The sequence below is a fragment of the Phyllobates terribilis genome, unplaced genomic scaffold (assembly GCF_046119375.1).
Source record: "Phyllobates terribilis strain yellow unplaced genomic scaffold, ASM4611937v1 Scaffold_3__8_contigs__length_932513732, whole genome shotgun sequence".
Classification (NCBI taxonomy): domain Eukaryota; kingdom Metazoa; phylum Chordata; class Amphibia; order Anura; family Dendrobatidae; genus Phyllobates; species Phyllobates terribilis.
Window position 1 is genome coordinate 68,980,093 of NW_027362763.1, and position 121,896 is coordinate 69,101,988.

At 42.4% G+C, this 121,896-nt stretch overlaps 1 protein-coding gene and 1 pseudogene across 2 annotated transcripts; both read left to right on the forward strand.

Annotated features, from left to right (window-relative positions):
- Nucleotides 1-32,833: 32,833 nt before the first annotated feature.
- On the forward strand, nucleotides 32,834-66,963 carry LOC141258826 (cytochrome P450 2C29-like). Of its 2 annotated transcripts, XM_073673990.1 has the most exons (10): nucleotides 32,834-32,939; nucleotides 35,385-35,572; nucleotides 36,760-36,922; nucleotides 41,968-42,117; nucleotides 42,270-42,430; nucleotides 42,636-42,812; nucleotides 51,449-51,590; nucleotides 59,676-59,860; nucleotides 63,215-63,356; nucleotides 65,161-66,963. In XM_073673990.1, the coding sequence occupies exons 2-10, from the start codon at nucleotides 35,399-35,401 to the stop codon at nucleotides 65,337-65,339; spliced, it is 1,473 nt and encodes a 490-aa protein (XP_073530091.1). In that variant the 5' UTR covers nucleotides 32,834-32,939; nucleotides 35,385-35,398; the 3' UTR covers nucleotides 65,340-66,963. The 2 variants fall into 2 exon arrangements, with proteins under 2 accessions (XP_073530091.1, XP_073530093.1); XM_073673992.1 differs by lacking the exons at nucleotides 51,449-51,590; nucleotides 59,676-59,860.
- Nucleotides 66,964-71,965: 5,002 nt separating this feature from the next.
- On the forward strand, nucleotides 71,966-118,582 carry LOC141258833 (cytochrome P450 2K4-like; annotated as a pseudogene).
- The last annotated feature ends 3,314 nt before the right edge of the window (nucleotides 118,583-121,896 follow it).

The window sequence follows — 121,896 nt, forward strand, 5'->3', positions numbered from 1 at the left end:
CTTAGGAATTCCTATTCATAGAGACCTCTCCCATCTATGTTATCTTAATTTTGGGTATTCTGTCCTCATGCAAAACAATTGAAGCAGAAACCATCCAAAATCTGACAAATTCAATGGATGAGAGAGTTCAGAAGCTCCTTTCGAACAAGGGGTCCTATGTGAAAATGTAACATCACCTAGAATAAAGTTTTGAGTTGAAAACTGTTTGATTTCAGTTTCTAATAACCTGCTAATGCTTATAATTTCAAAAATGACCATTTTTTTGGTCTTTATTAAAATGAAAAGGTTGATCGAAAAGTTTGGGGGATCTAAGAGTGTGGCAACCCAGTAGTCATGATTACTTCGAATTCTGACAATATGAGGGTCATGTTGCAGGTAGTGCAGCAAGAAGGCACTTATGTGTCTTGCGCATCTCGGAGCCCCAAAATTATTTTCCGGGCTAGATGCAGCTAAAAATTATTATTAATTTTAAATCTGGTGGAGCTTAGTATAGATGGCCTAATGGGATCAGTGCTGCACACTGCTACAAAGCCCAAATTATTTTCCAGTCAAGATACAGATAAACATGATTAGTAATTTTAAATCTGGTGGAGCTTATTATAGATGGCCTAATAGAATCAGTGCTGCACACTGCTACAAAGCCCAAATTATTTTCCAGCCAAGATACAGATAAACATGATTAGTAATATGAAAGCTTAAAACGGTTGGTAGGGTGATTTTAACCAATCATCAAGCTTTTACTCTCCCCAGGATGACACAGGGGTAGAAAAGTCATTTCGGATCCATGATTTGTTCATCTTTATGAACGTGAGTCTGTCTACATTATCAGTGGAGAGCCGCGTGCGCTTATTTGTCAGCACACCACCAGCAGCGCTGAACACATGTTCAGACAGAACTCTGGCTGCGGGGCATGACAAGATCTCCAAGGCGTAAGTGACTAGCTCCGGCCATTTATCCAGATTGGAAGCCCAAAAAGAGCAAGGGTCCAGTGACACAGTCATGGCTTCAATGTTTACTTGGAGATACTCCTGTACCATCGTCTCTAGGCGTTGACTATGTGTCAGACTTCTTGTCTCCTGTGGCCTTGCAAAGGATGGGCTAAAAAAGTGGTGAAATGATTCCGCAAAATTGATGTTACCAGCAGATACTGTGATTCTGTTACGGTTTGAGTGCTGAATACTTGACGGTCCCACGGTTGGCAAGTTGGAACTGTGAGATTCACTACGTGCACCACTGGTGTTTTGTGGAAAAGCACATATAAGATTCTGCAACAGTCTCTGCTGATACTCCTGCATGCGTGCATCCCTTTCTATGGCAGGAATAATTTCTGCAAATTTACTTTTGTACCGGGGATCTAGCAGTGTGGCAACCCAGTAGTCAGGATTATTTCTAATTCTCACAATTCGAGTGTCATGTTGCAGGTAGTGCAGCAAGAAGGCACTCATGTGTGTTGCGCATCCAGGAGCACCAAGTCCCTGTTGTGTTGGTGGCGAGGTAACAATCATGCTTCCTTCCTCTGTCCTCTCCCCCCAACCTTGCACAACAGAAATGTGATCAAGGTCTCCCTCATCTGATGAGTCTTCCATCAGTTCGTCCTCCACTTCTTCCTGGGCTCCTGCACCTTCCTCACTAGTTTGGCTGCTACCATGCGCCCTGGTAAAACCATCTCCCCCACCCTCACATGCCTGCCGCCTTGGTGTTGCCGACCGTCTGGACCTTGCAGATGTTAGCCCTTCCGCATACAACTCCTCCTCCTCTACTTCCTCCACCTCCTCTTGTGCCACCACCTGACTCCGAATTCTGTTTAACATGTGCTCCAGGATGTAAATCACCGGAATAGTCATGCTGATAATGGCATCGTCAGCACTAAACATCTTCGTCGCCATTTTAAAACTGTGCAGAAGGGAGCATAGGTCCCTGATCTGAGACCACTCCTCCAGCGTGATTTGCCCCACCTCTGGATCTCGTTGGCCCAGGCTATACGTCAGAACGTATTGAACCAGGGCTTGTCGGTGCTTCCACAGTCGCTGCAACATGTGCAGAGTTGAATTCCACCGGGTAGGCACATCGCATTTTAGCCGGTGAAGTGGCAGGCCCAACGACTTCTGTAGAGATGTAAGTCGCTGAGCTGCGGGATGCGAACGGCGGAAGTGAGCACACAGCGACCGTGCCCTCTGCAGAAGGCCATCTAGTCTGGGATAGTGGGCTAAAAATTCCTGGACAACCAGGTTCAACACGTTAGCCATACAAGGCACGTGTGTGACATTGCCCCGGCGAAGGGCCGCACCCAGGTTTGCAGCATTGTCGCACACGGCCTTCCCTGGTTTCAGGTCCAGTGGAGACAACCATTCATGAAATTGGTTCTCCAGAGCTGACCACAACTCCTCAGCTGTGTGACTCACATTTCCCAGACATTTCAAAGTAAAAACCGCCTGATGACGTTGAGCCATACTGCCAGCATAGTAAGGAGGTGTGCAGGATCCCTTCTGCGCAGTTAGAAAGCTTGTGGCATAACCAGACAGGCTTTGGGTGCAGGTGGAAGACCGAGAGGAGGTTGAGGAGGCAGAAGCAGTGGAGGAACTTTGACATAAAGAGGATTGACGCACAACTCGTGGGGACGGCAAGACTTGGACAGCAGCCCCTTGTCCTGCTGTCACCATAGTTACCCAGTGCCCAGTCAGCGACATGTAACGCCCCTGTCCATGCCTACTCGTCCAAGTGTCTGTGGTGAAATACACCCTGTCACACACAGAGTTTCTCAAAGAAGAGGTGATATTGTGTGTGACATGCTGGTGGAGCGCAGGCACACCTTTCTTTGAGAAGTAGTGCCGACTGGGCATCTGGTACTGGGGCACTGCGACGGACATAAGGTCTCGAAAATCCTCTGTGTCCACCAGGCGGAAAGGCAGCATTTCTGTAGCCAAGAGCTTGCAGATGGTGAAATTCAACCTCTTAGCTTTCTCATGGCTAGGAGGAAATGGTCTTTTACTTGTCCACATCTGAGGGGCCGAGGGCTGGCTATTGTGCTTAGACGGGGTTGATAAGGGTGTCCCCGGCAAACTGCCGGTCTGTGAGGAAGATGCAGGCGGACATGTTAGGTTGCCTTGATCCAAAGGTGGTGCTATCGATGTCGGACAGCGCTCAACACCAGCTGGTGTTACCACCTCCAAAGAAAATGATGACCTGCCAATCACGCTGGCTGTTGCGGGTAAAGAGGTGGCAGGTCTGCGCTCCAAAACAGGTGTGACTGCTGTCCCCCCAGTCACAGAGGATGAAGAGGCCGCGGATGCACAAGATATAGAAGACGGTGGTTGGCCTGGCCGGCTAGGCCGCATTGTAGCACACTGAGCTTCCCACTGCAACTTATGCTTCATGTCCATGTGCCGGTTCATGCATGAAGTACTCAAACTATGTATTTTTTGGCCTCTACTTAGCGTTTGCTGACAAATTTTACAGATAACACGAGTTGGGTCATCTTTATTGATCTGAAAAAATGCCCAGGCTATGCAAGGCTTAGCACCCATGCGACCTGAAGAGCCACCACGATTTGTGGTGAGAGGCAGAGTTGTGTTTGAGGATGCAGTTGTTGACGTGCTTCCAGTACTACGTCTCTGTCCAGGAAGGCGCAACCTGACCTCGTCGTCACTAGCATCTTCCTCCACCTCCTCTGCTGACCTCATCTCTTGGCTGACTGTGGGTTGACAGTAAGTGGGATCTCCAACCTCATCATCATCACCCTGTGCGTTATCACACCCATCGCCCTCAGAGCCAACCTGTTCCTGCCCTGACAAAAAACTAAAGTTGTCGCTCCAATCAGGTATTTGAGTCTCATCTTCGTCTTCCTCAATGTCTCCACCAACAGGAGTTACAGTTTGGGAATGAGGGTCTACATTATGGTCAGAACCTTCTGCGTCTGGTCCTGGATCCGACTCATAAAGATTCTGGGCATCAGTGCAGATCATTTCCTCGTCTGGATTCACAGAAGCGCTGGAGTCGACCTCTGATTCCCAGGCTATAGTATGATTAAACAGCTCTGCAGACTCAACCATCTGTTCTACCTCATACTCAGATGGGCAGCTGGAGATTTGGGAGCTGTGAGGAAGCAAGTGCGATTGGGGTGACACCTTTGAGGACTGGAGTATTTGTGATGTTGAAGTTGATGTGGAGGAGAGCTCACTTAAAGGAGCACTTGATATCCGTTGAAGCACCTGCTGTTTTTGTGCCTCATCTGGAACTTGTAGCGATTTGTGTGGCCGTAAGAAAGGGATCTTATCACATAGTCCGCTAAAAGAAGTAGACATTTTAGTTTGGCTGGAAGATGGTCTTTCTTCTGCAGATGTTACTGTTGCTTTAACACCTACCCCACGGACACAACCTTTTTTCCCCTTCCCAACACGCCTATTCCCCTTTCCACCAGCAGCAGGCCTTTTTCCACTCATTTTGGTGGTTAACTAATTCACAACTCTGGAGTTGTTTGCACAAAAAAACAATGGATGGTAACCGAGCAGAGCTGAGTGGCCAAACTGTGGTATTAGGCCAAAATTATTGGCTGGGTTAGATGCAGAAAAAAATTATATTCAATTTGCAACCTGATGGAGGTCAGTATAGATGGACTAATAGAGAAAGTCCCACACACTGCTAGAAGCAAAAAAATATTTCGAATTTGCAACCTGATGGAGGTCAGTATAGGTGGACTAATAGAGAATGTCCCACACACTGCTAGAAGGCCAAATATTTTTTCAGAGCTAGATGCAGAAAAAAATTATATTCAGTTTGCAACCTGATGGAGGTCAGTATAGATGGACTAATAGAACAAGTCCTACTCACAGCTAGAAGCCCAAATATTTTTTCAGAGGTAGATGCAGAAAAAAATTATATTTAGTTTGCAACCTGATGGAGGTCAGTATAGATGGACTAATAGAACAAGTCCCACACACAGCTAGAAGCCCAAATATTTTTTCAGAGGTAGATGCAGAAAAAAATATATTCAGTTTGCAACCTGATGGAGGTCAGTATAGATGGACTAATAGAGAAAGTCCCACACACTGCTAGAAGGCCAAATATTTTTTCAGAGCTAGATGCAGACAAAAAATTATTTTGAATTTGCAACCTGATGGAGGTCAGTATAGGTGGACTAATAGAGAAAGTCCCACACACTGCTAGAAAGCCAAATATTTTTTCAGAGCTAGATGCAGAAAAAAATTATATTCAGTTTGCAACCTGATGGAGGTCAGTATAGATGGACTAATAGAACAAGTCCCACACACAGCTAGAAGGCCAAATATTTTTTCAGAGGTAGATGCAGATAAAAATTATTTTTAATTTGCAGCCTGATGGAGGTCAGTATAGATGGACTAATAGAGAAAGGCCCACACACTGCTAGAAGGCCAAATATTTTTTCAGAGCTAGATGCAGAAAAAAATTGTATTCAGTTTGCAACCTGATGGAGGTCAGTATAGATGGACTCATAGAACAAGTCCAACACAGAGCTAGAAGCCCAAATATTTTTTCAGAGGTAGATGCAGATAAAAATTATTTTTAATTTGCAGCCTGATGGAGGTCAGTATAGATGGACTAATAGAGAAAGTCCCACACACTGCTAGAAGGCCAAATATTTTTTCAGAGCTAGATGCAGACAAAAAATTATTTTGAATTTGCAACCTGATGGAGGTCAGTATAGATGGACAAATAGAGAAAGTCCCACACACTGCTAGAAGGCCAAATATTTTTTCAGAGCTAGATGCAGACAAAAAATAATTTTGAATTTGCAACCTGATGGAGGTCAGTATAGATGGACTAATAGAGAAAGTCCCACACACTGCTAGAAGGCCAAATATTTTTTCAGAGCTAGATGCAGATAAAAAATATTTTTAATTTGCAACCTGATGGAGGTCAGTATAGATGGACTAATAGAGAAAGTCCCACACACTGCTAGAAGGCCAAATATTTTTTCAGAGGTAGATGCAGATAAAAATTATTTTTAATTTGCAACCTGATGGAGGTCAGTATAGATGGACTAATAGAGAAAGTCCCACACACTGCTAGAAGGCCAAATATTTTTTCAGAGCTAGATGCAGACAAAAAATTATTTTGAATTTGCAGCGTGATGGAGGTCAGTATAGATGGACTAATAGAACAAGTCCCACACACTGCTGGAAGGCCAAATATTTTTTCAGAGCTAGATGCAGAAAAAAATTATATTCAGTTTGCAACCTGATGGAGGTCAGTATAGATGGACTAATAGAATGATGCTATGCCCAAAAGATTTTACTTCACTAGGTGCAGTAAAAAAATTGGTATTCTATACACAGGTGGTATATCTTGCAACACAGATAGGCTACTCCACTGACTAACACACTCTGCAATAGGCCAAAAAGGATTAGCTTTGCTAGATTCAGCCAAATGCTGTGAAAAAACTTGCACAGCACTGGCACAGACCTGCCTGGCAAAAACTGATAGAAACTGATGTAACCTAGTCCTGAAAAGGACTGCAATTACAATTAGTCTTTACTCCCACAATCTATCTATTTAAGAGCACAGACCTGCCTGATAAAAGTCGTAGGAAATGCTGTAACCTAGACCTTAAAAGGACTGCAATCACAACTATTCCCTACTCCCAAGCTATCTGTAGATTTGTGCGAAAATTGGCTTGAAATTATCAAGGTATAGCGCACACAGCAACAGCGGTGCCGTCTAACACGCAGCTGCAGCAGTGAGAAAATGGTGGCGACGGGGAAAATGGCTTGGTCTTATAGGGCAAGGACATGTGACATACACTGCCAATGACACATGCCCTTGCTTGTGTGAAAAAAAGCACTTCGCTCCATGTGTGCACTGCTGATAGGCTGACAGATTGCACCTCCCCACTGTAAATGCGGGAAAGAGAATAAAAATGGAGATCTTCATTATTCCTGCAGAGAACCATCCCCTGCCCCTCCCCCCACCCCGCTGTGCACTCAAACTGCGTATTAACATTAATTTTCATCATTACTGAGAAAAAATCCAGTTATGATTTTGGTGCACAAACAGTTATCGAACATAACCTCGAACAGCCAAATTTTTCTCAAATCGTTCGTGTTTGCCGAACGGCTCGAACACCGCCCAAAACAGCTCGAATTTGAGATTGGTGAACAGTTCGAGTCGAACAACGCTCATCTCTATACGTGTGTCACTTCTTTAACTCAGCAGGGAAGGTAAGTACCCAATGAGTATGGTGTATTATTGTTACAATTTTGAAGTGCTAAACAATATATTTTGGACATTCTTTGATAGTAAATTATAAGCTTTTGCTGTTGTTTAAACAGATAGTCCTCCCACATGGATTTCAAAGCCAGAGAAAATTCCTGGTTGGCCACGGCATCTAATATCTTTAAGAAAGGAACCAATATAGGTTTGTGTCATGTTTTTAATTACAGTCATGAGACTATAAAAAATATAAAAATTTAGTCTATAAAAAGACCAAAATATGGTGGACAAAAATTTCTTTGGAAAATTATATTGAACAAAAGATCATTCCCAGAGGTCTGAGAATACAAACATATCCAACCTTTGATTTGGAGGATGAGATTTTGGTGCATAGATGGATTCAAGCGGCTAATACATGTTCATTAGAGTTTATTAAAATAATTATTGAGAAGAATACAACCATAATAAAAAAGGTTGAAGAGGAGATTGAAAATTTCCAAAAAAATTTACAGCAAGATATGAAAGATGACGAGTTTCAAAAAATGCTATCTGGTTTGGAAAGAGATTTTGAGAAATGGGAAAAAAACATCAGTATGGACAAACATAGAAAATATGAACATGATCTTATTGATTACCAAACTGAAAAAAATCTTTTGCTGGCAAATTAGAAAAACCAGCTTAAAGAGAGATTTATCAAGGAACTCATCCATCCAATCGCTTTCCTCCTTGCAAGAGGAAGCTGAATCAGGGGCAGAATCTGATTCCGGCCCTAAGACAAGACAACAACAAACTTATAAATCATATAAGAGGCATTACAGAAAAAATTACAGGGGTGATTCGCTAAAGGTAATTAACCTCTCATTACATATATTAACAGAAACGCAGACGTCGGTTTTACAAAAAGGTTTAACATTTTCCCCTTCGTCTCATATAGACTCGTTCACGGCGATAAAAGATCTTCACCTTTTTTCCCGCAAATTGGTTCTAAAGAAAATCCATCACAAATCTGATATACATGATTTATTTCCAACTCGAGAAGAAAAAGAGGCTTTGGAAGTGTTAGAATCGTTGGCGGAAGAAAACAATCCAGATGTAAGTACTTTTCCCTCACATTTGGTTGGCCTCAGTAAAAATTTCCCGGCTCTATCATTGGTACCAGCAGTAGACATTTTTACAAAAATGGTCTCTAAAGATATAGAAGAATTAGCTAAAAAATCTAGAGGAAGATCCAATTTAAACTTGAAAGAGATAAAAAAAAATTGGAGGAATTGGAACAATGGAATGACGTGATCTTCAAAATGGCTGACAAATGTAGTAACATTGTTGTTTGGCCAAACGCAATGTATTTAAGTCAAGCAAAAAAATGATTGGACGAACCTGGTTGTTATAAACAACTAACCTATAATCCTACATCCAAATTTCATGCGGACCTCCTTAAAATTCTAACAGAAGCCTTTGAAGACCACATCGTTCCTAAGAGATTATTAGAATTATTTAAAAAATTACATCCAAAATTAGCAACTCTATATTTGATCCCAAATATCCATAACAATGCTATGCCAAATATCCATAACAATGCTATAGATCCCCCCGGGAGACCAATAGTCTCCAGGAACGAGAGCCTATGTGAGGTTGTTTGTAAAATAGTGGATCACTATCTGAAGCCACTTGTGTCAGAATTACCATCATACATAAAAGATTCCACCAGTGTCCTCAAAAGTTTAGAAAATATTTTTTTGTCTGAGAATATGATGCTAGTAACAGCAGATATAGAAGCATTATATACATCGATTAAACATACCGATGGGCTGGTGCAGTCAAATGGTTTCTGAAATCTAGTAACATTGAACAACCCATGGCTAAATTGATTCTAAACCTGTTGGAGTTTGCATTGACCCATAATGTAGTCACATTCAACAAAAAGATTTTTTTGCAGTTACAGGGAACTGCGATGGGGGCCTCTTGTGCCCCATCTTATGCAAACCTTTTTTTTGGGGACAATGGGAGCAGGAGATTTTTCAAGATGACTCAATTGTGGGGATTAATAAGATTCAAAATTGGATACGATATATTGACGATATCCTGTTTATATGGGAAGGATCGATCGATGAGTTGCAGGCCTTGATGATGCAATTAAACAATAATGATAGCAACATTAGACTAACTTATAAATTTGGCAGGTCAGTGGAATTCCTTGATATCCTTATTTCTACAAATCCAGATGGCTACCTTTCAACATCTCCTTTCTGCAAATCCACTGCAACAAACGCTCTTCTGCGTGCAACTTCATCTCATCCTCGGTCTACAATTGATGGCATCCCTGTAGGACAATTTCTAAGGGTAAAGCGAATTTGTTCTGAAATTGGCCAATTTGAATCTCAATCGAAAGAACTTTCTGAATGTTTCAAAGAGAGAGGTTATAGCCACAGAAGTATTAAACGTGGCTATCAATGAGCTAAAGCGACGTCAAGAGAGGTTTTGTTATATCGGAATGGACCTACCCGTAAATAGAATACTGACAGGAATCAGGTACGTTCCATAACAACCTTTCATGATCAATGGGATGGATTTAAGGAGGTGATAAGAGAACACTGGAAAATCTCGTTTACAGATCCAATACTAAGAGAAATTTTGACACCCAACCCTTCCATTGTTGCTAAACGGTCACAGAACGTAGGTGATATCCTGGTACATAGTCATTTTGATCCTCGCACTGGCCATAAAGACATCCATGACAATCCTGTTTTTTCCCTTGTGGGCTTTGCAAGGCTTGTGCTAATTTGATCAAAACAAAAAATTTTAAAAATCATGATGGCACATGAGTGTATGACATCAGACATCATATTACATGTTCCACAAAAGGAGTTATTTATCAGGCTGAGTGCCCATATAATAAGATTTACATAGGTCTCACTAGCAGAGAATAAAAAATCAGGACTCGGGAACATTGTTTGGATATCGAAAGAGCCAGAAAAGTCATGGATGCCTCTTCTCTGAAAACCATACCAAGGCATTTTAAGAAACATCATAATTGTAACCCCAATTTATTACAAATTAGGGGGATTGATATGGTGACAATGGGTTTCAGAGGAGGGGATATTGGAAAGAGTTTTGCTAGGCGAGAGAGCAAATGGATATACAGATTGGGAGCACTCACTCCACAGGGCCTCAATGAAAGCTTTGGATTTGGGGCTTTCCTCTGACTTACCACTTTCCTTTTTGATTTTGCTGTGAATCTTTTGGATGTGTCTGGATATATATGCATCTAATAAAATAAGAATCCATTTTGGTACTTAGTCTCATAACTGTGGTTGTTCATTGATCTTAAGGTGTTTTTTTAATGCGATTTTAATTTTTTCTTTTCTTTTTTTTAAGGAATTATTTTTGTCTATCGTTATTTATATTAGTACTCGGTGTTCGAATACCATGGTGAAACCTAGGGAATGAAGCTCTTCTCATGGATGGACTCTTGAACCTTTTGGTTACGATTGTGGGATGCAATTATCCTCCATATTTATCATCATTGGATTTATGTTGCCGTGCATACTGTAACCTCGATTTGCAATATATTGAGACATTTTACTTATAACATTCATGGAAAATTCTTTATATTTATATTTTTATGTTATTGGGGCACCCCTTTTTTTTCACATATTCATTACTTCCAGAAATAGTCCTTGTGACAGACTTTAACACTTTTTCTTTTACAGAACTAGTCATACTCTGAGATCTCTTCATCACTTTTATTACTTCACATTTTACATTTTGAGATCCTACATTATTCTCATTACTTCACGTTTTATATTTTATATGTCCAATATGAATATTATATGGGTTGCATGATTCTATTACACAACAAGTATAGAGGCACATTGGTATTATACCATTACACAATTTACAACATCATTTTTTTTGAAACGCTAATTTTTTATAATTTTTTATAATTATTTGAAAATATATGAATTTCCATGGATGTCTTCATTTATGCACAATCTTTTATATGCACATTGCTGATATATGTTACTGTTCTGTAATCTTGCAACAGTTTTTTAAAAAACATTTCACTTTTAGCATACTAGCCTTTTTGGTAATTTTCATCACTATTGGCACGTTTTATATCACATGGTGCATAGATTTGTATTTTCTATTTTTAAATAAGTTATGGGTATAGAAATCTCTTTCTACATGGTACATATATCATTATGCAATTTGATCTATTTTTATATTTCGTTTTCTAAAATTTCCATCTTTGATCATGGCAATTAAACTAGTGAAACCTTAGATTAAAATAATTACCCCACATTTATAGTATAAAATAGGGGATAAAAACGAGAAGTCCTTTTAATATTAGTCCGCTTTTGAGTTGTGCGCATGCGCAGGCTGCGAGCTCATGGAGGCTTAACGATGCAATCGATAATGCCGGGGTATACCTCCTTGCTGTCTATTGTGACGGGGGGTGGATACCTTTCGGCGTAGATCGCAGTTGTTAAGTCCTCATTGATGGTGTAGCTGGTTCAGCCGGCGCATGCGCCGCAATACATCAAAATGGTTGACGTCACAACCAGTGTTTCACCCTATTGGACATTTTGGGTATTTAAACACACACCCTCCTCCTAAACAGACATGCCCCCGGAAGAAGCAAGCAGGGCGAAACACGCGTGTCGGGGCTGCACGGTGGAGCCAATTTACATATATCATCTATATTATAGGTAAATAACATTTCAGACCTTTTTTCCTAGTGTTCAAAGAACTTGTATCTATACTAGTGTGGTCTAGTCACCTATACTATGATGTTAATGGATCTGACAGACTCACATACACAGGGAGGATTTTTCTCTTGAATAGATACAGGATACAGTTTTTGCACTTTGGAGAAAGGGTGGCAACAGAAACAAATTAATTTTTCCATGTACGTAATAATATTTAAATGTTGGGAGAAATTTCCTCTTGAATAGATATGGTTATATATTTTGCACTATGCATATTTGGAGAAATGGTTGTATTAGAAACTAAATATCTTTCAAATTGACTATGAATATGCATAATAATCCTTAAATACAGGAGGTAAATCTCTATCCTATATAATTATTATTATCGCGTTCTATAGTATGAAGATCTTCTTATTTGCCATCTAATGATTTGGTTACCTTTCATATATTATGTATACATATGTGCATTTATGATAATATTTTTTCTGCTACTTTAAAGGTTGATTACTAATGAGAAGACCTTTTTCAGAGTATAAAATTATTGTGTCTGCTGTTATCTACATAGACTGAGCATATGATCGAGCCCCAGTGCATAATTTTAGTCTCCTTTCTATTTTATGGTTTATTAAACGTGACAGGGCACACCTGTGAAGGGAAAACCATTTCCGGTGACTACCTCTTGAAGCTCATCAAGAGAATGCCAAGAGTGTGCAAAGCAGTCATCAAAGCAAAAGGTGGCTACTTTGAAGAACCTAGAATATAAGAAATATTTTCTGTTGTTTCACGTTTTTTTGGTAAGTATATAAATCCACATGTGTTAATTCATAGTTTTGATGCCTTCAGTGTGAATGTACAATTTTCCCACGCTGTCAGTGATGTGCATGAGGTGAGCTGAGTTCATTGGACATGAACTCGGCTCATCTGGATGCCATCACACCCAGACACTGAGGAGTGCAAGCATGCCAGCGCTTCTGAGCTTTCGGCTGCAATCCAGTCTGTCATGTGAATGTAGCAGAGCTGGAGCCGTCCTGGGAACCACGGAAAGGTAAGGATGAGGTTGCTTTATTATTTTACTTTTATTGCAGAAGACATTGGCTTCAGCTGGAATGGGCGTGATGGTAAGTATGGTTTAATTTAGAACAATAAAGAATCGTGTGTCTATTTCAATTAAAGGACTCTATTCTGTGTGTTTGTGGGTTTTTTTAACTTTGACTATGGGGATAGTAATGGGGGTGTCTTATAGACGCCTCTCCATTACTAACCTGGGCTTGATGTCAGCTGGCATTATAAGCTGACATCAACCCCAGCCCTATTACCCCACTGCCACCGCTATAGGGCAGTGGGAAGAGCGAGGCTAAGTGACAGAATTGGCGCATCCTATGGATACACCTTTTCTGGGGCGGCTGACGGCTGGTGTTTCTAGCCTGGGAAGGGGCCAATATTCATGGCACCCTTCCTGGGCTATTAATATCAGCCCCCAGCTGTCTGCCTAGCCTTTGCTAGGTAATAAAATAGGGGGGGCCCCATTTCATTTTTTTTTGGGTCCCCCATATTAATAGCTAGTAAAGGCTAGGTATTCAGCTGGGGGCTGATATTAGTAGCCTGGGTAGCTCCATGGGTATTACCCCCTTCCCAGGCTTCAAACATCTGCCCCAGCCGTCTGCATAACCTCCTCTAGAGACTATAATTACGGGGAACCCCACGCCAATTTTTTTTTTAATGAATCCTTTATTTTAACACTAAATGACAAGTACAGTAATCAACATTATCACTGTACTTATTATATATGTGACTAACATGTTTTTACCTATCTAATCTATGTGTGATGCTCTATTCTTTCTGTTCTAAATTGTCGGGTACCGGTGTATGCCGCTGCTGAATTGCCGGCCAGCTTTTTTAAAGAGAGTGTCTTCTGAGCAGTTTGTCAGCTTTTAAACACCTTTGAAGCTGTTTTCTATGTGTTTTTATTTGCCTGCCATCGGTTTTAACGGTGTTCGACAGTGTTCTAAGGTGATTTGATGAACAGTTCCACGAACATCCTGGTGTTCGACGAACCGAACACTACGGGGGTGGCTCAACACTACTTCTAGGGCACATTCCCCACTTTTTGCCCGACTTCTACACTGCACCAGATGAGAAAAAAGCGACATAGTGCCTCCCTGCGCAACACCCTTTTGTTACCCATGTGGAAAACAGTATCCTCAAAAGTAAAATATATTGCAGCAGTAACATAATCTCTTAATTGGCTCATACAACAGTTATGTCCCCTACTAGCCAGTTCCACCATAAACTAATAATCTATGTTCCTCACCTGTTCCTCACCTCACCTAACCTGTTTTCCTCTAAACTCGGCTCACTTTTCCCTATCAAGATGACACAACAGCCACCTTCACTCAGGAACTCCAGTCACCTGTTGCTGCCTTTTATGATTATTGCAGTTAGCATTAACATTCCCTCAGAGACTTTGCAACCAGTGAACTAGAAAGTTAAAAGTCTTGGTTCTGCTGCTTCTACATTGGCCAGTAGTGACCTGAAATTAGCTAGGATAGTTAAAGGCTCTCTAGGGCCGATAATGTTGGTGTCTTTGGTGGTCTGCAACAGAAGGTCAATATTGCCTATCTGGTATAGAGTGGGTTACTTCCCACTCCAGGCTCTCCACTCAAGTATTGTCCTAGTAGCAAGAAAACTGAGACTCGAAGGGTCAGACATTTCTACTCTCACAGAGACTGCTTATCAATGCCATGCCCTCTCTGTCACACAGAATGCTATTCATGCCTCCATCTCCCAGAATGTTTTCTTGGTCTTCCCCTCATAGATTTCTCCTTGTGGTCATTTTCTCACATTGATTGCTCCAATAATATTCACTGTCAGGCTAGGATCACATGATCATAAATTCTTTCATCCGAGAGAATCGGGCAGATTATGCTAATCACACTGTGATCAGAGTTTGATTAGAGTGTGATCATAGTGTGATCAAATTCTCTTAGATGAGGAGAAGATGAAAAAATCTCCATTTTCTCCATTGTGTCATTGCGGGGAAATCAGAATCCACTGACATATCATCAGAGTTCAGTCCAAATTTTTTTATACATTCATTAACTTGCATGGCCGAGTGCAATCCAATAATCGGATCATGCTAACTCGGGCATGCTGCAACTTTTTGGAGGACCACAACAGTCTTAGGAAGAAATAGAACATGTACACTGACCTAGAGCATAACATTGGTCCAAGTGCGGTCCGATTTTTTGTCAGATTGCACTTGGAACAAAGGAAAAAAGGAGGGTGTGAGGGGAAATGGAAAGTCAGCTCACCATTCATTTGTAGGAACAGGTATCAAGGAGATCCTCAGTAACCTTCGCCCGGAGGCGCTCTAGTCAGGAACGTGAAGACAAAAATAGGAAAAAAAGGAAAAGATCCTCCAGCGAAAAAAAATATATAAAAAAATATGTTCTCTATTAATTCATCATGGGAAGATTAAAAACATGCAAACACCTTAGGACATCCAAGGAACACAGACTGACGCATTTTGGCGAAGCGCCTTAATCATGGTAAGTATAAAGGAAACTACCAAGTAGCCCATACTGAGAGTGATCCTTATATAGAGTGCTATTCATGGTCTCACCCCTTCAAGATGGCTCTCCAACTTATTGTATCAACTTACTTGTACAAAATTAAAGTTCGCTTCCCATGCTCCTTATCCTACATTAATAGCTCTCCTCTTCTCCAACAGATTGATCTTTATTCCATAGCCAATTTCTCAATTAGAATCCTATTCATACCTTCAAATCCTATTCATACCTTCATATTTATCTTTCCCATCTTTCCCAAATTGTTAACAACAGGTTCCCTGTTTGTGCTAGGAAATGACGCCCATTTAAAAGCAATGCTCATTTGAAAGCCACACTCATTTTGCTAGCCATACACATTTTCACACACACTTTTCACAAAAACAAAATAGAAGTAATGGCAACTAAAAGTAAACACTTTTACCCCACCCATACCTTCATGTATAGTCTAATGGGCTCCTGTCCAGTCCACGTTGTTCCAGTCACACTGTCAGTCACTTTTTAGTATGGTCAATAGTAGTAAAGAGTTTTTCTACAAGTTTTGAAACTTAGTACTAAAGGAACCCTTCTCAAATTGGAACGGATGACCACCTATCCAGCTGTCACCTCAACTGTCTGCTGCACATAATATCTGGCCTCAGCAGCCACAGGCACACATACATTTCAGCTTAAACTGATTCAGTTGAAACCAGTGCTGTTACCGGTGGGCCCCCAATCTTCAGGAGAACTGCTTATTGCCGATTGGGCCTTTTAGCAAATGGTTTCTCCAAACTGGTAAGAACTGGCTGTTTAATAACACACTGCAGTGTAAGACTTTTTAGGATATTGACATTGAATGAATGGTGCAAAAATGATCCCTTTGACTGCCTTGTTGGCATAAACAGAAGAATACATGTCTTTTTCACTCGGTGTGGTGCAAAAAATTATTCATGTTTGGGGACTTTCAAGAACTTTTTTCCTTGTCAAATGAAGAATCAAAAGCTTTTACACAAGGTGTCTACAAATTATTCATATATTTAGGGAACAAAAACAGGTGTGTTCAGCAATTTTGAAAGTGAAGAAGTAACGGTTTCTAAACTAGTAGTGAAAAAGTATCCATTTTTTGAGATCCGCAATGGGTTTGCTACTCATAAAACCAGTAAATAATCAGAAAGGTTTTTTATTAAGGCAATGGTAAACGAGCACACTTGCTCTACACACTAAAAAAGTTGTTAATTTTCATTTTTAAGACAATGTCCACCGGAGCTCCTACATCACTGATTTGATTTATGATAAGCTCACAGATCTAGTGACATGGCAAAAATACTCGCTCCTGTGATAAAACACACAGGAAAATGTGTTACCTCAGCTTTAAGCTCCTTCTGTGTTGTCTGTATACTCAATTATGACTAGTGTTGAGCCACCCCCGTAGTGTTCGAGTTCGGTTCGGTTCGTCGAACACCCGTGTGTTCGCCGAACTGTTCGTCGAACTGTTCGTCGAACACCTTCGAACACCGTTAAAACCAATGGCAGGCAAACAAAAACACATAGAAACACATAGAAAACACCTTCAAAGGTGTCCAAAAGCTGACAAACTGCTCAGAAGACATAACTAACACATGGAAAAGTGACAAGTACATATAGTCATGCGAAAATAAAAGAGGTGGAGGAGTAAAAGGAGGGGGAGACACAGATATAGGCATGTCATGCCCTTCTAAAATCCAAAAAGTGAGAAGCCGACACGGCCAGTCCGCTCCTGCCCGTGCCACCTCCGTGTCGCCGGGTTTGTGCCAGAGCCGCGGTGAACCCTGACGGCCAGCCCCCCTCTCCCAATACTGGTGCCTGTCCGCTGGTGGGTCGAGCGAGCCCCCCTGTGGTGGAGGCAGCTCTAAGCTTTTTAATTTAAATTGTCTCTCTAATTTGAATGAATACACTTTAAATCCATTTACAAGGATCTATTGGAGGGCAAGTCTCATGCCAGCAGCCGCGGTAATTCCAGCTCCAGTAGCGTCCACTAAAGCTGCTGCAGTTAAAAAGCTTTTATAAGGATCGAGCTCGGCTGTCCACCGCAAGGCATCCTACTGCCAGTCCCAGCCCCTATGCCTTGGGGTGCCTCCTGATGCTCTTCACTAAGTATCCCATGGTCCCGAAGCATTTCCTTTGAAAAAATTAAGTGTCTAAACTACAGGTGGTGCAGCTTGCTTAACAGCTGGGATAATCCGCTTACTAGCAGACACTGCTACTAGGCACAAAGTATTTCCTGGGCTAGATGCAGTTAAAAATTTGTAATTAGATACTCTCGTTGGATGCTGAGAAAGCATTCCATAGAGTCTCCTGGCACGCCATATATGATTCTCTTAAAAAGCTTGGGGTAGGGGTCTAGGGGACCCTTTTATAGCCAAAATCACGGCCCTGTATCGCAATACGTCACCTAGGCTGAAGATAAATGGAACTGTAGCACCCTGAGGGCTCGGTTGCTAAAGACGTATTGCACCTCACCCAGAGGTGTGATATCTCACTCTCAGGTAAGGATGGAGTGTGGATCAGGACCCGACACCTGCATGCATTACACCACATTGCCGTGGGGCAGGGCGACCAATATGCCCCTGAGATGGGCACGACAGTCCCTGTCCCTGGCTGGAGTGGGGGGAGGGAACACTGAGGAAGGGGAACCCTGTAGTGCAGGAGCAGGGAGGAAGCAGTTCCTGGGTGCATTGAGAAGGGAGTATAAAAGGTGGGCACCATCTTAGTTCAGTGCAGAGAAGTCTGAGCAGAAGTGGCAGGGAGCAGGGGCTCTGCATGAGCTCTGCTCCGGAGGCGGGCCTAGTAACAGAGGCCCAGGCCTGGAAGAGGGAGAAGGAAGGAAGAGGAGCGGAGAAGGCTCCAGGAACGAGGAATGAAGGGATCCCAGGGGTGCGGACGGGCGAGTCGCCACCGCACGCCCGAATCCACCTGCGTGGAGGGGTCAGGCCAAAGGGGGAGACCGGTCCCCGAACTAGTGGAGGCAGGAAACGACCCTCAGCTAGAAACCGGAGGCTCTGACATTTTATGTGGCGCAGCCCCTCGCTACACCCGCTAGGAAGGCACCACATAGGGTCAGGGAAACTGGCGCCAAGTTTACCAAGAGGAGGCCCGAGGCAGCCGGACAGAAGTGTTGGTAAGAAAGGCCAGACAAAGCACACACAAAGGGGGTCCTGTGAAGTGCTCCAAAGTTATCTGGGAGTTGTCTGAGCCCCTCACCTGGTGAGCACAGTACGACGTGGGCAGCCGTTACCTGCAGACGTGGTCTGGATAATAAGAACTGTGAGTAAAGGCCCTGAACTGCATCACTGACTCCGTGTCGTTACTGCTGCTGCCCTGCACCATCACCCCCATCCTCCGCATACACTGCCCTGAGGCTATACTCCTCCCGTGGGGAGTTATGCTACGCTCTGCTGCACCCACAACACCAGCCTCAGTGGTCTGCCCTGTAGCGGCGGTTCACTCTGACCGCAATCCACGGGTGGCGTAGTCGGACATTTAAACATGAAAACCACATAAATAGTTCCGCCACTGGTTTGACCGCCCTGAGAAACGGAACTGGGTCGCCGCCACGAAGACTACAACCACCAGCATCCACCAAAAAGGGTCCGGCTCCGGGTGTCCCAAGGCCCAGGGGGTGCGTCAGAACATTTTCATCACCTTTCACAATCACCAATGGGACAAGGCAGTGATGTCCTCTGTCCCCTCTCTTATACATCCTAGTGACGGAGCACCTGCTCTCATCAATTCGCCATAACCCCAATATTAGGTGGATTGAGGTGGGAGGCACCGAGTACAAGTGCTCTCTATTTGCTGATGATGTCCTAGTATATATCACTCAATCACATATATCCATCCATGCTGTTATGGCTGAAATAGATCACTTTGTTACATGGTAAAATTTTAAAATCAATGCAGCGATGTCTGAGGCCCTCGATGTCTCCCTCCCCAAATCCATATAGGATTCCATCCAGTCCAACTTTCCCTTTGCCTGGCCCTCACAGGGTATCAAATACTTAGGAATTCCTATTCATAGAGACCTCTCCCATCTATGTTATCTTAATTTTGGGCCCTTTATTGAACAACTCCATACAGACCACGGTTGGCAAGTTAGAACTGTAAGATTCACTACGTGAACCACTGGTGTTTTGTGGAAAAGCACATGTACACTGCGTTCCAAATTATTATACAAAAAGTGTTTAGGAGTGATAAGGGAAGAATTTGTTTGTTTGTCAGTTAAACTCATTGATGGTGATGTGTGTCAGGGCTCTTTATATCACTGTAAGCAATTGCAGACACCTGTGCTAATTAGTTTGGCAGGTGTGTCCAATGAAAGGCAAGACTACTTAAGAAGGCTCTCTCACATTTTTCAGCAGCCTACATTTTCTGCCAAAATGGGAAAGAAAAAGGATGTGTCGGCTGCTGAGAAGCAACAAATTGTGGAGTGTTTAGGTCAAGGCATGACTACAATCAACATTGTGCGATGATCAGGATGAAGTGTCTTGGCAATCAAGAAGTATGTAGCTGATTCACAGTACACACGTGTGCGTGCTGATAAAGGCAAATTGAGGACTCTTTCCTACAGGCAATTACGTCAGGTTGAAAGAGCAGCGGCAAAAAAGCCTTGTCATAGCAGCAGACAAGTTTTTGAAGCTGCTTGTGCCTCCAACGTCCCCCGAACAACAAGATGCAGGGTCCTTCAGAGGTTTGCAGCTGTGCATGCGCCATCCTGTCGACCTCCTCTATCCACTTCACACAAGCAGAAACGGCTCCAGTGGGCCAAACATTACATGAAGACTGATTTCAAAACTGTTTTGTTCACGGATGAGTGCCGTGCAGCGCTCGATGGTCCAGATGGATGGAGTGGAGGATGGCTGGTTGATGGACACCCCACGCAAACACGGCTACAGCGCCAACAAGGAGGAGGTGGAGTAATGTTTTGGGCTGGAATCATGGGGAGAGAGATTGTCGGCCCCTTTAGGATCCCTGAAGGCGCTAAAGATGAACTCCATAATGTATGTGGATTTTCTCAAACAGCACTTCCTGCCATGGTTCAAGAAGAAGAACCGTGTATTTCACAGCAAGATCATTTTTCTGCATGATAATGCACCATCTCATGCTGCACATAAAACATCTGCATCTCTGGCTGATATGGGCATAAAAGGGGACAAACTTATGGTGTGACCCCCATGCTCCCCTGACCTCTACCCCATTCAGAACCTTTGGAGCATCATTAAAAGGAGTGTCTATGATGGCGGGAGGCAGTTCACATCTAAGCAACAGCTCTGGGAGGGTATTCTGTCCTCATGCAAAACAATTGAAGCAGAAACCATCCAAAACCTGACAAATTCAATGGACGAGAGAGTTCAGAAGCTCCTTTCGAACAAGGGGTCCTATGTGAAAATGTAACATCACCTAGAATAAAGTTTTGAGTTGAAAACTGTTTGATTTCAGTTTCTAACAACCTGTTAACGCTTATAATTTCAAAAATGACCATTTTTTTGGTCTTTATTAAAATGAAAAGGTTGATCGAAAAGTTTGGGGGATCTAAGAGTGTGGCAACCCAGTAGTCATGATTACTTCGAATTCTGACAATATGAGGGTCATGCTGCAGGTAGTGCAGCAAGAAGGCACTTATGTGCCTTACGCATCTCGGAGCCCCAAAATTATTTTCCGGGCTAGATGCAGCTAAAAATTATTTTTAATTTTAAATCTGGTGAAGCTTTAGTATAGATGGCCTAATAGGATCAGTGCTGCACACTGCTACAAAGCCCAAATTATTTTCCAGTCAAGATACAGATAAACATGATTAGTAATTTGAAAGCTTAAAACGGTTGGTAGGGTGATTTTAACCAATCATCAAGCTTTTACTCTCCCCAGGATGACACAGGGGTAGAAAAGTCGTTTCGGATCCATGATTTGTTCATCTTTATGAACGTGAGTCTGTCTACATTATCAGTGGAGAGCCGCGTGCGCTTATCTGTCAGCACACCACCAGCAGCGCTGAACACACGTTCAGACAGAACGCTGGCTGCCGGGCATGACAAGATCTCCAAGGCGTAAGGGCTAGCTCCGGCCATTTATCCAGATTGGAAGCCCAAAAGGAGCAAGGGTCCAGTGACACAGTCGTGGCTTCAATGTTTACTTGGAGATACTCCTGTACCATCGTCTCTAGGCGTTGACTATGTGTCAGACTTCTTGTCTCCTGTGGCCTTGCAAAGGATGGGCTAAAAAAGTGGTGAAATGATTCCGCAAAATTGATGTTACCAGCAGATACTGTGGTTCTGTCACGGTTTGAGTGCTGAACACTTGACGGTCCCACGGTTGGCAAGTTGGAACTGTGAGATTCACTACGTGCACCACTGGTATTTTGTGGAAAAGCACATGTAAGATTCTGCAACAGTCTCTGCTGATACTCCTGCATGCGTGCATCCCTTTCTATGGCAGGAATAATTTCTGCAAATTTACTTTTGTACCGGGGATCTAACAGTGTGGCAACCCAGTAGTCAGGATTATTTCTAATTCTCACAATTCGAGGGTCATGTTGCAGGTAGTGCAGCAAGAAGGCACTCATGTGTGTTGCGCATCCAGGAGCACCAAGTCCCTGTTGTGTTGGTGGCGAGGTAACAATCATGCTTCCTTCCTCTGTCCTCTCCCCCCAACCTCGCACAACAGAAATGTGATCAAGGTCTCCCTCATCTGATGAGTCTTCCATCAGTTCGTCCTCCACTTCTTCCTGGGCTCCTGCACCTTCCTCACTAGTTTGGCTGCTACCATGCGCCCTGGTAAAACCATCTCCCCCACCCTCACATGCCTGCCGCCTTGGTGCTGCCGACCGTCTGGACCTTGCAGATGTTAGCCCTTCCGCATACAACTCCTCCTCCTCTACTTCCTCCACCTCCTCTTGTGCCACCACCTGACTCCGAATTCTGTTTAACATGTGCTCCAGCATGTAAATCACCGGAATAGTCATGCTGATAATGGCATCGTCAGCACTAAACATCTTCGTCGCCATTTCAAAACTGTGCAGAAGGGTGCATAGGTCCCTGATCTGAGACCACTCCTCCAGCGTGATTTGCCCCACCTCTGAATCTCGTTGGCCCAGGCTATACGTCAGAACGTATTGCACCAGGGCTTGTCGGTGCTGCCACAGTCGCTGCAACATGTGCAGAGTTGAATTCCACCGGGTAGGCACATCGCATTTTAGCCGGTGAAGTGGCAGGCCCAACGACTTCTGTAGAGATGTAAGTCGCTGAGCTGCGGGATGCGAACGGCGGAAGTGAGCACACAGCGACCGTGCCCTCTGCAGAAGGCCATATAGTCTGGGATAGTGGGCTAAAAATTTCTGGACAACCAGGTTCAACACGTGAGCCATACAAGGCACGTGTGTGACATTGCCCCGGCGAAGGGCCGCACCCAGGTTTGCAGCATTGTCGCACACGGCCTTCCCTGGTTTCAGGTCCAGTGGAGACAACCATTCATGAAATTGGTTCTCCAGAGCTGACCACAACTCCTCAGCTGTGTGACTCACATTTCCCAGACATTTCAATGTAAAAACCGCCTGATGACGTTGAGCCCTACTGCCAGCATAGTAAGGAGGTGTGCAGGATCCCTTCTGCGCAGTTAGAAAGCTTGTGGCATGACCAGACAGGCTTTGGGTGCAGGTGGAAGACCGAGAGGAGGTTGAGGAGGCAGAAGCAGTGGTGGAACTTTGACATAAAGAGGATTGACGCACAACTCGTGGGGACGGCAAGACTTGGACAGCAGCCCCTTGTCCTGCTGTCACCATAGTTACCCAATGCCCAGTCAGCGACATGTAACGCCCCTGTCCATGCCTACTCGTCCAAGTGTCTGTGGTGAAATGCACCCTGTCACACACAGAATTTCTCAAAGAAGCGGTGATGTTGTGTGCGACATGCTGGTGGAGCGCAGGCACACCTTTCTTTGAGAAGTAGTGCCGACTGGGCATCTGGTACTGGGGCACTGCGACGGACATAAGGTCTCGAAAATCCTCTGTGTCCACCAGGCGGAAAGGCAGCATTTCTGTAGCCAAGAGCTTGCAGATGGTGAAATTCAACCTCTTAGCTTTCTCATGGCTAGGAGGAAATGGTCTTTTACTTGTCCACATCTGAGGGACCGAGGGCTGGCTATTGTGCTTAGACGGGGTTGATAAGGGTGTCCCCGGCAAACTGCCGGTCTGTGAGGAAGATGCAGGCGGACATGTTAGGTTGCCTTGATCCAAAGGTGGTGCTATCGATGTCGGACAGCGCTCAAGACCAGCTGGTGTTACCACCTCCAAAGAAAATGATGACCTGCCAATCACGCTGGCTGTTGCGGGTAAAGAGGTGGCAGGTCTGCGCCCCAAAACAGGTGTGACTGCTGTCCCCCCAGTCACAGAGGATGAAGAGGCCGCGGATGCACAAGATATGGCAGACGGTGGTTGGCCCGGCCGGCTAGACCGCATTGTAGCACACTGAGCTTCCCACTGCAACTTATGCTTCATGTCCATGTGCCGGTTCATGCATGAAGTACTCAAACTATGTATTTTTTGGCCTCTACTTAGCTTTTGCTGACAAATGTTACAGATAACACGAGTTGGGTCATCTTTATCGATCTGAAAAAATGCCCAGGCTATGCAAGGCTTAGCACCCATGCGACCTGAAGAGCCACCACGACTTGTGGTGAGAGGCAGAGTTGTGTTTGAGGATGCAGTTGTTGACGTGCTTCCAGTACTACGTCTCTGTCCAGGAAGGCGCAACCTGACCTCGTCGTCACTAGCATCTTCCTCCACCTCCTCTGCTGACCTCATCTCTTGGCTGACTGTGGGTTGACAGTAAGTGGGATCTCCGACCTCATCATCATCACCCTGTGCGTTATCACACCCGTCGTCCTCAGAGCCAACCTGTTCCTGCCCTGACAAAAAACTAAAGTTGTCGCTCCAATCAGGTATTTGAGTCTTATCATCGTCTTCCTCATTGTCTCCACCAACAGGAGTTACAGTTTGGGAATGAGGGTCTACATTATGGTCAGAACCTTCTGCGTCTGGTCCTGGATCTGACTCATAAAGATTCTGGGCATCAGTGCAGATCATTTCCTCGTCTGGATTCACAGAAGCGCTGGAGTCGACCTCTGATTCCCAGGCTATAGTATGAGTAAACAGCTCTGCAGACTCAACCATCTGTTCTACCTCATACTCAGACGGGCAGCTGGAGATTTGGGAGCTGTGAGGAAGCAAGTGCGATTTGGGTGACACCTTTGAGGACTGGAGTATTTGTGATGTTGAAGTTGATGTGGAGGAGAGCCCACTTAAAGGAGCACTTGATATCCGTTGAAGCACCTGCTGTTTTTGTGCCTCATCTGGAATTTGTAGCGATTGGCGTGGCCGTAAGAAAGGGATCTTATCACATTGTCCGCTAAAAGAAGTAGACATTTTAGTTTGGCTGGAAGATGGTCTTTCTTCTGCACCTACCCCATGGACACAACCTTTTTTCCCCTTCCCAACACGCCTATTCCCCTTTCCACCAGCAGCAGGCCTTTTTCCACTCATTTTGGTGGTTAACTAATTCACAACTCTGGAGTTGTTTGCACAAAAAAACAATGGATGGTAACCGAGCAGAGCTGAGTGGCCAAACTGTGGTATTAGGCCAAAACTATTGGCTGGGTTAGATGCAGAAAAAAATTATTTTTAATTTGCAACCTGATGGAGGTCAGTATAGATGGACTAATAGACCAAGTCCCACACACCGCTAGAAGCCCAAATATTTTTTCAGAGCTAGATGCAGAAAAAAATTATTTTTAATTTGCAACCTGATGGAGGTCAGTATAGATGGACTAATAGACCAAGTCCCACACACCGCTAGAAGCCCAAATATTTTTTCAGAGCTAGATGCAGAAAAAAATGATATTCAATTTGCAACCTGCTGGAGGTCAGTATAGAAGGACTAATAGAACAAGTCCCACACACTGCTAGAAGCCCAAATATTTTTTCAGAGCTAAATGAAGAAAAAAATTATTTTTAATTTGCAACCTGATGGAGGTCAGTATAGATTGACTAATAGACCAAGTCCCACACACCGCTAGAAGCCCAAATATTTTTTCAGAGCTAGATGCAGAAAATTTTTTTATTCAATTTGCAACCTGATGGAGGTCAGTATAGATGGACTAATAGACCAAGTCCCACACACTGCTAGAAGCCCAAATATTTTTTCAGAGCTAGATGCAGAAAAAAATTATTTTTAATTTGCAACCTGATGGAGGTCAGTATAGATGGACTAATAGACCAAGTCCCACACACTGCTAGAAGCCCAAATATTTTTTCAGAGCTAGATGCAGAAAAAAATTATTTTTAATTTGCAACCTGATGGAGGTCAGTATAGATGGACTAATAGAACAAGTCCCACACGCTGCTAGAAGCCCAAATATTTTTTCAGAGATAAATGAAGAAAAAAATTATTTTTAATTTGCAACCTGATGGAGGTCAGTATAGATGGACTAATAGACCAAGTCCCACACACTGCTAGAAGCCCAAATATTTTTTCAGAGCTAGATGCAGAAAAAAATTATTTTTAATTTGCAACCTGATGGAGGTCAGTATAGATGGACTAACAGAACAAGTCCCACACACTGCTAGAAGCCCAAATATTTTTTCAGAGATAAATGAAGAAAAAAATTATTTTTAATTTGCAACCTGATGGAGGTCAGTATAGATGGACTAATAGACCAAGTCCCACACACTGCTAGAAGCCCAAATATTTTTTCAGAGCTAGATGCAGAAAAAAATTATTTTTAATTTGCAACCTGATGGAGGTCAGTATAGATGGACTAATAGACCAAGTCCCACACACTGCTAGAAGCCCAAATATTTTTTCAGAGCTAGATGCAGAAAAAAATTATTTTTAATTTGCAACCTGATGGAGGTCAGTATAGATGGACTAATAGACCAAGTCCCACACACCGCTAGAAGCCCAAATATTTTTTCAGAGCTAGATGCAGAAAAAAATTATTTTTAATTTGCAACCTGATGGAGGTCAGTATAGATGGACTAATAGACCAAGTCCCACACACTGCTAGAAGCCCAAATATTTTTTCAGAGCTAGATGCAGAAAAAAATTATTTTTAATTTGCAACCTGATGGAGGTCAGTATAGATGGACTAATAGACCAAGTCCCACACACTGCTAGAAGCCCAAATATTTTTTCAGAGCTAGATGCAGAAAAAAATTATTTTTAATTTGCAACCTGATGGAGGTCAGTATAGATGGACTAATAGACCAAGTCCCACACACCGCTAGAAGCCCAAATATTTTTTCAGAGCTAGATGCAGAAAAAAATTATTTTTAATTTGCAACCTGATGTAGGTCAGTATAGATGGACTAATAGACCAAGTCCCACACACTGCTAGAAGCCCAAATATTTTTTCAGAGCTAGATGCAGAAAAAAATTATTTTTAATTTGCAACCTGATGGAGGTCAGTATAGATGGACTAATAGACCAAGTCCCACACACCGCTAGAAGCCAAATATTTTTTCAGAGCTAGATGCAGAAAAAAATTATATTCAGTTTGCAACCTAATGGAGGTCAGTATAGATGGACTAATAGAATGATGCTATGCCCAAAAGATTTTACTTCACTAGGTGCAGTAAAAAAATTGGTATTCTATACACAGGTGTTATATCTTGCAACACAGATAGGCTACTCCACTGACTAACACACTCTGCAATAGGCCAAAAAGGATTAGCTTTGCTAGATTCAGCCAAATGCTGTGAAAAAAACTTGCACAGCACTGGCACAGACCTGCCTGGCAAAAACTGATAGGAACTCATGTAACCTAGTCCTGAAAAGGACTCCAATTACAATTAGTCTTTACTCCCACAACCTATCTATTTAAGAGCACAGACCTCCCTGATAAAAGTCGTAGGAAATGCTGTAACCTAGTCCTTAAAAGGACTGCAATCACAACTATTCCCTACTCCCAAGCTATCTGTATATTTGTGCGAAAATTGGCTTGAAATTAACAAGGTATAGCACACACAGCAACAGCGGTGCCGTCTAACACGCAGCTGCAGCAGTGAGAAAATGGTGGCGACGGGGAAAATGGCTTGGTCTTATAGGGCAAGGACATGTGACATACACTGCCAATCACACATGCCCTTGCTTGTGTGAAAAAAAGCACTTCGCTCCGTGTGTGCGCTGCTGATAGGCTGACAGATTGCACCTCCCCACTGTAAATGCGGGAAAGAGAAAAAAAAATGGAGATCTTCATTGTTCCTGCAGAGATCCATCCCCTGCCCCTCCCCCCGCCCCGCTGTACACTCAAACTGCGTATTAACATTAATTTTCATCATTACTGAGAAAAAATCCAGTTATGATTTTGGTGCACGAACAGTTATCGAACATAACCTCGAACAGCCGAATTTTTCTCAAATTGTTCTTGTTCGCCGACCGGCTCGAACACCGCCCAAAACAGCTCGAATTTGAGATTGGCGAACAGTTCGAGTAGAACAACGCTCATCTCTAATTATGACAAGCAACTCATGCTTCCCTGGTCAGGATCTGTGGTATGTGCCAACCATGAACTGGAACTGCTCTGCATGGTCAGACACATAAAATAACACAGTACTTAGCAGAGACACATTTATAAGATTATCTCAGCACAGGAACATTTATTTTTCAACTCATCCAATTGTGGAACTTATTATTATTTCAAGACGTATTTCTTAAAAATGAACTTTTTTCATGGAAATACCCTATTATGCAACTACAGTTTGTGCAGATAGGGCCAAATTGGAGAGTTGCCAAGCAATATAGAAGATAAGCAGTACACAAACAGAGAAAAAGGTGAAATGAGTTTTTCTCTCCATGAAACACAACACTAGTAGTCTTAAAGGAATACTCTGGGCAAAGTGTGTGCAGTGTCAGTTAATAACAGTAGTGAAAATATGATATTATATTACCGTATATGCTACTTTAATGTTAATATGGCTAAATACAGTCAGTGGCCATGTAATATAGTAGCAGCCAGTATGCTGCTGCTATAGGACCCATGGAGAGGGGGCTTAGTATAATTTTGTAACATCTAAGTCAAAGCAAAATCTACCCAAGAGCTCACACCTAGGGATGAGCGAGTATACTCGTTACTATTCGGTACTCGCCAAATAGTACTGTACTTGGGCTACTCATTACTCCCGGAGTTTCCTTGTGATCACTCGCTAGGAGTAACGAGTACAATGCAAGTCAATGGGAAAAGCGAGTAAGCCGAGTAAGTGTCTGCTGGAGCCTATAAAGCGGTCTGGGGGCTAAGGAAAAGGTTGAAATGGGTGCATGATTGTTTAAAAGCCGGCGGTAAAAAGCCGCCGGCTTTTAAACAATCATTCAGCCCCATACTCGCTTCCCCGCAGCCTCCCATCCCGATCCTCCGCTCCCCCCACCACCTCCCATCCCGATCCTAAGATAGGACAGGGTGGGGAGGGAAGCACCAGGGAGTGGGGAGCGCAGCACCAGTGATCGGGGAGCGAAGTACCCGGGCGGGGAAGCCGGCAGTGAAAAGACTTCACCGCCGGCTTTCCCTTTCGGTGCTGCGCTCCCCGCTCCCTGATGTACGCTCCCTGCTCCGTGGTGCTTCACTTCCCGCCCCATCCTAACTTAGGATTGGGATAGAAGGCGGCGGGGGAGCAGGGAGTGTACATCAGTCAGCGGGGAGCGCAGCACCGAATGGGAAAGCCGGCGGTTAAGTCTTTTCAATGCCGGCTTTCCCGCCAGTTATTTCAAATGAACAGCTGAGGTATCAGCTAATGCTGGCCAGCTGTTCATTTGAAGTAGCCGCGATGCCCTCAGAGGGTTCATGTGAGTTCATGCATGACTGCATGTACTCACATCAACTTTCCCACGGCCGCAAAGCTCAGCCACATCACTGGTAGAGAATCTCTACCAGAGATGTAGCTGAGTAGTGATAAGAGAGCACTAAAATGCTCAGGTGCTCCCCCCTGGTTGTTTGCAGATAGTCAAAAAATGCCCAAATCGATGGGAACAGTGCTCAATTTAATGTCAGGCAGGCAGAATATATAGACATACAGGCAGGCAGGGTGTATAGGAGGGTGCATTAAAAACATAGCAGGGCACTTGGAACACACTAGTGCCCTCCGATTTTCATGCACCCGTCTCTTTAAAAAAGCCGGCCGGCAATTCATCAGCGACATACACTGGTACCCAACAATTTAGAACTGAAAGAATTGAGCATCACACATAGATTAGATAGATAGAAACATGTCAATCACGTTCCCCGCCCTGTCCTAACTTAGGATAGATATGGGAGGCGGCGAGGGAGCGGAGGATCGGGATGGGAGGCTGCGGGGATGTGAGTATGGGGCCGGCTTTTAAACAATCATGCACCCATTTCAGCCTTTTCCTCAGCCCCCAGACCGCTTTTTAGGCTCCAGCAGACAATTACTTGGCTTACTCGCTTTTCCCATTGACTTACATTGGGCTCGCTACTCGTTCACTCCCTGACAGAAGTTATGTCGCTTATCCATGTTATGTAAATAAAAGGTTTTATAAATTACTCTTTTGAAAGCCGAAACCCTCCCAAATTTTGTTTAGGTAAAGAAAATAAATTGGCATCCATGCTGAAATATTGATCATTTAATGAACACAGAATGGTCAGATTTTGGCAAGACAAAAGTTTTGTCGCCCACAGAAAGTAATGTGATATTCAAACAAATAATTATCTTAAAATACAAATATATGTTGCATAACAATGGTGAATGAAGTTGTGGTGCTATTAGAGTCATATTTAATATTTTGTGTGACTTCCATGAGCTTGAAGCACTGCATCCGTGTGGTTCAACAATGATTCATACAATTTATTAATGAAATCATCAGGAATAGCAAAGAATGCAGTCTTACATGCCTCCCAGAGTTCATCTAGATTCTTTGGTTTTGTCTTCCAAGCTTCCACTTTCATCCTACCCCAAACGTGCTCAATGATGTTCATGTCTGGTGACTGCTGGCCAGTCCTTGAGCTCCTTGATCTTTTTGCCTGGAGGAACTTTGTTGTAGAGATGGATGTATGAGATGGAGCGCCATCCTGCTGCAGAATTTGACCCCTTTTATGATTTGGAATGTAAGAGGTAGCTAATACTTCTTGATATTTTAGACTATTGATAATGCCTTCCACCTTTCTAATGTTTCTCACACCCCCATACTGAATGTAACCCCAGACCATGATCTTTCCACCTCCAAATTTAACTGTTTTCTGGGTGTATTTTGGATACATACGGGCTCCAGTAGGTCTCCTGCAGTATTTGCGGCGGCTGTGGTATAATTCTACTGAAGATTCATCAGAGAAATCCACCTTCTGCCACTTTTCCAGCATCCATCTGTTTAGCAGGCTGTGGGACTTGGCAAATGCCACACGGTTTTTTATTTGCCTTTTGTTTAGTGCTGGCTTCTGGGCACTGATTCGACCATGCAGGCCATTTCGAGACAGAATCCTACAAACTGTTCTAGTTGACACAGGGACTTGAGGTGACCAAGCCTGTTGGAGCTCTGCTGCAGTGGAAGAGGGGCTTGCTTTGGATTTTCTAACCAACAATCGTTCCTCCTGAGCAGTTGTCTTGCAGGGTCTGCCGGACCTGGGCTTGTCAAACACATCTCCAGTCTCTTCAAATCTTTTTTTAATTCTTTGTACTTGACGCTGAGACACATTAAAGGTGCCAACCACCTCTGCAGTGGATCTGGTCTTCAGCCTCTTGATAATCAAGGCTTTGGTCGCAGGGTGGATTTTTGGCATGTTGTCAGAGCTCAAGTGAAGGTCTTGGGTGTTGGGTTTCTTTTTATACACACCCACTAATTAACCGATCATTTACTGAGCACTGGTGAGGATGCAAACTAGGATTGGGTGCATTATATGACCAGGCGACAAAACTTTTGTCGTGCAAAAATCTGACCATCCTGTGTACATTAAATGATCAATATTTCAGCATTGATGCCAATTTATTTTCTTTACCTAAACCAAATTTGGGATGGTTTCAGCTTTCAAAAGAGTAATTTATAAAACCAATGGATGAATTTAACATCAGGTTAGAAGCGTTTATTTACATAACATGGATAAGCGACATAACTTCTGTCAGGGAGTGTAACAAGTACCCGAGTAATGGGACCTACTCATTACGAGTATAGTGAGTCTGATTATTTCACTACTCACTCATCCCTACTCACACTGTTTTGTGTCATTCTTCATCCTGGTGTCATATTATGTGGCAGTGGGGATTTTGGGCTTTCTTGAGTACAAGGGCGACTTCTACACTCCATATAGCTATTAAAATAATGGTATAAAGAACTCATATTGCTAAGTTAATGAAATAATACAATATTCTGGCTTTTGAAATGTGAAGATGCTAAGGGGATAATCAATAAATATAGAAATTCATCAAAATGACAAAATCAGCTTGTTTTCTGAATTATTCTTCCATGTCACTAAAGAATTTTTTCCTTTATCGTGTCATCTGTTGTTTGTGATGGATTTTGCTCTTTTTATAGGGTGTAAAAGTCAGAGATTATCAGGAATCCTGACAACCTGCAAAGTAGAGAGAGAAGGGTGTTGACCGACTAGAAGACTTTACGAGCAACAAGTCAGGGGTGAAGCGAGTTCTTTCTCTACAAGAGAGGTGTCAGGAATAATAGGAGGAATAACTATGGTGATGTAATGGAAAAATAATTAAAATTTCTGCAGAAACTCAAAATTGAAAAAAGACAATTTACAAAATAACTTTATAAAATGGCAGAATGGTATGATAAATATGACAACAGTGATAATGGTAAGAATTTCCTATGACTCATTAATTTGCTCGTCCATTAATTTAATAATGTTAGAAACCTTCATTATCCATATCAAACATTGTTCTTTTAACTGGAACCTGTCAGTCATTTTTACAAAAAAAAAATAGTGTACTGGTTGAATAGGCACTGGTCACTCAACAACAATGATACTTTTTTTGTAGAGATCCGATGTGCCAGTTATGAGAAATCTAGTGTATAAGCCATATGCAAGTCAGAAAGGAAGTGCTCTGGGGGCGTGTCACTGCATTTGAAGAAGCAGTCATATTATAGTAACACGCCCCAGGTGCACTTCCTTCTTGATTTGCATATGTTTTCTAAACAAGATTTCTCTTGACTGGTACATCAAAGCTCTACAAAAAAATATCATTCTTATTAGGGGGCAACCACTTGTATACCTATACCAATACTTCCATATGTAAAAAGATACTGACAGGTTCCCTTTAATATGTTATGTAAGGAACTTTATGGTATTTGAAATGTAGATCGTTCAATGAAAACTGCCGACTTATTTTCTCACAGCTTCCTAGGTGTTAAGTATGAGGTGGAGCTACAGATATTGTAAAGTCCTAATGCTGATATAAAAGTTTTCTGAGTGCAGAAGACAGAAGAGAAAACTCTGTGCGCTCCTCACCACAGGGCTCCAGGTAAGAGGACACATTCTCTATATTGTCCTACACTTTTCTTGATTTCTTAGCTCTTGCATATATTTATTATTATATTTAATACTGTGGAATCCTGACAATGTAGTCGAGTAATCTGTGTGCAGCTTCTCACTTGCTTTCTAGTCTTATGTAGATGATGTCTAAATAAATGGAAATCATTTAAGAAAATAAATATTTTAGTCAAAATTTAACATGAAAGGAATTGTTTAAATAAGTTTTCCTTGATTCTTTGATGCCACTATCAGAGATAAAATTTGCTACAAATTGACGCGAGAAGATTGGTGAAAAGCACTTGATGAATGGTGGTGTTGCTGTGGCTTATTGGATTAATGCGCCACTTTTATAAGCAGGAGATCTTGAGTTCGAAACTCAGCAGTGCCTACTTTTCATTTTCTCAAAATGAAGCTTTCCATCCATCAATGGGGAATTTATTTGTGTACAACATCAGTTTTGCCTTACCTATGGCTTTAAGTATGTGCAATTATGAGACTCAGAATCTATATTGTGTATGTTCCCAAAAGGAAGAAAAAGTTGTCATATGCCAAAAAGGTTTGCACCAAGTATGACAAAGCTAAACCAGTGGATTTCATTGTGGGTCATAGTTAATTTAGTGACAAGATGTATAATTGGTGGAGAAAGGTTGAGCTTGAAGGACCTAGGTCTTTATTCAATCTATGTAACTATCGTATTTTTCAGACTATATTATGCATTTTTCCTCCACATTTAGGAGGAAAATAGGGGTGACTCTTTTTAGTCCGAATGTAGCTTACCGGTGGGGATGACGGCACCGGCGATGGAGAGGGGTCACAGGAGGCAGGTTTGCTGCTGTAGGAAGTCGGCGGCAGCAGGAGAGGGGAAATGCTTCGGGCCCTGGGCTGGGAGGAAGGCATGTCCCGGCAATGCTAAATGAAAGATCTAAATCTGCTCATGAGCCACTTCCAGCATCCATTTTGCTGAAGCCCACTACTGGGAAATCATTGTATAGAGTGGGGACTCTGCTCCTGCCTTTCCGCCAGAATTTTTTTGAAGCCTAGGGCTCACAGCCTCGCATCGCCAGGACACCCCCTCTTCTCAGCCCAGGGCCATCAGCATCGACTCACTATTGCCGCCACTCGCTTCCTACAGCAGCGACCCTGCCTTCTGTGACCCCTCTCCACCGCTGTTGCCCCCAGGTAAGCTATATTTGGATTATAAGATGGGCCCCAATTTAAGATTTTTTTTTATTTTCCTCACCACAATTTGGGGTGAGTCTTTTGGTTTGGTACATCTTATAGTCCGAAAAATATAGTTTGTAACTATGTAATTCAATTCTTGTGCTTCAATTCTTAACTCTTTTAAAGATGATAGATTGCTGTTAGTGAATGACATCACTATTTGCATTCACATGTTTAAAACCATTCCTAGCTTGTCCTGTTCTTAGCAATCTACACCAGACTAAAAATGTTCTGTGAGCTAAAGTCCTGACTCAAATATATATTGTAGCGAACAATTAAAAAGATCTATCTACCAAAAAGTGCAGCACATCACTCTGCGCAACCAGATATTAGCCAACACCTTATACATGAAATTTGGACTTCATTACTGTCATATTGGTAAATTCATTTGTGCCCGTAAGCCATGACAAGGCGACCTTTCCTTTAAGGGACCCTGGTAGTGATGAGCGAGCATGCTTGTTACTCGAAATTTACAAGCATGCTCGGGTGTTTTCCGAATATCTTCGGCGTGCTCGGGTGTTATGTTTTAGTCACTCTATGCTTATGATTTGGGACTGTTTGACAGCTTTAATACATGTGAGGAATGCCTGTTTCTTAGGCATTCCTCACATGTATTAAAGCTGTCAAACCATCGCAAATCATGCGCACGGAGTGACTCAAACAAAACAGCTGAGCATGCTGAAGATATTCGGCAAGCACCCGAGCATGCTCACCAAAAGGGTTAACAGAACATGCTCACTCATCACTAGACCCTAGGCTTCTATCAAACTTACCTCTCCCTGATCAAAAGCCTAAAAATTTAAAGTGCATGTAGAGTTGGCAACTGGCTCTTCAGTGGGCTGAATATTCCTCACATGCCTCAGGCTATAAGAGATAAGGTTGATAGAGTTAGGGTTCTATGAAAGAAAGGTATGACTTGTCTTGGCTGGGGGGCCAATTAATTTACAATCAATTTCATATATATCTTTCTATCTATTTATTTATCTCTTTATATTCATGCCTTTTCTGCAAGTTTTCTATAACAATGATTCATCATGCCGAAGATCTTGCAGATAGACTCACTGTGGTCAGTTTTGTTTTGTTTTTGTAGTTATTCATTTAACTCATTTGTAGTTTTATTATTCATATTTCTGCAGTAATTAAACAGTCTTTGTGACCCCATATTATTTTCAAGTGAACTCTTATCTTTCTATCTCAATTGAAAATTTTACAGAACTCCCTTTCACCATGGACCTGGTCACTGTTCTCCTTGGAATCATTGTCATCTTATTTTTGGTGAACACATTCAGGAACCAAAAACAAGGAAATGACAAAAATGTCCCACCCGGACCAAAACCTTTACCAATCATTGGAAACATCCACATAATGGACATAGGAAAACCCCATAAAACATTTGTGCAGGTAATACTGATTTACCACCTTTGTTTCTTATGTCTAAAGAAAATGGAGGATTTAATATCCTGAAGAGAGAAAATTTTTCATTGTGAATAGAGGCCATAGATGGTTTTCAATTAGTCATGAGCGAACGTTTAAGAGTTAAAGGATTAACCAAGCAAGCTGTTATCCGAGTACCTTCGGCGTATATTATGTTTGAGTCCCTGCGTCTGCATGATTTGCGGCTGTTAGACAGCCTCAACACAAGCAGGGATTGCCTGTTTGTTAGAGAATCCTCACATGTGTTGATGCTTTTTAACCGCCGCAAATCATGCAGAAGCAGGGACTCGAACATAATATACGAGCATGCCAAAGATACTCGGCTAACACTCGAGCATGCTCAGTTCACCCCTTATCCAAGCACGTTCGCTCATCACTATTTACAATCAATGTAGAAGACTATAACTTATTTAATTGTAGCATCATAATGATTTGATTTTTATTATTTCTGTGTGATTAGGCCAAAGGCGCATAAATAGGTGGCTCAGTAGAGTTAGGGTCCATGCAATAATGTCTCCTTGGCGCTGGTGGATGGTTTACGCAATTTGGATCAAAACTGTAACTTTTTTTTATATGTGTAGTATTAGTGGAATTCATGCATTCATTAATGGTAACCTGTCACCTGGGAGCAGCATGAATCAGTGTCTGGCTGCACGATTGCCCGCCATATTCTGATACCAGATTAGTCTCATCTCTAATTATGGTCCCAGGCCACATCTTCTAAGTATACTTTTCCTGAAATGCTGAATTGAGTGACAAGTTCCCTTGAATTGCAGAGTGATGATGCATGGTGTTTTTTCCATTTATGCCTCGCCTTGTCCTATAGTTTTGGTATAATCTTTGAAAAACCTCCTCTTATGTAGGGTCCAAGTGGTATCTATTTTATGATGGATTTGTTAACACGTTGATATTTTTCTATAATAAATGAAAACCACAATGTAAAAGTCAACATCACCTAATGGAGTGTTTGGGTGGGAAAAGTTGGACTTTAAATTTACTGTTGTAAGGATATTGTAGGTTGAACTTTATTGAAATTGAAGAACTATTTAATTGCTATAGTCTTAACTGGCCACTAGTTCTAGATGTTTATGGAGGGGGCGTTAAGTAAATTTTAGGACATTTTGTGACCTTTATGATCCTTCTTGTATTTATAGTTGGCCAAGAAGTACGGCACAGTCTTCAGTTTTCGGATAGGAATGTCAAAATCCATCGTCCTATGTGGTTATGAGACCATTAAAGATGCTCTGATTAACCACGCAGAATTATTTTCAGAAAGGCCAAATATACCATTGTTTACAGAAGCAATAAAAGGCCATGGTGAGTCTTTGTATTGGTTGTAACATTTTTCTTTTTTATTAAAGGGGATGACCTGTTTTAGAGCGTGTTTCCAGTCCAGGACTGTCATCAATCAGCAGGAGAGAAGCTTTATAATAAAGAATGTCTATGGCTATGAAGGACCAGTTAGGTCCTTGCATAACATCCAGGGGTCATTCGTAAACTGGATATTATTGATAAGTGATCTTGACTTTACGAGAAATGTAGCACTAAATTTCTCGGTTTTAATGCAAAATCTGCAACATGGCCTCCTACCTTATATGTATATTTTCTGATGTAGCAGAGAGATATCTTGGTCCTCTGAGGCACCAAAGGGTTTGAAACCATTACTACCTTGAAAATTCTCATAGCTTCACCTCTAAATGTTGGATTTCATTTAGAACATAAAGGGCAATTAAGAAACTCAACTAATAAAAATATTTGGCCAATACTATTTTAGGCTTTTTTCTTAACAAGTGAGTTTTTTACACTCTTCTATGCCTGATCAATGAACCAGGGTTTCTGGAAATCTGAGACCCCACTCAAGCCCATTTAATATGAAAGTAGGCAAAGCCCCTTGATAATATAAGATAGTTACTTTCATTATTTTAGCCTTAGCATTGCCACCATATAGAAACAAGATTATACTTCTGTATACAACTCACATATTACCACCATATTGTGAACCATATCCAAATAATATTACCTGCAATAAACTGGATCACACGTTCTTGATTAAATATTAAAGGGAAATAGTCTATCATCTAACACACAAAAAACCCTTTTTCATAAAAGATAATCTTTAATAATCACAATATGACACGTGAATAAAGTGCCCATAAAAAAGTGACTTAGTGGAGGTAAATAAATACATATTGACCCATTATGGTCATTACTTCCACACCTCCCCTCACCAGAGGCGATGAAGATACCCTTTTGCCACTAGATGTATGGTATATAGGTGTGAGTTTACACAAAAAAAACCTATTATGCAGCAAATCACTTATCTTAAAAACAGCAGGAAAATGTAGGTGGGGCCTATGTACTCATGTCTAATGATCCCCAAACTACATCAATACAACACACATATCAAGGGTGCAACCTGCAAGAGATGTCCCAATTCCTGACAAAATATCCTATTCCCAATATAGTGTCCCTAGGGTTCTCAATATTATTCAATACACGGTTCCTACTCTAAACTGCCAAACCGATATTCCGACATATCTTTCGTTTCATAACAAAGACATGATATGAAAAGTCAAAGTAGGACTTACCTTGCAAAGATATTGGGTTGCCCCCAGTACTTCTCGACGCGTTTCCTCATTGGCAAGTGGTTCATCAGGAGAAGATCCAGTCATCCTGCAAAGAGCTGTATTATTCCACCATATCCCCTTCCATATAAAGGCTCACCACGCAGTATCAAGATAATACCACTTCCCTAAATTAGGGCCAAATCCTACTTCTTAGCCGGTTAGGTCTTCTGTCTCCTGTTTCTACTGCGCTTGTGTTAATCAGACCTCAGTCACTAGAGGTATCACAGTGTCTATTGCGCATGTCTACTCCTCCTTCCGGAGCCCTGAGGTTACCTCCCATCTGTAATACGACTGACGTAGTCTCCCACCTCTAGGACCTTTTGCATCTGCGCTGTCCGCGCTCTCGTTACTAAGGATGTACAACACGCATGTCTGTCCCTTCTATCCGGGGTCTAGAGTCTGCTGCCCGAAGTAGTGATCACGGCGCTATAGTGCATGTGTTGGATCACTGCTCGGGCAACACACACTTCCAGCGCTCTGTACGATATGCAGTGCATCACTGCACATGCGCAGCTTCAAACAATGAGTACTACTCTCAGCACTCATTCATATCTTATACATAACGTTGTTTACTACATAGAGGAACCCTCTCAGATCTAGGATAAGTCTTGGTTATCCGTCTAATAATATCTATACCCGGCATATCCCCTTTTTATAAGTGGGGAAACTCAATGATAAAAATTTTTACCCTCTCTCTATCATACTGTTTGCCTTTTTCTCATTCTAGATCCCAATGTTCATTAGTATACTCAATAACAAGACAGCTTAAATGGAGTGTTGCCCTTTATCACCTAGATTATTTTGTCCCTAATCAGGGGGTTAAATTCTTGTGGAATGTCTTATGTGCCCTATACATAGAGATAATCTGATATCCAATTCATGATATTAGATAAACATAAATTAATAATTAAACCAATACAGGTCGGTAATTTACGGATTATAGAATCAAATAAAGCAACAAAAATTCTGTTGCTCTTTGAGTCCATTAGGTGTGAGGGTGTCCAGTCTGAATATACATTGGCATTCCTTCTGCAGGAGTAGCCTATACCAATTTTCCCCACGTGGATTTTTCCTTATCACTTCCACTACACAAAATGATAGGGACTTGGGATCATTGAGGTGATATTCCCTCGTGTGTCGGGCTAGGGGTGTATCTCTCTTGTGTCTTATGTCCCCCAGATTTTCTCCTATTCGCCTCCGCAACTCTCTCTTGGTTTTACCAAAGTAGCTTCAGGGGCACGAACAGGTAGCCATATACACTACCCCCTCAGACTTACAATTAGCAAAGTCTCTCATATAGAAGACTTTATTGCTCAGAGATCCCATAAAGTTTTTACAAGGTCTAATCCAGGGACAGAACTTGCAATTGCCACATTTGTAGGTACTGTATATTTTCCGATCCAACCATGTTCCTTGATGGGTTGGTTGCTTGTACATACTGTGTACAAGTCTGTCTCTGATTGAACGTCCCTTCCTATATGTAATTATTAGGTGTGGGGGCACTTATCCCTTAAGGTCCGGGTCTGCCATTAAAATCCCCCAATGTCTTTTTATGATGATGTATACTTCATTTGATCTGCTGTCAAATGTACTTATAATTCTAATCAGTCCATTTCCATCCTCCCTATTCTTCGGGTTTAATAGAACATGTCTGTTCTGGCTTTTTGCATATACCAAGGCACTATCCAGCACCTTCTCTGGGTAGCCCCTTTCTCTAAAACGAGTTCTTAGGTCCCGAGCTTGCATCACAAAATCATTGTTATCTGAGCAGCTGCGTCTTATGTGCAAAAATTGCCCCTTGGGGATACCTCTCCTAAGGGGACCCGGGTGATGGCTTTCCCATCTGAGGAGGCTGTTTACTGCGGTTGGTTTCCTAAAGGTCCGAGGGGTGATGAACCCCTCCTGATTCCTACTAATGGTTATATCTAAAAAGGTGATCTCATGTCTTTGGATCTCTGATGTGAATTTCATGCCTTTTTGGTTCACATTAAGGCATTTCATGAAGTCAACAAACTCCTTCATGGATCCGGACCACACAATCAGCACGTCATCAATTAAACGTGTCAACAAAAGAATATGTGGAAACCACCAGTTATACTCCTGTAGCACAACAGTCTCCTCCCACCAGCCCAGGAAGAGATTAGCATACGATGGGGCACAGGGATTCCCCATAGCTGTCCCTCTGAGCTGGTCCTCCCATTGAATGCAAAGTAATTGTGGGTGAGGATGAAGGACAAGAGATCAAAGACAAATTCATTGTGGGTTTTCATCTGGGTAGATCTTGCACTTAGAAAGTGCCTGATCAATGAACCAGGGTTTCTGTAAATCTAAGACCCCACTCAAGCCCATTTAATAAGAAAGTAGGCAAAGCCCCTTGATAATATAAGATAGTTACTTTCATTATTTTAGCCTTAGCATTGCCACCATATAGAAACAAGTTAATACTTCCGTATACAACTCACATATTACCACCATATTGTGAACCATATCCAAATAATATTACCTGGAATAAACTGTGTAACACTGCCATGTCATTTTTAAATATAACAGCAAGTGTGTTCCAAAATATTACCATCATACTAGAGATGAGAGAATTTGTTCAAGGTGAACATTGCATTGAATGTTACAAAAAATGTGGACTCACTCAAATCCAAAATGTTTATGGATCTCCTTGGGCTTCACTCTGCCCTTATTTGTCTTGTTGCCCAATCCAGTCTTCTTTTTCGGTCCATTTGGTTCAATGCAACTTCTTCTTCAGTATTTCCATATTTTTCATTCCGGTATTCCATTTTGCATTAGGTGTGTTTTTTCAGCCTGGTGTGGTCTCTTTCTCCAGCATGTGATATCTTCGGTGCCTCCAACTCTTACTTGGCTTCCTCTATGTCATCATGTCATAGCATTGCATGAGGTCTCACATGATGTGCGTAGCCCCTTGTCTTTATGACATGTGTGCCAAAAGTGCCAAACATGCCTAGTGTCGGAGAAACAAACTACACCAGACTAAAAATGAAGATGCAAGGATCTAAGAAGAAGACATGATTGAAAACAAAAATATATACTGTCTGTTTTATTTGACCTTAGAATGTACTTTAAATTTACAATATGTGCTATATTCAGCTCAACCTCTAATAGTTTGAGTGTCAAAAAGGAGATCCATAGAATTTCTACATAACAAGCACTAGAAAGGACAGTCTTTGGGTTGGATGTGGTGCAGGGAATGTAAGAAACACCGGACTGGCTTCCAGTACAAAATGGATACATATGTCCTCTAGATCAGGACTTCAGCACCAGAAAAATAGAAAATTAAAACATAACGTTTACTGTGAATTTTAAAAACAGGATGTAAATGTACAAAACAATTAAAAAGATATGCATCTATGAGGCTATGTGTTTCGGGTTAAGAAGATATGATTAAGGGTTGTTAACCTGAAACGTGCCAGCTTATGGATCCTTATCCTTTAAACTTTTTTTTGTACCTTTACATCATGTTTTTAAAATTCACAGTAAAATTTGTGTTAATTTTTTCTTTTTGATGTGCTTGAGTTCAGTGATAATAGACCTCTGTATGCACCATAACTTGCGTCATATAAGTTTGATGCAAATAGAATTTCATGGCATAATTTCATCCAGTTGGCTTCCAGAGTTTTTTGGAGACCACTAAGTAATCAAGATTTGCTTTGGTCAAGCAAATGTATAGACAACACCCATTACATAATGTGTATTCACTTCACTCAGGTATTGTTTTTGCCACTGGAGAAAACTGGAAAGCGATGAGAAGATTTACACTTTCAACCCTACGAGATTATGGAATGGGGAGAAGAACCATAGAAGACAAGATCACTGAGGAATCAGAATGCTTAATTCAGAAGTTAAGGTCCCATGAAGGTGAGAAATTAATTCATCCTTTTTTTGACAATATTCTTGACTTTAATATCTTTCTGGACTTCAATATCTGTAAATCAATAATTTGTCAAAGAAAATATAAAAAAAAAATGATTTCTAAATTAATATAAAAACAATTATTTGCTTTCCTTCAGGCAAGCCCTTTGATAACGTGACCAGTATTTATGCTGCTGTAACCAATATAATTGTGTCCATCCTGCTGAGTAAAAGATTTGACTATGAGGATCCGACCATACTGAGGCTTATGGGTATAGTCAATGAAAATGTGAAACTTCTAAGCAGCCCCTGGGTCATTGTAAGTAATTAATATGTTGGTCTTTCCTATGACTTTCATCTACCATCCTATTGGTCTGTTTTTCTTTATTATCCGTATGTTTATGTAATAAATATAACATTTTTATTGAAACAAAATGATATTTTTAAGATGGGAATATGTTATTATTCTTCAAGTTCAATGTGTAAAAATGTTTTTTTCCTTTTTTATTCCATTTGTGCTGTAGCTGTACAACAGTTTTCCATTTCTTGCAAAATTGCTGCCCGGAGCTCACAAAACAATTTTTGAAAATGTTAAAGAGTTTGAGAACTTTATAACAAGAACATTTACCAAACATAAGAAGGAGCTGGATGTAAATGACCAGAGGAACCTCATTGATGCCTTCTTGGCCAAACAGCAAGAGGTATGGTCAACATTTTATCAGTTATTTTTCCGGACCCCAGAGCATAATAAATGTGAGATGTAAAAAGCAAAAAAAAAACTAATACTCATCTCATCGCTTACTCTCCGGCCACCCCTCTACTAATTGCTCACTTTCAGCTGTCTTGTGTTCTCCTTTAAGGCATTGCACTCCACATCACCATCCTCTTCATTATAAACCAGGATCTCTCGCCCAGTCATTGAGCAATGTAAGATCACAGCGCACGTCATGACATCAAGGTACCCAGATGTCGTAATTTTACCACATACAGAGTAGAGATGAGCGTTGTTCTACTCGAACTGTTCGCCAATCTCAAATTCGAGCTGTTTTGGGCGGTGTTCGAGCCGGTCGGCGAACACGAACAATTTGAGAAAAATTCGGCTGTTCGAGGTTATGTTCGATAACTGTTCGTGCGCCAAAATCATAACTGGGTTTTTTCTCAGTAATGATGAAAATTAATGTTAATACGCAGTTTGAGTGTACAGCGGGGCGGGGGGAGGGGCAGGGGATGGATCTCTGCAGGAACAATGAAGATCTCCATTTTTTTTTCTCTTTCCCGCATTTGCAGTGGGGAGGTGCAATCTGTCAGCCTATCAGCAGCGCACACACGGAGCGAAGTGCTTTTTTTCACACAAGCAAGGGCATGTGTGATTGGCAGTGTATGTCACATGTCCTTGCCCTATAAGACCAAGCCATTTTCCCCGTCGCCACCATTTTCTCACTGCTGCAGCTGCGTGTTAGACGGCACCGCTGTTGCTGTGTGCGCTATACCTTGTTAATTTCAAGCCAATTTTCGCACAAATATACAGATAGCTTGGGAGTAGGGAATAGTTGTGATTGCAGTCCTTTTAAGGACTAGGTTACAGCATTTCCTACGACTTTTATCAGGCAGGTCTGTGCTCTTAAATAGATAGATTGTGGGAGTAAAGACTAATTGTAATTGGAGTCCTTTTCAGGACTAGGTTACATCAGTTCCTATCAGTTTTTGCCAGGCAGGTCTGTGCCAGTGCTGTGCAAGTTTTTTTCACAGCATTTGGCTGAATCTAGCAAAGCTAATCCTTTTTGGCCTATTGCAGAGTGTGTTAGTCAGTGGAGTAGCCTATCTGTGTTGCAAGATATACCACCTGTGTATAGAATACCAATTTTTTTACTGCACCTAGTGAAGTAAAATCTTTTGGGCATAGCATCATTCTATTAGTCCATCTATACTGACCTCCATCAGGTTGCAAACTGAAAATAATTTTTTTCTGCATCTAGCTCTGAAAAAATATTTGGGCTTCTAGCAGTGTGTGGGACTTGGTCTATTAGTCCATCTATACTGACCTCCATCAGGTTGCAAATTAAAAATAATTTTTTTCTTCATTTAGCTCTGAAAAAATATTTGGGCTTCTAGCAGTGTGTGGGACTTGTTCTATTAGTCCTTCTATACTGACCTCCAGCAGGTTGCAAATTGAATATAATTTTTTTCTGCATCTAGCTCTGAAAAAATATTTGGGCTTCTAGCGGTGTGTGGGACTTGGTCTATTAGTCCATCTATACTGACCTCCATCAGGTTGCAAATTAAAAATAATTTTTTTCTGCATCTAGCTCTGAAAAAATATTTGGGCTTCTAGCAGTGTGTGGGACTTGGTCTATTAGTCCATCTATACTGACCTCCATCAGGTTGCAAATTAAAAATAATTTTTTTCTTCATTTATCTCTGAAAAAATATTTGGGCTTCTAGCAGCGTGTGGGACTTGTTCTATTAGTCCATCTATACTGACCTCCATCAGGTTGCAAATTAAAAATAATTTTTTTCTGCATCTAGCTCTGAAAAAATATTTGGGCTTCTAGCAGTGTGTGGGACTTGGTCTATTAGTCCATCTATACTGACCTCCATCAGGTTGCAAATTAAAAATAATTTTTTTCTGCATCTAGCTCTGAAAAAATATTTGGGCTTCTAGCAGTGTGTGGGACTTGGTCTATTAGTCCATCTATACTGACCTCCATCAGGTTGCAAATTGAATAAAAAAAATTTCTGCATCTAGCTCTGAAAAAATATTTGGGCTTCTAGCGGTGTGTGGGACTTGGTCTATTAGTCCATCTATACTGACCTCCATCAGGTTGCAAATTAAAAATAATTTTTTTCTGCATCTAACCCAGCCAATAGTTTTGGCCTAATACCACAGTTTGGCCACTCAGCTCTGCTCGGTTACCATCCATTGTTTTTTTGTGCAAACAACTCCAGAGTTGTGAATTAGATAACCACCAAAATGAGTGGAAAAAGGCCTGCTGCTGGTGGAAAGGGGAATAGGCGTGTTGGGAAGGGGAAAAAAGGTTGTGTCCGTGGGGTAGGTGCAGAAGAAAGACCATCTTCCAGCCAAACTAAAATGTCTACTTCTTTTAGCGGACAATGTGATAAGATCCCTTTCTTACGGCCACGCCAATCGCTACAAATTCCAGATGAGGCACAAAAACAGCAGGTGCTTCAACGGATATCAAGTGCTCCTTTAAGTGGGCTCTCCTCCACATCAACTTCAACATCACAAATACTCCAGTCCTCAAAGGTGTCACCCAAATCGCACTTGCTTCCTCACAGCTCCCAAATCTCCAGCTGCCCGTCTGAGTATGAGGTAGAACAGATGGTTGAGTCTGCAGAGCTGTTTACTCATACTATAGCCTGGGAATCAGAGGTCGACTCCAGCGCTTCTGTGAATCCAGACGAGGAAATGATCTGCACTGATGCCCAGAATCTTTATGAGTCGGATCCAGGACCAGACGCAGAAGGTTCTGACCATAATGTAGACCCTCATTCCCAAACTGTAACTCCTGTTGGTGGAGACAATGAGGAAGACGATGATAAGACTCAAATACCTGATTGGAGCGACAACTTTAGTTTTTTGTCAGGGCAGGAACAGGTTGGCTCTGAGGACGACGGGTGTGATAACGCACAGGGTGATGATGATGAGGTCGGAGATCCCACTTACTGTCAACCCACAGTCAGCCAAGAGATGAGGTCAGCAGAGGAGGTGGAGGAAGATGCTAGTGACGACGAGGTCAGGTTGCGCCTTCCTGGACAGAGACGTAGTACTGGAAGCACGTCAACAACTGCATCCTCAAACACAACTCTGCCTCTCACCACAAGTCGTGGTGGCTCTTCAGGTCGCATGGGTGCTAAGCCTTGCATAGCCTGGGCATTTTTTCAGATCGATAAAGATGACCGAACTCGTGTTATCTGTAACATTTGTCAGCAAAAGCTAAGTAGAGGCCAAAAAATACATAGTTTGAGTACTTCATGCATGAACCGGCACATGGACATGAAGCATAAGTTGCAGTGGGAAGCTCAGTGTGCTACAATGCGGTCTAGCCGGCCGGGCCAACCACCGTCTGCCATATCTTGTGCATCCGCGGCCTCTTCATCCTCTGTGACTGGGGGGACAGCAGTCACACCTGTTTTGGGGCGCAGACCTGCCACCTCTTTACCCGCAACAGCCAGCGTGATTGGCAGGTCATCATTTTCTTTGGAGGTGGTAACACCAGCTGGTCTTGAGCGCTGTCCGACATCGATAGCACCACCTTTGGATCAAGGCAACCTAACATGTCCGCCTGCATCTTCCTCACAGACCGGCAGTTTGCCGGGGACACCCTTATCAACCCCGTCTAAGCACAATAGCCAGCCCTCGGTCCCTCAGATGTGGACAAGTAAAAGACCATTTCCTCCTAGCCATGAGAAAGCTAAGAGGTTGAATTTCACCATCTGCAAGCTCTTGGCTACAGAAATGCTGCCTTTCCGCCTGGTGGACACAGAGGATTTTCGAGACCTTATGTCCGTCGCAGTGCCCCAGTACCAGATGCCCAGTCAGCACTACTTCTCAAAGAAAGGTGTGCCTGCGCTCCACCAGCATGTCGCACACAACATCACCGCTTCTTTGAGAAACTCTGTGTGTGACAGGGTGCATTTCACCACAGACACTTGGACGAGTAGGCATGGACAGGGGCGTTACATGTCGCTGACTGGGCACTGGGTAACTATGGTGACAGCAGGACAAGGGGCTGCTGTCCAAGTCTTGCTGTCCCCACGAGTTGTGCGTCAATCCTCTTTATGTCATTTTTCCTCCACTGCTTCTGCCTCCTCAACCTCCTCTCGGTCTTCCACCTGCACCCAAAGCCTGTCTGGTCATGCCACAAGCTTTCTAACTGCGCATAAGGGATCCTGCACACCTCCTTACTATGCTGGCAGTAGGGCTCAACGTCATCAGGCGGTTTTTACATTGAAATGTCTGGGAAATGTGAGTCACACAGCTGAGGAGTTGTGGTCAGCTCTGGAGAACCAATTTCATGAATGGTTGTCTCCACTGGACCTGAAACCAGGGAAGGCCGTGTGCGACAATGCTGCAAACCTGGGTGCGGCCCTTCGCCGGGGCAATGTCACACACGTGCCTTGTATGGCTCACATGTTGAACCTGGTTGTCCAGCAATTTTTAGCCCACTATCCCAGACTAGATGGCCTTCTGCAGAGGGCACGGTTGCTGTGTGCTCACTTCCGCCGTTTGCATCCTGCAGCTCAGCGACTTACATCTCTACAGAAGTCGTTGGGCCTGCCACTTCACCGGCTAAAATGCGATGTGCCTACCCGGTGGAATTCAACTCTGCACATGTTGCAGCGACTGTGGCAGCACCGACAAGCCCTGGTGCAATACGTTCTGACGTATAGCCTGGGCCAACGAGATTCAGAGGTGGGGCAAATCACGCTGGAGGAGTGGTCTCAGATCAGGGACCTATGCACCCTTCTGCACAGTTTTGAAATGGCGACGAAGATGTTTAGTGCTGACGATGCCATTATCAGCATGACTATTCCGGTGATTTACATGCTGGAGCACATGTTAAACAGAATTCGGAGTCAGGTGGTGGCACAAGAGGAGGTGGAGGAAGTAGAGGAGGAGGAGTTGTATGCGGAAGGGCTAACATCTGCAAGGTCCAGACGGTCGGCAGCACCAGGGCGGCAGGCATGTGAGGGTGGGGGAGATGATTTTACCAGGGCACATGGTAGCAGCCAAACTAGTGAGGAAGGTGCAGGAGCCCAGGAAGAAGTGGAGGACGAACTGATGGAAGACTCATCAGATGAGGGAGACCTTGATCACATTTCTGTTGTGCGAGGTTGGGGGGAGAGGACAGAGGAAGGAAGCATGATTGTTACCTCGCCACCAACACAACAGGGACTTGGTGCTCCTGGATGCGCAACACACATGAGTGCCTTCTTGCTGCACTACCTGCAACATGACCCTCGAATTGTGAGAATTAGAAATAATCCTGACTACTGGGTTGCCACACTGTTAGATCCCCGGTACAAAAGTAAATTTGCAGAAATTATTCCTGCCATAGAAAGGGATGCACGCATGCAGGAGTATCAGCAGAATCTTACATGTGCTTTTCCACAAAATACCAGTGGTGCACGTAGTGAATCTCACAGTTCCAACTTGCCAACCGTGGTCTGTATGGAATTGTTCAATAAAGGGCCCAAAATTAAGATAACATAGATGGGAGAGGTCTCTATGAATAGGAATTCTTAAGTATTTGATACCCTGTGAGGGCCAGGCAAAGGGAAAGTTGGACTGGATGGAATCCTATATGGATTTAGGGAGGGAGACATCGAGGGCCTCAGACTTCGCTGCATTGATTTTAAAATTTTACCATGTAACAAAGTGATCTATTTCAGCCATAACAGCAGGGATGGATATATGTGATTGAGTGATATATACTAGGACATCATCAGCAAATAGAGAGCACTTGTACTCGGTGCCTCCCACCTCAATCCACCTAATATTGGGGTTATGGCGAATTGATGAGAGCAGGTGCTCCGTCACTAGGATGTATAAGAGAGGGGACAGAGGACATCCCTGCCTTGTCCCATTGGTGATTGTGAAAGGTGATGAAAATGTTCTGACGCACCCCCTGGGCCTTGGGACACCCGGAGCCGGACACTTTTTGGTGGATGCTGGTGGTTGTAGTCTTCGTGGCGGCGATCCGGTTCCGTGGTTCAGGGCGGTCAAACCAGTGGCGGAACTATTTATGTGGTTTTGATGTTTAAATGTCCGACTACGCCACCCGTGGATTGCGGTCAGAGTGAACCGCCGCTACAGGGCAGACCGCTAAGGCTGGTGTTGTGGGTGCAGCAGAGCGTAGCATAACTCCCCACGGGAGGAGTATAGCCTCAGGGCAGTGTATGCGGAGGATGGGGGTGATGGTGCAGTGCAGCAGCAGTAACGACACGGAGTCAGTGATGCAGTTCAGGGCCTTTACTCACAGTTCTTATTATCCAGACCACGTCTGCAGGTAACGGCTGCCCACGTCGTACTGTGCTCACCAGGTGAGGGGCTCAGACAACTCCCAGATAACTTTGGAGCGCTTCACAGGACCCCCTTTGTGTGTCCTTTGTCTGGCCTTTCTTACCAACACTTCTGTCCGGCTGCCTCGGGCCTCCTCTTGGTAAACTTGGCGCCAGTTTCCCTGACCCTATGTGGTGCCTTCCTAGCGGGTGGAGCAAGGGGCTGCGCCACATAAAATGTCAGAGCCTCCGGTTTCTAGCTGAGGGTCGTTTCCTGCCTCCACTAGTTCGGGGACCGGTCTCCCCCTTTGGCCTGACCCCTCCACGCAGGTGGATTCGGGCGTGCGGTGGCGACTCGCCCGTCCGCACCCCTGGGATCCCTTCATTCCTCGTTCCTGGAGCCTTCTCCGCTCCTCTTTCTTCCTTCTCCCTCTTGCAGGCCTGGGCCTCTGTTACTAGGCCCGCCTCCGGAGCAGAGCTCATGCAGAGCCCCTGCTCCCTGCCACTTCTGCTCAGACTTCTCTGCACTGAACTAAGATGGTGCCCACCTTTTATACTCCCTTCTCAATGCACCCAGGAACTGCTTCCTCCCTGCTCCTGCACTGCAGGGTTCCCCTTCCTCAGTGTTCCCTCCCCCCACTCCAGCCAGGGACAGGGACTGTCGTGCCCATCTCAGGGGCATATTGGTCGCCCTGCCCCACGGCAATGTGGTGTAATGCATACAGGTGTCGGGTCCTGATCCACACTCCATCCTTATCTGAGAGTGAGATATCACACCTCTGGGTGAGGTGCAATACGTCTGTAGCAACCGAGCCCTCGGTGCCCTCGGTGCTACAGTTCCATTTATCTTCAGCCTAGGTGACGTATTGTGATACAGGGCCGTGATTTTGGCTATAAAAGGGTCCCCTAGACCCCTACCCCAAGCTTTTTAAGAGAATCATATATGGCGTGCCAGGAGACTCTATGGAATGCTTTCTCAGCATCCAACGAGAGTATCTACTTACAAATTTTTAACTGCATCTAGCCCAGGAAATACTTTGTGCCTAGTAGCAGTGTCTGCTAGTCAGCGGATTATCCCGGCTGTTAAGCAAGCTACACCACCTGTAGTTTGGACACTTAATTTTTTCAAAGGAAATGCTTCGGGACCACGGGATACTTAGTGAAGAGCATCAGGAGGCACCCCAAGGCATAGGGGCTGGGACTGGCACTAGGATGCCTTGCGGTGGACAGCCGAGCTCGATCCTTATAAAAGCTTTTTAACTGCAGCAGCTTTAGTGGACGCTACTGGAGCTGGAATTACGCGGCTGCTGGCATGAGACTTGCCCTCCAATAGATCCTTGTAAATAGATTTAAAGTGTATTCATTCAAATTAGAGGGACAATTTAAATTAAAAAGCTTAGAGCTGCCTCCACCACAGGGGGGCTCTCTCGACCCACCAGCGGACAGGCACCAGTATTGGGAGAGGGGGGCTGGCCGTCAGGGTTCACCGCGGCTCTGGCACAAACCCGGCGACACGGAGGTGGCACGGGCAGGAGCGGACTGGCCGTCTCGGCTTCTCACTTTTTGGATTTTAGAAGGGCATGACATGCCTATATCTGTGTCTCCCCCTCCTTTTACTCCTCCACCTCTTTTCTTTTCGCATGACTATATGTACTTGTCACTTTTCCATGTGTTAGTTGTGTCTTCTGAGCAGTTTGTCAGCTTTTGGACACCTTTGAAGGTGTTTTCTATGTGTTTCTATGTGTTTTTGTTTGCCTGCCATTGGTTTTAACGGTGTTCGAAGGTGTTCGACGAACAGTTCGACGAACAGTTCGGCGAACACACGGGTGTTCGACGAACCGAACCGAACTCGAACACTACGAGGGTGGCTCAACACTAGTACAGAGACCCCAAAGCCTGATTGCAGCAAGAATTCCTGGCTTACAGTGCAGAGGCCGGAGATGTATTGCACTAAGGTGGAAAGAAGATCAATCGGTGAGCACCGACCTGAGAGGCGCCCGGAGAGGTCAATAGTAAGGTGAGATAAGTGTTCGTCTTTTTTCACTTATTCCAAAGAAATTAGCCTTCATTTTTTTAAGCACGTCTGTTATAAATCATCTTCATTGAAAGATAAAAATAAGCACATCACTCGCCAATCTTCAATGCTTTCTTTATTAATCCAAGAAAGATTTTCAGGACAAGGGGAATGCTCAATTTCCTATTGTGGCATGACAGCAACTTCTAAAACTAATTTCTATTATATAAATGAACTTTTTAGGAAATTTTGAATAGAAAATCGATATTTTGATATAAATGTCTAAAAAAAATTTTCCAGGGAAAAGCAGAAAACATTAAATACTTCAACAATGAGAATTTGGTTTCTCTGGTGGCCGATTTGTTTGGGGCTGGAATGGAGACAACGTCAACCACATTGAGATGGGGGATTCTGCTCATGATGAAATATCCAGAAATTCAAAGTAAGATCTATCATTTCATTCACATAGACATTTTTACTACATACATTTTTTAACTTGTTATTAAGATATGTAGAATAAAGAACAAGTGAGATAGAATCCCTTTGTCTTGGAACATTTGCTAGGACAATAGGCACACATTTTGCTAGAGAACTCTTGGAGCAGACTGTTGGAAAATTCTGTTTTTTTTTGTAAAATTAAGGAACTTTGACCAATGTCTGTAAAAAATAGATGGGTTTATTATTAATTTTGAAGCTGAAGGCACTTGTCACATTTGTGTAAGTGATTCTTACTACATATTTGTATGATGGGTTATGGACATATGTCACATAATCTGTATGGTTAATTTTTGGTTTTACAATTTGCCTATCAAAAAAGTTGACTTTCAGTGATTTTGGCTAGGTTGTATAGAGAAAAAATAAAAGTGAATGCAAAATGTAAAATGTGCTACTGGTCCCCAATGTAGATTCAATAAAAAAAATCACCCCTAGGGTCTTTTTTATGGCAATGAGGTTTTTGGGATACTCTAGGTTCCAGGGTCTGGTTGCTACAGTCCCGAAGGATATGCTCCTGCCAGATGGTGTCACTTTTTGTCACTGGAACAGAAATGTTCACACTGTTTGTATATATGATGATCTTCAAATTAAAAACTGAGGAGTCATGATACTACAGTGATGAGTAAGAGGGTAAGAATGTTTTGAACTTTTGATTTTCAGGCTTCATATCTCAATATCTAATACAGTTTTGAATGTGAGAATACCATCAATTTATAGACAATCATCTTGGCTACCTCATACATAAATTTGACTTGCAACTATTTAGTGTATGATTAGGTATGCAGATTCTTGTCATGTCACTGCATTGTTAATGTTTGGTTCCTGGTGGTGGAAAAATCTTTTTCTTCCTATATAATACAAAATACAACCTGTTCTCACATCCCTAATAGTTCAGTGCGTTATTAGGTTGATTCTCCAGCAAATGTCACTGGTTTAGATTGAGGAGTAGCCATGAAGAATATCTTCCAAGAAAAGAGAAACAGCATCATCCAGCTCATCGATAGCGGTCTCTCAATCAAGAAAATTCCCAAACTGCATCATGTGAGTGCCATGAAAGTTGGAAGAATATGAAATGAAGACCATCTATCCATTCAAAAGGCAATAGGTGGACATCCAGGCAAAATATCAAAGTCAACAAGTCAACTCATCACAAGGTCTATCAGTTCTGGGGCAACAGACATGGCAGTGAATGTGGCTTGCATGCTTTGTAATAGTGAGATCACAGACGTTCATGCAAGCACCGTGCGATACATGTTACACAAGTCTGGAATGGCGGCTCGAAAAAAGGTTAAGAAGCCTCAACTTCAAAATCATCATAAGAAGCGTCGGCTCAAGTTTGCAAAAAGTGGACAGTCAAAATTTGGAAATGGGTGATTTGGAGCAATGAGACGAAAGTCAATAGACTGGGCTCTGATGGTGCAAGTGGGTCTGGAAGAAAGAAGGTAAAAAGGACTAATGGATCAAGAAATTGAAGGAACTGTCAAGTTTGGTGGAGGAAGCCTGATGTTATGGGGTTGTTCCAGAGCAAAAGGCATTGGATTCTTGACCAGGACAGATGGTGGTCTCAATGCTGAGCTATATGTGAGTATCTTACAAGATGAGTAGAGATGAGCGCTGTTCGACTCGAACTATTTGCCAATCTCAAATTCGAGTTGTTTTGGGCGGTGTTCGAGTCGTTCGACGAACTCGAACGATTTGCAAAACATTCGGCTGTTCGAGGTTATGTTCGATAACTGTTCGTGCACCAAAAGCATAACTGGATTTTTCACAGTAATACTGTGAATCAATGTTAATAGACAGTTTCAGTGTAGAGTGGGCGGGGGGAGGGGCAGGGGATGGATCTCTGCAGAAATAATGCCAATCTCCATTTTTTTTTCTTTCCCGCAATTACAGTGGGGCGGTGCAGTCTGTCAGCCTATCAGCAGCGCACACACGAAGCGAAGTGCTTTTTTTTCACACAAGCAAGGGCATGTGTGTGACTCAAGTGCATCCTCTGTTAGCCCTACCCTGGGAGATGGAGGACTCGGAGTCGGGTCCTTTGATGTAGAAATGGGGTGCAGCCATGGCCCGGACCTGACCCGTGCCCAGGGTCGTCACACTAAAACAAAAGAGATGGTATGGACTTATCCGGGTTGAGTGGCTGATCTCGACTATGCCACCTGTGGCACCTGGTGAAGGCCACCAGCGCCGCTGCAGTCCGCTAAGGCCTGGTGTTATGGCAGCCGTCGTTATTGCTACTCCCCACAGGCGGAGCAGGGCCTCAGGGCAGAGGGACAGGATGGAGGGGGGAGTAGTCAAGGTGGTCTGGTGCTGCTTAGTGCGGTGTAATGCAGAATAAAGAGTCCTGAGGCCATAGGGGTTAACTTCCAGGGTTTTTACTCACGTTGTAGAGTACAGCTGCAAGGCTTCTCCCTGCTCCTCGCGGAGTTCTGTGGTCACCAGAGACGGGGGGGGGGGGTCCGACAACCTCCGAGTAAGTGCAGTGTTCAATCAGCACTAGAGTGTTCCTAGACTTCAGACCGGGTCCCTTTCCTGTCTGTGTGTGTGTAGATAAGCCGGGTCTCCCTCTGAACTCCTCTCAGAAAAAGGGTACGGGTGGCAGCTCCGCTCCTTCCGTTACCCGGTGGGATCCTCAGGGCCTTCTTGGTCATGGTCCCTTACCCGGTTGAGACATTCATTATCTGCAACCTGCCCCTCGACCCAAGGCCAAGGTACGAGGGCCTTGTCTCCATCCTCTGAAGGTCCACACAGGATCCACGCTCAGGGAGGGATATCACAATGAAAGAATGATCAAAAGACCAAGAACCAAAATGGCTGTGTATTAAATATTAAATTTTAAGTGTCACTAAAATGTGAGTCCTCCACCCTCACCCACTAAATGGTTCCCCTATCTCTTGGTTCCCCAGTCTCCCGATAACCAGGATGGCAGCACCTAGTGCATTCTAGCCCCCTCTGGTGGGAGAAGTGTGGTGTTGGATGTGAAGGAAGGGTCCTGACCATCGCACTATTCTTAAATCAGAGGAGGAACACTACACTCCATTAGAGAAGTGCAGCATCCCTGTGGCGGTCGAACCCTCAGCGGTGCCACACATGTTTCATTGGCTGTGTATGTCACATGTCCTTGCCCTATAATACCCATCCATTTTCCCCGTCGCCACCATTTTCTCACTGCTGGAGCTGAGTGTTAGACGGCACCGTTGCTGCTGTGGGCGCTATGCAGTATAACTGTGAATTGCGAGCGAATTTCCAGTTCCATAGAGAGATAGGTTTAGGGAGTAGGGACTAGTTCTAATTGCAGCCCTTTCGAGGGCTTGGTTACAGCAGTTCATAGCACTTATTGCCAGGCAGGTCTGTGCCAGTGCTGTGCAAGTGTTTTTCACAGCATTTGGCAACATGTAGCTCAGCCAATCCTTTTGGGCCTGTAGCAGTGTCTGTTAGTCATTGGAGTAGCCTATCTGTGCTGCAAGCTACACCACCTGTGTATCTAATGCCAATTTTTTACTGCACCTAAGACAGCCAATCCTTTTGTGCCTGGAACAGTGTCTGGTAATCAGTGGAGTAGCCCATCTGAAGCAAAATACACCAGCTGTGTATCTAATAAAATTTTTTTACTGCATCTAACCCAGTAAATCCTTTTGGGCATAGTAGCAGTGTCTGGTAGTCAGCAGAGTAGCCCACCTGTGAAGGAAGCTACACCGCCTGTGTATCTAATTCTAATTTTTTACTGCATCTAACCCAGGAAATCCTTTTGGGCCTAGTAGCAGTGTCTGGTAGTCAGTGGAGTAGCCCATCTGAAGCAAGCTACACAACCTGTGTATCTAATAACAATCTTTTACTGCATCTAACCCAGTAAATACTTTTGGGCATAGTAGCAGTGTCTCGTAGTCAGCGGAGTAGCCCACCTGTGAAGGAAGCTACACCGCCTGTGTATCTAATACTAATGTTTTACTGCATCTAACTCAGGAAATCCTTTTGGGCTCGTAGCAGTGTCAGCGGAGTAGCCCATGTGAAGCAAGCTACACCGCCTTTGTATCTAATAACAATTTTTAACTGCATCTAGCCCAAGCAATACTTTGGGCCTAGTAGCAGTGTCTGCTAGTCAGCGGAGTAGCCCAGCTGTTAAGCAAGCTATACCGCCTGTAGATCTAATTACAAATTTTTAACTGCATCTAGCCAAGGCAATGCTTTGGGCCTAGTAGCAGTGTCTGCTAGTCAGAGGAGTAGGCCAGCTGTTAAGCAAGCTACACCACCTGTGCTTTGTACACTTAATTTTTTCAAAGGAAATGCTTCGGGCCCCCGGGACACTCAGTCAAGAGCATCGGGGAGGCGCCCGAAGGCAAAGGGGCTGGGACTGGCAGTAGAACGCCTTGCGGAGGACCGCCAAGCTCGATCCTTATAAAAGCTTTTTAACTGCAGCAGCTTTAGTGGACACTACTGGAGCTGGAATTACCGGGGCTGCTGGCACCAGACTTGCCCTCCAATAGATCCTTGTAAAAGGATTTAAATTCTACTCAAATTACAGAGCCAATTTAAATTACAGAGCTTAGACCTGCCTCCACCGTGGGGGGTCTCGACCCACCAGAGGACAGGCACCAGTATTGGGAGAGGGGGGCTGGCCATCAGGGTCCTCCGCAGCTCTGGTACAAACCCGCCAACACGGAGGTTGCACGGGAGGAACGGCCTGGCCGTGTCGGCTTCGCACTCCAGCGTAGTCACTCTGCCCGCTCGCGCCTGTAACCTCAAAGGGATGCGCAAGCGGCTTTTCTTCCCTGGGCTGTTCCCCGCCCAGCAGGAGCGTGGTGGAGCTCAGGTCGGCCTTCCACCGTACTCTCTTACCTCCCTCGCCCTCTTTTCTTCTTCCGTTCTCCATCTTACCCCTCGGTTCTGTGGTGTCCGCTCTCCCTCCAGCTCTCTCCTTCTCACAGGTGGACTACCGCGTGTATTCACACTGTGGTGAATCTTCTGGGCACAGGCATAAGAAGTCGTCGAGGTAATGGATAATATGTACCCCCTTAGAAACATCCATGATGACCCATTCGAGGAAGCAACTAAACGCCTCAAATAGTGAGTAGGATATGGAGCACCCCATGGGCAAACAGCGATCTATATAGTATGCTCCTTCCCAGAAGCAGCCCAATAGGCAGACACTATTCGGAGGCACAGGTAGTAATTAACCGGAACGCCCCGTCACTGTCTGTTTTGGCCATTAGGGTGCCCCTTCCCAGCTTCTTGACCCGCCTGATTGCCTTGTCAAAGGAGGTACAGTATATACTACTGTACTTTGTTCCACGTTGATGTTGTCATTTACTTACCTGCCCCTTGGATATGACAAATGGTGGATTAGTCCGAATGTATTGGGTTCTGTTTTTGGCACGACTCCCAATGGGGATACCACTACGTCTTGTAAGGAAAGTGTTCTGATTGGACCTGCCATTCGACCTAAAGATATTTCTTTTTTTAATTTTCTTGTTACGACGTCTGGGTGTTGGTAGGCTGATTTTAGATTTTTACTCCAGCCTTTCTTGATTTTAGAAGGGCATGACATGCCTATATCTGTGTCTCCTCCTCCTTTTACTCCTTCACCTCTTTTCTTTTCGCATGACTGTATGTACTTGTCACTTTTTCATGTGATAGTTGTGTCTTCTGAGCAGTTTGTCAGCTTTTGGACACCTTTGAAGGTGTTTTCTATGTGTTTTTGCTTGCCTGCCATTGGTTTTAACGGTGTTCGACGGTGTTCAACTAACCGTTCGATGAAGCGTTCAACGAACATGTCGGTGTTCGATGAACCGAACCGAACCCGAACACCACAGGGGTGGCTCAACACTAAAGATGAGTTACTTCGCACACTCATGTACTAGGGGTATGTAAAGGACAACATAGTGTTTCAGCAGGACAACAACCTGAAGTATTAGTCAAGATTGGCAAATAAATAGCTCAATGACAATGAAGTAGAGGTGCTTGATTGGCTCTAGATTGGCACCCCACAGTCCCCAGACCTCAACCCAATTAAACACTTGTGGGTAGAGTTGAAGAAAAATCTGCAAACATACTCAAATGCACCAACTTTGGAAATGTGTAGAAGAGACCTGGGATCAGATTTCAATCGAGACATGCTGGAATCTGATCGAGAGCATGCCCAGAAGGATTCAGGCAATGTTGAAAGCCAAAAGTAGATTTACAAATTACTGACAAAAAATAAAAATTTAAATTTTGGTTTTTAGCAGCAAAACAGTAACAATGCAGTGACATGATAAGACTCTTTATAACTAATCATATGCTAAATAGCTTCAAGTCAAATTTATGTATGAGATAGCCAAGATGACTGTCTATAAAATGATGGCAGTCTCACATTCGAAGTGGATGGTGAGATATGGCGCCCGAAAATCAAAAGTTCAAAACATTGTTACCCTTTTGCTCGTCTCTATAAGTAGTGTGTTGTAGAACAGTTAGTATTGACAGTCGGTGGTAATCCTCTCAATGGCATAAAGCTAAACAGAAGAGTGGAAATATATGCACACTGGGCAGAACTTCCTATTTAAAAAGAAAATTGCAAAATATGGACCTCCTGAAGTCTTCCTCTCTTCAACTCCACCGGTCTCCTTTGCTCCAAGGTGACCTTTCAACCTCTACTTTTACAAAATAGTAGTCATGGGAGTAACATTCTCATGGAAAAAACATCTTCAGGTTCTGGTATTGGAGAATGTGGCCATGTAATGCGAAATTATATGGTTGAAGTGTCACAAAGACAGAAGAAAGAATAATAATTTGTATGACAAAAAGTCCAAAATTGCTAAGTCAGAAGTAGCAAAAATATCTATTAAAACTTAACCTTTATTAGGTCATATAAAATTAAACCAAGCTAGTAAGAAATCCAAATTACCAACAGACATATACAATTAAGACAAACAAGGCAGTGGGTGCTCTAAAGCAGTGTATAATCCCTGGCATGCCCCTTTTTAACTAATACATAAGTGGGTCAATCCTTAAGGAAATCCTTATAGGCAATAATTACAGGATTCATATGCTTAACTTCCCATTCCCAAGACTAAACCCTATTTTCAAGATTGGTGTGGGTCCCACCAGACATTTAGACAATTTTATGTGGTTATGCCGTAAATGTTCAAGATGGCATAACCCTTTTAGGTTGACAGTAACAGGATTTGTTCTGGACAAGATCATTGATGAGCAAATTGATCATTAACAACTCAAATTTGGTAAAATAATTTCGCAAGTGGTTAAAAAAATTCTTTACTCACTTCCACACACCTCTGCTGCTATTCCACGAATCATCTTCTCTGCTTTGTGTTCTATATTTTCCTTTTTCCAGGTCTCCAATGCTGACTATCTTCATTGGGCCCTACTCTGTCACATGTGACATTCTGCATGTGGTCATGTGGAGCGTAATGGCCGTCAGGAATGGCTTGGAGCCTAGTACATAACAGCAGCATAGGAGGCCGGGAAAGAGAAGAAGATATAAGATAGATGACAGAAGAAAGAAGACATAGGAGCTCACAGGATTATCAGAGATAGGGGGAGAGCCAAGCAGAGGGGAGTATAAAATATATTTTTTTTAAACTCTTTTCGATAATTTGATGTGCTCCAAATTTATTTTATGCAAATCAAATTTTCCAGCCAAATAAGAGTAAATCTGCCAAATTGGAATTTCGGCAGGTTTGCTGACTTTTGGTTCTGGATTATCAGACAATAGTATTAAAGATAATAAAGACTCTGAGTTGGGACAGAAAACAATAATATATTTAAGAAATGTTATGGAAATATACAGTAATAGTCTAATTGGTGTTATTGAGTCTAAGAGGTCAGTAGTTACAAAATACGTTGGTGTCTGTAGGCTCACCGCAGGCCTTTGGTAGGTCATGGCATGTCTGTTCATCAGGTACAAAGTACTGAATACAACCAGATTATTGTGCAGATCAGTACCTGCTTTAATGTGGATTACAATGTGAACATATGCATATATATATATATATATATATATATATATATATATATAAATAAATCTCTGTCGTGACAGAGAAAGTGCAAAATGAAATTGATCGAGTGATTGGATCAGCCCAACCTCAAATGGATCATCGGAAAGAAATGCCGTACACAGATGCCGTCATTCATGAAATTCAAAGGTTTGGGGATATCGCTCCGGCTGCCGTTCCACATGCAACTACTCGAGATGTCACCTTCAGAGGCTATTTTATTCCAAAGGTACTATAGCTCTGTCATCTGTTATCTCATGTTGGACCATTTTATAAAATGGTGACATGAGAACCTGCCATTGACCGAACCCCTAAGATTAGGGCTAGTCATAAAGGCTTATGTAGTACAGTACATCAGATATCTTTCCTTAATAAATGGGGCCAATCAAAACTCTTATTTGCAAAATATAGCATTTGATAATGTTGTAAAAAAAAAGTCCAATCTATATTCCTACCAGGAGAATCCTCTCTGAAGCCAATGCCAATTTTTCTATGTAGGGAAAAATGTCCTTCCTGACATCTGGTGTGACGATTAAAATAAATCCCGCAATTTGCAACTTTGGAAATCTAGTACCTGCAGTGATATTGCATTTTTAAAGAAAGGCATCAGATTCCAGACCCTTCTTGAATTTGTTTAATTAATCATCATGACTAGTGTTGAGCAAATTTGTTCAGCATTTCAAAGTCGGGTTCGTGTTAGGGATTCCGGCTTGTTCGCGTCAAAAAATTGACTCCACCCATGAACATCCCTGATTTACCACGTTGTCACGTAGATAACATCTGGCGGAGCCAATTTTTTGGCGTGAACAAGCCGGAATCCCGAACATGAACCCGAATTTGAAATGCCGAACAAATTCGCTCAACACTAGTCATGACATCATGTGACCAATAACTCTTTAGTCTCACTGCTCTAACAGAAAAGAAAACCCATGGGTATAGAATCCATTATGATGAGGGTAAGAGAAAAAGGAAGAGGAGGGCTCCATAGTGTAAAACTATAGGATGGAAAAGGGAAAGATGAATACAACTATACACTCAACCTCTGACTTTATGCAAAGGTAGGCACAACAGGGGAGTGAGACACAGACAGAATGCACCATGGCTGCGGCTCTACATGAAGAGCAAAAGGCAGTCAATTCTCCAAAGGATACCAAGAACGGACTGTGCACTGCACCACCGTGGAATAGATAAAAAATGTGTTTATGGCATAAAAAGTTTAGCATTTCCGATCCGGTTTAGTTACAAAGTGCGTCATCTTTTTATGCAGTAAACACAATTTTTTATCTAATCCATGGTGACATCCACACATAAACTGCTTTTTCATGTGCACAGTCCTTTTTTCATATGCAGTGATGTAAAAAAGTGTTTTCCCCCTTCCTGACTTTTTATTCTTTTGCATGTTTGTCACACTTGAATGTTTCAGATCACAAAAAAATTGAAATATAAGACAAAAATATCACAAGTCGTTTTTAAATGAAGGTTTTTATTATTAAGGGAAAAAGAAATCCAAACCTACAGGGCACTGTGTGAAAAAGTGATTGTCCCCTAAACCTAATAACTTGGCTGGGCCGCCCTTAGCAACAACAACTGCAAGCAAGCATTTGCGATAACTGGCAATAAGTCTTTTACAACGCTCTGGAGAAATTTTGGCCCTCTCATCTCTGCAAAATTCTTGTAATTCAGCCACATTGGAGGAGTTTTCTCTGTTGGGCTCATTCTCCTGGTCCCATTTCATCACTTACAGCAATAGATGATTTACTATTGGCAAGATATTCACAGCAAGGCATTGACTAGAGGTTGAGCAGTCTGATGAATGAGAGATGGTCCTACAGGGTGGCTCTTTGTTCTGGCCCAAGTGGTGGACCACCATTTATGTCGTTCTTATGCCTCTATAGGAAAAATATTGAAACAGTTCATTGAATACAGTGGTCTTTTGATGTTATAACCAGTTACCCTGTAATATGTTGATTCTGGATGGTTGAGGATAGGACTACTGCATACTTCACCGGACATTGTAAGTTGACAATGAAGTAAAATAAAATTAGTCAAACTCTTCAGCAAAACAATGTCAAACTCAAGTTTTTTTTTTATTTTTTCAACATGAATATTAGCAAATAGAAAAAAATATTTTTTAACATACAAAAAGGGAAAAAAACAACAACAAGCAAACAAAAGAAAATACGAGGAAAGAGTACAGTGGAGTAACTTGAACATTGTGGGACCCAATGTAAGATCTCGAAGAGGGGTTCTGAACTATGATGAGGGTTTATTAGTATTGGTGTTCGCATATGGGTCAAATGGACCTGTTGGGCTCTCTTGGCTCTGGTAAGACTTTATCTCCTGTTCCTAACATTGTTAATCCCCCGTAAGAGGAGGGTAAACCATACATGTGTCCAAATAGGCTTAGGTCAAAAGACTACAAGCCCTACTGCTTAGGCATCCATTTTTCACACACGTGATGAATTAATTATTTTCACGGATACTATACGTAGTTATAATCTACAGAGCTGTTCACACATTCATGTTTTCTGAAGACCATGTGTTGGCAAAAAAAAAAATCAAGAAAACATGTCCATTTTTGATTTGAGTCATGAATCAAACTCACCCATACAAGTTTATGAGTCTGAGAAAATGAGAGAAAGCACACATCATTCATGTGCAATCCGTGACCTGTCCATGATTAATTTTGTAATCCGAAGGAGAAATTTTTCAATTTTTATTTTTTAAATATTATTTTATTTTTTGCATATGAGAAAATCACCAATGAAACAATGAGGGTAAAAACAGACACACGGTACAAACACTGATGAAAACACTTTTTTTTCACCGAAGTGAAAAAACAGATTTCTGAATGAGGCTTAAGGTGGAAAAGGCAACATAACCAGACGTAGCTAATAGCTGGCGGCCAGCTATGATCTGAATGGATTAATCCCCCAGACTATGCAGTCAGAATGTACTAACCCTATAAAGTGTGGCACTAGTGAGAACTGACAAATTATAGGATTTTTTTTGCCTTTCAGGGCTGATAAAATGCCTTAAAGAGTAACCGTTGTTTTACATTTTTTCTTCATCAATTAATAGTGCATGAGAAAAAGAGAAACTTTGTATTATACCTTATTAGAGAAATCTTCTTTCTCCTTCTGGACTGATCTTTTACTCTCAAAATTCTCTATTCATGGGTAAAATGTGCATTCAGTGAATAGAGATTTTCCCTTTACTAAGCTAGGAGATGACAGTTGGTGCTCAAAAGGTTCTATGTTTGTGTCTGCCTCTAGCCCCTCCCCTATGCATAGAATTTTAAAGGCACCAACTGTCATCTCCTATTTCAGTATGGCAAAAATCTGTCTTCACTGAATACAAATTTTACCCATAATTTGAGAGTGAGAGATCAGTCCAGGAAGAGAAAGAAGAAGTTTTCTCTGATAGATTGCAAAGTTTCTTATTTTCATGTGTACTATTGATTTATAGAAAAATAATGAAACATTTTTTTTCCAATTGCAATCGATTTAGTTTATTATTTACTATGACCTATTTTATTCTTTCATATTATATCTACTATATACCGTAACTTTTTTTCTTCCAGGGAGCAACTGTGATCACACTGATTCATTCAGCTCTCAGAGATAAGGATTACTTTGAAAAACCAGAAGAATTTTATCCTGAACATTTTCTTGACTCTGTTGGAAACTTTAGGAAAAACGAGGCTTTTATACCATTTTCCATAGGTAACAGGAACACTAAACAAATTAATGAATTAAATTAAATTGATTAACTTTTTCTTGTTTTTTCAAAACAATACTCACAGTGAAGTAGACATGACCACTTTCCTATAAGGTTTTCTGTTTGCTTTTTTCCTTTATTAAAGGATTTTTTTTTTAAAGAAAACATGTCACCAGGTCAAAATTGTTCACTTCTTACTCTTATTTTATTTCCGCTGCCTCCACGAGTACTCTGTGTTTTTTTTTTTTAAGATGTGCCATACAGTTCCACAGATAAGGACCTTATAATTTAATGTTAATTTTTATGGTTATTACAATAGGGCAGTGCTCATATGATTCCTCAGGGGCGTGTCTTTAGTTTATTTTGCATAAATACCCTTTTGTCACAGCCTCCTTGATAAAGATCATTGTGGGAATACAATAAGAACAAAGTTTAGTCCCATTTGACCTCGTGAAAGATCCTCTTTAAACTTTTTAATTTTTTTTACAATATTATTAGTCCCAAAATGGGATTTGAACATGTCGCCATTTGGTCACCTATGTCATACATTGCATGACTTATGTGGAGCCGTGCTTGAAATCTTTTTAGTATTCTGCTGAAAGTTGGCCTATTAACCTGTAGTGAAGGGGCCAGTTTTCATTTTTGTTCTTCTGTCTTTTCCTTTGCTTCTTCCAAGAGCCATAGCCAAGTGAGGGCTTATTTTTATTGGATGACTTGTAACTAGAGATGAGTGGATTCTTGGAAGTTCGGGTTCTTTTACCCGACCAAACTTTAGTCTAAAGTTTGGTTTGGTTACCAGAACTGTACCCTGAACCTGAACCTAAGCCCCATTGAAATAAATGAGAACCTGAACTTTGGAGCTGGAAAATCTCTCTCCCTCCCTCTCTCTTTCCTTTCTCTCTCTCCCCCCGGACTCCCGAACTGTAAAATAGACTTAAGCAGAAGTCCGTATTCAGAGTTCAGCATCGGACACTAAGTATCCAGTATGATCACTGAGCTTTAAACTTTAGCTTTGTTCATACTTGTAGATTTAAATGCCATCATTCATTAAAACAAATAATGTAATGAAAAGTTACAAAAAAATTCCAGGTTTGGTGAAAAAGCCCCGTTATTGTGCCATTGTTTTTCGGCATCTGATTTTTTATGGCAAGATTACGGTGATATCAAACTTGTATATTTCTTTCTGTAATTTAGTGAAGTAAAAATATTCAGGAATTAAAAAATTAATTCTACCAGCTTGACAACATCAGTTAAAGAGAACATGTCACCAAGTCAAAAAAACGCTTGTTTTTGCTCTTGTTTTATTTCTACCTAACCCCTAAGTTTTCTGAAGGTTTTTTTTTGTTTTTTTATCAAAGCCATTGTTCTTTTACAAAGAGAAATAAAGTTACTTAGAAGGTTGTTTTCGGTTAGTGGACAACACCTTTAATAGGTTTCCATAAATGGCAGACCCTCAGACCATTTATTGATTGCAATGGAAGTTGGAGACCTTTTGCATACTTGTCAAAAGTGTTGATTTTGCCAAGAAAGACTGGAAAAGCTAAGGAGTTTATGCAAGCATATCCCGTAAGTGGGTATTGTCAGGAATTCTGAAGGAATTCCCACTAGAGGTGAATGAAATGTTGGTATGTAATTAAGTATGCAATCAATACCCTGCAGTGGAGTCAATGGGTTGAAAGAGGGAGCACATTCATGCTGTCTTACTACTTAGATGCTGTAGTAGCTTCAATCCACTTTAAATTTAACTGATCAAAGAAAAATGATTTCGGTCAGAATTCTTTCATTTATTTATGTTATATTCCTTTCTAGGGAAAAGAAGTTGTGCTGGGGAGACATTAGCTAAAATGGAGATATTTCTCTTCTTTACATCATTGTTGCAAAACTTCACATTTCATCCACCACCTGGAGCTAAACTGGACCTTACTCCTGCTTTGGGGTCAACAAATGCCCCCCAACCTTATGAAATCTGTGCCGTGTCTCGCAGATAGACCACGATCATCTTCATTCCCAATGTGAAGGATACATCACTTCAGAAAAAATGAAATAATTGTAAGTGTATCAACAAACTCAGTTTGGGATCAACATTTTGTAACCTACCAGGATACAAGGAACATGGACATGTGATGGACAGAGGATGCTGCTATAATTTTTTTTTTTTTTTTTTTCATGTCCCTTTTCCCCTTAAATATGACTGACCCACAATTCTTTATTGCACTTTCTCCATAGCTATGCCTTCTTCTTGAATGTCCATAATGTTCATTCCTTGCTACTTGACTTGCTCTTTACTGGTCTATATGAGCCATCATGAATTGTGAGATCTGCTAATAGCACTAGTCAAGACTCATATGAGCCTTCATATAATTCTGCAATGAGCATTTTAATCAATAGGACTGGACACAGGTCTACCGACGCACAAACTTTCCAATAGCTCTACTACCTCAGAGTCAAGGCCATCAGAAAAACACCCTAAGGTAAAGATCTTCTGGTCCTCAGTTTACATATTCCAGGTAAATCCAGGTCTACTGGTTGGCCACAATTGATGTTCATTTAAATTTTACAATACAAAAGCTAGATGTATTTCTTATGTATGAGGGATATACTTTAGCGTAGGCAGCTTCACTGGCTTGATTTCAAGCAGGTGTTGGACTTCAAAATGTTTTAATGCCCACCTATCTTTAAACATTTAGCAGATCCATGTGAAAGTAAGGGCGATGGGGCCCACTTTCTGTGTAGATTTGATTCTCTATGAGAAAATTAGGTGCAAATGGAATCTGATGGAAAAGCGTTGAAAAAATAATTGATTTTATGTTTACCTCTCCTGAGCCCTCTTCTTGCCTGTCCTGCCACCACTGCCTCATGGTTTGCTACTCTTTAGTATTATTTTTGATATTTCCATGGCTGAATATGCCCAAATGGTCATGTAGTCCATGATGCACATCACTTTCTCCAAGTGCGCTATGCCCCACATGACCACGTGGAGTCTAGTCAACTGGGAAAGGTGCTGGACTGAAGAAAGAACCAAAAAGAAGCAAATATAAGTCCAAGCAGGAAACTGTGACAGTGGATTAAGTAAGAGGAGGAGGGCTCAGGAAAATTGAGTACAATGTTTTTTCCACCCCTTCCTGAGCTTTAAAATTGCATGATTTTCGTGAATGAATCCCTAAAAATTTGGATAATTCAGAGGCCGAATTTTGAAGGAAATTTTCAAGAGAAAATGATACTTTTAGAACTGATTCACTTGCTCAATTCTAGCCTTAACTTTTGGAAAGAGCTCCAAGAAAAAGTTTTAAATATTCCGATATATTAATGATGACTTCCGATATATTAATGATGACATTACACACGTTAACTCTAGTAAATAAATATAATAAAATTGAGAATGTGCAGGACCTTAGGTTTGTTTCCCATCACAAGAGCAATATGTGGAAGTGGCCTAGGAGCTATCGAGCCCTCCATAGGTAAAAGGAGTACATGTGAGATTGCTGCTTCAGTCCCCCTGTTGCTAGTTTCAAGGGACAATTGGCATGTTTTATATATATATTATTTTGTCACATAGTGCCATCTATATATGTTTTATTACAATAAAGGATGATGTTGTTCATTGTGAAATAATTACTTTTCTTTTACTATCATGAGTTTATAATTCATTTGTAATAAAAAAAAATAAGATAAAAATCCCACCTCCTATTTTATTTATTTGCCCACTATCTGTGTGATTTTTTTATTCCTATTAAGATTAGTGATGATTGAGCACCAAAATGCTCAAGTGCTTAGTACTCGAATCGAGCAGGTCGGACGGACTCGATTTGAGTACTGAGTATAATGGAAGTCAATGGGAAACTTGAACATTTTTCCAAAAGACCCTAACAGGAGGGCTGGGGAGGGCAGGAAAATCACTGAAATGGATGGGAACACCACTGAAATGGAATGGAAAGACCAAGACACCTGGACATATTTCTGACTCCCAAGTCGCTGTTGGGAACAACTCCATTTTTACGGACTGACAAAAAATCATACAAAAACTGAAGATAAAATGGATTTTGCAGGAAAAAAAAGTTAGGAAACATTATTTCCTGTATAATGACTTGTATGTAAGGTAAATTTAAAAATAGAAAAAATAATACCTGCCTCCTCCATCCTTTAAGAGTGGGACCATCTCTTACCGTATTTCACAGTCGCCTATGACTACAGAAGATGACATAGAAGAGGGGGATATAAAACTACACCCACCAGTAGTCACCGGTAAATGCAATTTTAACATTTTACTACCTTATCTGGCCATGTGGTGTGTGTTACATTGTCAGACACATTTTTTTAATTTACGAAGGAGGGACTCTAAAACTCACAAAGCCTATGCTGATAATGCAAAACCACCTAAAATTAGAAGGAAAAGGGACTTCAATACACCCCGTATTAGACTTAAAGGAGGGCCTTATACACATTCTGTTAAAATTGTTAGGTAGTTGGACTCTTAGACTCATAAAGCCTATGTACTAAGTGCAAGGGCTGCCAAAAATTAAAAGGAGGGACTGCAATACATCCTGGAAGACATGTAGAAGAGTGCCTCAGAAATTTTTTTTTACCATATTTAAGTAGTGGGACTCCTAGACTGGTAAAACCTATGCACTAAGTGCAAGGGCTGCCAAAAATTAGGAGGGAACGGAATATACCCTGGAAGACACATAGAGGAGGGCCTCAGAAAATATTTTTTTTTCATTAATTTAAAAAAAATTATGAGCAAGGGCCACCTCTTTACCCTCTAACAATTTTGAGTGAGTGTCTCCTGATAACCCTCTAAAAATTATGAGCGAGGGCAGCCTGTTTAACCTCTAAAAATCATAAGCGAAGACCGCATGATGACCCCTAAAAACTATGAATGAGTGAGGCCTGTTTACCTTCTAAAAATTACGATTGAGGGCCGCCTGATGCCTGTTCAAAAATGATGAGAGAAAGCCGCATGATATCCTTCTACATTTTGGAGTGAGGGCCGTATGATGACCCTGTTGATATGGTGGCTGAGGAGGACAAGAAAAAGAAGACACGATGAACCATAATTGGCTTAATATTTTCCACTCCTGTCTTCTGGTAAAGTTGAGAAGCCTGGGCCAGTGATGAGCGAGCGTGCTCGCCACTGTTGGATATTCGATTGAGTATTGGGTGTTCGTGTATGCTCATTACTTTATCGAGTGTCGTGGGTGCTCAAGTGCCATGCTCGAGTTTCCGCCCCGCATGGTTCGCGGCTGTTAGATAGCAAATAAACATGCGGGGATTGCCTGCCATACACAGAAATGATGTAGCCATGTTGGCTACTGGCATTAATGTGAATGGCCGGCCACATCACGTCATGGGGTCTTATATAAAACCCAGTGACATGATTCTCAGCACACTCTCCTCTGGAAGCAGTCGAGGGACAGTTAATGTAGGAGGCACAGCTTAGATTAGAGCAAGCATATAGACAGTGTTTAATTTCTATTGCAGTACTTGTATACAGCTTCTGCACCATTAAAACAAAAGTACTTTTCAGGGCTACATACTGTCCTTTCTCTAGTAAAACCACTGTTACCTTCAGTCAGTGTAGGGCTAGCGGGTGGAGGAGGGATAGTTTTGGATTTGAGGCATATAGGCAGGGTTAATTGCTTGCGTGCCCACAATAAGTAATGCTAACATTTTGGATGAAGCACATTTTCGTTGTGTCCAAAAAGCTGTCTTGTACAGTACAAGCACAGTGTATGAGATTAATAAAAAACCCATGCCCTCTCTGCTTCTTTTTTACGCTGAGTAAAATCACCTGCGGTGCTGGTTTATAAGCCGCAGCATGTCAATTTCTCTTGTGGGATTGCTATGTCTTCTGTGCGAAATTTCATCATAGACTTGCATTAGATGTGGTAAATCTGCAGTTATAAAAAAAAGCACATGTATAGTAAGTGTGTTCACACAGGTGTTTTTAGCGTGATTTAACCTCATAAATAGATAAATAATTTAGAAAAATTACGTGGGTTGCCCCCTATATTTGACAACCAGCCAAGATAAAGAAGACAGCTGCAGGCTCAAATCATCAGGCTGGGAAGTTCCCTGGTTATTGGGCTCTATCCAGCCTAAAAATACATACCCGCAGCCAAAACAAAATTGGCGCATCACATTAGATGCGCCACTTCTGGAAATTTGCCCAGCTCTTCCCGATTGCCTGAAGCAGGGGTAATAGTAGTTGGGGTTGATGAAAGCTATAATTTGTCAAAAATCACATCAGCCATAAAGTCTTGGGGTTAGTAATTGACAAATGTCCATCAGACACCCCCATTACTAACTTGGTAATAAAAATAAAATCACACACACAGAAAGAACACTATATTTGAATAAAGACTCTCCCACACTTTCCCTCGTTCACCAATTTTTTTAATTAAAAAAAAAATCACTTGTGGGTCTGAAGTAGTCTGAACAAATCCAAAGTAGTTCAGAAAAGGAGAACTAAAAAATTTAAAAAGACAGAAAGTAAGACAAAAGACAGTCTCTACATCATCAATTTATTTCCCAAAGTGTTGCCATGCAGGTCCAATGTGCTCCACGTTCTTCAATTTTGTCTCCGGCATCTGCGAATAGCAGTAAAGTGACAGCTATTCACAGGCACCGGGCAGTGACTACAACGTTCAACTGAGCTGCGCTGCGAAATCTGTTGCAATGGTTGGTTTTCATGGCCAGCATCTTCACCACCATTGATTTCACTCTGATTGTCAACCTGTCAGCCGTGACCTTTACCTGTATTAACACTATGCTAAGACTCATCATCCTCCTACTCTTTCTTTTACTTCTCCATCAAATCCTGCTGCATATTACCTTGAGGGACTGTATGGTTGCCAAATTGAAATAGTCAAAAAGGTATGCAAAAAGTTAATTGCGTATATAATATTTTAAAATTCCCATTTTTGTTTTTTACACCACTATTATCTCCCCTTACCAAAAACCTAAATCGGAATGTGTTACCATTTGTTACGTATATGCAAGGTAGTCAATTTTTTCAAGCCAGTGTCCACCGGAGCTCCAACATCACTGATTTGATATATGATGAGCTCACAAAACTAGTGACATGACAGAAACACTCGCTCCTGTGATAAAACAGGCAGGAAAATGTGTTACCTGTTAAGCCCCTGCTGTGTTGTGTGTATACTCAAGTAACTCATGATTTCCTGTTCAGGATCTGTGGTATGTGCCAACCATGAACTGGAGCAGTACAAAGCAGGAGCACATTTAGTAAAAATTTATTTTTCAACACATCCTATTGAGGAACTTAATATTATTCCAAGATCTTTTACTTGAAATGTACTTTGTTCATACAATAACCCTATTATGCAATTACAGTTTGTGCAGATAGGGCCAAATTGGAGAGTTGCCAAGTAAAATAGAAGATAAGCAGGATACAAGCAGAGAAAATGGTGAAATTTGTTTTTCTCTGTATGAAACACAAAACTTTTAGCCTTAAAGGAACACTCTGGGCAAGGATTTTGCAGGGTCAGTAAATAACAGCAGTGAAAATATGATATTATATTACTGTATATGTTATTTTGCTATCAATATACCTAAATACAGTCAATGGCCATGCAATATAGTGGCAGCCAATATGCTGCTGCTATGGGACTCATGGAGAGGGGACTTCTACACCCCCTATAGCTATTAAAATGATGGTATAAAGAACTCATATTGCTAAGTTGATGGAATAATTGAATATTCTGGCTTTTGAAATGTGAAGATGAAAAATAAACCTGAAAAATAAACCTGAAAAAAAATGCTAAGGGGATAATCGATAAGAATCGAAATTCATCAAAATGACAAAATCAGCTTGTTTTCTGAATTATTCTTCCATGTCACTACAGAATTCTTTCCTTTATCGTGTCATGTGTTGTTTGTGATGGATTTTCCTCTTCTCTTTATAGGTCGTAAAAGTCAGAGATTATCAGGAATCCTGACAATCTGCAAAGTAGAGAGAGAGAAGGGTGTTGACCGACTAGAAGACTTTGCGAGCAACAAGTCAGGGGTGAAGCGAGTTCTTTCTCTACAAGAGAGGTGTCAGGAATAATAGGAGGAATAACTATGGTGATGTAATGGAAAAATAATTAAAATCTCTGCAAAAACTCACATTTACAGTAAGATAATTTACAAAATAACTTGATAAAATGTCAGAATGATAGGAGAAATATAACATCAGTGATAACTGTAAGAATGTACTATGACACATTAATTTACTTGTCCGTTAATTTAATAATGTTGGAAACCTTCATTATCTGTATAAAATATTTCCCCTTTAACAGGAACCTGTCAGTCATTTTTACACATAAAATTAGTTATCTGGTTGTATAGTCCAGGTCACTCAATAACAATGATACTTTTTTTTGTAGAGATCCGATGGGCCAGTTGTGAGAAATCTAGTGTAGAAGCCATATGCAAATCAGAAAGGAAGTGCTCTGGGGGCGTGTCACTGCACTTGAAAGAAGCAGTCAAATTATAGTAACACGCCCCCGGTGCACTTCCTTCTTGATTTGCATATGTTTTCTAAACAAGATTTCTCTTGACTGATACATCAAAGCTCTACAAAAAAATATCATTCTTGTATACCTATACCAATACTTCCATGTGTAAAAAGATACTGACAGGTTCCCTTTAATATGTTATGTAGGGAACGCCACGGTATTTGAAATGTAGATCGTTTAATGAAAACTGCTGACTCATTTTCTCACAGCTTCCTAGGGGTTAAGTATGAGGTGGAGCTACATACATTATAATGTCCAATGCTGATATAAAAGTTTTCTGAGTGCAGAAGACAGAAGAGAGGACTCTGTGCGCTCCTCACCACAGGGCTCCAGGTAAGAGGACACATTCTCTATATTGTCCTACACTTTTCTTGATTTTTTAGCTCTTGCATATATTTATTATTATATTTAATACTGTGGAATCCTGACAATGTAGCCGAGTAATCTGTGTGCAGCTTCTCACTTGCTTTCTAGTCTTATGTAGATAATGTCTAAATAAATGGAAATCATTTAAGAAAATAAATATTTTTAGTGAAAATTTAACATGAAACGAATTGTTTAAATAAGTTTTCCTTCAGGGATAAAATTTGTTACATATTGATGCCAGAAAGTTGGTGAAAAGTACTTGATGAAAACAACTCTTGTGTTTCAATTCTTTACTTTATTCATGATGATAGATTACTGTTAGTGAATGACACCACTATTTGCATTAAAGTGGTTGTGCGATACTTTAGATTACACCCCCATGTATCCCCCCCCCCCAGGTCCCTAAGGCTATGTGCCCACGATGCAGAAATGCTCCGGATTTTTTCCTGAGCGTTTCTGCATCTCCCTGGCAGAAAAAAACGCATGCGGATTGTACATGCAGATTGTACATGCGGATTGTACATGCGGATTGTACATGCGTTTTTCCAGCCAGGGACATGCGGAAGTGAAGCGTTCTTCACATGCATTTCCGCATGTGGGTTGACAAGCGCTTTTCAAACTATTTTAGCATCACTTAGTAAGTGCTTGACAACTTGGTCACACTATATAAATCCATGCAAACGGCATGGATTTATATAGTGTGACTCCAAAGAATGGTTAAAAATAAAAAAATAAATCTATACTTACCTTCTGATTGCCCCTGGAGTCTTGATTCCATGCGTCTCTGCTTGCCGGCAGCACGCGGTACACTGAAGGACCTGCCGTCACATGACTATGACGTCAGCGCTTGTCCTTCAGTCCACCGCGATCTGCCAGCAAGGAAGGACAAGCACACCGGGGGCCATCAGAAGGTAAATATAATATTTATTTTTTATTTAATTCTTTTTTTTACAGGTTCTATGGTACCCGGGTCTCCTCTCCTTCACACCCGGGTACCATCCGCACATTGAAACGTCTGGATTCCGCATGAACATATACAGTGATACGTAATCCAAGCGTTCCAATGAAAGTCAATGGTGCCGAATATGCAGCGCTTCCGCAAAATAATTGGTAGTGCTGCGTTTTTTTCCGCAATGATAATCCGCAGCAGAAATTTCCGTAGCATGTGCAGAGCACATGCGGATTATCATTGGGGAACATGGCAGGCCTTCTACCAAGCATTTTTAAGCGTTTCTGCAGCATTTTTGCCGCTGCGGAAACGCATACAAAACGCATCGTGGGCACACAGCCTAAGACTTTTTGTAAATACCTTCTGTTGCTCATACTGCCTGTTAGTGGTGCTATTGGAGGCCGCTCACAGCCATCACGTGACCCCAGCGCCGACATCATGACAAGTGAGGCGTGACTCAGTGCTGGTGTCCCCGCGGTGGCTGCTGGGTTACCCAGCGAGGTTACCCCCCGCGTCACACCCAGCATCCACCGCGCACTTTCCGAATGAATGGGGAGAGGTAGAGCACGCGGTGAATGCCGGGTGTGACGCAGGGGGGTAACTCTGCCCACAGCCTGGCATCCACTTGGAACCAGGAAGATCGTGATCCCCGGCTGCTGCCAGCACTTGTCGTGACATCAGCGGATGTCAGAGCCGGCTGCAGCTGGGGGTCACGTGATGCCTGTGAGCGGCCACCGATAGCGCCACTCACAGGCATTATCAGCAACAGAAGGTATTTCCAAAAAATCTTAGGGACCTGGGGGGGGATACATGGGGGAGTAATCTAAAGTACCGCACAACCCCTTTAACATCTTTAATCCTGTCCATAGCTCGTCCTGCTCTTAGCAAAGAAGTGGATACATTTGTACTCAGTCTAGATAAGGGATTGCAAACTCGGCTGGGTATATGGGCTGCACATAGAAAATTGAATTTGGTGTCTGCATTCTTTGCAGGACAAAGATACATTTTTAGTGATACCAATTTTTTTTCTATACACTTTTTGATCATTTTATTTTTTTAAATGGCATCCATCGTATAGGTTATGGTAGTTTTATAACTTGAGTCCTTATGGATGTGGCAATAACACGTGCTCTTTTTTGTTTACTTTAGTTTACATATAAAACAGTTTTTTCAGTGGCAACAATTTTTTATCATGCTTTCTTTTGAATTTTTTTTTCATTGTTACAATTTTGTTTCCCTAAATTGGCTGCATACAGTAATGATGTCTTACAATGAGCACCATATACCATATTATAATTCTGACATACATCTTAGTAATGTGAACTAAGTAGTAATGTGCCTCATCCTTGTCCCCATCTTGTAATAATGCAGAATCCTGGGGTTCCCATCTTGTAGTAATGCAGAATCCTGGTTATCATCTTGTAGTAATGCAGAATCCTGGTTATCATCTTGTAGTAATGCAGAATTCTGGTTATCATCTTGTAGTAATGCAGAATCCTGGTTCCCATCTTGTAATAATGCAGAATCCTGCTTCCCATCTTGTAGTAATGCCCCATTCTGGTCCTCACCTTGTTGTAATGCCCCATCCAGGTCCCCATATTGTAGTAATATTCCCTATCGTGCCGTTCTTCACATACACATAAAAGAAAAAAAATCTTTTCACCTGTCCTCTGTTCCCTCGGCATCCTTTTTACTCATGCAACCTGCAGGCACTGTACACCCCTTGACGATCGCGGCCCGGTCAAGGGGGTCACTGGCGTCAAAGCTTTATTTCAGTTAAATGTGCATCTTTGGATGTACATTCCATTGAAATGTGTTGCTATCCAGAGACAAGCTCTCTGCACAGCCATACTGATGCCAGCCGCCAGCCAATCAGCAAACAGCAGCTGACATCAACGTGCCGACGCATGGCAGTGACGTCATAAGCCGCCAGATGCTGAACCCTGATTGGCCAGCAGCTGGCATCAATACTGCTGAGCAGAGAGCTTGTGTCTGTGTGGCAACACATTTCAAATTAATGTGCATTCAAGGTATGACTTGTCATGGCTGATGGGCACACACAAATTAACAAATGTATGCTCTAGGTACCTCAATTTTATATGTATAGTCTATATGGCAGTTTACAATTAATTTCATATCTATCTATCTATCTATCTATCTATCTATCTATCTATCTATCTATCTATCTATCTATCTACAGTCAGGAAAAAAAGTATTTAGTCAGCCACCAAATGTGCAAGTTCTCCCACTTAAAAAGATGAGAGAGTCCTGTAATTGACATCATAGGTAGACCTCAACTATGAGAAACAAAATGAGAAAACAAATCCTGAAAATCACATTGTCTGATTTGGAAAGAATTTTTTTTCAAATGTTGGTATAAAATAAGTATTTGGTCAATTACAAAAGTTCATCTTAATACTTTGTTATATATCCTTTGTTGGCAATGACAGAGGTCAAACGTTTTCTGTAATTCTTCCCCAGGTTGGCAAGCACTGTTGCTGGTATGTTGGCCCATTCCTCCATGCACATCTCCACTAGAGCAGTGATGTTTTGGGGCTGTCACTGGGCAACACGAACTTTCAACTCCCTCCAATGGTTTTCTATAGGGTTTAGATTTGGAGACTGGCTAGGCCACTCCAGGACATTGAAATGCTTCTTACGAAGCCACTCCTTCATTGCCCTGGTGGTGTGCTTGGGATCATTGTCATGCTGAAAGACCCAGCCACGTTTCATCTTCAATGCCCTTGCTGATGGAAGGAGGTTTGCACTCAAAATCTCAAGATACATGGCCCCATTCATTCTTTCATATACACGGATCAGTCGTTCTGGTCCCTTGGCAGAAAAACAGCCCCAAAGCATGATGTTGCCACCCCATTCTTCACAGTAGGTATGGTGTTCTTTGAATGCAACTCAACATTCTTTCTTCTCCAAACACGATGAGTTGTGTTTCTACCAAACAGTTCCAAACTTTGGTTTCATCTGACCATACGACATTCTCCTAATACTCTTTTGGATCATCCAAATGCTCTCTAGCAAACTTTAGATGGGCCCGGACATATAATAGCTTAAGTAGGGGGACACGTCTGGCACTGCAGGATCTGAGTCCCTGGCGGCATAGTGTGTTACTGATAGTAGCCTGTGTAACGTTGGTCCCAGCATTCTGCAGGTCATTCACTAGGTCCCCCCGTGTGGTTCTGGGATTTTTGCTCACCGTTCTTGAGATCATTTTGACCCCATGGAGTGAGATCATGTGTGGAGCCCCAGATCGAGGGAGATTATCAGTGGTCTTGTATGTCTTTCATTTTCTAATTATTGCTCCCACAGTTGATTTCTTCACACCAAGCTGCTTGCCTATTGCAGATTCAGTCTTCTTCACAGCCTGGTGCAGGGCTTCAGTTTTCTTTCTGGTGTCCTTCAACAGCTCTTTGGTCTTCACCATAGTGGAGTTTGGAGCGTGACTGTTTGAGGTTGCGGACAGGTGTCTTTTATACTGATAACAAGTTCAAACAGGTGCCAGTACTACAGGTAATGAGTGGAGTACAGAGGAGCCTCTTAAAAAAGAAGTTACAGGTCTGTGAGAGCCAGAAATCTTGCTTGTTTGTAGGTGACCAAATACTTATTTTCCACCAAAATTTGAAAAAAAATTCTTTCCAAATCAGACAATGTGATTTTCAGGATTTGTTTTCTCATTTTGTCTCTCATAGTTGAGGTCTACCTATGATGTCAATTACAGGCCTCTCTCATCTTTTTAAGTGGGTGAACTTGTACAATTAGTGGCTGACTAAATATTTTTTTCCCCACTGTATCTATCAAGAAAAGTAAAAATAGTGCAGCACAAGCGATAGCATAAAATAAAGATTATGAGTGCTAAACATCTCAGGCAGCTCCAAACCTTTAGCACTTGGAGTGCTGCCTCTAATTGCCTGGATCTATCTATCTATCTATCTATCTATCTATCTATCTATCTATCTATCTATCTATCTATCTATCTATCTATCATCTATCTACCAAAAAATGCAGCTGCACACTGTGCATACCAGATATTATCAATCATTGAATATATGAAATTTGGATGCTATTCTGCTATATAGAATATACTTACAAAATGAAGATACTTAGCGCATAAATTGGCCAATTCGTGTGTGCTCATCAGCCATTATAAGGCAACCTTTTTTTAGACCCTTTTCTATCAGACTTACCTCTACCTGGTCAGGAGCCCAAAAATGTAAAGCTCATTTGGAGTTGGCGACTGCCTCCTCAGTGAGCTGAGTATTCCTCCCTTGCCTCAGTCAATAAGCGGTAAGTCTGATAGAACTAGGGTTCCATGAAAGAAAGGTTTTCCTTGTCACGGCTGGTGGGCATACACAAATTAACAAACTTATGCTCTAAGTACCTAAATTTTACAAGTATAGCCTATATGGCAGTTTACAATCAATTTCATATCTATCCACAGTATCTATCTATCATCTATCTGTCTATCTATCTACGATAGCTACCAAAAAGTGCAGCAGCACACTGTGTGCAACTAGATATTAGCAAACACAGAATATATGAAATTTAGACTACATTACTGCTATATAGAATATACTTATAAAATTAAGGTACTTAGCACATAAATTGGCTAATTCATGTGTGTCCACTAGCCATGACTAGGTGACCTTTCTTTGTTGGGACCCTAATGTTTTCTATTTGAATTACCTGGCCAAAAGGCTAAAAATTTAAAATGCATTTTGCGACTGCCTCCTTATGGGGCTGAATATTTCTCCCATGCCTCAGTCTCAAATAGGTGAGCCTGATAGAATTAGGGTTCCATGAAAGAAAGTTACGACTTGTCTTGGCTGGTGGGCACACAAAAAATTAACAAATTTATGCTTTAAGTACCGCAATTTTATAAGTATAGTCTACATAACAATAATGCAGTTTACAATTAATTTCATATTGATCCATCTCTTTATACTTTTTCTGCAAGTTTTCTATAGATGAATTCATATCATGAAGAAAGATTTTGCAGATAGACTTACTGTGATCAGATTTGTTTTTCTTGTAGTTACTTTTATAACTCATTTGTAGATTTATGGTACATGTTTCTGCAGTAATGAAACAATCTTTGTGAACCTATATTATTTTCAATTGAACACTTATCTTTCTATCTCTCTTAAAATTTTACAGAACTCCCTTTCACCATGGACCTGGTCACTGTTCTCCTCTTCATCGTTGTCATCTTATTTTTGGTGAATATATTTAGGAACCAAAAGCAAGTAAATTACAAAAATTTCCCACCCGGACCAAACCCTTTACCGATCATTGGAAACATCCAGATAATGGACATAGGAAGACCCCATAAAACATTTGTGGAGGTAAAACTGACCGCCTTGTTTATAGGGTGTTATGTATAAAGAAAATGGAGGAACTAATATCCTGAAGAAAGCTATTTCCATTGTTAATAGAGGCCGTAGATAGTTTACAATCAGTGTAGAAGTCAATACCAGAGGTTCTATAAATTATTTATTTGTAGCATCATAATGATTTAATTTTATTAGTTCAGCGTGATTAGGCAACAGGCATATAAAGAAGTTTGCTCAGTAGAGTTGGGGTCCATCCAAAAGATCTCCTGGCTGATGTCTTACGCAGTTTGGATCACAAACTTTTTTTTTATGAGTATTAATAGTGAAATTCATGCATTCATTAATGGTAACCTGTCACACTGGGGGTAGCATGAATCAGAGCCTGGCTGCACGATTGCAGCCATCTATGTTTTTCTCTAAAACATTCCATTGCTTAAGAGAAAATACATGTAGAAGATCCGGCCTAGGACTATAGCCGGAGATGAGACTATTCCGGTACCGCCTCAGGCCGGCTCTTCACAACGCTGCTAAAAGTGATTGACAGGCCTTTCGCTATCTGGAGCAACTAGTCTCATCTCTGGTTATGGTCCCAGGCCAGATTTTCTAATTATGCTCTCTCTGAAATTCTGGGGTATTTCATAGAAAAATATACTGTACCTAACTGCAAATGTGCATCAGGACTCTGACTCATGCCGTCCGTGTTTTGGGCAACATGAATTGAGTGACAGGTTCCCTTGAATTGCATAGTGCTGTTGCATGGTGTTTTTTGCTTTCATGCTTGGCCTTGTCCTATTTTTTCGGCATAACCTTTCACAGACCTCCTCTTATGTATTGTCCAAGTGGTATCTATTTTATGATGGATTTGGAGACACATGGAGGTTTTTCTATAATAAATGAAAACCACAATGTAGAAGTCAACATCACCTAATCGAATGTTTGGGTGGGAAAAGTTTGGCTTTATATTTACTGTTGCAAGGATATTGTAGGTTGAACTATTGAAATTTAAGAATTATTTAATCGCTATAGACATAACTGGTCATAAGTTATAGATGTCTATGGAGGATTCTTAAGGAAATTTTACGACATTTTGTGACTTATATGATCTTTCTTGTATTTATAGCTGGCCAAGAAGTACGGCACAGTCTTCAGTTTTCAGATAGGAATGTCAAAATCCATTGTCCTCTGTGGTTATGAGACCATTAAAGATGCTCTGATTAACCACGCGGAATTATTTTCAGAAAGGCCAAATATACCATTGTTTACAGATGCAATAAAAGGCCATGGTGAGTCTTTGTATTGGTTGTAACATTTTTATTTTTTTATTAAAGTGAATGACCTGTTATAGAGCGTGTCTCCAGTCCAGGACTGTCATCAATCAGCAGTAGAGAAGGGCTAAAATACAGAATGTCTCTAGCTACTGAGGACAAGACAGGTCCTTGCATAACATCCAGGGGGGATTCGTAAATGGGATATTATTGATAAAGTGATCTTGACTTTACGAGAAATGTAGCATTAAATTTCTCGGTTTTACTGCAAAATCTGTAACATGGCCTCCTACCTTATATGTGTCATTTCTAATGTGGCACAGAGATCTCTGGGTCACTGAGGCACCAAGGGTTTTGAATCCATTAACAATTCTCATAGCTACACCTCTAAATGTTGGATTCAATTTAGAACATAAAGGGCCATTGTGAAACTCAACTAATAAAAAAAGTTGCCAAAACTATTTTAGGCTGCATTCACACATTGCGTATTTTCCTGCATTTTTTATGCGCACGTATTTTCCTGCTTTTTTTACCTGCGTTTTTTTACGCAGGTAAAAAAAGCACCTCCATTCACACACTACGGAGGTGCAGGAGAAATGAAGTGTGATGAGCATGGACACCTGTATGTAATGTAATGTATGTGTCTGTGTGTCGTGTGTGTACTGTCTGTGTCTATGTGTCGTGTGTGTGAGTGTCCCCCTAGCAGTGTATGTACAGACAGCTTCTGGCTGCAGTACATATACTGCTTTAAAAGAAGAAAAACTATGGATGCTCACTTATCCGATGGATGGGAGAGGCGTCCGGTCCGGTCCCGCGGCTTCCAGCATCTGCCGTGAAGCGATCAGCTGACTGTCAGCTGACCGGCTTGCAAATCAGCTGGTAAGTTACAGTCAGCTGAACGGTTCTCTGGCAGATGCTGGAAGCGGCGGGACCGGAGCGGACGCCTCTCCCATCCATCGGATAGGTGAGTATCCATAGTTTCTCCTGCGCCTCCATAAAAAAGCGCTGGAATTACGCAGTGTGTGAACACCGCTGCGTAATTCCATCGCTTATAATGGGCACAATATCGGAGAAAGCGCAGCCCGCGGTGCGTAAAGAATTGACATGTCAATTCTTTACGCAGCTGCGCATTCGCGCTGCATAAAATCACACAGTGTCTGAAAGTCAAAGTGAATTTCCCATTCACTTTGCTGGCAGACACAAGGCACATTACGTATTTTGAAAAAGAGTGCGCAAAAAAGCGCGAGAAAATACGCAATGTGTGAACGCAGCCTTAGGCTTTCTTTATTACAAATGAGTTTTTTACACTTTTCTATGCCTGATCAATAAACCAGGATTTCTGGAAATCTGAGACGCTACTCAAACCCATTTAATAAGAAAGCAGGCAAAACCCCTTGATAATATCAAAAAGTTACTGTCATTACTTTAGCCTTAGCATTGTCACTATAGAGAAGCAAGATAATTCTTTTGTATACAGCTCACAAATTACCACCACATAGTAAAGAGTATCCAAACAACATTTTAAATAATACTGCAAGTGAATTCCCAAATAATACCATCATATTAGAAATAAAGAATTAGTTCAAGGTGAATTTTGCATTGAATGATGCAAAAAATTGGGGCTCGTCCAAATCTGAATTTTTTGTGGCTCTCTTGCAGCCCTTTCTTGTCTTCTTGTGCAGCATAGATCCTGTCCGGTTGTCTTTTTCAGTCCATTCAGTTCGGTGTAACTTCTTCTTCAGTATGGTCATCTTCTGTCCAATATTACTTTTTGCATTAGGTGTGTTTTTCTTCAGTCTGGTGCGATCTATTCCTCTAAAACCTGGTATCTTTGCTGCCCCCGACGCTCACTAGGCTTCCTCTATGTCATCATGTCATAGCGTTACAACCAGAAGTTTACATACAGTATATAAAAAGACACATCTGCATGTTTTTCTCAATATCTGCCATGAAATCAGAATAAACCTTTCCCGTTTTAGGTCAATTAGGATTACCATCATTTTTAATATTTGCCAAATGCCAGAATAATGAGAGAGAGAGAGAGAGAGAATGTTTTAAGGCATTTTTATTACTTACTGTAAAGTCAAAAGTTTCCATACATTTCATAAGTATTAGGTACCATTGCCCTTAAACTGAATGACTTGGGTCAAACGTTTGGGATATCCTTCCACAAGAATCTCACAATAGATGGTCGGGATTTGGGCCCATTCCTCCTGACAAAACTGGTGTAACTGATCCAGGTTTGTAGGTCGCCTTGCTCGCATCTGCCTTTTCAGCTTTGCCCATAAATTTTCAATAGCATTGTGAGCAGGGATTTGTGATGGCCACTTCAAAACATTGACTTTATTATCCTTAAGCCACTTTGTTACCATTTTGTAAGTATGCTTTGGGTCATTGTCCATTTGGAAGACCCATTTCCACCCAAGCTTTAACTTCCTGGCTGATGTCTTGAGATGTTACTTCAATATTATCACAAAATCTTCATTTCTCATGATGCCAACTATTTTGTGATTTTTACCAGTCCCTCTTGCAGCAAAACAACCCCACAGCAGGATGCTGCCACCCCCATGTTTCACAGTTGGGATGGTGTTTTTAGGCTTCCAAGCTTCTCCCTTTTTCCTCCAAATGTAACGATGGTCATTATGCCCCCAAAGTTAAATTTTAGTTTCATCAGACCACAGGACATGTATCCAAAAATTAAGGTCTGTTTTCCTGTGTGCATTTGCAAAAATTAATGTGGATTTTTTATGTTTCTTTTGGAGATATGGCTTCTTCTTGGCAGAGTGGCCTTTCAGCCCATGTTGATACAGTGCTCGTTTCACTGTGGATATTGACACAATCTTACCAACTCTTGTCCTTGCGTTGATATGCACATGTCGGACCAAAGCACGTTCATCTCAGGAACACAGATCCCGTCTCCTTCCTGAGCAGTATGATGGCTGGACATTCCCATCTTGTTTTTACTTGCATATAATTGTTTGTAGAGATGAACTAGGCACCTTCAGGTATCTTGAAATTGTACCCAAGGATGAGCCAGACTTGTGGAAGTCCACAATTCTCTTCCTTATATTTTGGCTGATTTCTTTAGACTTTGCCACAAAGAAGCAGTGTGATTCAGGTGTGCATTAAAATACATCCACAGGTGTGTCTCTAATTAACTCAGATGTTGCCAAAACCTATCAGAAGCTTCCAAACACATGACATCATCACATGGGCAGTAAAGAATTGTTTAAAGAAAAAATGATTAGTGTATGTAAACTTTTGACTTTGTAGTAAGTAATAAAAATGCCTTAAAACATTCTCTCTCTCTCAATATTCTGGCATTTGGCAAATATTTACATTTCTGGTAATCCTAATTGACCTAAAACAGGAAAGGTTTATTCTGATTTCATGTCAGATATTGAGAAAAACATACATATGTGTCTTTTTATATAGTGCATGTAAACTTCTGGTTTCAACTATATATATGTTTTGATTCAGCTACGTATCTTTAATATGTGCTATATTCAGCTTACCCTTTGATAGTTTCAGTGGCAAAAAGGAGATCCATAGGAATTCTACATAACAAGCACTAGAAAGGACAGTCTTTAGTTTTTATGTGGTTCAGGGAATGTAAGAAGCACACTGGACTGGCTTCCAGGTCAAAATGGATACAGAGATCAGTTAGCACTTAACTCCAGCACCAGAAAAACAGAAAATTAAAACATAAATTTAATTGTGAAATTTAAAAACACAATGTAAAGGTACAAAAAAGTAAAAAAGATAAGGATCTAAGAGGTTAAGTGTTTCGGTTTAACAACCCTTATTCATAGCTGTTGACTACAGTTTACAGCTATGATTATGGGTTGTTAACCTTAATAGCATCAGCTTATGGATCCTTATCTTTTTAACTTTTTTTTGTACCATTACATCATGTTTTTAAAATTCACAGTAAAAATGAGGGCTTAGCTTTTTCGTTTTTTGTGGTGCTGGAGAGTTCAGTGCAAACGGACCTTTGTATCCACTTTTACTTTGCGTGATATCAATTTGATACAAATCAAATTTCATGACATAATTTCATCCAGTTGGCTTCTTGAGTTTCTGGGGTCCCATAAGTAAATGAGATTTGCTTTGGTCAAGCCAATGTGTAGACAACACCCATCACATACTGTGTATTCACTCCACTCAGGTATTATCTTTGCCACTGGAGAAAGCTGGAAAGTGATGAGAAGATTTACGCTCTCAACCCTACGAGATTATGGAATGGGGAGAAGAACCATAGAAGACAAGATCACTGAGGAATCGGAATACTTAATTCAGAAGATAAAGTCCCATGAAGGTCATAAATTAATTCATCCTTTTCTTGACAATTCCTCACCCTGATAAATACATTCTGGACATCAACATCTTGTAGTGAATAAATCAATAGTTTGTCAAAGAAATATTAATAACATCTAAAATGTTATGAAAACAATTGTTTGCTTTCTTTTAGGCAAACCCTTTGATAACGTGACCAGTATTTATGCTGCTGTAGCCAATATAATTGTGTCCATCCTGCTGAGTAAAAGATTTGACTATGAGGATCCCACCATACTGAGGCTTTTGAGCTTAGTCAATGAAAATGTGAAACTTCTAAGCAGTTCCTGAGTCATTGTAAGTGATTTATATATTGGTCTTTCATATGACCTCAATCTATCAACCGATTGGTCTGTTTTTCTTTTTTGTCCTTTTGTCTATATAATAAATATAACATTTTTATTGAAACAAAATTATATTTTTAACATGTGCATATGGACTTAAAGCAAATGTTATCATTCTTCAAGTTCAATATGTAAATATATATTTTTTCCTTTTTTAATTGCATGTATGCTGTAGCTGTATAATTGTTTTCCATTTCTTGCAAAATTGCTGCCCGGAGGTCACAAAAAATTTCTGGAAAATTCTGAAGAGTTTGACAACTTCATAACAAGAGCATTTACCAAACAGAAGAAAGAGCTAGATGTAAATGACCAGAGGAACCTCATCGATGCCTTCTTGGCTAAGCAACAAGAGGTATGGTCAACGTTTAACCAAAAATAACACTCATCTAATTGCTTACTCTCCTTCCACCCTGCTGCTCGCTGCTCACTGCCAGCTGTCTTGTGTTCTTCTTCCTGGCATTGTACTGAACATAACCATCCGCTACTCTGTAAACCAGGACCTCTGGCCCAGTCATTGAGCATTTAAAGACCACAGAGCACATCATGACGTCAAGGTGTCACAATTCTTACCATGAGCAAAGACCCCTAAAGCCTGTTTGCTGCTGGAATTCCTGGCCTACAGTACAGAGGCCGGAAATGTAGTGAGTTAAGGTGAAAGAAGAAGATCAAAAGACGGGAACCAGGCAGAGAAGCGTAAATCATCTTTATTAGTGATGAGCGAGCATGCTCGCTACTGCTCGGTGCTCGCTCGAGCATCTCACTGCTGGAGTGATTCGGCGGGAACTCGGGTCCCCTCCCTGCATGCTTGGTGCTCTTTAGAGCGCCAATCAACATGCAGGGATTGTCTGCCACACACTGTAATGTCGCAGCCATATTGGTTGTGGCATTACAGTGATTGGCTGGCCGCTCAGCGTCATCAGGTCTGTATCAAACCTGGTGCCGCTGTGCTCATCACAGTCACTCCGGAATCAGACAGTGTAGGGAAAGGTGCTGCTGAGCTAGGGAGATATTTGCTTTTTCTAGTTAGTGTAGGTATACCAGACTATAAAGACACAAATCCATCTCAACTTACAGTCCTTCTGAGGACTAATCCAGCTTCAGAGATATCAGTGCTATGCAGGCAGGCAGGGTATATAGCTGACTGCAGTGCACATAGCAAGAGGGTCCAATCCAGTTCTGTGTGCTGCTTTTACAGATATACAGTACAGACCAAAAGTTTGGACACACCTTCCAATTTAAAGATTTTTCTGGATTTTCATGACTTTGAAAATTGTACATTCACACTGAAGGCATCAAAACTATGAATTAACACATGTGGAATTATATACTTAACAAAAAAGTATGAAGCATTTGAAAATATGTCTTATATTCTAGGTTCTTCATAGTAGCCACCTTTTGCTTTGATGACTGCTTTGCACACTCTTGGCATTCTCTTTATGAGCTTCAAGAGGTAGTCACCGGAAATGGTTTTCATTTCACAGGTGTGCCCTGTCAGGTTTAATAAGTGGGATTTCTTGCCTTATAAATGGGGTTGGGACCATCAGTTGTGTTGTGCAGAAGTCAGGTGGATACACAATTGATAGTCCTACTGAATAGACTGTTAGAATTTGTATTATGGAAAGAAAAAAGCAGCTAAGTAAAGAAAAACGAGTGGCCATCATTACTTTAAGAAATGAAGGTCAGTCAGTCTGAAAAATTAGGCAAACTTTGAAAGTGTCCCCAAGTGCAGTTGCAAAAACCATCAAGGTCTACAAAGAAACTGGCTCACATGAGGACCGCCCCAGGAAAGGAAGACCCAGAGTCACCTCTGCTTCTGAGGATAAGTTTATCCGAGTCACCAGCCTCAGAAATCGCAGGTTAACAGCAGCTCAGAATAGAGACCAGGTCAATGCCACACAGAGTTCTAGCAGCAGACACATCTCTACAACAACTGTTAAGAGGAGACTTTGTGCAGCAGGCCTTCATGGTAAAATAGCTGCTAGGAAACCACTGCTAAGGACATGCAACAAGCAGAAGAGACTTGTTTGGGCTAAAGAACACAAGGAATGGACATTAGACCAGTGGAAATCTGTGCTTTGGTCTGATGAGTCCAAATTTGAGATCTTAGGTTCCAACCACCGTGTCTTTGTGCGACGCAGAAAAGGTGAACGGATGGACTCTACATGCCTGGTTCCCACCGTGAAGCATGGAGGAGGAGGTGTGATGGTGTGGGGGAGCTTTGCTGGTGACACTGTTGGGGATTTATTCAAAATTGAAGGGATACTGAACCAGCATGGCTACCACAGCATCTTGCAGCGGCATGCTATTCCATCCGGTTTGCGTTTAGTTGGACCATCATTTATTTTTCAACAGGACAATGACCCCAAACACACCTCCAGGCTGTGTAAGGGCTATTTGACGAAGAAGAAGAGTGATGGGGTGCTACGCCAGATGACCTGGCCTCCACAGTCACCAGACCTGAACCCAATCGAGATGGTTTGGGGTGAGCTGGACCGCAGAGTGAAGGCAAAAGGGGCAACAAGTGCTAAGCATCTCTGGGAACTCCTTCAAGATTGTTGGAAGACCATTTCCGGTGACTACCTCTTGAAGCTCATCAAGAGAATGCCAAGGGTGTGCAAAGCAGTCATCAAAGCAAAAGGTGGCTACTTTGAAGAGCCTAGAATATAAGACATATTTTCAGTTGTTTCACACTTTTTTGTTAAGTATATATTTCCACATGTGTTAATTCATAGTTTTGATGCCTTCAGTGTGCATGTACAGTTTTCATAGTCATGAAAATACAGAAAAATCTTTAAATCTTTGAAGGTGTGTCCAAACTTTTGGTCTGTACTGTATGTAAAAATAGCCCCAGGTATCAGGGGTCAGGTATATATTTTTGATGTTAATCCTGATTATTTGCTAAAAATCAAATCAGAAAACACAGTTTTTCTGTGACATTTGCTTGTTGGCACAGCAGAATACAGCCAGGTACTTTCCATATTACAGCGCTAAAAATCCAGCTATTTAAAACTGTGGTTTGTCCGTCACACAGATCACATATAATTGCTGAAAATATTGCCATTTCTGGCCTCCATTGAAGTTGTGTTTCAGTGTGTCAGTGAAGCTATTGACACCAGTTTGCTGTTAAAAATAGTTACCTAAAGGCCAGCTATTTAAAACTGTGGCTAACATAATACAGATAACATATAAGTTCACTCCAAATTCAGCCATTTGTAGTGAGCGTAGAAGATATTGTCCTCCATTTAAAATGCGCAAGGCACGTGGCAAGGGACGGCGAACTGGATGTTGTGGTGATGGTAATGGTGCATGCAGAGGCCGAGGCCGTGGGCAAGCTGAAATTGTGCCACCCACATCTTCTCGCTCGACCTTCCTGTCCCAATTAAGAGGGGACCGCAGAACACCACTATTGAACACAGAGCACTGTAAAAAGATTATTGGTTTTGTAGCAGATATTGCTTCCAGTCACTTAGCCACCACCACCACCACCACCCTGTCTTCCACACGGTCAAGACTCAGTAGCTGTAAGTCTGGACCACATATTCCTCACCCTGAACCTCCTTCCTCCCACCATGCTGAGTGCACAGAGACAACTGATCCCACACTTGGACACTCCGAAGAGCTGTTCAATTTTCCATTTATAGATTTGGGCTTCTTGCCTGGTCCACTTGAAGTGGGGCAAGAGGAGATCGCGTGTAGCGATGCCCAAATATTTGAGCAGCCACGGTCATACGAAGGCGACAGTGGGAGAGTGTCACAAGAGGAGGATGATGATGAGACACATTTGCCAGAAAGTCAGGAGAAGGACCAGAGAGCGGTAGTGGAAGACGAGGTGGTGGATGATGTACAGTAGTAACAGACCCAACCTGGCAGAAGGACATGCAGAGCGAGGACAGCAGCAAACAGGGGGAGGGGGACAGAGCACGCCAACAGGCAGGAAGAAGCAGTGTGGTGGCCTCAGACAGAATGTGGGCAACCGTTCCCCGAAACACCAACACGGTGTAAGTTGCCAAGTACAACTGTTAGGTCTTCTTGAGTCTTGTTGTTTCTTAAAGACTCTGCCTATGACCCCAGAAAGGCCATTTGCACCACCTACCAGGCCAACATCAGCAGGGGTAGCAAAACGACCAGCCTGGCCACCACTAGCATGATCAGGCACAGGGCAACAAAGCACCCGACTTTGTGGGCCAAACCCCAGGGTCCAGGAACAGTGTCTGCAGGTGACATCACTGCTTCTTCCGCTGTTGTGCATGAAAGCCAATCCCCTGTCCATAGCGCATACGAAGATGCCTCCTGCCCTGCACCTGTCGTTGCACACTATCAACTAGCACCATCAGCAAGCACGTCCTTGTCCCAGTGCAGCATTCAGTGGTCCATACCCCAGTCCTTGGAACGCAAGTGCAAATACGCAGCCAACGCTCCACAGGCCACACTACTAAATTCCCACATTTTGCGACTGCTTGCGCTCGAAATGTTGCCTTTTAGGCTCGAGAAGATGGAAGCATTCCGCAACCTGATGGCGGCGGCCGTCCCTCGGTACTCGGTTCCCAACCACCACTAATTCTCCCGGTGTGCCGTCCCCGCTTTGCACAAGCACGTGTCCCAAAACATGAGCTATGCCCTCAACAACGCAATTACTGGGAAAGTCCACCTAACTACGGACACATGGACAAGTGATTGTGGGCAGGAAAGGTGCATCTCGCTGAAGGCACACTTGGTTAACATAGTGGAAGCTGGGACCATGTCGGACCTTGGGACGGAACACATCCTCCCGTTGCCAAGGATTGCGGGCCCTAGGTCAATCAGGGTTACCTCCACAGTCTACAGCTCCTGCACCTCATCCTCCTCCTCTTAAACCTCCATCTCTGAAATGACCACATCAGTCACAAGCTGGAAGCACTGCAGCACTGCCTCGGCCAAGCGGCAACAGGCTGTGCTGAAGCTAATATGCTTAGGTGACAAACCGCACAATGCTGAAGAGTTGTGGCCAGCTCTGAAAGTGCAGGCAGATCTGTGGCTCAAACCACTGAACTTACAGCCAGGCATGGTCGTGTGTGACAATGGCCGGAACCTGGTGGTGGTTCTGAGGCGAGGCAAGCTCACACACGTACCTTACCTGGCCAATGTGCTTGACGTCGCAGTTCAGTGGTTTCTCAAATCCTACTCGTTGCTGCCGGATCTGCTTGTTAAAGTATGCCGCCTGTGTGCCCATTTTAGAAAGTCACCTACAGCTTCCGCCACCCTTGCCGTGTTTCAGCAGCGTTTTCTGCTTCCAGCTCACTGACTGGTGTGTGATGTCCCCAAGCATTGGAAATCTACACTTTAGATGTTGAGAAGGATTTTTGAGCAGAAGAGGGCAGTTGTTGAGTACCAGCATCAACAAGGCTGTCGGTATTCAGTTCAGACTCCACACATAAGACCTCAAGAGTGGACATGGATGTCAGACATATGTACCATCCTCCAAAACTTTGATGGCTCCACCAATATGATGAGCGGTGATGAGGCCATAATTAGCATCACTATCCCGCTTCTGTCTTCTGAAATGCTCTCTGCTCACAATCAAAGAGGATGCATTGCAGGCTGACCACGATGACATAGAGCAAGGAACCATACAGGGTGATTACACACAACCCAGCCTCATCTCATCCCAATGTGGATTGGGTGACAATGAGGAAGAGGAGGAGGAAGAACAGGAGCTAGTTTCATGCCCTATAGTCGGTACTACCTCCACAACTGTCATACTGTCTGTTCAGCGTGGATGGCCTGAGCACAGAGAGGAGGAGAAGAGCATGGTCACTCGTCCTCTTGGTGAGGACACGGAAGTCTTGTCTGTTAGCAGTCTGGCACGCATGGCTGAGTTTATGATACGCTGTCTTTGCCATGACCCCAAATTTTGGGTGCCAGTCATTACTGGTTGGTGACACTTCTAGACCCATGCTACAAGAAGAACTTTATATTTCTTATTCCTGAAGTGGACAGTAGAGATGAGCGTTGTTCTACTTGAACTGTTCGCCAATCTCAAATTCGAGCTGTTTTGGGCGGTGTTCGAGCCGTTCGGCGAACACGAACGATTTGAGAAAAATTCGGCTGTTCGAGGTTATGTTCGATAACTGTTCGTGCACCAAAATCATAACTGGATTTTTTCTCAGTAATGATGAAAATTAATGTTAATACGCAGTTTGAGTGTACAGCGGGGTGGGGGGAGGGGCAGGGGATGGATCTCTGCAGGAACAATGAAGATCTCCATTTTTTTTTTCTCTTTCCCACATTTACAGTGGGGAGGTGCAATCTGTCAGCCTATCAGCAGCGCACACACGGAGCGAAGTGCTTTTTTTCACACAAGCAAGGGCATGTGTCATTGACAGTGTATGTCACATGTCCTTGCCCTATAAGACCAAGCCATTTTCCCCGTCGCCACCATTTTCTCACTGCTGCAGCTGCGTGTTAGACGGCACCGCTGTTGCTGTGTGCGCTATACCTTGTTAATTTCAAGCCAATTTTCACACAAATCTACAGATAGCTTGGGAGTAGGGAATAGTTGTGATTGCAGTCCTTTTAAGGACTAGGTTACAGCATTTCCTACGACTTTTATCAGGCAGGTCTGTGCTCTTAAATAGATAGATTGTGGGAGTAAAGACTAATTGTAATTGGAGTCCTTTTCAGGACTAGGTTACATCAGTTCCTATCAGTTTTTGCCAGGCAGGTCTGTGCCAGTGCTGTGCAAGTTTTTTTCACAGCATTTGGCTGAATCTAGCAAAGCTAATCCTTTTTGGCCTATTGCAGAGTGTGTTATTCAGTGGAGTAGCCTATCTGTGTTGCAAGATATACCACCTGTGTATAGAATACCAATTTTTTTACTGCACCAAGTGAAGTAAAATCTTTTGGGCATAGCATCATTCTATTAGTCCATCTATACTGACCTCCATCAGGTTGCAAATTGAATATAATTTTTTTCTGTATCTAGCTCTGAAAAAATATTGGGCTTCTAGCTGTGTGTGGGACTTGTTGTATTAGTCCATCTATACTGACCTCCATCAGGTTGCAAACTGCATATATTTTTTTCTTCATCTACCTCTGAAAAAATATTGGGCTTCTAGCTGTGTGTGGGACTTGTTCTATTAATCCATCTATACACACCTCCATCAGGTTGCAAACTGAATATATTTTTTTCTGCATCTACCTCTGAAAAAATATTGGGCTTCTAGCTGTGTGTGGGACTTGTTGTATTAGTCCATCTATACTGACCTCCATCAGGTTGCAAACTGAATATATTTTTTTCTGCATCTACCTCTGAAAAAATATTGGGCTTCTAGCTGTGTGTGGGACTTGTTGTAATAGTCCATCTATACAGACCTCCATCAGGTTGCAAACTGAATATATTTTTTTCTGCATCTACCTCTGAAAAAATATTGGGCTTCTAGCTGTGTGTGGGACTTGTATTAGTCCATCTATACTGACCTCCATCAGGTTGCAAACTGAATATATTTTTTCTGCATCTACCTCTGAAAAAATATTGGGCTTCTAGCTGTGTGTGGGACTTGTTCTATTAATCCATCTATACAGACCTCCATCAGGTTGCAAACTGAATATATTTTTTTCTCATCTACCTCTGAAAAAATATTGGGCTTCTAGCTGTGTGTGGGACTTGTTCTATTAATCCATCTATACAGACCTCCATCAGGTTGCAAACTGAATATATTTTTTTCTGCATCTACCTCTGAAAAAATATTGGGCTTCTAGCTGTGTGTGGGACTTGTTGTATTAGTCCATCTATACTGACCTCCATCAGGTTGCAAACTGAATATATTTTTTTCTGCATCTACCTCTGAAAAAATATTGGGCTTCTAGCTGTGTGTGGGACTTGTTGTATTAGTCCATCTATACAGACCTCCATCAGGTTGCAAACTGAATATATTTTTTTCTGCATCTACCTCTGAAAAAATATTGGGCTTCTAGCTGTGTGTGGGACTTGTTGTATTAGTCCATCTATACTGACCTCCATCAGGTTGCAAACTGAATATATTTTTTTCTGCATCTACCTCTGAAAAAATATTGGGCTTCTAGCTGTGTGTGGGACTTGTTCTATTAATCCATCTATACAGACCTCCATCAGGTTGCAAACTGAATATATTTTTTTCTGCATCTACCTCTGAAAAAATATTGGGCTTCTAGCTGTGTGTGGGACTTGTTCTATTAATCCATCTATACAGACCTCCATCAGGTTGCAAACTGAATATATTTTTTTCTGCATCTACCTCTGAAAAAATATTGGGCTTCTAGCTGTGTGTGGGACTTGTTGTATTAGTCCATCTATACTAACCTCCATCAGGTTGCAAACTGAATATATTTTTTTCTGCATCTACCTCTGAAAAAATATTGGGCTTCTAGCTGTGTGTGGGACTTCTTCTATTAATCCATCTATACAGACCTCCATCAGGTTGCAAACTGAATATATTTTTTTCTGCATCTACCTCTGAAAAAATATTTGGCCTTCTAGCAGTGTGTGGGACTTTCTCTATTAGTCCATCTATACTGACCTCCATCAGGTTGCAAATTGAATATAATTTTTTTCTGCATCTAACCCAGCCAATAGTTTTGACCTAATACCACAGTTTGGCCACTCAGCTCTGCTCGGTTCCCATCCATTGTTTTTTTGTGCAAACAACTCCAGAGTTGTGAATTAGTTAACCACCAAAATGAGTGGAAAAAGGCCTGCTGCTGGTGGAAAGGGGAATAGGCGTGTTGGGAAGGGGAAAAAAGGTTGTGTCCGTGGGGTAGGTGTTAAAGCAACAGTAACATCTGCAGAAGAAAGACCATCTTCCAGCCAAACTAAAATGTCTACTTCTTTTAGCGGACAATGTGATAAGATCCCTTTCTTACGGCCACGCCAATCGCTACAAATTCCAGATGAGGCACAAAAACAGCAGGTGCTTCAACGGATATCAAGTGCTCCTTTAAGTGGGCTCTCCTCCACATCAACTTCAACATCACAAATACTCCATTCCTCAAAGGTGTCAACCCAATCGCACTTGCTTCCTCACAGCTCCCAAATCTACAGCTGCCCGTCTGAGTATGAGGTACAACAGATGGTTGAGTCTGTAGAGCTGTTTACTCATACTATAGCCTGGGAATCAGAGGTCGACTCCAGCGCTTCTGTGAATCCAGACGAGGAAATGATCTGCACTGATGCCCAGAATCTTTATGAGTCGGATCCAGGACCAGACGCAGAAGGTTCTGACCATAATGTAGACCCTCATTCCCAAACTGTAACTCCTGTTGGTGGAGACAATGAGGAAGACGATGATAAGACTCAAATACCTGATTGGAGCGACAACTTTAGTTTTTTGTCAGGGCAGGAACAGGTTGGCTCTGAGGACGACGGGTGTGATAACGCACAGGGTGATGATGATGAGGTTGGAGATCCCACTTACTGTCAACCCACAGTCAGCCAAGAGATGAGGTCAGCAGAGGAGGTGGAGGAAGATGCTAGTGACGACGAGGTCAGGTTGCGCCTTCCTGGACAGAGACGTAGTACTGGAAGCACGTCAACAACTGCATCCTCAAACACAACTCTGCCTCTCACCACAAGTCGTGGTGGCTCTTCAGGTCGCATAGGTGCTAAGCCTTGCATAGCCTGGGCATTTTTTCAGATCGATAAAGATGACCCAACTCGTGTTATCTGTAACATTTGTCAGCAAAAGCTAAGTAGAGGCCAAAAAATACATAGTTTGAGTACTTCATGCATGAACCGGCACAAGGACATGAAGCATAAGTTGCAGTGGGAAGCTCAGTGTGTTACAATGCGGCCTAGCCGGCCGGGCCAACCACCGTCTGCCATATCTTGTGCATCCGCGGCCTCTTCATCCTCTGTGACTGGGGGGACAGCAGTCACACCTGTTTTGGGGCGCAGACCTGCCACCTCTTTACCCGCAACAGCCAGCGTGATTGGCAGGTCATCATTTTCTTTGGAGGTGGTAACACCAGCTGGTGTTGAGCGCTGTCCGACATCGATAGCACCACCTTTGGATGAAGGCAACCTAACATGTCCGCCTGCATCTTCCTCACAGACCGGCAGTTTGCCGGGGACACCCTTATCAACCCCGTCTAAGCACAATAGCCAGCCCTCGGTCCCTCAGATGTGGACAAGTAAAAGACCATTTCCTCCTAGCCATGAGAAAGCTAAGAGGTTGAATTTCACCATCTGCAAGTTCTTGGCTACAGAAATGCTGCCTTTCCGCCTGGTGGACAAAGAGGATTTTCGAGACCTTATGTCCGTCGCAGTGCCCCAGTACCAGATGCCCAGTCGGCACTACTTCTCAAAGAAAGGTGTGCCTGCGCTCCACCAGCATGTCGCACACAACATCACCACTTCTTTGAGAAACTCTGTGTGTGACAGGGTGCATTTCACCACAGACACTTGGACGAGTAGGCATGGACAGGGGCATTACATGTCGCTGACTGGGCACTGGGTAACTATGGTGACAGCAGGACAAGGGGCTGCTGTCCAAGTCTTGCCGTCCCCACGAGTTGTGCGTCAATCCTCTTTATGTCAAAGTTCCTCCACTGCTTCTGCCTCCTCAACCTCCTCTCGGTCTTCCACCTGCACCCAAAGCCTGTCTGGTCATGCCACAAGCTTTCTAACTGCGCAGAAGGGATCCTGCACACCTCCTTACTATGCTGGCAGTAGGGCTCAACGTCATCAGGCGGTTTTTACATTGAAATGTCTGGGAAATGTGAGTCACACAGCTGAGGAGTTGTGGTCAGCTCTGGAGAACCAATTTCATGAATGGTTGTCTCCACTGGACCTGAAACCAGGGAAGGCCGTGTGCGACAATGCTGCAAACCTGGGTGCGGCCCTTCGCCGGGGCAATGTCACACACGTGCCTTGTATGGCTCACGTGTTGAACCTGGTTGTCCAGCAATTTTTAGCCCACTATCCCAGACTAGATGGCCTTCTGCAGAGGGCACGGTCGCTGTGTGCTCACTTTCGCCGTTCGCATCCCGCAGCTCAGCGACTTACATCTCTACAGAAGTCGTTGGGCCTGCCACTTCACCGGATAAAATGCGATGTGCCTACCCGGCGGAATTCAACTCTGCACATGTTGCAGCGACTGTGGCAGCACCGACAAGCCCTGGTGCAATACGTTCTGACGTATAGCCTGGGCCAACGAGATCCAGAGGTGGGGCAAATCACGCTGGAGGAGTGGTCTCAGATCAGGGACCTATGCACCCTTCTGCACAGTTTTGAAATGGCGACGAAGATGTTTAGTGCTGACGATTAGTGTTGAGCCACCCCCGTAGTGTTCGGGTTCGGTTCGGTTCGTCGAACACCGGGATGTTCGAGGAACTGTTCGTCGAACTGTTCGTCGAACACCTTAGAACACCGTCGAACACCGTTAAAACCAATGGCAGGCAAACAAAAACACATAGGAACACATAGAAAACACCTTCAAAGGTGTCCAAAAGCTGACAAACTGCTCAGAAGACGCTTTCTTTAAAAAAGCCGGCCGGCAATTCAGCAGCGGCATACACCGGTACCCGACAATTTAGACATGAAGGAATAGAGCATCACACATAGATTAGATAGATAGAAACATGTCAGTCACATATATATGAAGTACAGTGACAGTGTTGCTTACTGTACTTGTCATTTAGTGTAAAGGATTTATTAAAAAAAATAATAGTGTTTTCGTGCACCGTCTCTTTAAAAAAGCCGGCCGGCAATTCAGCAGCGGTACCCGACAATTTATAACAGACAGAATAGAGCTTCACACATAGATTAGATAGATAGAAACATGTCAGTCACATATATATGAAGTACTGTGACAGTGTTGCTTACTGTACTTGTCATTTACTGCAAAGAATTTATTAAAAAAAATAATAGTGTTTTCATGCACCGTCTCTTTAAAAAAGCCGGCTGGCAATTCAGCATCTGTACCCGACAATTTAGAATAGAAGGAATAGAGAATCACACATAGATTAGATAGATAGAAACATGTCAGCCACATATATACGAAGTACAGTGACAGTGTTGCTTACTGTACTTGTCATTTAGTGTAAAGGATTTATTAAAAAATATAATAGTGTTTTCATGCACCGTCTCTTTAAAAAAGCCGCCGGCAATTCAGCAGCGGTACCCGACAATTTATAACAGACAGAATAGAGCTTCACACATAGATTAGATAGATAGAAACATGTCAGTCACATATATATGAAGTACAGTGACAGTGTTGCTTACTGTACTTGTCATTTACTGCAAAGGATTTATTAAAAAAAATAATAGTGTTTTCATGCACCGTCTCTTTAAAAAAGCCGGCCGGCAATTCAGCATCTGTACCCGACAATTTATAACAGACAGAATTGAGCTTCACACATAGATTAGATAGATAGAAACATGTCAGTCACATATATAATAAGTACAGTGACAGTGTTGGTTACTGTACTTGTCATTTAGTATTAAAATAAAGGATTTATTATTAAAAAAAATTGGCGTGGGGTTCCCCGTAATTTTAGTCTCTAGCGGAGGTTAAGCAGACAGCTGGGGCAGATGTTTGAAGCCTGGGAAGGGGGTAATACCCACGGAGCTTCCCAGGCTACTAATATCAGCCCCCAGCTGAATACCTAGCCTTTACTAGCTATTAAAATGGAGGACCCCCCCAAAAAAATGACGTGGGGTCCCCCCTAATTTAATAGCTAGCAAAGGCTAGGCAGACAGCTGGGGGCTGATATTAATAGCCCAGGAAGGGAACCATGAATATTGGCCCCCTCCCAGGCTAGAAACACCAGCCCTCAGCCGCCCCAGAAATGGCGCATCCATAGGATGCGCCAATTCTGGCACTTAGCCTCGCTCTTCCACGCTGCCCTGGTGCGGTGGCAGGGGGTAATAGGGTTGGGGTTGATGTCAGCTTATAATGCCAGCTGACATCAAGCCCAGGTTAGTAATGGAGAGGCGTCTATAAGACACCCCCATTACTAACCCCATAGTCAAAGTTAAAAAAAAAACACAAACACCCAGAATAAAGTCCTTTAATTGAAATAAAGACACAATTCTTTATTGTTCTAAATTAAACCATACTTACCATCACGCCCATTCCAGCTGAAGCCAACGATCTCCTGCAATAAAAGAAAAATAATAAAGCAACCTCATCCTTACCTTTCCATGGTTCCCAGGACAGCTCCAGCTCTGCTACATCGAGATGACAGGCTGGACCGCAGCAGAACGCTGCCATCCAGCTTGCCATGCCGCACACACTGAGAAGCGCAGGCATGCTTGCGCTCCTCAGTGTCTGACTGTGACGGCATCCAGATGAGCCGACAATGAACTCGGCTCACCTCATGTACGTCACTGACAGCGTGGGAAAATTCTCCTGCACTCAGCGCTTCAGCGTGAGAATTTTCCCACGCTGTCAGTGACGTGCATGAGGTGAGCCGAGTTCATTGGACATGACCTCGGCTCATCTGGATGCCGTCACAGCCAGACACTGAGTAGCGCAAGCATGCCTGCGCTTCTCAGTGTCTGCGGGATGACAGGCTGGATGGCAGCATTCTGCTGCGGTCCAGCCTGTCATCTCGATGTAGCAGAGCTGAAGCTGTCGTGGGAGCCATGGAAAGGTAAGGATGATGTTGCTTTATTATTTTACTTTTATTGCAGGAGATCATTGGCTTCAGCTGGAATGGGCGTGGCGGTAAGTATGGTTTAATTTAGAACAATAAAGAATTGTGTGTTTATTTCAATTAAAGGACTTTATTCTGGGTGTTGTGTTTTTTTTAAATACTTTACTAGAAATTCATGGCGGTCATGTCTAATATTGGCGTGACCCCATGAATTTCGGGCTTAGGGCCAGCTGATAATGCCAAGCTGGCCTTAACCCCTTTATTACCCAGTGAGCCACCGCACCAGGGCCCTGGATGAGTTGGGTACAGCGCCAGAAGATGGCGCTTCTATGAACGCGCCATTTTCCGGGGCGGCTGCGGACTGCAATTTGCAGCGGGTGGGGCCCAGAAAGCTTGGGCCTCCCTGCGCTGCAGATTCCAGCCCCCAGCTGCCTAGTTGTACCTGGCTGGACACAAAAATAGGGCGAAGCTCCACGTATTTTTTTTTTAAATTCATGAAATTCATGGAATAATTAAGAAAAAAAGGGCTTCCCTATATTGTTGTGTCCGGCTAGGTACAAATAGGCAGCTGGTGGTTGGGAGCAGCCCGTTCCTGCCTGCTGTACCTGACTGGACACAAATATAGGGCGAAGCCCCACATCAATTTTTTTTTCATTATTTCATGAATTTCCTGAAATAATTTAAAAAAAATTGACGTGGGGCTTCGCCCTATATTTGTGTCCAGTCAGGTACAGCAGGCAGGAACGGGCTGCCCCCAACCACCAGCTGCCTATTTGTACCTGGCCAGACACAACAATATAGGGAAGCCCTTTTTTAAAAAAATTATTTCATGAAATAATTAAAAAAAAATTGACGTGGGGCTTCGCACTATATTTGTGTCCAGCCAGGTACAGCAGGCAGGGACGGGCTGCCCCCAACCACCAGCTGCCTATTTGTACCTGGTTGGACACAACAATATAGGGAAGCCCTTTTTTTATTAATTATTCCATGAATTTCATGAAATAATTAAAAAAAAAAATGCGTGGGGCTTCGCCCTATTTTTGTGCCCAGCCAGGTACAACTAGGCAGCTGGGGGCTGGAATCTGCAGCGCAGGGAGGCCCAAGCTTTCTGGACCCCACCCGCTGCATATTGCAGTCCGCAGCCGCCCCAGAAAATGGCGCGTTCATAGAAGCGCCATCTTCTGGCGCTGTACCCAACTCATCCAGGGCCCTGGTGCGGTGGCTCACTGGGTAATAAAGGGGTTAAGGCCAGCTTGGCATTATCAGCTGGCCCTAAGCCCGAAATTCATGGGGTCACGCCAATATTAGACATGACCACCATGAATTTCTAGTAAAGTATTTAAAAAAACACAACACCCAGAATAAAGTCCTTTAATTGAAATAAACACACAATTCTTTATTGTTCTAAATTAAACCATACTTACCGTCACGCCCATTCCAGCTGAAGCCAATGTCTTCTGCAATAAAAGTAAAATAATAAAGCAACCTCATCCTTACCTTTCCATGGTTCCCACGACAGCTTCAGCTCTGCTACATCAAGATGACAGGCTGGACCGCAGCAGAACGCTGCCATCCAGCCTGTCATCCCGCGGACACTCAGAAGCGCAGGCATGCTTGCGCTCCTCAGTGTCTCGCTGTGACGGCATAAAGATGAGACAAGCTCATGTCCAATGAACTCGGCGCACCTCATGCACGTCACTGACAGCGTGGGAGAATTCTCCTGCACTCAGCACTTCAGCGTGAAAATTCTCCCACGCTGTCAGTGACGTACATGAGGTCAGCTGAGTTCATTGGACATGAATGAGCTCACCTCATGCACATCACTGACAGCGTGGGAAAATTCTCACGCTGAAGCGCTGAGTGCAGGAGAATTTTCCCACGCTGTCAGTGACGTGCATGAGGTGAGCTCATTCATGTCCAATGATCTCAGCTCACCTCATGCACGTCACTGACAGCGTGGGAAAATTCTCCTGCACTCAGCGCTACAGCGTGAGAATTCTCCCACGCTGTCAGTGACGTGCATGAGGTGAGCTCATTCATGTCCAATGAACTCAGCTGACCTCATGCACGTCACTGACAGCGTGGGAGAATTCTCACGCTGAAGTGCTGAGTGCAGGAGAATTCTCCCACGCTGTCAGTGACGTGCTTGAGGTGCGCCGAGTTCATTGGACATGAACTCGTCTCATCTTTATGCCGTCACAGCCAGACACTGCAGAGTGCAAGCATGCCTGCGCTTCTCAGTGTCTGCGGGATGACAGGCTGGATGGCAGCGTTCTGCTGCGGTCCAGCCTGTTATCTCGATGTAGCAGAGCTGAAGCTGTCGTGGGAACCATGGAAAGGTAAGGATGAGGTTGCTTTATTATTTTTCTTTTATTGCAGGAGATCGTTGGCTTCAGCTGGAATGGGCGTGACGGTAAGTATGGTTTAATTTAGAACAATAAAGGAATGTGTCTTTATTTCAATTAAAGGACTTTATTCTGGGTGTTTGTGTTTTCTTTTAACTTTGACTATGGGGTTAGTAATGGGGGTGTCTTATAGACGCCTCTCCATTACTAACCTGGGCTTGATGTCAGCTGGCATTATAAGCTGACATCAACCCCAACCCTATTACCCCCTGCCACCGCACCAGTGCAGCGTGGAAGAGCGAGGCTAAGTGCCAGAATTGGCGCATCCTATGGATGCGCCATTTCTGGGGCGGCTGACGGCTGGTGTTTCTAGCCTGGGAGGGGGCCAATATTCATGGTTCCCTTCCTGGGCTATTAATATCAGCCCCCAGCTGTCTGCCTAGCCTTTGCTAGCTATTAAATTAGGGGGGACCCCCACGTCATTTTTTTTGGGGGGGTCCTCCATTTTAATAGCTAGTAAAGGCTAGGTATTCAGCTGGGGGCTGATATTAGTAGCCTGGGAAGCTCCGTGGGTATTACCCCCTTCCCAGGCTTCAAACATCTGCCCCAGCTGTCTGCTTAACCTCCGCTAGAGACTAAAATTACGGGGAACCCCACGCCAATTTTTTTTAATAATAAATCCTTTATTTTAATACTAAATGACAAGTACAGTAACCAACACTGTCACTGTACTTATTATATATGTGACTGACATGTTTCTATCTATCTAATCTATGTGTGAAGCTCTATTCTGTCAGTTATAAATTGTCGGGTACAGATGCTGAATTGCCGGCCGGCTTTTTTAAAGAGACGGTGCATGAAAACACTATTATTTTTTTTAATAAATCCTTTGCAGTAAATGACAAGTACAGTAAGCAACACTGTCACAGTACTTCATATATATGTGACTGACATGTTTCTATCTATCTAATCTATGTGTGAAGCTCTATTCTGTCTGTTATAAATTGTCGGGTACCGCTGCTGAATTGCCGGCCGGCTTTTTTAAAGAGACGGTGCACGAAAACACTATTATATTTTTTTATAAATCCTTTACACTAAATGACAAGTACAGTAAGCAACACTGTCACTGTACTTCGTATATATGTGGCTGACATGTTTCTATCTATCTAATCTATGTGTGATTCTCTATTCCTTCTATTCTAAATTGTCGGGTACAGATGCTGAATTGCCGGCCGGCTTTTTTAAAGAGACGGTGCATGAAAACACTATTATTTTTTTTAATAAATCCTTTACACTAAATGACAAGTACAGTAAGCAACACTGTCACTGTGCTTCTTATATGTGTGACTGACATGTTTCTATCTATCTAATCTATGTGTGATTCTCTATTCTTTCTGTTCTAAATTGTCGGGTACCGGTGTATGCCGCTGCTGAATTGCCGGCTTTTCATGTTTCACTGTTGGCACTGTTCCCATCGATTTGGGCAATCACTGTAATGCCACAACCACCATGGCTGTGGCATTACAGTGAGTGGCAGACAATCCCTGCATGATTGGTGCTCTAAATAGCGCCAGACATGCAGGACACGCTTTTGGTGCACGAACAGTTATCGAACATAACCTCGAACAGCTGAATTTTTTGCAAATCGTTCGGGTTCGTCGAACAACTCGAACACCGCCGAAAACAGCTCGAATTTGAGATTGGCGAACAGTTCTAATCGAACACCGCTCATCTCTACTGACGATGCCATTATCAGCATGACTATTCCGGTGATTTACATGCTGGAGCACATGTTAAACAGAATTCGGAGTCAGGTGGTGGCACAAGAGGAGGTGGAGGAAGTTGAGGAGGAGGAGTTGTATGCGGAAGGGCTAACATAAACAAGGTCCAGACGGTCGGCAGCACCAAGGCGGCAGGCATGTGAGGGTGGGGGAGATGGTTTTACCAGGGCGCATGGTAGCAGCCAAACTAGTGAGGAAGGTGCAGGAGCCCAGGAAGAAGTGGAGGACGAACTGATGGAAGACTCATCAGATGAGGGAGACCTTGATCACATTTCTGTTGTGCGAGGTTGGGGGGAGAGGACAGAGGAAGGAAGCATGATTGTTACCTCGCCACCAACACAACAGGGACTTGGTGCTCCTGGATGCGCAACACACATGAGTGCCTTCTTGCTGCACTACCTGCAACATGACCCTCGAATTGTGAGAATTAGAAATAATCCTGACTACTGGGTTGCCACACTGTTAGATCCCCGGTACAAAAGTAAATTTGCAGAAATTATTCCTGCCATAGAAAGGGATGCACGCATGCAGGAGTATCAGCAGAGACTGTTGCAGAATCTTACATGTGCTTTTCCACAAAATACCAGTGGTGCACGTAGTGAATCTCACAGTTCCAACTTGCCAACCGTGGGACCGTCAAGTGTTCAGCACTCAAACCGTAACAGAACCACAGTATCTGCTGGTAACATCAATTTTGCGGAATCATTTCACCACTTTTTTAGCCCATCCTTTGCAAGGCCACAGGAGACAAGAAGTCTGACACATAGTCAACGCCTAGAGACGATGGTACAGGAGTATCTCCAAGTAAACATTGAAGCCACGACTGTGTCACTGGACCCTTGCTCTTTTTGGGCTTCAATCTGGATAAATGGCCGGAGCTAGCCACTTACGCCTTGGAGATCTTGTCATGCCCCGCAGCCAGCGTTCCGTGTGTTCAGCGCTGCTGGTGGTGTGCTGACAGATAAGCGCACGCGGCTCTCCACTGATAATGTAGACAGACTCACGTTCATAAAGATGAACAAATCATGGATCCGAAACGACTTTTCTACCCCTGTGTCATCCTGGGGAGAGTAAAAGCTTGATGATTGGTTAAAATCACCCTACCAACCGTTTTAAGCTTTCAAATTACTAATCATGTTTATCTGTATCTTGGCTGGAAAATAATTTGGGCTTTGTAGTAGTGTGCAGCACTGATTCTATTAGGCCATCTATAATAAGCTCCACCAGATTTAAAATTACTAATCATGTTTATCTGTATCTTGACTGGAAAATAATTTGGGCTTTGTAGCAGTGTGCAGCACTGATCCTATTAGGCCATCTATACTAAAGCTTCACCAGATTTAAAATTAATAATAATTTTTAGCTGCATCTAGCCCGGAAAATAATTTTGGGGCTCCGAGATGCGCAAGACACATAAGTGCCTTCTTGCTGCACTACCTGCAGCATGACCCTCATATTGTCAGAATTCGAAGTAATTATGACTACTGGGTTGCCACACTCTTAGATCCCCCAAACTTTTCGATCAACCTTTTCATTTTAATAAAGACCAAAAAAATGGTCATTTTTGAAATTATAAGCATTAGCAGGTTGTTAGAAACTGAAATCAAACAGTTTTCAACTCAAAACTTTATTCTAGGTGATGTTACATTTTCACATAGGACCCATTGTTCGAAAGGAGCTTCTGAACTCTCTCGTCCATTGAATTTGTCAGGTTTTGGATGGTTTCTGCTTCAATTGTTTTGCATGAGGACAGAATACCCTCCCAGAGCTGTTGCTTAGATGTGAACTGCCTCCCGCCATCATAGACACTCCTTTTAATGATGCTCCAAAGGTTCTGAATGGGGTAGAGGTCAGGGGAGCATGGGGGTCACACCATAAGTTTGTCCCCTTTTATGCCCATATCAGCCAGAGATGCAGATGTTTTATGTGCAGCATGAGATGGTGCATTATCATGCAGAAAAATGATCTTGCTGTGAAATACACGGTTCTTCTTCTTGAACCATGGCAGGAAGTGCTGTTTGAGAAAATCCACATACATTATGGAGTTAATCTTTAGCGCCTTCAGGGATCCTAAAGGGGCCGACAATCTCTCTCCCCATGATTCCAGCCCAAAACATTACTCCACCTCCTCCTTGTTGGCGCTGTAGCCGTGTTTGCGTGGGGTGTCCATCAACCAGCCATCCTCCACTCCATCTATCTGGACCATCGAGCGCTGCACGGCACTCATCCGTGAACAAAACAGTTTTGAAATCAGTCTTCATGTAATGTTTGGCCCACTGGAGCCGTTTCTGCTTGTGTGAAGTGGATAGAGGAGGTCGACAGGATGGCGTATGCACAGCTGCAAACCTCTGAAGGACCCTGCATCTTGTTGTTCGGGGGACGTTGGAGGCACAAACAGCTTCAAAAACTTGTCTGCTGCTATGACAAGGCTTTTTTGCCGCTGCTCTTTCAACCTGATGTAATTGCCTGTAGGAAAGAGTCCTCAATTTGCCCTTATCAGCACGCACACGTGTGTACTGTGAATCAGCTACATACTTCTTGATTGCCAAGACACTTCATCCTGATCATCGCGCAATGTTGATTGTAGTCATGCCTTGACCTAAACACTCCACAATTTGTTGCTTCTCAGCAGCCGACACATCCTTTTTCTTTCCCATTTTGGCAGAAAATGTAGGCTGCTTAATAATGTGAGACAGCCTTCTTAAGTAGTCTTGCCTTTCATTGGACACACCTGCCAAACTAATTAGCACAGGTGTCTGCAATTGCTTACAGTGATATAAAGAGCCCTGACACACATCACCATCAATGAGTTTAACTGACAAACAAACAAATTCTTCCCTTATCACTCCTAAACACTTTTTGCATAATAATTTGGAACACAGTGTACATGTGCTTTTCCACAAAACACCAGTGGTTCACGTAGTGAATCTTACAGTTCTAACTTGCCAACCGTGGTCTGTATGGAGTTGTTCAATAAAGGGCCCAAAATTAAGATAACATAGATGGGAGAGGTCTCTATGAATAGGAATTCCTAAGTATTTGATACCCTGTGAGGGCCAGGCAAAGGGAAAGTTGGACTGGATGGAATCCTATATGGATTTGGGGAGGGAGACATCGAGGGCCTCAGACTTCGCTGCATTGATTTTAAAATTTGACCATGTAACAAAGTGATCTATTTCAGCCATAACAGCATGGATGGATATATGTGATTGAGTGATATATACTAGGACATCATCAGCAAATAGAGAGCACTTGTACTCGGTGCCTCCCACCTCAATCCACCTAATATTGGGGTTATGGCGAATTGATGAGAGCAGGTGCTCCGTCACTAGGATGTATAAGAGAGGGGACAGAGAACATCCCTGCCTTGTCCCATTGGTGATTGTGAAAGGTGATGAAAATGTTCTGATGCGCCCCCTGGGCCTTGGGACACCCGGAGCCGGACCCTTTTTGGTGGATGCTGGTGGTTGTAGTCTCCGTGGCGGCAACCCGGTTCCGTGTCTCAGGGCGGTCAAACCAGTGGCGGAACTATTTATGTGGTTTTGATGTTTAAATGTCCGACTACGCCAACCGTGGATTGCGATCAGAGTGAACCGCCGCTCCAGGGCAGACCGCTGAGGCTGGTGTTGTGGGTGCAGCAGAGCGTAGCATAACTCCCCACGGGAGGAGTATAGCCTCAGGGCAGTGTATGCGGAGGATGGGGGTGATGGTGCAGGGCAGCAGCAGTAATGACACGGAGTCAGTGATGCAGTCCAGGGCCTTTACTCACAGTTCTTATTATCCAGACCACGTCTGCAGGTAACGGCTGCCCACGTCGTACTGTGCTCACCAGGTGAGGGGCTCAGACAACTCCCAGATAACTTTGGAGTGCTTCACAGGACCCCTTTGTGTGTCCTTTGTCTGGCCTTTCTTACCAACCCTTCTGTCCGGCTGCCTCGGGCCTCCTCTTGGTAAACTTGGCGCCAGTTTCCCTGACCCTATGTGGTGCCTTCCTAGCGGGTGTAGCGAGGGGCTGCACCACATAAAATGTCACAGCCTCCTGTTTCTAGCTGAGGGTCGTTTCCTGCCTCCAATAGTTTCGGGGACCGGTCTCCCCCTTTGGCCTGACCCCTCCACGCAGGTGGATTCGGGCGTGCGGTGGCGACTCGCCCGTCCGCACCCCTGAGATCCCTTCGTTCCTCGTTCCTGGAGCCTTCTCCGCTCCTCTTCCTTCCTTCTCCCTCTTCCAGGCCTGGGCCTCTGTTACTAGGCCCGCCTCCGGAGCAGAGCTCATGCAGAGCCCCTGCTCCCTGCCACTTCTGCTCAGACTTCTCTGCACTGAACTAAGATGGTGCCCACCTTTTATACTCCCTTCTCAATGCACCCAGGAACTGCTTCCTCCCTGCTCCTGCACTACAGGGTTCCCCTTCCTCAGTGTTCCCTCCCCCCACTCCAGCCAGGGACAGGGACTGTCGTGCCCATCTCAGGGGCATATTGGTCGCCCTGCCCCACGGCAATGTGGTGTAATGCATGCAGGTGTCGGGTCCTGATCCACACTACATCCTTACCTGAGAGTGAGATATCACACCTCTGGGTGAGGTGCAATACCTGTGTAGCAACCGAGCCCTCAGGGTGCTACAGTTCCATTTATCTTCAGCCTAGGTGACGTATTGCGATACAGGGCCGTGATTTTGGCTATAAAAGGGTCCCCTAGACCCCTACCCCAAGCTTTTTAAGAGAATCATATATGGCGTGCCAGGAGACTCTATGGAATGCTTTCTCAGCATCCAACGAGAGTATCTAATTACAAATTTTTAACTGCATCTAGCCCAGGAAATACTTTGTGCCTAGTAGCAGGGTCTGCTAGTCAGCGGATTATCCCGGCTGTTAAGCAAGCTACACCACCTGTAGTTTGGACACTTCATTTTTTCAAAGGAAATGCTTCGGGACCACGGGATACTCAGTGAAGAGCATCAGGAGGCACCCCAAGGCATAGGGGCTCGGACTGGCAGTAGGATGCCTTGCGGTGGACAGCCGAGCTCGATCCTTATAAAAGCTTTTTAACTGCAGCAGCTTTAGTGGACGCTACTGGAGCTGGAATTACGCGGCTGCTGGCATGAGACTTGCCCTCCAATAGATCCTTGTAAATGGATTTAAAGTGTATTTATTCAAATTAGAGAGACAATTTAAATTAAAAAGCTTAGAGCTGCCTCCACCACAGGGGGGCTCGCTCGACCCACCAGCGGACAGGCACCAGTATTGGGAGAGGGGGGCTGGCCGTCAGGGTTCACCGCGGCTCTGGCACAAACCCGGCGACACGGAGGTGGCACGGGCAGGAGCGGACTGAACGTGTCGGCTTCTCACTTTTTGGATTTTAGAAGGGCATGACATGCCTATATCTGTGTCTCCCCCTCCTTTTACTCCTCCACATCTTTTCTTTTCGCATGACTATATGTACTTGTCACTTTTTCATGTGTTAGTTGTGTCTTCTGAGCAGTTTGTCAGCTTTTGGACACCTTTGATGGTGTTTTCTATGTGTTTCTATGTGTTTTTGTTTGCCTGCCATTGGTTTTAACGGTGTTCGAAGGTGTTCGACGAACAGTTCGACGAACAGTTCGGCGAACACACGGGTGTTCGACGAACCGAACCGAACTCGAACACTACGGGGGTGGCTCAACACTAGTGGACAGCTCTACAAAAATGGGGCAGTACCAGAAAGCCCTTGTTGCAGAACTATTAAAACAATTCCCCTCTGAAAACGCTGGCGGCAGAGGTCATGGTTTGTTGGACAATCAAGGACTACAGGCGAGAGAGACACAAATCCAATCCAGCAGTGGCAGAGGAACACTGTCAAAGTTCTGGGGGAATTTTCTCAGCCCCTCCCTTCTCACAGGTCCTGAGGTGTGGGGTACTCTCACAAGGAGTGCAAAGTTTGGGAAGATGCTGAGGGAGTACCTTGCTGACCGTACCAACATTCTCCGTGTTTCCTCTGTGCCTTATATTTATTGGACATCCAAGCTGGATACGTGGAATGAACTGGCTCTGTATGCCTTGGAGGTCCTGGCCTGCCCTGCCGCTTGCGTTTTATCAGAGCGGCTCTTTAGTGCCGCTGGTAGAATTATAACTGATAAGCGCATCCGCCTGTCAACTGAAAATGCTGACAGGCTGACTCTTATAAAAATGAACAAGGGCTGGATTGAGCCAGACTTCTCAACTCCAATGGAAATATTTTTTTATGATTACCTCCTCCACGTCCCCTCCAAGGGGCATTGGAGTGCCTCCCAATTTTTGGAAGCCCTTGCATTCACTGCATAGGCTAACACTATGGGAGACCCACTTCCTAATAATGGAAACATTTTTTCATGAGGCCCTCTAGGTCTCTTCCAAGGGGCATTGGAGTGCCTCCCAATTTTTGGCAGCCCTTGCATTCACTGCATAGGCAAACACTATGGGAGACCCACTTCCTAATAATGGGAACATTGGTTTCAGGAGGCCCTCTGACATCCACGTCTCTTCCAAGGGGCATTGGAGAGCCTCCAAATTTTTTGCCACTTTTGCATTCACTGCATAGGCAAACACAATGATTGGAGACCCACTTCCCAATAATGGGAATGCTTTTTCAGGAGGCCCTCTGACCTCCACATCTTTTCCAATGGGAATTGGAGTGCCCCCAAATTTTTGGCGACCATTGCATTCACTGTATAGGCAAACACAATGGGAGACCCACTTCCTAATAATGAGAACATTGTTTTTAGGAGGCCCTCTGACCTTCACATCTTTTCCAAGGGGCATTAGAGAGCCTCCAAATATTTGCCCACTTTTGTATTCACTGCATAAGCAGACACAGTGGGAGACCCACTTCCTAATAATGGGAACATTGTTTTCAGGAGGCCCTCTGACCTCCACATCTTTTCAATGGGCATTGGAGTGCCCCCACATTTTTGGCAACCCTTGAATTCACTGCATAGGCAAACACAATGGGAGACCCACTTCCTAATAATAGGAACATTGTTTTCAGGAGTCCCTCTGATCTCCACGTCTCTTCCAAGGGGCATTAGAGAGCCTCCAAATTTTTGCCCACTTTTGTATTCACTGCATAGGCAAACACAATGGGAGACCCACTTCCTAATAATGGGAACATTGTTTTCAGGAGGCCCTCTGACCTCCACAACTTTTCAATGGGCATTGGAGTGCCCCCAAATTTTTGGCAACCCTTGCATTCACTGCATAGGCTAACTCATTGGGAGACCCACTTCCTAATAATGGGAACATTGTTTTCAGGCGGTCCTCTGACCTCCACGTCTCTTCCAAGTGGCATTGGAGCTGGTCCCAATTTTTGGCAGCCCTTGCAGTATGGTGTCCCACTTCCTAATAATGGGAACACTGTTTTCAGGAGGCCCTTCTCTAAGTCTCTTCAAAGGGGTATTGGGGTGCGTCCAAATTTTCAAAGGGGTATTGGGGTGCTTCCAAATTTTTGGCAACACTGCCACTCACTGCATACACAATAACAGTATAGGAGACCCACTCTTTAGTAATGGGAACCACAAAGCACAGCCTGCTGATGGCTCTCTAAGAATTTTTGAGGGCCGACTGCTGGACCTTTAAGAATAGTAAAGGCCGCATGATTGCCCTATAAAATTAGGCTTTGTGACTTTCAGAGTCCCTCCTTCATAAATGAAACAGGATGTGTCTGATGATGTGTCACACACCACATGGCCAGATAAGGTTGTAAAATGACATTTCCCAATGAATGCATTTGTCATGGTTGAAAGCAATGCAAAAGTGCCAAAACGCATCAAAAACGCTACTTGTGAACATAGCCCAAGGTGTGGAGGAGTATTTTTGGTTTTGGTTATTTATTTTGCCTTATATACAAGTCATTACCCTGGAAAGGATGTTCCTTAACATATTTCCCAGGTAAATCCATTTTGTTTTCATTTTTGTATGTTTTATTGTGAGTCCGTAAAAGTGGTGTAATGCCTCTGACAACGTTGTTGACAGCAGTGACCTGGGAGTCAGAAATGGTTCCAGGGGTCATCTCCATGCTGTTCCCATGTCATTTGAGCACTGTTTCCATCGATTTGGGCAATTTTTAGGCCTCTGCAGACTACCAGGGGGAGCCGCCTGAAAAATGCTCCGGTTTCCCTTAGACTTACATTGGGCTCATTGCTCGGGTCGAGCACCTGAACATTTCAATTTGCTCAACCAGAGCATCGAGCACCCGAGCATTTTAGTGCTCACCCATCACTAATCTTTATATAAAGATAAAATTAAACATGGCACTCGCCAATCTTCAGTGCTTCTTTTATTAATCCAAACGAGATTTTCAAGACAAGGGTTAGGGAGGACACACTTTTCCCAGTGTGGCATGACGGTAATTTCTTAGACTAATTTCTATTATATAAATTAACATTTTAGGAAATGTTTAAACATTTTTTCCAGGGAAAAGCAGAAAACATTAAATATTTCAACAATGAGAATTTGGTTTCTTTGGTGGCCGATTTGTTTGGGGCTGGAATGGAGACCACATCAACCACACTGAGATGGGGGATTCTACTCATGATGAAATATCCAGAAATTCAAAGTAAGACCTATCATTTAAATAACGTAGACATTTTTAATATATATTTATATATTTTTTAACATGTCATTAAGATATGTAGAAGAAAGCACGAAAGTAAGATAGAACCCCTTTGTCTCAGGAACATTTGCTAGGACAAGTAGGCCCACATTTTGCTACAGGACTCTGTTAGAACAACCGGTTTCACATCACTTGGCAAATTATGTTAGTAAAAATAAGGAACTTTGACCATTGTCAGTAAAAAATCTAGATGGTTTTATGATTATTTTTGAAGCTGAAGGAGCTTGTCTCAGTTGTGTAAGTGATGTTCACTGCATATTTCGTTATGGACATATGTCACATCCTCTGTATGGTTCATTTTTTGGGTTTCCAATTCGCCCATCAAAGTTGTCCAGAAAAAAATAAAAGCAAATGCAAATGCAAAACGTGCTCCTAATTGCCAATGTAAAATCTATAAAAAATCTTCCCTAAGGTCTTCTTTATGGCAATGGGGTCTTTGAGACTCTCTTTCCAGGTTCCAGGGTCTGGTTGCAACAGTTCTGATTGATGGTGTTTATTCTTTGTCACTGGAACCTATATGTCCCCACAATTCGTCTATATGATGATCTCCAAGTTAATAAATGAGGAGTCATGATGCAAAATAGTATATTTTAGGACTCTTAGTTCTGACAGTCGGTGGTGATCCTCTCAATGGCATGAAGCTAAACAGAAGAGTGGAAATGCATTAGGTAGAATTTAATATTTTTAAAAAAATTGCAATATTTGAATTGAAGTCTTCCTCTCCTCCCCTCCATCGATCTCCTTGGCTCCAAAGTGACCTCTCAACTTCCTCTTTATTAAAGTAGTATTCATGGGAGTAACTAGTACAGAATGGCAGCATTGGAGGCCAGGAAAGAGCAGAAGATATAAGATAGATGACAGAAGAAAGAAGACATAACGGAACATCAGAGGTGGGGGAGAGCCAAGCAGAAGTGGTTATAAGAGATTTTTTTAAACTCTCCTTGACAATTTCTTGTGTTCCAAATTTATTTGTTGAAATTCAAATTTCCCAGCCAAATAAGAGTGAATCTGCCAATTTCTAATTTTAGCAGGTTTCCTGATTTTTGGTTCTGGACTCGGAGTTGGGACAGACAACAATAATATATTTAAGAAATGTTATGGAACTATACAATAATGGTGTAATTGGTGTGATTGGTGGGGGTCTATGAGGTCAGTAGTTATATATTATATTGGTATCTGTAGGAGCGTTGGAGGCTTTTCCTAGGTCCTGTCGTGTCTCTGCATTAGGTTCATAGTACTGAATACGGTGTATCCAGATTTTTGTGCAGATCGGTAACTGTGTTAATATGGATTACAATGTGCACATATGTATATACTGTATAAATCTCTATCGTGACAGAAAAAGTGCAAAATGAAATTGAGCGAGTGATCGGATCGGCCCAACCTCAAATGGATCATCGTAAAGAAATGCCGTACACAGATGCCATCATTCATGAGATTCAAAGGTTTGGGGATATCGCTCCGGCTGCCATTCCACATGCAACTTCTCAAGATCTCACCTTCAGAGGCTATTTTATTCCAAAGGTACTATAGCTCTGTCATCTGTTACCTCTTGTTGGACCATTTTATAAAATGACGTAAAAGAACATAATTTAACAAAAAATCCATACTTTTATTAAATACACATGAGAAAACATCGATATTAAAAAAGTTTGCACAGATACATAGATGGTGAGCAAAACTGAAGATATCAGGACAAGAGCAATCATATAATGACACAATTGAAGTTAGATGCTTGGAGCAGATGTAGATAAGTTCAGATGCTAAGGTGCACAGTGCGTATGTAAATAAGTCCATATAGCAACTGGGGTATACATATGAGCTTATGGGCCACATGCCCCATCCCAGCTGCTCACATATAAAGCATCAAAAAGCTACACTCAGATGCCCCTAGAAGAAGGCACAGCGCCGAAACGCGAGTAGGAGTGACGATATCTGGACTGATTAGCAATTTATATGTGAGTTACATCTTGTTGTTATCCATTTTTAAACGCCTATCGTATTTGTTTGTATATTCACTGTGCACTTTGGCATCTGAGTGTAGCTTTTTGATGCTTTATATGTGAGCGGCTGGGATGGGGCATGTGGCCCATATGCTCATATGTATACCCCAGTTGCTATATGGACTTATTTACATACGCACTGTGCACCTTAGCATCTGAACTAAATATGTTGATGGCTGGGATTGAGCACGTGGTCTACATCTTATCTACATCTGCTCCAAGCATCTAACTTCAATTGTGTCATTATATGATTGCTCTTGTCCTGATATCTTCAATTTTGCTCACCATCTATGTATCTGTGCAAACTTTTTTAATATCGATGTTTTCTCATGTGTATTTAATAAAAGTATGGATTTTTTGTTAAATTATGTTCTTTTATGTAATTTTTTTGTATGAGCTGCTATCATAGACGTTGAAGAAATATCTTATTGTTCCATTATAGTGGATTTGTATATGTGACCTTGGCGGTAAAGTAATTTGTTTCATTTTATAAAATGGTGACATGAGAACCTGCCATTGAGCGAACCCTTAAGATTATGGCTAATCATAAGGGCACACATAGTACAGTACATCAGATATCTTTCTTTAATAGGTGGGGCCAACCCAAACTCTTATTTGCAAACTATAGTATTTGATAATGTTGCAAAAAAAATCTGTCAAGCCCAACCAACCAATCTATCAAGTCCTCTCTGAGGCCAATGCCAATTTTTCTATGTAGGCAAAAAATGTCCTTCTTGACATCTGGTGTGATGATCAAAATAAATCCATCAATTTGCAGCTTCGGAAATCTAGTACCCACAATGATATTATATTTTTAAAGAAAGTTATCTGATTCCAGACCCTTCTTGAATTTTTTTAAATTGTCACAACATCATGTGGCCGATAGCTCTTTAGTCTCACTGTTCTTACTGAAAAGAAAACACCTGGGTAAAGAATCCCTTATGATGACGGTAAGAGATAAAAGGAAGAGAAGGCTCCATAGTGTAAAAATGTAGGATGGGAAAGGGTAAGATGAATACAACTCTACACTCAGCTTCTGAAGTTATGCAAAGGCAGGCACAACACTGGAGCGAGACACAGACAGAATGGACCATGGCAGCTGCTGTACATGCTGAGCAGAAGGCAATGAGCTCTCCAAAGGATACCAGGAACGGACTGAGCACCACCGTGGAATAGATAAAAAAATGTGTTTATTGCATAAAAAAATGATGCGTTTCAGATCCAGTCTAGTTCCAAAATGCATTATCTTTTTATGCAATAAACACAATTGTTTATGTATTTTGTGGTGGCATCCATACAGAAACTACTTTTTCATGTGCACGGTCCATACTATGATGAAGGTAAATATTTTTTCTTATAGATGTACAAGATGGTACAGGCATAAATATGATTACATCATCAAAGGTGTTTTCTCTGTTGGGCTCATTCTCCTGATCCCATTTCATCACCTTCAGCAATAGATAATGTAGCACTGACAAGCTATTCACAGCAAGCCATTGACACTGTAGTGACCACAGTGGGAATAATGTAGCACTGGATGTTGAGCATTCTGATGAATGTTAGCTGGTCCTACAGGGCGGCTCTTTGTTCTGGCCCAAGTGGTGGACTACCGCCTATGACATCCATATGCCTCCATAGGACAAACATTGAAGCAGATCATTTTATAATCCATTGATGTTATAACCAGTTACCCTGTAACTCTTTAGCAAAATGTTGGCAAACTCAGGGCCACAAAAGCAAACAAAATAAATGACAATAAAAGAATACAGTGGAGTAACTTGAAGATTGTGGGACTCAATGCAACATCTCCAAGAAGGGCTCTCAACTATGATGGGTGTTTATTTGTATTGGTCTTCTCATACAGTGGGGTAAATAAGTATTTGATCCCTTGCTGTTTTTGTAAGTTTGCCCACTGACAAAGACATGAACAGTCTATAAGTTTAAGAGTAGGTTAATTTTAACATTGAGAGATAGAATATTCCAAAACATAAATCAAGAAAATCACATTGTATAAATTAGATAATTTTTTTGCCATTTTGCAGTGAGAAATAAGTATTTGATCGCCTACAAACCATTATGAGTTCTGGCTTCTACAGACCAGTTAGACGCTCCTAATCAACTCGTTACTTGCATTAAAGACAGCTGTCTTACATAGTCACCGGTATAAAAGACTCCTGTCCACAGACTCAATTAATCAGTCAGACTCTAACCTCTACAACATGGGCAAGACCAAAGAGCTTTCTAAGGATGTCAGGGACAACATCATCGACCTGCACAAAGCTGGAATGGGCTACAAAACCATAAGTAAGACGCTGGGTGAGAAGGAGCCAACTGTTGGTGCAATAGTAAGAAAATGGAAGAAATACAAAATGACTGTCAATCGACATCAATCTGGGGCACCAAGCAAAATCTCACCTCATGGGGTATCCTTGATCATGAGGAAGGTGAGAGATTAGCCTAAAACTACACGGGGGAATCTCAGAGCAGCTGGGACCACAGTCACCAAGAAAACCATTGGTAACACATTACGCCTTAAAGGTTTAAAATCCTGCAGTGCCCGCAAGGTCCCCCTCCTCAAGAAGGCACATGTGCAGGCCCATCTGAAGTTTGCCAATGAACACCTGGATGATTCTGTGAGTTATTGGGAGAAGGTACTGTGGTCAGATGAGACAAAAATTGAGCTTATTTTTTTCAAAAATGTGAAAAAATTGAGATTTCTGAATTAGGCCTAAGGTGGAAAAGGCAACATAACCAGACATAGCCAATATCTGGTGAACAGTCATAACCTGAATAGTTTATTCACCCAGACTCTGCAACCAAAATGTACTAACCCTATAAAGTGTGGCACTAGTGAGAGCTGACAAATTGTAGGATTTCCTTGCCTTTCAGGGATGATAAAATGCATTAAAGATTAACCATTGTTTTATTTTTTTTCCTTACTAAATTATTAGTACATGAGAAAATAAGAAACTTTGTAATATATTAGAGAAATTTGCTTCTTTTTCCCCCTGGACTGATCTTTTACTTTCAAAATTCTCCAATTCATGGGTAAGATGTGTACTCAATGAATAGATTTTCCCTTTGCTAAGTTAAGAGATGACAGTTGGTGGTCATAAGGTTCAATGTTTGTGTCTGCCTCTAGCCCCTCCCCTCTGCATAGAAGTTTAAAGGCACCAACTGTTATCTCCTATTTCAGTGATGGAAAAATCTGTTTTCACTAAATACAAAATTTTACCCATATTTTGAGAGTGAGAGATCAGTCCAGGAGGAGAAAGAAGCAGATTTCTCTGATAGATTACAAAGTTTCTTCTTTTCATGTGTACTATTAATTTATGGAAAAATAATGAAATTAATTTCTTTCCGATTGAAAATCGATTTAGTATTTTATTTACTATGACCTATTTTATTATTGCATATTATATCTAGTATATAACTTTTTTTCTTCCAGGGAGCAACTGTGATCACACTGATTCATTCAGCTCTCAGAGATAAGGATTACTTTGAAAAACCAGAAGAATTTTATCCTGAACATTTTCTTGACTCTGTTGGAAACTTTAAGAAGAACGAGGCTTTTATACCATTCTCCATAGGTAACAGGAACACTAAACCTAAAAAAGAATGAATAAATTAAACTTTTTATTCAAAATAGGCTTTCTGTTTGCTTTTTCCTTAAAATGACATTTTTTTTTTAGAGAAAACATGTCACCAGTTAAAAAGTTTTCTGTTCTTGCTCTTATTTCATTTCCGCTGTCTCAACAAGTATTCTGTTTTTTTTTAATGATGTGCCTTACAGTTCCACAGTAAAGACCTTATTGTTTAGTGTAAATTGTTATGGTCTTTACAATAGGGCAACGCTCACATGATTCCTCAGGGGCTTGTCTTTGGGTTATTCTGCATAAATACCCTGTTGTCGCCACCTCCTCATTTTGGGAATACACATATTTTTCCCTTTCCTTCTCCCAAGTGCCACAGCAAAGTGAGGGCATATTTTTATGGGATGACTTGTAGCTTCAAATGACATAATTCATTGAAAAAATAATGAAATAAAAAAATGGCCCAAAAAAAAGTTCCACGTGTGGTGAAAATAAAACACTATTGTGCCATTGTTTATTGAGATTTTTTTTTTATAACACAATTACGGCGATATCAAACTTGTTTATTTCTTTCCGTAATTTAGTGATGTAAAAATATTCAGAAATGAAAAAAAAAAATTCTACCAGCTTGACTGCATTACTTACAGACAACCTGTTACTAAATCATCAGGTCAAAAGTGCCTTGTTTTTGCTGTTATTTTATTTCTACTGCACCCTTAAGTTTTCTGAGGTTTTTTTTTGTTTCTCCAGTTTTTTCAAAATCCATTGTTGTATTACACGGGGAAATAAAGTAACTTAGAAGGTTGTCTCCGATTAGTGGACAAGCCCTTTAATAGGTTTCCATAAATGGCAGACCCTCAGTTCAATTATTGATTTCAATGGCAGTTGGAGACCATTTGCATACTTACAAAAGTGCAAAGACAAAATCCTGCGAAGCAGACTGGAAAATGCTAAGGAGTTTATGCAAACCTATCCCAAAATTGGGTATTGTCAGGAATTCTGAAGGAATTCCCACTAGTGGTGAACGAAATGTTGGTTTTTAAGTAAGTATGCAATCGGTACCCTGAAGTGGAGTCAATGGGTTGAAAGAGGGAGCACCTTCCTGCTGTCTTATCACTTAGATGCTGTAGTAGCTTCAATCCACAATTTAACTGAGCAAAGAAAGTTGATTTACGTCTGATACATTCATGTATTTATGTATTTATTTTCCTTTCTAGGGAAAAGAAGTTGTGCTGGAGAGACCTTGGCTAAAATGGAGATATTTCTCTTCTTTACATCATTGTTGCAAAGCTTCACATTTCATCCACCACCTGGAGCTAAACTGGACCTTACTCCTGCTCTGGGGTCAACAAATGCCCCTCAACCTTATGAAATCTGTGCCGAGTCTCGCAGATAGACCATGATCATCTTCATTCCCAGTGTGAAGGATACTTCAAGTCAAAGAAAAAAAAAATTGTAAATGTTTCAACTAGTGCAGTCTGGGATCTACACTTTGTAATCTACCAGGATATCAAGAATATGGACATGTGATGGACAGAGGATGCTGTTGTAATTTTTGTTTTTTGTTTTTTTTCATGTCCCTTTCTCCCAGAAATATGATAGACCCACAATTATTTATTTCACCTTCTCCATAGTTATTCCTTCTTCTTGAGTGTCAATAATGTTCATTCCCTTCTACTTGGCCTGGTCCTTGACCTTTACTGGTCTATATGAGCCATCATGAATTGTGAGATCTGCTAATAGCACTAGCCAAGACTCATATGAGCCCTCATATAATTCCCCAATGAGCATTTAATTCAATAGGACTGGACACAGGTCTACCGACACACAATCTTTCCAATAGGTAGCTCTTCTACTTCAGAGTCAAGGCCATCAGAAAAACACCCTAAGGTAAAGATCTTCTGGTCCTTTGTCTACATATTCCAGGTAAATCCAGGTATACTGGTTGGCCACAATTGATGTTCATTTTAGTGTTACAGTGCAGAAGCTAGATATATTTATTAACACTAGGACTACTGGACTCGTGACCCCGCCTAGAACTACTGAAAGGAGTCATTTTGACTCCTTGCTTGTTTTCGTTTATTTTTAGAGTTTCATTTGTGGTTATTTATTAATAATTATATTTTTTGTAATGTATTATTATTGTGAGATCCAACAGTAATGCTTTTGATTGTTTTTTTTCTGCTTTTCTTATTTTTCTACAGAAAATAACAATAATTATAATAGACGTTTTTCAAACATTTTTTTTTATTCAAGTGCACACATATAAACAACAACTGAAGAACAAAAAGCAGAGAAAATGTAGGTGGAGGAGCATAAAAATGAAAATATGGCGCAGAATTCACCTTCTAAACATTTGGTGTTTCGCATTTTAGGCATTGCCTTTGATTTATGGCAGTACATTGCCCACACAAAGACTTACCACAAGTCTTACAATTTCCGACAGATCTATTTTTCTTGCATTTTTCTTTGATCTGGCAAAATTTAGTTTGAACCATCACTTCTGAGCATGTAGAAACTTGGGACGTGGAACCCTTTTCCCTATCTGTGACATAAGGACCACTCAACTCTCTCACAAGCGTTTGCAAAAATGCCTTGCGTGACATTTTTTGGTGGGTAATCTCCTTGAATATTATCCATGCATTTATACCCGCAAAGTCTAAGGCATTTTCAAATGCATGAACAGGCCATCTCCTTGTGCATGTTCGTGTGGTATATTTTCGTGCCATCTGATCCACTACATCTACTCCATATTTTGTTTCATTGTAAAACTTTACCGTTTCTGGAGTTTTTTTAGCGGAATCAGACGCAACAACAACATCTGGATGGACGGAACTCAAAATGACAACATTTTTGTTGGGCTTTGCTTGATATACTGTAAGTGTAAAATTGTCTTCATTTCTAAACACTTTAGTGTTGTACAATTCCTCTTTCATGGATTTTATTTCTTTAGGCACTTCTCACCTTATCTTGTTCAGTGTTCCCACGATGGTTGTTCCTTTGCTTTTTAGCTGTTTAGCTAATTTTACTGAAGTAAAATAATTATCGGTTGTAACATTGCGACCTTTTTTCAAAAACGGGTCCAATAACTTCATTACCACATGGTCAGCTAAACGGTCCTCAGCACGGCGTGTGTCATCTTTGCCTAGATAAGGGAAGCCATTTGCCAGATATTTGCTCCTCTTATCAACAGCTAGCCAATATTTGTGGCCATATTTATCTGGTTTGGAAGGCATGTACTGCGTGAATGGACACCTAGTTTTGCTTGGGAAAAGTTGCTCATCCACCGTTATGTATGGGCCAGGTTTGTAACACGCAATACAATTTTCAATAAACCTGTCCCACACAGTAGAAAATAGAGCAAACTTGTCCGTTTGCAGTCTCTCCGATCGAGTAGATTTCTCATCAAATCTGAGAAACCTCATAATTTCAGCAAAGCGGTCCCTAGACATTGTCGCTTTGCAAAACGGTATTCCCCAGTCATTACACCAAATACTGCTAATCGAGTGACGGTTCGTGCCAGATATTCCACGAGCATAGAATATCGCAATGAATGCATCTAGCTCCTCATCAGATAGAGTAAACTGTAAATTATTGTTCCTGCATGCTTCTGCAAGCGTACAGTTCTTTATATGTGTCAATATATATGAATAAAAAAATAAACGCCATGCGCTCAAAGGACTATCGATAATGATATTTCTTCTGGCGTATCCTGTAGGGCCAGGTGCTTCTCGAAGAATATTTTGGCTGTCACGCATACCAGGCAAGTGTTCTCCAATTTCAACAGGTTTCCATTGAATACCATCCGCTGAAACTAGTATTCCTTCAGATTCGCCTTCTCTGGTGTTTGTTGTTGCATTACCTTCGCCGCCATCGTTATCTGTTGTTCTTTCATTTCTGGGACGTTTTGCTGATTTCTTCTGTCCACGACCAGGAGGATGGTCACGAGGCAACATAACTGCATGAGCCCGATCCCCAGTTGATGTGCTTGGAATATCTGTAAAAAAGTTGATGAATATTTAGAATTTTTGTTTTGTAAGGGTCCGTGCACACTGGCTGGATTAGCGGCGGAATATCCGACCGGATATTCTCACCACAATCCGGCCCGTACCTGCCCGCTCAGGTACAGAGCGGAGTTTCATACCTGAAGCTCCGCTCCGAACCCCGGGCTGGAGCCGCTGTCTGGGACGGAGCCGTGCTCGCGCGTAAGCAAGCGCTGCTCTGTCCCTGACAGCGGCTCCAGCCCGGGGTTCGGAGCGGAGCTTCAGGCATGAGCGGGCAGGTACGGCCTGTATTGCGGCAAGAATATCCAGATGGCTATTCAGCCAGAATTCTGCTAGTGTGCACAGGCCCTAACTCAGTGTGTGGAAGAACAAATAAATACACATAACTACTTACCTTCTGGATTTGTTCCTTCTGAGTCTTCAGATTCACTTGATATGTTCTGAGGAATGAAATCTTCATCACTGTCAGAATCAAATACATGTTCCTGCAATTCGGATTCCGATTCATCCTCCGGTATGGATTGCAAAGTAGCCAGAATATCCTGAGGCTTTATCAAACGTCTTCTCTCCATATTCCTCACAAATTCCATAATTCTATATAGTTCCCTGCTGAAAAATAGAAATGAAATGAAAACTAAAAGAAATAATAACTGTTCTGCCACCTTCAAAAGTAGGTGGGTTGAATCAGTTGACAGACAGCTAAACTATTTCATAACAATTCATACCTGTATGAGTCTTCAGAGCTCGTATGTCTGCGTCTGTTCTCTTTGTCTCTTCAGCTGAACTGAAAGTAAAGTTACTATCCAGAATACTGTCTCCTGCTAGGACCTTAGAAAAACACCACCCTTCATTAGCATAAGATAAGAGCCTAGAGTAAACAAGCTATTTTGTTCAGCATTACACAGTAATACAAGCAGGTAAAACACAAGGAAAATGTGAACAGTTGACATGTAATTTGAACTACATCTATATGAACATCAGGGTAAATAAGACAGAGTGAAAAAATTATGCACAAAACTTTATAGCAACATTTAGTGACAAAAGGACCTCAAAATATAGTAGGGAGTCAAAATGACTCCCTTCAGTAGTTCTTGGTAAATTTTGAAAAAAACGCGCAAATTTTTCACCAAAATTATTTATTCTCACAAAATCTTTTTTCACATCATATTTGAGGAAAAGTCACCGAGTTTCAAGCCGGAATTCTGAAAAATGTAGTCACAGAAGAGAAATAAAAAACGAAAGGAGTCAAAATGACTCCATCAGTAGTTCTAGTGTTAAGTATGAGTAACATAATTTTCCTTTGTCAACTTCACTGGCTTCATATCTAGTTGGTGTTACACTTCAAAATGTTTGAATGCCAACCTATCTCTAAACATTTAGCAGATCCATGTGAAAGTAAGGGTGATGAGGTAGAGTTTGAAGGGTAAATTTTATTCTCTAGGATAAAATTAGGAGCAAATGGAAT

Excerpts from the sequence above, each read along its gene's own strand:
- LOC141258826 (XM_073673990.1), top strand. The coding sequence starts at position 35,399 with ATGGACCTGGTCACTGTTCTCCTTGGAATCATTGTCATCTTATTTTTG. Across the intron at positions 35,573-36,759 it reads CCCATAAAACATTTGTGCAG|TTGGCCAAGAAGTACGGCAC; the intron begins GTAATACTGATT and ends TTGTATTTATAG. Across the intron at positions 42,118-42,269 it reads GAAGTTAAGGTCCCATGAAG|GCAAGCCCTTTGATAACGTG; the intron begins GTGAGAAATTAA and ends GCTTTCCTTCAG.